Here is a 125,699-nt window from a genome sequence, read left to right as displayed (position 1 = left end):
TGGCAAAGATAACTCTAAATTCAATGAAAGATAGGTTTATAGTTTAAACTAACATGAGAAAATTTGACACGATTTGAAAGTTTAGAGACTCAAAGTGGAATGTCTATAATTTGGGAGCATTCATAAAGCTTCCTTTACAAACTGGGATATTGATATTCCTGAATAATCACAAACAAAAAGGGTTGTTATTCAAAAAGTTTATGTCAATCTTTGTTTGCTTAAGAAAAACATATCTTTGAATATCTTTTTATTTATTGAACAAAAAAACGAATATCTTTTTTATTTAAAGAATGATTGGAACGGAAAGTTACTGGCAATTTTTGCCGGTTTTGCGAAACGTTGAATCGCTCGAAAATAAAGGGAGGATATTATATTTTCCCTCTTAAATTGCAAATTTGCAAAAATTGGTTAAATCGTCCTTGTAATTATTATTCTTTTTTTTTAATAAAAATTATTATTTATTTTCCGTTTTGTTTTATTTGCCATCACTCTAAAATTGTCTTCACAATCAATACAGACATCAACTGTGTTACATTACATAGTCGTTTGGAAGTAATTTTAAAATAACTAAAAACGTTTTTGGTAAAAATATTTTTGAAACTAATTCTTAGTAAAAATGTAAGTGAATCCAAGAAAAACACTTTAATTAGTGCTTCTTAGCACACACTTTTAACCAATACTAGTTTTTTCTAAAAGCGCTTACGGTCGTTTCAATTAAGTGGTGCATTTCAGTTTGATTTGAGCTAAAAATCGAGAGAAGAAACCAAATCACTATTGGGCGGTTTGATTCGAGGGTCTAGGAGTGTCATACTGGCTCTCCTAACGCAGCACCAGTACAAAACAAAAGGAAAACGAAAACGAAAACGAAAAGGAAAACGAAAGAACATGAAATATTGAAATGGCAAAGTTGATCCCAAGTTTCGCTTCGTCCCAATCCACAACAATGTCTTCCATACTCAAGCAAAGGGTTAGACAACGAAAAACGAAACGAGCTATAAAGAAGTAAAACCTGTAGCAACAACATCCGCGAGAGAAACCTTTGCCATCACTTCAAACTTGGAAGCAACTAACCTTTCTGGAGTAAACCAACAAAAATCATGCTCATAAACGTTTTCGCATATAAAAGTATGGAATGAGACGGTGTGCGGGTAGACAATGGAGGATTAAACTAAATACATGACGGATTCCGCCCCTCGGTCCAAAGAAGCCACATCCTTAGTTGAGGTGCTCATGAAAATAACAAGTACCTTCACTATTACAGAAATATAACAACAATAAAATACTCTGTAACCATGTGTAGAAACCATCCGTGAAACACGATCACAAAAAGCGTGTGTGCTTGCACGAAGAGTGAGAGAGAGATAAACAGATAGAGGGAGAGAGAGCACTGTTGTTCATTCCATAATATTCATCCTGCATTTCATAATGGAAAGTAGCATAGGTTCCGGGTTGAAGCACAAACACCGAAAAAAGTACATCATGCTGATAACGTAAAAAATCAACCCGGGAACAGACCAAAGAAGATAAGTGAAAATAAAAAATAAATTGTGGAAGGCTTCAATAACATTACCCACTGAAGAGCACAAAGAAGGTTGTGTAACCTAAACCAAATGCTGATCCTACAGGAGTATTAAAATTGTGGTTTACTTTTGGAGACCTGGTTCCATTGTCTGGACTGGTGGTGCTGTAACTACAGCCAGACTCAGGTCAGGAGGGCCGGAATTAGACTTTTCACGGATCTCCCGGTACTCCTGACAAAGTGCACACAGGTGGCAGAAAAAATGAGTGACGAAGTCTCCACATGGTGCTTCCTACAAAATTCATGGACAAGAAATGATAAGCCCTAGTGAAGTAATAAAACTAAGAATAAGCAGTTGTCCCACAAAAAGTTTCGAGTAGTTCATGACCTCCCGCAAACATATTATTTCAAAGTAATCAACAACAACAACAACAACAACAACAACAAAGCCTTTTCCCACTAAGTGGGGTCGGCTATATGAATCCTAGAACGCCATTGCGCTCGGTTTTGTGTCATGTCCTCCGTTAGATCCAAGTACTCTAAGTCTTTTCTTAGAGTCTCTTCCAAAGTTTTCCTAGGTCTTCCTCTACCCCTTCGGCCCTGAACCTCTGTCCCGTAGTCACATCTTCGAACCGGAGCGTCATTCGGCCTTCTTTGCACATGTCCAAATCACCAGAGCCGATTTTCTCTCATCTTTCCTACAATTTCGGCTACTCCTACTTTACCTCGGATATCCTCATTCCCAATCTTATCCTTTCTCGTGTGCCCACACAACCCACGAAGCATCCTCATCTCCGCTACACCCATTTTGTGTACGTGTTGATGCTTCACCGCCCAACATTCTGTGCCATACAACATCGCTGGCCTTATTGCCGTCCTATAAAATTTTCCCTTGAGCTTCAGTGGCCTACGACGGTCTCACAACACGCTGGATGCATTCTTACACTTCATCCATCCAGCTCGTATTCTATGGTTGAGATCTCCATCTAATTCTCCGTTCTCTTGCAAGATAGATCCTAGGTAGCGAAAACGGTCGCTTTTTGTGATCTTCGCTAGATTGCTCCGGTCATTAGTGTGGATAAGTATATAAATGGATAGAGATAGGAAAGCAAACACAAGATGTACGTGGTTCACCTAGATTGGCTACGTCCACGGAATAGAAGAGTTCTCATTAATTGTGAAGGGTTTACACAAGTACATATGTTCAAGCTCTCCTTTAGTGAGTACAAGTGAATGATTTAGTACAAATGACATTAGGAAATATTGTGAGAGAATGATCTCGTAATCACGAAACTTCTAAGTATCGGAGTGTGGTGTCGTCTTGACTTGCCTTATCTGTCTCATAGGTAGATGTGGCATCTTCTCTGGGAGTACTCTTCCTCCATCCAGGGGTGGTATCTTTAACTGGTGGAGATGCACAAGGTAATGTATCAATTTCACTTGAAGCTTACTTGTAGTTTCAGGCTTGGTCAAGCGCGATACAAACCATGTAGTAGGAGTCCTCCAAGTCGCCGAGCTAGGGGGTCTGCTGAAAGAGGTGACAGACAAGGTAAGCAATCAGAGCTCCGACTGATTGTTCACCTTCTCCCCATCTTGCAGCAGCATGAAGGATAAAGAGAAGAAAAATGAGAAGAGATGATATGAGATACTTTTGCTTTTGAAGAAGTAACTTTCCACAGGCTTATTCTTGAACTGAGCTGGAGGGTTTTCTGGTTTCCTCCAGAGTATAAGGCCGGCTGAAGAATTTGAGGGTCAAAACAAGTCCATCAAATCTAGAGTACGTTCCACCCTGCTGATATGGGATACTTTTGCTTTTGACAGAGTAATGGATGTATCGGCACGTGTGCTGTTACGCTTGTCTCCACATGCTTCCTTGTATCCTTCGCACTTGCCCTATCTGTTCCTCAAGCAGATGCGGAATCTTCCCTGGAAACATAAGATGTTGAAGATGAGTACTCGAGAGCAATGCCAGGTAAGTAATCAGGTAAGGGGTTCCAGGCAGTCGGTTCCTGGCTGGAAGCTTGATTCCAAGTGCTGACTGATTGCTCTCTTTCTCCTTGTCTTGCAGGTAAAAACAAGGTCAAAGGAAAAGACAGGGAAAAAGCATGATATGGGATACTCTTGCTTTTAACCCTGATGATATGAGATATTCTTGCTCTAGTATAGCTTGTTTGCAGAGGTATTATCGGGGGGAAAGAAAGCTGAATATTTCGAAAGGCTTCGTTGGGAGTGCCCTCTCAGATATGATGAAGGGTTGAGCATTTTTGCAGGTCTGCCTGTCCGTTGGGGATGGAGGTCGACATATATAGGAGTCTCCCTAACAAGTAGTGATGCTATTCCTTTACCCTGCTTGGTCATAGCACGGTAGTGGGAGCTGCCAGTTTCACATGTTTTAACTCTGTCAGAGCACTTTGAAAAAGTGGTCTGTGGTATCTGGCTCTCGAGATTCGGAGAACGATGCCTCTTCAATTTTTGAGAAAGCAATCATGCTGGGGGTTTGGCTCTCGAGATTCGGAGAGCAGTGTCTCTTCGATTTTTGAGGAAGTAATCATGTTGGGAGTCTGGCTCTCGAGATTCGGAGGGCGGTGCCTCTTCGATTTTGGAGCAAGCAATCTTGTTGGGAGTGTTGTCTCGAATGTGAGTAAAGGTTAGGCATGTTTGCTAGTCTACCTTGCCACGAAGCACAAAGGTTGACACACAGGGACTTTCCAATTATCCAGCAATGGTACTGTTCCTTTACCCTCTCTTCGATTTTGAGAAAGTAGTCATGTTGGGAGTCTGGCTCTCGAGATTCGGAGGACGGTGCCTCTTCGATTTTGGAGCAAGCAATCTTGTTGGGAGTGTTTTCTCGAATGTGAGTAAAGGTTGGGCATGTTTGCTAGTCTACCTTGCCACGAAGCACAGAGGTTGACAAACAGGGACTTTCCAATTATCCAGCAGTGGTACTGTTCCTTTACCCTTGTGGGTAATAATATGGTAGCTAGACCTTCAAAATTTATGTGTCTAAACTTTGTTAGTGTTGTTTCTTTGCTATTCTTTTACCTTTCTTGGTACCCATGAGCTATTGTTGCGTGTGGGAAGTGGGTGATTGAACAGTAAGATTCATGTGCTTTCTACTTCACCAGAAGTCTTCGACAAAATGCCCATAATTTCTGCAAAGCTGAGTGTGCGTGTGACAGGTGCTGACAAGGCTAGAAAAGTAGGTGCCGCTTCGATTTCTGAGATCGGCCCTCGTGGTCTCTGAGCAGCCCAGCTTTTGAGAAAGCGAGCGCCTCTTCGATTGATTCGGAGAACGATGCCTCATCGATTTTTGAGAAAGCAATCATGCTGGGGGTCTGGCTCTCGAAGATTCGGGGAGCAGTGTCTCTTCGATTTTTGAGAAAGTAATCATGTTGGGAGTCTGGCTCTCGAGATTCGGAGGGCGGTGCCTCTTCGATTTTGGAGCAAGCAATCTTGTTGAGAGTTTTCTCGAATGTGAGTAAAGGTTGGGCATGTTTGCTAGTCTACCTTGCCACGAAGCACAGAGGTTGACACACAGAGACTTTCCAATTATCCAGCAATGGTACTGTTCCTTTACCCTCTCTTCGATTTTTAAGAAAGTAGTCATATTGGGAGTCTGGCTCTCGAGATTAGGAGGACGGTGCCTCTTCGATTTTGGAGCAAGCAATCCTATTGGGAGTGTTTTCTCGAATATGAGTAAAGGTTGGGCATGTTTGCTAGTCTACCTTGCCACAAAGCACAGAGGTTGACACACAGGGACTTTCCAATTATCCAGCAGTGGTACTGTTCCTTTACCCTTGTGGGTAATAATATGGTAGCTAGACCTTCAAAATTTATGGGTCTAAACTTTGTTAGTGCTGTTTCTTTGCTATTCTTTTACCCTTCTTGGTCAGAGCGATGTAGTGGGAGCTGCAAGCTTCACGTGCTCAACTTTGGCAGAGAACTTTGGCAAAGTTTTATGTGGTACCCATGAGCTATTGTTGCGTGTGGGAAGTGGGTGATTGAACAGTAAGATTCATGTGTTTTCTACTTCCCCAGAAGTCTTCGACAGAATGCCCATAATTTCCGCAAAGCTGAGTGTGCGTGTGACAGGTGCTGACAAGGCTGGAAAAGTAGGTGCCTCTTCGATTTCTGAGATCGGCCCTCGTGGTCTCTGAGGAGCCCATCTTTTGAGAAAGCGAGCGCCTCTTCGATTTCTGAGATCAGCCTTCGAGGTCTTTGAGCAGCCCAACTTTTGAGAAAGCAAACGCTTCTTCGATTTCTGAGATCAACCCTCGTGATCTCTAAGCAGCCCAGCTTTTGAGAAAGCAAACGCCTCTTCGATTTCTGAGCAGGCGCCTCTTCGATTTCTGAAGCTCCGTCGAGTGCAGATTTTTATAGGGGCTGGCATTAAGTTCCAAAGCACACTTGAATCTCCACCAGTAGGAGCTTCATTCTTGCACTTCTAAGATCTTGATTTGTCCGACCTCTTCTCTCTTCAACACCTTTGAAAATGTCTGGCCCCTCCGACCGTCGTTTTGACTTGAACCTTGTTGAAGAGGCAGCCCCGCCTTCTCCAGACAACATATGGCGCCCATCCTTCGTCTCCCCTACTGGTCCTCTTACCGTTGGGGATTCCGTGATGAAGAATGATATGACCGCTGCGGTGGTGGCCAGGAACCTTCTCACTCCCAAAGATAACAGACTACTTTCCAAACGGTCTGATGAGTTGGCTGTTAAGGATTCGCTGGCTCTCAGTGTTCAGTGTGCAGGTTCTGTGTCTAATATGGCCCAACGCCTATTTGCTCGAACCCGCCAAGTTGAATCATTGGCGGCTGAAGTGATGAGTCTCAAACAGGAGATTAGAGGGCTCAAGCATGAGAATAAACAGTTGCACCGGCTCGCACATGACTATGCTACAAACATGAAGAGGAAGCTTGACCAGATGAAGGAAACTGATGGTCAGGTTTTACTTGATCATCAGAGATTTGTGGGTTTGTTCCAAAGGCATTTATTGCCTTCGTCTTCTGGGGCTGTACCGCGTAATGAAGCTCCAAATGATCAACCTCTGATGCCTCCTCCTTCTAGGGTTCTGTCCAGTACTGAGGCTCCAAATGATCCCCCTCCGGTGCCTTCTCTTTCTGGGGCTCTACCGACTGCTGAGACTTCTCCTAAGCAACCTGTGTGAAGGCTCCCTCTTGTGTGTTTATTTTGACTCATGTATATGTACATATTTGTAGCTTATCGGGGATATCAATAAATAAGCTTTCCTTCATTTCAACGTATTGTGTTAGATACACCAAAGCCTTCTTCGCTAAGTTCTTTGAATTTTCTTTTGTTGAAGCTTGTATGTTGAAGCTTTCTGAGTGGAGCATGTAGGTTGGGTAGTGTTCCCTTAATTTTCCGAGTAAGGAAAACTTCTCGGTTGGAGACTTGGAAAATCCAAGTCACTGAGTGGGATCGGCTATATGAATCTTAGAACGCCATTGTGCTCGATCCTGTGTCATGTCCTTCGTTAGATCCAAGTACTCTAAGTCTTTTCTTAGAGTCTCTTCCAAAGTTTTCCTAGGTCTTCCTCTACCCCTTCGGCCCTGAACCTCTGTCCCATAGTCGCATCTTCTAATCGGAGCGTCAGTAGGCCTTCTTTGCACATGTCCAAACCACCGTAACCGATTTTCTCTCATCTTTCCTTCAATTTCGGCTACTCCTACTTTACCCCGGATATCCTCATTCCTAATCTTATCCTTTCTCGTGTGCCCACACATCCAACGAAGCATCCTCATCTCCGCTACACCCATTTTATGTACGTGTTGATATTTCACCGCCCAACATTCTGTGCCATACAGCATCGCCGGCCTTATTGCCGTCCTATAAAATTTTCCCTTGAGCTTCAGTGGCATACGGCGGTCACATAACACACCGGATGCACTCTTCCACTTCATCCATCCAGCTTGTATTCTATGGTTGAGATCTCCATCTAATTCTCCGTTCTTTTGCAAGATAGATCCTAGGTAACGAAAACGGTCGCTCTTTGGTATTTCTTGATCTCCGATCTTCACCCCTAACTCGTTTTGGCCTCCATTTGCACTGAATTATTTCAAAGTAATCAAATAAATTATTTTCCACCAATGAGCACAATATAAAGTCACATTCCCTATCACTTGAAGCCTTTCGTTACTATATATGAACCTTTCTTTTTTAAATCTTAGAGTGGTAAGCCTTATATATGGTGTCACGCACGGGCATGAATTGCGGTGGGAAGCTCAAACTTTAACATGGTATCAAAGCATTCATTCGACGTGTCAAACCCAACTTCTACATCAATAATCAGTCACATTTTTGGTAATCATTTCTATTTCTCAAACAGTCAAAACGCAGATTGAAACTCAGATGAAAAGTAAACAAAATTCAAGAAGGAACTGAGAGAATAAAAGCACAAAATCAAAACTTTTCTACTCTTAAAAAGTTAACAGACTTTAAGCCTGTAAATTGAAAAACGATGTTATACCTGAAGATTATACTTTGTTCTTAGGGCACTGCGGTAGCCACAAGCATAACATGCAACAAAGCATCCCGGTATGCCCAAAAACAGGCCCTCAGTCAATAAGCAGCAGGCGGTATTAACAAGTGCCCACAAAATAAAATGAGTCATGCATGATCCTAACAATGTCCCAGAACCCAGAAATTCTGCATTCTTTCCAAACAGAAAGCAAGGACAAAATAGACCTACACAACCTGTAAAAAAAAATTCGGCAATCAGATGGTCGTCATTGGTTTGAAAGCCATAATCTGGAGACATGATGGATGAAGCTCCTGCTACTGTTACGAACATATTTAGCAGTGGTTGTGTACCTAAGAAGCAAATGTTACAACTTATCGTGATAAACAAAAAAATATAAACAAGTCAGATTACCCTCTTCCCATGTACATCCTCCTCTAACGTATTCAAAACATTATCATCTATTTATTCACCACTAACAACACAGAGTATATACCAACAACCAATGCTTTACCTCACATCAGACTGGATATCGCATCCTTAAAATGAGGTTTAAAGTACTTAATATATGGGTCTTATTAATAATCTTTATCCAAATTTTGTCCATGAAAAATTCAAGGTGTTAGTTGATCAACGTACACATCATAAGTTCTGTTATTCTAACCTACTGTTGTCTTCATGTTCTCGTCAAGTTTGATGGGATAGTATATACTGTTTGATCTATAAAAAAAATCCGTGCATGGTTACTCGCCTAAAATCTAGATATTGCAATGGCTTCTAACTAACACAGAATGAATACCAATCACAAATTCAGACATAAAAGAGGTCCTCCACATATTGAAGAATACTTAGAGAACATTACAACAACAACAACATCAACAACAAAGCCTTTTCCCACTAAGTGGGGTCTGCTAACTTAGAGAACATTAATGCATAAAAAATAAGAGGCAAGCATATAGTAACCTATAGGGTTAGTTATATAATTCAAGTCCTCTCCTAGCCTTGCTTAAAGAATCCTCGTAAAATTCATGTATAATGACAACAGGCTAATTTTCGTTTTCCCTACTCAAGAAGGCACCTTCATAATTTTCCTTCTGATAAATCAAGGTCACAAAGCAGAAAGTAGCGTACAGCTCTGCATATCGTCACAGCAAGCGCAGATTCCAGAAGACCATTGTTTGGGCCCGTCAACGCTGTTCTGCTGATTAGGCGGGTCTTCATTTCGCAAAACAATCGCTGATTCAGAATCCGACATTCCCAACGGAATGTAAGCAGGTGGAGCGTAACTGCTTTGGCCTTTCATCTTCTTCCTGGTTACACAAATGATCTGTACCAGTACCCAAAAGCACTAGAAACGGATAAAAAAGAAAAAGAAACAGAGTCAATGAATGTGCAATCCCACAGATCTCAACCAGTCACAAAAACACTTCTATTAAGAATTAACCAACAAACACGAAAGCGAAACAGACACAATGTGAGAGGGAGAGAAATCATCAGTGGGGGCGGCAACGCTTTTGTCAAGATTTCAAAGAGTCAGACCAGCGGCCCACTACTAATCACGCAAACTTATGGGGCTTCATCACAAAAAAAGCCCCGGTATCATTAGGAGCGGAAGCATTCGTTACATACTGTAATTTATTTGGTCAATTTTCGATGTGGGATTCTTGTATTCTTCAACACATACAAATGCTAAGATTGAAACTCTTGAGTAACAAATTCAACGAATTCGAACACAAAACAAAGCATCAAATCAAAAGTTCGGATTTTGGACACAAAATTTGAGATTCAGAGCTAGGATTTAGATAAGAAATCAAGCTATATGCCATGCCCAACATAATTACATATGAATTAGGAAAATAAATAATAAAGAAAATTGAGAGCGAAGAACAATGAAGAAATGGGTAGAAATCGGAAAATAAGATTCTTACCGGGCCGGCTGAGTCGGTGGTGGAGGAAGGAATAGTAGCGCCGACGATCCGCCTGTTCTGTTCGGTGGTTGAGAGAATGGAAATGATGGGAGCTAACCGGGTCCGAGTCGATTGGAAGAGAACCTGGAGTTGATTCCGTTGCTCAAATTACCTTTTTGGGCTTTGACTTAACTAACCTTTTTCTTGATTGAAATTTAGATATACGGCCGTACTATTTAAGGAGTTTTAACGGAATATTTCGGCAATGTTTATTTTTAACGAAAATGATATTTTTACTTTTAAAACGTCATTTTTTGTACTATTTACTTACAATTAAAACTTAAAGTTTTCAAACTATTTTTATTAGTTTTCCTTATTATTTAGTGTCACTTGATATTACCATATAGTTGTGTTTGTTGAAATAATTTTATTATCTAGTTGTATCATTAATTATAACATCTTTCTAATAGAGATAGAATCCACATGTGTTATAAAGATGATACAATTTTTTTTTTTAACAAAAGATGGTATCTAAACTAAGAGTATTGGGGAGTGGGCTAAAACCTCACGATAGACTAGTCATAATAATGTGATTCAAATTCGTTTTTAGTGAGTATTGAACCCAAAGATACAATTAAGTGGTAAATATAACATTACTCTTTTTTCAATTAAAAATAATGCAGGGTTGAAAAGTTTGGAGGGTTAGCTTTGTGGGAGGGTTAAATGTGGGAACCCGGATCCTTTATGTGAGGATCATGAGGATCCGTCAATCATATTCATTTATTATACATCGTGCAGTTAGAAATTATTTTAAGTATTTTATTTAAAATTAAACACAAACAGTACTTGATAAAATTGATCATACAATGTACAATAAACGGACACAATTCACGAATATCTAAGATGCTTAGTAACAAAGATAGCCTTCATGTTCAAGATAGGTTTGGACACATTTTCACATATACCGTCAAGTAAGTCAACCGAAAACAACACACTTTTCACGAAAACGAAACAATAAACACAAAAAAACATGAATATATAAAAAGAAGAAAAAAAAGTATTTAATCATCATTTGTCATGCATTCTTTTATGGGCACTAGAGTAATTAAACCCTTCTTTTTTTTTTCTCTTTTTTTTTTCTTTTTTCTTTTATCAAAATAACCTTCTTTTTTTCCTTCTTTACGTAGATACGAGATTTCTTAGGTCTAATTCTCTTAAAAGTAAACTTGATATCTTTTGTTAAAAAATAAAATAAAATAAAATAAAAAATAAAATAAAGAGAAAATTCGGGAGGGTATAATGGGGAAAGGGGAATTTTCTCCTGAAAATGAACTGCGAACCGCGAAGCATGAAGAGAAAGGAAGCGGCTATGGCGATGCCACGACGTTGAATAACCCAACCCTTCATTCACCAAGACGAAACGAATTTATAAACCCTAGTTCCTCAATCCCCAATTCCCAACTTAAAAAATCGAATCCTAATTACAAAGAAAACGAATTGATCGATCGAGAAAAATTATCAAAAACGAAATCATGGATCACTACAAGGTATTGGGGCTGGCGAGGAATGCGAGCAAAGCCGAAATCAAGGAAGCGTTCAGGAAGCTGGCGGTGAAGCTACACCCAGACAAGCACTCCGCATCCCCCAAGGCGGAGAGAGACAGAGCCACCGTCCGATTCAAGCAGGTCTCCGAGGCCTACCAGGTCCTCATCGACGATCGCAAGCGCGCCGAATACAATTTCCAGAGCTCTCACCGCCCCCACAACAATTACAATACCTACACTCGCACTTACAATTACGGTTACGGATATAGTGGTGGTAATAGTTACAGAAGAGGCGGTGGCTCCGGAGCCGCCAGTGGAGCTTCCTCCGCCTTTGAGAATTTTCTCCGATATGTCACCACGCGCGCTTTCCTTCTCAATGTCTCCGTCGCAGGGTAGGGTAATTTTTTTTCCTATTCACTTGTCTGTAAATTTCCGCGGCTGATTTTTACAGTTTTTCTATTGAATTAAAATGATTGAAAACTTTGTAGATAAAATGTTTTTGAGTTCTAAAAGCATCAATTATGTGCTTCTTACCGAAAGTATTTAAATGTTTTTTCAAAATTTACTTGCATTTTAACTAAAAATTGATTTCAAAAATATTTTTACTAAAAGTATTTTCAGTTATTTTAAAAGTATATATCAAGTTCATTTGAAACAAATATAACGAATGTGAAAAGAGTGATGGTTGTGCACTACCTAACTGTCTCCTTTTTTTGTAATTCGGTTTAAGATCGGTAGCATAAGATTGTACAGGCAGAACTTATTTGTAATATTCTATGCTATAAAAAAAAGAACTTTAACAAAAAGTTCTGGTACGGTTCACTTTAACGAAAAACCATATTTTTACACTAAAATGTCAATCTTGGTACTATTCACTTTATCCTTTATTTTGTTCTTATCATTAAAACTCAAAGTTTTCAAATCATTTTAATTAGTTTTCGTTAATAAAAACCCATACATTTGCCCGATGAGATGAACATGGAATTATATTGAACCGTGCCCAATTCGGCATTTGGTTAATCAGTGTACTATGTTGGGTAAATTTCTCTTTGGAAATGCTTCATTGGAAGATAAATTTTATGCAGGGCTTGCTTAGGTGGTATAGCAGTTGTTAATTTGGGCTGGGATGCCTTATGGAAGATGCATAATCATGAGGTACGTTGCTTCTTCTTGTTCCTCTTTCGCCCTGGTCTTTCGTTTTCTCAATTCAAGCTTTCTCTAATTTTCGTTTATATAATGCTGTCGGTATCCGTCGATTGTATGTCTATAGAAATTGAGCCTAAAATCGTCGAACGAATCATTCCAACATTGTGTCACTGACATGCTTTTCATTTGCATTCAGAAATCATTTGAAGAAGCCATGAAATCCGTTCGAAAAGCCAAAGCACGTACAGAGAAGCCGTAGGAGCCGTTTGCTGAAATCACCACAATTACGTGCAGATAAAATCAGAGTTCTGATTAGTTTTTGAGGCCAGAGTATGTCTCATTCAAAGTATTTGTATGATATATCTATGCTTGATTCGTTATTTTTTTGTTCTTCTCCGCGATAATGTACTTTGTTCGTGTCGATAGAAGATACATTACAATAATCGGAACACTTCAGTTATGTATTCGGGTTATGTATCATATATAGAAAATTTTCCTGAGGTATCATTGTACGCATAAACCAAAGTGCTCTTGTACAAGCACAAATAAAAGCAAAGTTCTTGTTAGTTTCTGAAGATCAAGTATGTCACTTTAAGGTAGTTGCATAATCTATCGATGTTTGATATATTGTTTCCTTCGATTTTCATTTTTACTCTTCGGTGTTGAATTTATTTCCGTTCATCTTTAGTTTATACCAATCTTTTATTTGGCTGTACTGGTGTAATTAGCTTGTTATGTTATTACAATTGTATGAGGATTGGTGGACAAGTGATGCCAATTTTGCCGCCGGCGGCCTTGCACTCTTGGTTTCTTGGGGTACAAGAGTCACTGATGTCACAGGTATCCAGTAGATCTGATTTGATGCATTCTCAAGGTTAGTGTTTTTAAGTTTAGTTCTAATCGTCCTTTTTCTTTCTTATTATCTTCCCAGCCAACCCGAGAAGGATGAATATGTAAGGATCGAGGCAGCAGGAGTCGAATGGACACTGATTCAGGAGACAAGGTTTTTACTTACCATGTACTGTTATCATTTCTTGTGCTTGTACAAAAGATGGGAATGGGATACACAGGAAACTTTAACGAAAAATTCCTGGTACTATTCACTTACAACACATTTTTGTCATTTTCATTAAAACTCAAAGTTTTCAAGTCATTTTCATTAGTTTTCCTTGCATATTTGTGCTCGGCTAGAAGGAAACCCTAGCCCGATCACGTGCAGTATCTTGACAGACTATGCTCTCCTCTCCTCTCCTGTATTCTGCTTGTCCAATCGTCCTTTTTCTTTCTCCTTAGTCCTAGTCGTCCTTTTTCTTTCTTGTTACTTTCCCAGCCAACCCGAGAAGGATGAATATGCAAGGATCAAGGCAGCAGGAGCCGAAGGGACACTGATTCAGGAGACAAGGTCTATATTACCTTACCATATACTGTTATCATTTCTTGTGTTTATACAAAATACGGAAATGAGATACATATTTGCGCTCGGCTAGAAGGAAACCCTAGCCCGAGCGCGTGCAATATCTTGACAGATTATTCTTTCCTCTCCTCTATTCTGCTTGTCCAACTGCTTGCGGTTGAGCGTCATCGGCAGCGACCTCAGTTTTCTCATCGGCATTTGTAGTTGTTTGCTCTGCTACAAGCTGCCCGACCTTGTCATATTTTTCGATGAATTTATCTTCCCAATCCTGTAGTATGCCAAGTTCATCAGGCCCCAGACCTTCGAGATTGCCGTTTATGTCTTGGGGTTTAAAGGACAGAAGAGCCAGCGCTCTGCTTGCTTCCCTTCCAGCAAACATGGCGTACGCTCCTCCTGGTCCGTAAAAGTTCCTGCATTGCATGTTGTAATTTGCTTCAAATTATGATCTTCATTTGCACTGAAATTGCCAATTTGTGTTCGCTTTTCTAAAATCTGAACAAGCTATTAGAGGATAAATAATAACAATATCTCCATAAAATTTGGATACTCGGATTAAAAATCCGTAAAATTTGTTCGAATTCGACAAAGGAAGTGATTTTTGCACTCTCTTTTATCTTCATGCTGAGGAAATTGGCGAAGTGCGAAAATCAATTTCCTTTTGACCAAGTGTGTAGCTTTGGTCGTTGACGTTAATACGAATTTCCGTCAAATTAAGCACAAGCTGTCACATGATTAAAAAAACATGTGCAGTTATAAGATTTACTAAAAACCGGTTTAATAACCATTTAGTTTTCAGTTTTTATTAACTTTATTTATTGACGATAATAAGAATTTCCGTCAAAATTAAGTGTGTGTCATCACATGCCTAAAAACCAAGTGTAAGTTACAAAATTTGACCGCTTGGTAACTATTTCGTTTTCAATTTATATATGTACTGTTAAATGGCAAGTTACTGTCCTTATTTTTGACGAAAATTCTAACGGAATTGGCGTGAAAGACCAAAAGGTCCCGGTTTGTTTTTATAAATTTCAATTAAGTGCAAAATGAAGGAAGGAAAGAGAAGCAGGGAAAGTACCTGGAGGAAGAGACGTCGTATATCTGAGCTCTGATAGCCATAAGCAGCGGCTTATTGGGGTCGGACCCGTCGTACTCTCTCAGCTGCTCCTCCGTCATGTCTCCCATCTGGACCGACGAGCCTCTCGCTGCCCCCGCGGAATTGAAGTATTTATTCACAAAATTGGATTTGGAATCAGAATCGACGGTGTCGATGGTCGCCGCCACCGGAGGCTTGTTGTAATCTTCGGGACCCACAAACATGCCGGTGACTATTCTGTAAACCACGACCATCATCCCGGCGATTGTGAAGAAGGCCGCCGGTGATAGTCCGGTGTACCGCCCTATCTCCTCCATCACTGCTCCGTATAATCCTTCCATTTCTTTCTCCCTCCTCTCTCTCTCCTTCTACTTGGAATTTGTGTTTGTGTTTGTTGCTGCTCCAACTTCTTATTTTTGGCCAATTTACTACTACAACTTCACCTACCAATTTCAGGCTCACCCACCTACTCCTCTACTCCTGTACTTTTTCTTTAGTTCTACTTTATTGTAGATTGGTGGTGTTGAAATCAATTTTCTTTTTGAAACTTAAAATAAAAGAAATCGGATTCTACGATTTAGTACTACCGTAATGATATTCTTCTTTATTTATAAATAAAATGTCATAAATTCGATTCCGTTAAAAAAATGAATTTATATCATATTATTAATATCTTATTGTGAGGTTTGCGCATCTCATATTCCTTAATGTAAATAATATCGTTTATTTCAAAAATAAAAAGCCGAATTCTCTACTAATATTGACCACAAGCTACATTCTATACTAATTTAACGGAAATTGATTTCAACTTAGAGCGTAACGGGTTGAAGAATAAAATTCTAACTAGCAAGGCAATCCACTTGTTGCTAACTTTATTACTCAACGAACCAAATTAATTTAGAAATTCTTACACTTGGTTGATTACTAAAAGAAAACTTTTAAGTAAATGAATCACACGTTGAATAATAATTGTAATCGTTTGATCAAATTTTAATAGTCTAAATCATTTAATCATGAAACTCAGATTTTTAGATCCGGAAAGGATCTGGTTCCATTTTTACCAAACCTATTCCATCCTTCATAAATTCTATGAAGTAAATTACCAAATTTCCGTCAAATTGACTTAAAAAAAAAAAAAAAAAGTTTTCTAAAAGAAAAGTAAGTATACAAGTACATGGGTTTTTCCACCGTCTACTCTAAATTGAATGAAGAGGGAGAGGGACAAGCTCACAGATTGACTTGGCTCGGAAGAAGAACAACTTCCTTGCTGCTGCGTAGGGCTGGGACGAGGGTCTGAAGTGAAAGGCCTCAAATTTACAGAGCATGGTGTGGTGTGAAAAGGGGCCGTGATATGTGAGAACTGAAATTTTACCTACTTACCATTTTTTCTAGGGTTTATGAAAAATGGGTTTGATGGAAGGGAATCTGATTGCTCTGCAATTGGTTGCGCCTCTGATTGTTTGGTTTCTGCTGGGTGCATGCGATTCACAAAGGGTAAGAAAATTATGGTAATTTATTTATTTTTTAAATATTTTTCTCTTTAATCTCAACTGTTAAGATGCTTTACATTGTGGATTCACGTATTGAAAGCTACACTATCATTGTTTAGGTGCATAACGAGCCGATTCGCAGGTATTTGGTTACTTCTGGAACTGAAGAAGGTAAAGGTGTGAGTAACCCTTTTCAGCTCAAGTTCTAAATTTTACTTTAGAAATCCTAATTGTTTATAGAAATTTCACTTTTTCGCTTTGCGGAAATGGGTATTTTGAGTAGATAGTAGACGATAGTTGAACAAAAACCAGCCTTCATTTGTGTATAATGTGGTACCTTTCGAAGGATGGAATATTGTTTATCACCGTTAAAAGTAAAAATGCTTCTCGCGAACCTCTAACAATGCATTTGGTTGACGAAGTTTAAGATTCTAACGAGGCATTCAATATTATGTTACTTGTATAGAACAATTGGAGCTGTGACTGCTGAGGTCTGAGATGCATAAAACATGCTATTCTGATAGATAGGATACTTAGGATATAGAAAATCAGCTGAGTTATGCAAGGCACAAGAAGATGCATGTAATTTGTCTCTAGAAACGAATAATCTTAATGCTCCTAAAACCGACAGCGTACTGTTATACCATGGAAATTAAAGGTGTTGGATATATTGTTACCTTATAAGCTGCGTTAGTGAGCATTCTATTTGACAGCATGCTGGTAGTGAGCATGTTGATCATGTTTCGTTGTGTCAAGGGTGTTATTGTTAAAAGAGATTGCATTATAGTCTATATGCGTTTATAATCAATATATTATGTTCAATTGCTTGTGAACAGAACCATGCCCTGCTGGTTGGATTCTTGGACCTAATAGGAGGAAGTGCTTTGGTTATACGAGAAGCCCCCAACCATGGAATGAGTCAGAAACCCATTGTAAAAGTTATAATGGCAACTTAGCAGCATTCAAAACATCTCAAGAACTTGCGTTTGCCCAAAATCTATGTGCTTCCAGTGGCTGCTGGGTTGGAGGCAGAGGTGTGAACTCTACCATTGGTCTTGGCTGGAATTGGTCTGATAATACTTTGTATTGGAATGGGTCTCTCTTTCATGTGCAACCTCTTCAGTCAATTTGCAGTAACATCTCTTGCCACACCAATAGTTCGGTCGATGTATGCATATTGGTGACTAATAGATCCACGTCTCTCTTGGCTGAAAGATGCAATACGTCTCATGCTTTTATATGCATGGTTGATTTAGGTATATTTTGTAATTTTTTATTACGAACTCCAATCTTGAATTATCTGTCCAGCTAATTTAATTTTGCTCCTGTTGCTTTCAGGGAACAGATGTTACCACATGCATTGCCACAGAGAATATCTTATTATCCTTGGAGTAGTAAGTGGGTTGATTCTCTTCACAACATTAGCTGTAGTGATTTGGCTTCTTGCATACAAGCGTAGCAAGAAGCGCAGACGTTCCCGCAAACTATCTAATCCAGCAGAAACTGCATTAGTCACTCCGTCATGGAAAGTCTTCATGAAAGAGGAACTAAGGTCAATTACAAAGAACTTTAGTGAAGGAAACCGTCTTCTGGGAGATGCCAAGACGGGAGGCACGTACAGTGGAATTCTTCCTGATGGCTCAAGGGTGGCTGTTAAGAGGTTGAAGAGATCTAGTTTTCAAAGGAAAAAAGAGTTCTACTCTGAAATTGGAAGGGTTGCAAGGCTTCACCACCCAAATTTGGTGGCTGTGAAAGGCTGCTGTTATGATCATGGTGATCGCTTCATAGTTTATGAGTTCATAGTTAATGGACCCTTGGATAAATGGCTGCACCACATACCTAGGGGTGGTCGAAGCTTAGATTGGGCCATGAGAATGAAAATTGCCACAACTCTTGCTCAAGGAATTGCGTAAGTTATACATCACTTTTTCCTCTTGGTCTTAGGTCAAACAAAGATCTAAAATCTGAGACTGATTTGTTCACTTAGATCTTTTATCTCTGTTGCATCTATTTCAAGGCATCTTATGTTCGTGATAGTTCTCATTTCTCCGAGAGGTCACTATCATTGTTCACGTAAATTAGAAATCATAATATTGTGTAGATTTAAATCAAATGGGAAATTCTCAAATTACCTCCTGAACTTTTGATCGAGTTGCAATTTTTCACCTGGAAAGGAAAAGATCTGTTAAAAATATATAAAAATTTGACATAGGTTATTGTTTATTAGGGATTTTTCATGGTTAGATTAGAATATATCTCGACTCTCGCATCTATTTTTTTCGGAAACATTTTGTTTCTGATATGGCTTTCCCATGGCTGCTTTCATACATTAGTGTTAGCTTGGACGTTTGCCATACATTTCTGATGTGGATTTCCCTTGCTAGTTTACTTCGGTGGCTTTAGTGTTGGTGGTTATGCCATCATTGTCAATCCTCATTTTTGTTTCTTGTTTCGCTGAAAATTGTCAATCCTTATTTCATTAGTACATTTCTACCTTGGAATGCAATGGGAAGGATTTGAATGATGCAGAATGGATTGTGTTTAATTGGTGGTTCATCCGTTCATATGTCAAACAGGTTCTTGCATGACAAGGTAAAACCGCATGTCGTGCATCGTGATATCCGTGCCAGTAATGTACTGCTTGATGAAGATTTTGGAGCACATCTAATGGGGGTTGGTCTGTCAAAGTTTGTACCATATGAAGTGATGCACGAGAGGACAGTGATGGCTGGTGGCACGTACGGGTACCTTGCTCCAGAATTTGTCTACAGAAATGAGCTTACGACAAAGAGTGATGTTTATAGCTTTGGTGTGCTGCTACTTGAGATTGTGAGCGGACGTAGACCTGCACAGGCCGTTGATTCGGTGGGTTGGCAGAGCATTTTTGAGTGGGCAACACCTCTGGTGCAGGCTCATCGCTACCCGGATCTCCTGGACCCTCATATAACTGTTTCTTCTCCTGAGATTCCGGAGGCTGGTGTCATTCAAAAGGTGGTCGACCTCGTCTATGCCTGTACACAGCATGTCCCATCAATGCGCCCGAGGATGTCTCACATTGTTCATCAACTTCAACAGTTAGCCCAGACTCCTGTTCTAAAGTAGTTTAATTTAGCTTCGGGCTAGTATTTATCCGTAATTCTGTACAATAATGAGAGTTTGTAATTTGTAATTTGTAATTTTTATTCTCCAGTTGGTTAGGAGCCATAACCGGAATATAAGGTTTAGGGTTTAGCACTCTAGAGGCCATAAGTTCTATGTATTCAGTATTTAATCATAATTATCTGTCTCTGGCAAGTTTTGTCGATATTTAACCAATGTCGGAAATGTTGACAAAATTTGTCGATTTTAGTCGAATTTAAGAGTTTCTTTGACGTAGGGCTTAAGCCCCTTTTCATATCTTTCTTTGATTTTTCCAAAATTTCCTTAGAAATGTTGACCATTTCAAAGAAATTTCAAACATTGCTTGCAACAAAACAAGAAATCAGGTTATTCTTGTATTGTAGTGGCAGGAAACCCCTAACGTCAATCCACGAGGAAATTCGACAAATCAAACTAAATATGTAAATGAATGTTTCCACTCCTATAAACACCAAGGCTTTTTGCATAAAACCTCATGCCTGACTATGGAAGCGTTTTTGCATAAAACCTCATGCCTGACTATGGAAGCGATTCGGTTTGGGACAATGTCAGTGTTGGACTAATTAACAGTTGGCCGTTGGATAGCCTATGTGAATGTAATCGTATTCCAAGTCTATGTTGTCACATGTTTAATTACTCACATGACACCACAAAAGAAACCGTCATTTTGATATTTCAGTTGCGTGTAAGTTACTTACGTAATTACGTAATTACGAGGTCACAATCGCTAAATTTTGGATTATCAAAATGTGGCCACTCGTTCCCCTAAAAGAAAAAGAGCCGTTAAAAAAAGAGAAGAAATTGTAATATTGAGTTTGCTTGAGGAAAAATTCAACTAACGGTCCTAAACCTGCTCTCCGTCCACCATCGTAAATCCCAGACGCTCGTCTCCAATTCGTCCACGTACTCACCTTTCTTCTTACCTGACATCTGCTGGTTAATTTATAATAATTCAGGCCAAAATAATTCTTTAGAAATAAAATAAATAAATAATTTGAAAAAGAAAAGATTAGAAGGGATAATGCTAATACGTTTTTGTTCCTTTTTTTCCCTTATTTATCGAATCCAAAATCTGTTATTTTGCCATCATTCTGTTATTTTCCCATCATTCTATAAATAATATTATTATTATTAAATAAGGAAAAAAAAAGTGATAGGAATTTTCAGATGGGGGAAATATTAAATGGATATTGATTTCGATATTTGCCATGAGCTCTGAGTATTTGCCTGGCAAAACACGTACTAGTTCTTTTATTTCTGTTTCAATTTTTATATAAATTTTCTTATCGATCAATTTCTCCTCCTCGTTGTTTTTTTTTTTTTTGTTACAATTTTATATAATTTTTCTTATTTGTTTTGAATTTTGCAGTTGATTTTTGGTGATCGATTTCGTTAAAATTTAGGGTCATTGAAATTTTTTAAAAGATGTCATTCAAAAAAGGAGAAAGCACAACAGATAAAGCATTGTCACATGGAGAGCAGCTGGCCAAGGTATAGATGAGGTTATAAGATTTTGATTCATGGGAAAGTTTTCGCGCAACCCTATGCATGACGTTTTGATTGAAGCGAGAATCGACGGAAAATCAAGGGGCAAAAATAAACAGGAGCGTGCAGAATGAGAAAATGATGTGCAGAAATTATTTTCTTTTTGTTTCATTGTAGCGGTGATTGAGAACGTGGATATAGTAGTAAAGTTCTATGTATTTTTGTTTATTTTTTAACCTTTTTTCATGGGAAATAATTTGGCCCTTCTGTTCTTCAGATTTATGAAGTAAGGAAGATGATGGGTCCTATTGCGGATAGGCTACCAGCCATTTGTTCAGAAGCTTCAATCTCAAGGTACCTAAGAGCGCGGAACTGGAATACAAAGAAGGCGGGCAAGATGCTGAAAGAAACCATAAAATGGAGGTTGGAGTTCAAGCCCGAGAAGATCCGATGGGTAAGCAATGTGCATGCATCTTTCAAAGATCTGAACCGTCAATTTCTGAAAGTTTTGATGCATAAACTGTTCTTGCAAAAAAAAAAAAAAAAAGCCAAATTAATAGACGAATGTAGCGTTTCCATGAATATGAAAATGCCGTGCTGATAATCATATGATTACATGATTTTTAAATTGATGGATTTTTAGCAGAATTATCTTTGAGCGAAACTTTAAAAAAATAGGCAGTTCGGATCTTAAAAAAATCGGTTCCTTCTCGTAAAGTTGCATGTTGTTTGTACTTTGTAGTTCAAAGGTTTGAACCGTCTATTTTTCAAAACTTCATGGAATAATCCCATTTGAAAGTGATTTATTCTAATCTTATATAGGAAAACATTACTCAAGAAGCGAAGACAGGAAAAATTTACAGAGCCAATTACCATGACAAGTGCGGAAGGACAGTTCTTATCCTGAGGCCTGGTTTTCAGGTAGTTAAATCAAACGAAAAGCATCTACGTTAATGTTAGTAGTTGTTAGCATTTTTCTGTTTGACTGTGAAATTCTTTCGTCGTGTCAGAACACAAATGCGGTAAACGAGCAGATGATGTATTTGGTATACTGCCTGGAGAATGCCATACTGAATATGAATCCAGATCAGGAACAGATGGTGTGGCTAATTGATTTTCAACGGTGGAACACGTCGAGCATATCGTTGAAGGCGACTAGGGAAACAGCTAAGATCCTGCAAAATCATTACCCTGAGAGATTGGGAATTGGCATCCTCTATAATCCACCAAAAATATTTGAGTCCTTTTGGACGGTATGTTATTACGCATCTATCTGCAATTGTTATTGCTTTCTTGTCTAAACCTAATAATTCTTCAAGTTTTATGATATTACTCTTTGCATTTGATATTAGGGCTAGTGTAGTGAGGTATGTTGGAAACTTGGAACGTAAGCAAGAGCTTCACGATTAACGTTTTGTTCAATATATATGGTATGAAGACAATAGTAGGTCCGGGTTTCCTTATGGATTTTCTGGGACTTGAGTAGATTCCGGGGTAGTTGGATGACGAAGAACAAGAACAGGAAGGTAGAAAACTACAGAGAAAAACCGGGGCGTGGATAATCTGGCCACGGAACTAGTTTCTGTAACCAGATTTATCTGCCAGCAGACTCTAAAGACGAAAATAAACAACTCAAACTAGGTTTTTAAAGACGAAAATCTCTTGCCAACTGTTTTATGGCATACTTGGTTTATTAGAATTGTCTGTCATTTGTCACCAGTTTTGCGATTTAAGAAGATCACATCAACTTGAAGTACTCATATTCTTTCCCTTGTGTTTTCTGCGTAAAAACTGACCACAATGCTCCTCCTAATTCGGTTTGAAATCTTTATTAAATGATCGTTTGATTAGCTTTATCTATATTGGTTTTTAAGTATTATCGAAACCTCTTTGTAGTAAGTTCGAAAAATCTGGTGAAACTTTCCTTGAATTGCAGTTGGTAAAACCATTTCTTGAGCCAAAAACACACAAGAAGATGAAGTTTGTGTACTCGGACAACTCGCAGAGCCAGAAGATAATGGAAGATCTTTTCAACATGGACAAGTTGGAATCCACATTTGGCGGGAGAAGTTCAGTTGGTTTCGACTATGAAGCTTACGGACAAAGAATGCGAGAAGATGACAAGAAAATGTCTAGTTTTATCGATTCAGGTTGTTCGCCAGCCTATTCGCCAGCCTATTCGCCAGCTTATTCGCCATCAATCATGTCCGAGTTGCAGCAATTGACTTCTGACCATTGTTCTGAGGTCTCCGATGAAGGCGGCTGCTCGTCGTGCGATGAAGCAGCTTCGTCGAACTTGGAGGTCGTCGATGAGAAGGTACAAGGACAACCGCACGACAGCAAAGATGTTGCAAATGACTGCACAAAAGTGGCTGCATGATGAGCACTAGGTTTTAGGGTTTGGTTTTATGATATTTCACCTTATGTAATGAAACATTTAACACAGTTACTTTTACAGCTCCTTTTTTTTTTCCCTCTTTGGTTGAAAAGGTTTTCTCTTGTTTGCTGACACGTTGTTTAAAGATCAATATTTCTACTGAGATTGGAATTTCGAGAATGTGATGCCTTGAATCCCACACATCAGCAATGCACTAAGGAAATCTTGATAAGACATTCATACAAATATTGTCTTCAGCGTCGGAGTACCTTTCACGAATTCTCTTATTTTACTAATCCTTGGGGAAGTTTTGCAACCACATATATTTTGTTATCAAACAATCTCAAGAGATTTGCAACCACTTATGTTTTGTAATTTTTTATTCACACACCAATACATTATCGGATCAGGATGTTATGGTGGAATTGTTGCCATGTAAGTCTTCCTCGACATGGAAAATCAAATCGGGTGTGAACTAGAATACAACATCTTATTCGAGAATTTATATTACGGGGGTGAAGAATTTAGATTAAAAACAATGACCAACTATAATAATTTGAAATCGAATTTCCCACCCACAAAAATCGAATTCAAAACATATATTCTTACTCACGAATTAACAAATAAAGCTAAATATCACTAGATCAGCAATAAGCTGGATATCAAATTGATCATATGGATCAAATTCAAACCCGAGAGGTAGGATCAAATTCAAAAAAAAAAAAGATTGTGCAAATAAATTGGTAAGCTCTTCCTCCAACCACAAATCCTAACTTTGCAAAGCTTCAACCGCCGGTTCCTTGCTTAGGCTTGGGCCGGCGGCAACCCCTCCCACCCCCTTCTAGCATCCCCTTCCTCCTAGTCTCTCCACCCCTTGCTTCTTACCCTCTGTCCTCTTGCTGCGACCCACACATTTTTTTCCTTTCTTTCTGCGCCCCCAACCCTCCCCTCGCTGCTTTCTCTTTTTCTTTGTTCCTTGGTCTGCCCAGCACCTTCTCCCCTCACTCTTCTGTGCGCAACCTGTTTTCATGGCTTTGTTGTGAGCCTCCGACCCACTTCCCTGATTTTATTGCCATACAAGGCTTTTCCCTTGTTTGGAGCTTAGATATGCGGTTTTGGGTTGTTTTTGTGGTATTTGACTTACTTTTTCTGGTTTTTTGCTCTTCTTGCCTAGTTGGTGGCTGTCATGCCTACTGGAGGCTTCGTTTATTTGGATTTGTGCAGCTTATGCTTCCTGGGTGGGGTTGCACATGGAGTGTTCTCGGCAGTGGCTTCCTGGGCACCCACAGTGATGGTGTGCATATTTGCTAGCAGAATTTTCTCTAGGTTGTTTGGACTTTTCCGAGGGCTTTGCCCTTGGAACTATTGTTTTGTCCTCTTTGGGTTTGTGGTGGTGATGGGGATGGCAGTGCAGTGATGTGGGTGGTCTTGGCTTGGCAACCCCTCTACCATCCATGTCATTGCCGCTATTTCTTGCCATAACTGTGACCAACACCGATCAGAAGAATTTCTGGCAACTCTTGGTGCTATCATGTTTTATGCAGGTTTTTAGATTGTGGTGGCATTCCGACGACTTTGGTGGCTCTGGCTAGATCCTCTTCCGCCCACCCCTTTGAGTTTGTCCCGACTACAGTTGGCCTCGCACACCTCTTGACATTTTTGCATGTGCCTCTGCCTCTGCTACCCATGCCTACTACCAAATTGCAACCGCATCTCCATTATGGACACTTCACCTTGTTCTTTTGTTCTTTTAATTTAGTTTTTATGACTGGTCTGTGTTGCTTCGGCAAGTGGTTTGTGTCATTTCTGAGATTTTGTAGCCTCGTTGTCTCGCAATGGTTTTGGTGAGGGTTTCGATGCTTTGTATGACACTTTTTGTCCATGGGACATATCAATATCGGGATTCCTTGTTCTAGTGGTGCGATTTGAGTGATGGCCGCATAGGGGTTTAAAATCATTTGTAATTTGTGCTTATTACCTCCAGATTAAGAAATTGATCACTAAAGCATATGTACCATTTGACATCCTTGTAAGTGGTTAGTTATGGTAATGAAAATTATATCTTTTTGTTATATTAAAAAAAAAAACCCGGGGAGGTGCGAACTGCGAAGTGAGTGCCAATTGCGACCCGGGTTGTGCCTTTGAATCTCTCGACCCACCCCGATCAGACCTCCCTACTCCTGCCTCCTCTCTCTCTCGCTCTCCTCCGCCAATCTTCGCTGCCTCCGCCCCGATCTGCCCTTGGTTTCAAAGGTTTTAATTACCTTCTTTGAATCAAGAGCCTCTTCCTCTTCATTTTTTCGTTTTCCGAATTAGTCCTCGGAAATGGCAGCAATTTACAGCCTCTACATCATTAACAAATCAGGCGGCTTGATCTTCTACAAGGTAACAAAAACCCCAAATCTTTCAACTCACTTTCTGTTTGTTTCTCAAAAAAATTCAAGGATTTCTTTCAAAAGCTTCGATTTTGCGTCCATTTTCCTCCGTTTTCTCGGCAACCAAACAGGAAATTAACCGATTTTGATGTGCCTCTTTGTTTGCTTGGACAATCTTAGGACTATGGGTCGGCGGGACGAATGGACACGAATGATAGCTTGAGGGTTGCAAGCTTGTGGCACTCAATGCACGCCATTTCTCAGCAGCTGTCGCCAGTATCAGGCTGTTTCGGCATCGAGCTCCTCCAAGCTGACACTTTCGATCTTCATTGCTTTCAATCACTCACCGGTACGATTCGAACTTTGATCTTATCGGTTTTCAAAGAATTTGCACTTTTGTTTAATCGGTATCAATCGAAAATTCGACAATGCACTGGTGTATAGGATGCAATACTTCAGTGGATGACTGGATTTGCGTGCTTTAATCTAGATATTCCAATCTAACTGTTGATAAAACTGGTGCATCACATACACCGGTGTATTGTAGGACTCGGGTTTCAGTAACATTCGTAGAATTTGGAAAAAGCGGGTGTTGAACAAGCTGCAGAGATGATGTAGGTGATTTTGTAACTCAAATAGTTGTTGTGTGTTAAATATTGTTAGATATCCATATGAACTATTGCAGCCAGCATTTTAATTGTAAACTGTAAATTTGGTGAAGTTCTGAGGAGGTTTGTCAGATTAACACAACTCTGTAGCTTTTCAATCTGGTGAGATTAATTTGTGTTCCGAAGAGATAAATTGGGGATCGATCTGTTGCTAACCTAGTAAGCCTCATCTACTTGGTTTGAACTTTTGAAGCGAGTCTTGTGAATTGCATTAGTTTAGGCTGTAATGTAGTGAATGACAGATAGTTATTACGGAGGGATAAAATGTTATCTGAGGTGAGTGCTAAAGATTGTCATTGAGCGAGAACTGCCTCACTCTCACCTCACGGTTCTAGATGCTACATCTACCTATGAGACAGATAAGGCAAGTCAAGACGATACCACACTCCGGTACTTAGAAGTTTCGTGTTTACGAGATCATTCTCTCACAATATTTCCTAATGTCATTTGTACTAAATCATTCACTTGTACTCACTAAAGGAGAGCTTGAACCTATGTACTTGTGTAAACCCTTCACAATTAATGAGAACTCCTCTATTCCGTGGACGTAGCCAATATGGGTGAACCACGTACATCTTTTGTTTGCTTTCCTATCTCTATCCATTTATATACTTATCCACACTAATGACCGGAGCAATCTAGCGAAGATCACAAAAAGCGACCGTTTTCGCTACCTAGGATCTATCTTGCAAGAGTACGGAGAATTAGATGGAGATCTCAACCATAGAATACAAGCTGGATGGATGAAGTGTAAGAGTGCATTCGGCGTGTTGTGTGACCATCGTAGGCCACTGAAGCTCAAAGGAAAATTTTATAGGACGGCAATAAGGCCAACGATGTTGTATGGTACAGAATGTTGGGCGGTGAAGCATCAACACGTACACAAAATGGGTGTAGCGGAGATAAGGATGCTTCGTGGGATGTGTGGGCACACGAGAAAGGATAAGATTGGGAATGAAGATATCCGAGATAAAGTAGGAGTAGCCGAAGTTGAAGGAAAGATGAGAGAAAATCGGTTACGGTGGTTTGGACATGTGCAAAGAAGGCCTACTGACGCTCCGGTTCGAAGATGTGACTACGGGACAGAGGTTCGGGGCCGAAGGGGTAGAGGAAGACCTAGGAAAACTTTGGAAGAGACCCTAAGAAAAGACTTAAAGTACTTGGATCTAACGGAGGACATGACACAAAACCGAGCGCAATGGCGTTCTAGGATTCATATAGCCGACCCCACCTAGTGGGAAAAGGCTTTGTTGTTGTTGTTGTTGTTGTTGTTGTTGTAATGTTTGAGACAGGGTGGTGTCTGTAAAGTTTTAGGCAACTTCTGTCTCGGGGTTACGTATTTTTGAAGATGGATTACACAATGAGAATTTCGGTCCACTTGATTTGGTGTCATGTTAATGATTTCCATACAATTAGGATCTTGTTTGTTCTGGTTAAACAAAGTATGAACGGTTTGTTTCCTCAATCTGGTCATCATATGTAGCAATCCCCTTGTTCCCCGCATCACATTCTTGCAGTAAATGTAGGAATTTTTAAGTTCTTTACTTTCTTCCAGCGAAGAAAATATGCTAGATTTTAGCAAATGGCTCAAATAGTACAAGGAATACGATATGCCAGATTCAACACTGTACATAGTAGTAGGCATTTTGACAAGTGTTATTACTTGAGTTGCATCACTCGGATGAGTTGTTTTTATAACCTGGATGGCAAGTCAGATCCATTTGCCGGTCTGAGATTTCCCCAGCACGAAGTTAATGCTTGTTTCAGCGTTAATATCTTTTGCTTTTCATTTTCACAGAGTAATTGTGTCTGCTTTTTCTGGTTTGGCCTTTTTTTCCTTCCGAATTGAACCAGTATTTTAGAGTTCGACATTGGTTGCACTTTTTCCCCCCTCCCATGACAGTTCAAGAAGCGAACCCTGTACTTGAAATTTTGCAATAATGCAAGGGATTGCAAAAATGGTGCTTTTTGATAAGATAGTTTCGGTTTTGCAGGGACAAAGTTCTTTGTTGTGTGTGAGCCTGGGACGCAGCACATGGAAGGTCTCTTGAAACATATCTATGAGTTGTACACCGATTACGTCTTGAAGAACCCCTTTTATGAGATGGAGATGCCAATACGATGCGAGCTCTTCGAAATCAACCTAACGCAGGCAATACAGAAGGATCGTGTTGCCTTGTTGGCCAGATGATCAATTTACCTTCATTCATACATACGAGATACATACGAGATACTCTCTGTGTACGAAGTCCATGAAAAAGATAGTGCGGGGAAGAGTCTCGTTCTATTAGTCACCCAGTAATCAAAATACAGTCACCTACCATGGGATTTTCTATGACGTGTTATAATTTGAGAAGACTTGCAATTATAGATCGAATGTCGTGTGGTTTTACACTTTTATTGTCGCCAGAATTAACCTTACGAGTAGCCAAATGTAGATCGAAATTACAGAGATTACTCCGATTCCAAATTTAAAAAAAACGAACGTTGTTTCTAATCTAGTCTGAAAATCACCCATATCCTTGACCGTACCAAACATAGGACTATAGTCCTAGCCAAAGCTAGTCCCTCTTAAAAAATGTAACAAACGGGGTCCTGTATCCAAACAAGAACTCTATATACTCCTCTCATCACTAGTCTATTCCACTTCCTACTCCCATCATTACGAATAGACCTGTAAATGAGTCGGGTTTAATCTGACCCGTTAAGTTAACGGGTCACCCGAATCCGACCCGTTAAGCTAACATGTCATCCATTAATAATAATAATAATAATTATTATTATTATTATTATTATTTTTTTTTTTTCATAGTGTTTATTTTTTGTTATTAAGACTTTACTGAAACTATTAAAACATCATCAACTAACGGGTGCTAACGGGTTGATCCAAAATGACCCGTTATTTAACGGATTCACCTGTTAACGATCTGACCCGTTAAAGCATCCACCTAAATACTAATATTAACGGGTTGGGTCAGATCAAATTGGGGTAATGGGTCGGATCCAAAATACCAAGTTGAACCCTCCTAGAGCCACCAAATTCCCCATCCAGTCGAGAAGGTCTCGTGCGAGATCACCGTTTGATGGTGAGTCGTAAGTGTTATGTGAAAAGGGGTAAGACGCAAATGAGACGGATGAATCTTGCAAAATAAAAAAGACAAGTTAGGGGAAATTTTTGTGTGCCTTGTTTTGTAGGAACATCTGATTTGGTATTCGGACCGCCGTTCATGACTTTTTACCATCAACATTCTCTTTTTTAATAATTTGTTTTTTTATTCGAATTTTTAATAAAATAATTTGTTAAACAGAGACTATGGGCTCCCACGACATGTGAATATGATAAAGAGATGAACGGTAGGGATAGGGGTATCACAAATGTCAATGAGCGGTTAAGATGTAATGAATTTTGGGATGTGATATCCATACACATTTTTTACTTTTCATACATTCTTATAATTTTTTACCGTCGAATCAGATGGATAAAAATTAACAAGAAGTGTGTAAGAAGTAAAAACGGATGTATGGATAACACACACCTAAAATTTTAATATAAAATTTCCAACATGCTTATGCCGCTATAAAACAGAAACTCCAAGAAATGAGAATATCATAATACGAATTACTTACTACTATAATTTGGTAATATATTTCTTTGTTTGTAAATGAGGGATTTTTTATGTTTGAATTCATAAATAATAAGTTTGACAACATATTAAGTCTTCTAATTTAATTTGAACTATAGGGGGAACTAAATTATGGTGCACAAGAGAATTTTGAGTATGGTAGTTTGACCAACTTCAAAGAACGACTTCTTTGGTTCTTCCAAACCTACTTTTTGGTTGTCATCGCTCGATTACTTTTTATTGTCACAGGTGATTGTTATAATGGACGATCGAGATAAATAGAGAAAATTTTAAATATGACAACCTAACTCTTAACAATAAATTGAATATATGCATTAAAAGTTATACTTATGTAAAGTCAAACGTTACTTTACTTACAGCGAAATTCATTTCTTTGCGAGAATAACAAATGATATTTAAAAAATTCACGTATATTACTTTGTGGGAGTACAGTGAGTATTTAACTATCTAACTAGTCAAACTACCTTACATAAATTTCTCTAAAGCCTACGAAGAATTTATTAAATAGCACGGATATACCTACACGAAAGAGTTGATTTACGTACTTTTATTTTATTGGTACAAAACGTCACGTACCTAAGTCGTTCACCCCATGTGGAGGAGTGAGACCGTTATCTGCTATGTATTTTATTTCAGACAAAGAAGTTGGTGTCGTGATTGCGATTGACTTTATTGACTGGGCAGGCTTCTTTTCTTCTCCTCTTTCTGTGCCGCCCCATTTTCCTCTCTGTCAACACTAAAAAGTCATATCAAATATACCCAAAAACACAGACATACATTCATGGAGATATAGAATTATAGATACATACATACATACATACATACATACATACATACAGCTTTCCTTAGCTGCTTTCCTTCAAAAGAAAAAGCTCAAGAGATTCCCATTGCCCTTTACTTTCTATGGTTTTTCATCTGCCCTCTCAGTCTCCATTTCTCTTTCCCTTACAAAAAAAATCTCAACTTTTTTCCATTTTTTTCTCCAATTTTTCTGCTTTCAGGTTCTGGATTGATCTTCATCTGATCGCTTTGAAATCCCATTTGGTTCTTCTTTGAGGTGGGTTTTTCTTTTCTCTGATTATTTCCTACTTAATTTACTAGTTTTATGCTTTTGCTTTTAGTATGTTGATTGATTGGTTTAATTTTCTGTTCATACAGATTGGAACTGCGATTAGTATTTATACCCATAATCCACTGAGAAAGTTAAAAAATGGGGTTGGTGTTGGAAATTGTTGTTAATTTCCGGAAAATTGTGATGATTTCACTCAGAGCATGTTACAGATCAATTTGCAATCATCCTTTTCTTGCTGGGTTGCTTCTTTTCCTGCTATTTCTGTACAGATCGTTTCCTTTTGTGTTTACCCTTTTGGTTTCGACGTCCCCGGTTTTAGTCTGCACTGCGGTTCTTCTAGGAACCCTTTTGAGTTTTGGCCAAACCAACATACCCGAAATCGAAAGGGAAGAGAAGGTTACCTGTGATGATGTTGCTTCTCTTAGGACTAGGAGTTTAGGGGATGACACTGTTGTGCTTGAGAGAGATGGGAGCTTTTCCGCAGAAAGGTTCATGGGAGAGGCTAGGGATGTTGTTGATGCATCCGTAGAGAAAAGTAGCAATGTTGAGGATCGTGATGGTTTGGGTGTTTATATGCCACTTATTAGTGAGGGTTTGCAAAACACTGATAGTGAGAAGAGAGTGAATGAGGATCGCGATGGTTCAGTTGTTTATATGCCACTGATTGATGAGGATTTGCTAAACACTGGTGGTGAGAAGAGAGAGATTGAGGATGCGGAGAGAGAATTAGAAAGTTCGGACTTAGGAGAGCGGAGAAAGATTGATAATGATCACTTGGGGATAGAAGGCATTGACTGGGATGTGGGAACTGTTAATCAGCAGTACACTTTTTTTCAAAAGATTCGAGATGAGATTCGTCGAGTGGAAGGTGATCATATATCTCCTCGAGGGCCAGGCTATGCTCATGAGGGTGATCGCTTGTATTCTTCACTGCTTGGCAGTGGTGGTGTTGACGGTGAGGCTGTTGAGCAGCAATATACTTCTTTTCAAAAGGTGCGAGGTGAGATTCATCGAGTCAAAGATGAAAATATATGTCCCCGAGAGGCAAGCTATGCTCACGAGGGTGATCACTTGTATTCTTCGCTTCTTGGAAATGGTGGTGATGATGAGGCTGGTGAGGATGTGGATGACGATGCTTCAGATTCTGAGTCAGATCGAGCAGAGAGTTCCTCACCAGATGCTTCAATGGCTGACATCCTTCCGATGCTTGATGAGCTGCACCCACTTTTATACTTTGAAGCTCCACAGCCAGCTCGTGTGTCCCATGATCATGAGCCTGATGCTGCTTCAGACCAGTCTAAAAGGAACAATGCTGGCAGTGTTGAGTCTGACGTGGAAAGTGAAAACCAAGGCGGAGAAGTAGCAGAGGATGGGAATGATTATAATGACGGTGATGAGGAAGAAGCACCGGGTGGGAAGGATGATGAAAGCAAATCTGCGATCAAATGGACAGAGGATGACCAAAAGAATCTCATGGATTTGGGGAATCTGGAGCTCGAAAGGAACCGACGGTTGGAGAACCTTATTGCAAGGAGAAGAGCAAGAAAAAGCTTCAAAATAACTGCAGAGAAGAATCTTATAGATTTTGATAGAGTTGATCTTCCGTTTAATGTTACACCAATCTCTACTGCAAGACACAACCCATTTGATCTGTATGATCCCTTTGACAACTTGGGTTTACCCATTCCTGGGTCTGCTCCATCAGTAATGTTGCCAAGGCGAAACCCCTTTGATCTTCCGTATGAGTCAAATGAAGAAAAACCTGATCTAAAGGGAGACCCTTTCGAGCAAGAGTTTGTGCCATTTCACGCCAAGGATGCAATCTTCCGAAGGCATGAAAGCTTCAGTTTGGGACCGTCAACCTTAGGGCAGGCCAGGCAAGAGAGGCAAGATTTTAAATGGAGACCTGTTTTTGTATCAGAACGGTTGGCTTCTGAAGGACCAAGCAGTTCCTTATTTCAAAGACAATTAAGCGAAGTTAGTGAATCAAAGTTGAGTTCTGTTCCCGATACCGAGTCAGTGAGTTCTGCAGCAGATCTGGATGAAAGGAAGTTCAATGAGCAGGACTTTACTAAAGAAACAGAAGCGATATCCAACATTTACCATGCTACTGATGATCTTGTTGTTGAGCACGGAAGTCAATCATCTGAAGACGTAGATTCTCTGGAAATGGAACAGGCCGGAAAAAGAGATGGTCAACATGATGAACTTGAAGTAAAATTGCTTGAATCGCAAGACCTGGAACCGAGCTTGTCTGGTGCAACGGGTTTAGCTACTCATGGGGAACATATTACTAATGAAGTTCATGTCAAACAAGATCCGATTGAAGAGGACAACAGCAGTACGTCAAGCTTGTCATCATTGACAGAAGAGGATGAAAAGATTGCAGATGCAGTGGAAGGAGGATCAACCAGTTTGGAGGCTAGACGTGATATCGCCAAGGAGTTTGTAATTTCGCCGCAACCTTCACTGAAGGAGTCAGAAGTTCAGTTTATGAGCAGGAGGGTGAATGAAGATGAACATGATGAGCCAGTCTATGACTCAACCCCCCTACCAACTGAAAAGATCCTTTCCTTCAATTCTATTTCTTCTGATATACAAGCAGATATATCTGAAATGGTTACACCTCCAGGATTAGCTGAAGCGCAAGTTCCGTCTGTAGACCGGGATTCTGAAGTGTATGGTGAAAGCACAGACAAAGATACTCCAGGTTTTGTAGAGATAAGTGGTGCCACCTCAAAAGTACATGCATCAGATGAAACTGATAGAAGCTTGGGGACAAGCAACCAAGTTGGCTTAGTGGGTTCTCATTCAGAGGATGATATCTATCTCCCTAAGATTTTTGACACGAAGACAGCAGATTGTAGTCATCAATCCGTTCTTTCTGAAGAACTGCCGCCGTCAGAGCACGGAAAAGTCCTTTCCTGGTCAGATAAATCCATGGTTGAACCATATGTTGATCATGTCGAAGCACTTATTATTAAAGAAGAAGTAGGTGAAGTAAAGGAGATTGATGCGGGGCTGCTGTCGGAGTTAGATGCAGTTGGGGACTTCAGTGTGAATGATGTTATCAGCGAGCCATTCCATACAGATGAGCTGATACCAGAGGAAGCAAATGTTTCAAGCACTGAATTTGGTGATTTAAACCTGTCAGAATTGAACCAGGAGCTACCAGTTCTTGATATTGACACGTATTTTAAGCAAATTCATAAGGGACTAGCTGGTGAGGAAGTTGTTCTTCCCAGTGTGGTTGACGATCAGCTAGAGGTGGAAGCGCCTGAAAATACTGTCCAGACCCGTTCAGAGTTGCCAATTGTTGAAACAAGATGCTTGGAAGATTCCGAGTTGCCAACTGTTGAAGAGAGATGCTTGGAAGCATCCGAAAATACTGCCCAGACCAGTTCAGAGTTGCCAATTGTTGAAGCAAGCTACTTGGAAGATAATGTCACTGGTTTAAAGCAAGATTCAAATGGGAATGTTAATGAGCTGCCTCAAGTGTTGGAACCTGAGGATGGATCAACAGAATTACCGTTGGAATTTAATCATACTCTCTTGAAGCAAGTCTCGGATCATAATAATGTTGGTGAGCTTTCCAATGGGTCGGAAGAAGTAGGAACTACTGCCGTGGATTCTACAGAGGAGATTGCATCAAGCAATACAGTATCAAGTGTTAAAGAAGATATCAATGCAGATACTGCTTTGGAGCAAGTCTTAGGAAGTCATGTTGATGAGTTGCCAAAAGCGACATCAATTTTAAATGATGGGTCGGAAGAAGTACAATCAAATGCCATGGGTTCTGCGGAGGAGATGGCATCAAGCAATATACTATCGAGCTTTCAACAAGAAAATATCATTACTCCGAAGCAAGTCTTAGACAATCATGTTAATGATGGGTCGGAAGAAGTAGGAACTGGTGCGGTAAGTTCTACGGAGGAGATTGCATCAAGCAATACAGTACCAAGTATTCAAGAAGATATCAATGCAGATACTGCGTTGGAGCAAGTCTCAGAAAGTCATGTTGATGAGTTGCCAAAAGCAGCGTCAGTTTCAGATGATGGATTGGAAGAAGTAGGAATTGGTGCAATAAGTTCTACGGAGGAGATTGCATCAAGCAATACAGTATCAAGTGATCAAGAAGATACCCATACAGATACTGCTTTGGAGCAAGTCTCAGAAAGTCATGTTGATGAGTTGCCAAAGGCGATGTCAATTTCAAATGATGGGTTGGAAGGAGGAACTGATGCCATGGGTACTGCGGAGGAGATTGCATCAAGCAATATGCTATCGAGTGTTCATGAAGATATCACTCCTCTGAAGCAAGTATCAGAAATTCTTGTTCATGATGGGTCGGAAGAAGTAGAAACTGGTGCAAAAGGTTTGGTGGAGGAGATTGCATCAAGCAATATACCATCAAATGTTCAAGGAAATATCACTACTCCAACGAAAATCTCAGAAAGTCATGTTAATGATGGAGCTGAAGAAATAGGAACTAATCCAATGAGTTCAACGGAGTATGCATCAAGTGATATACTATCAAGTGTTCAAGAGAATAGTACTTTGGAGCAAGTCTCGGAAAGTCATGTCGACGAGCTTTTAAAACCAACATCACATTTGAAGGAGGGATTGGCAGAAGTAGGAATTACTGCAATGGCGTCGACTGTGGAGAAGATTGCATCAAGTACTACAGAACATGGTGTTCAAGAAACTATAACTAGTCCTATTGCTTTAGAGCAAGTCTCAGGAAGTAATGTTGATGGTGAGCCGCCAAAACCATCAGTTACACAGGACAGATTGGCAGAGGTTGAGAATATAAAACACGAAAACTGAAGAATGTGTTTGGTGGATTGCGACTTCAAGCTCTTTGTTTTCTCCGGTCTGGTGTGGATATAATCATATTTTGGTAAGTGGCAGTTTCGTTCGCTGATTTTTTATGGATTGGTTTCTTCAAGAATGAGTTTTTGGTTTGATTTCTTGAAGTGTGAATTTTTCGTGTTTTATCCTACATTTTGTGAGAGTTGGGTGAAAGATTGGCTTTGATCATCAGTATTGTACATTATGTTTTGGATGTAAAAGTTGAGGTTCTCGTATTGTTTTAGCTATGAATCCGGGTAGTTTCTTCTGTCCCGTTTTCTTTTACATTTCTTATCAGATCTCGCCATCGATTCAAAAAATTTCAACTACTAGGCTGCCTTATGCATTCTGCAAGTATCCAAAAGGGAGCCATTTTTCGTTTGACACTCCAAAAAACTCATCATGTGCTTCTTTCTCGCGAAAGAAAACAAGGGGGAAGAAGTGCGTGATGATTATTTGTAGCGTTAATAACAAATCCCGTTTGAAGTTGTAAATCAACTTTGTTAAAACCGACCAACCTGTCACTAGCAAAGCATCCGAAAAAATGCACAAGAGTGGAAGAGTTTATTGGTCTCTTTTCAAGTCGTCTGCCGACTTTGCTACTTTTTGGATCAGCTGACGTTGGTCGGTTCCTTAAAGAATAAGAATAATGAATACATACAAATGTATGAACGATTGTCAATTGTAGATGTGTGTGAAACTTACACGCATCAACTGAATGCATTTAATGGTTTGATTTCACTCGAACTTCTAAATAACGGAAAATGCTAGCTACCTTCGCGTTTGTGAATGGAGACGGCAAATGCGTCCATCTTACTAATGTTTCTAAAGGACCAAAAAATAAATAAAACAAAATAAAATCTTATACACGAATCCAAAACTCTCACTTAGTAGCTGACATATAAAAGTGTATCACAAAAGAAAGTACAGTAAGAGTTTTGTATTCACTGGTCACGGTGAAGAACAAAATCTATTTCGCTTAGTATCCAAACATATCGGGATGTTAGACGTGTTAGCTATACATTTAGCGATATCAAACCAAATGATCCGATTGCTTTTGCTTCTTCTGTGATGGCCCCGAAGTTCCTCCGACCTGAAATACATTTTCCACAACAGAAGCTCAGATATATCGTTCTGCAATAAGGTAAAGAAGCGCGACACCTAAAATTCTCACATCAATGTTGATGTACAACTATTTGCTGAACTATCTGTTAAAATATTTCGTTTGATTAGCAGAAAAATACCTTCTCAAAGAAAAAATATACATCTAAGAAAATAGATGCGTTTTCTCGGCATTTCTAATGTTTCCAGTATAAAGAAACTTTCGTATTTTCCACAAATTTTGGAAACTAAAGTTTGCCGGCAACCAGCAGAGGGTGGTCAGTTCTTGGCAGCACCAACCAAAAGGTGACCACTTATAGGAGTATTTGGGAGTTTTATATGAAGCCCAAATATGGCTCTCTTATAAGGCAAATCAGGTCCTCGATGTTTTTTGACGCTTGTTGCTTATGTCCTTTACCTTCTCGTCTCTTTTCTCTTCCGCATTCTTCTCCATCTATCTAATTCCACAAAAATCAAACGAATCCTAAAACTTCTGTTCTATATACACATCCTGTTTGCTAAAAATTCTACCATCTAAAGCTGCCTGTGATCCAAAGGGAACAAGGACCTTGTGAAATCTTTCATCATCCCTATATCTCTAAAGTTCAGATGAAAATTTTGGGTAGAACGAAGGCCAAATGCTCAAATAAGTTAGAAGAAAGCATGCCTACCATGCTTGAGAGTTGTTCCTTAATGTATGTCAGTGATCTCAGCATAGCTTCCAGAGTGTCCCTAGTCAGTTGAAACTTCACCTCCGTTTCATCTAACGGAGATTTGGTATAATCTTGCAACTGCAAAAGTAATAGTAAAAATAATTAAATAGAATAAAATCATGTGGCCGAACAAAGCCGACTGAACAAATTAATGAGACTGCGAAAGGGATGAGAAATAGATATGCACGCACTGAATCGCACGCGCACACACACACAGATATAAACATACATCTTGCAGTTGATTAGATTTCACAAGTCTTATCAAACATGAGATTTTGAAGGCTTAAATTTTTATGTGTACCTTACGTCTGGCATATATTTATACGTATACACACAACACAATTGAAACCTTCATAATGTATTTCAACTGACTTGTTCGAAACTCTTTCGGGAAGAATCCTTCTCAGAATTTGCCTACCTTTAGAGTGATGACGGCCACTTTATTAGCCGGCCCTGAGTTACAGTTCTCCATGGTCCAAGTCATTGACTTTAGGCGAGGTAGAATTCCCTATATATCGAGGAAATCCATTAGTTATATCATTTACCCCTAAAGGGAAGGGGAGGAAGAAAATGAAAATAATGTTCCGCGGTTTGCAAGTTCAGTGATATATTTGAAAGATAAAACAGGTGCATACTTTCCACAACAAAAAACAGCTTTGGTTTGGAATCTGTTGAGAAACCAAGATCATATAGAAAACAAAAAACTTCCCAAATCCTACGAAATATCATTAGAACAAAAGGTTCCAAGCATAGGTAATTAATTATAACCAATGAACGCCAAAGTATACCCACCACCAGGTTTGCAGGAGGCATGGAAGTGAGTTGAGATGCATCAGTAGCAGAAACAATCGGCGTTGTTGAAGCTCCAAAATCATTTAATGAGCCAGAGGTACCCAAAGAGGTGAAGGTCGGCGGCACATTCGCCTTGACCTGATATGCAACACTAGCCCTTGGCAATGAACGCTGGAAAACATCAGATATATGAATCAAAACACCAAAGAGAACCCGGAAAAAATATGCAGTAAGCGATCAAATTGCAATAGTTTTGAGATTGACAAAAATTTCAGGGTCAAAGTAAGGGCTCGGGATATGCTTATGAAAGAAGCTCTTCTGCTCGTAAGTGCTTCTACTAGAAGTTCTTTTACTATAAACATGTAGAAAGCAGTTCTACTCGTAAGGGATTCCAAAAGAAAGTCCATTGTCAAAGTAAGGGCTCGGAATGCTTATGGATGAAGCACTTTGCTCGTAAGCACTTCAACTAAAAGTGCTTTTACGACCCATGAGCGCTTTTGGTTGTTAGAAAGCACGTTTAGCCCTTCTAAGCAAATCCAAACAGTCCCTGAGTGTGTTACCTGTTCTGTAGCTACTTCGTCCTTCCACTGAACCTGATACTTCTGGAGCAACAACACCAAACTGCTCTGCAAATCGAGTGGCAAATCGGGCGGAAACAGCTTCAAAACGTCGTTGGCGGTGAAGTTCTCGTGTACCCATTTTCTGATAAGCGATCGAAGGCATGCCAAAACCTGTAATTTTTCAATTTATCACTAAAAACAACAAATTGGTATGCAAATTTGATAGCTTTTGTTGCAGAAATTTAGAGAGAGAAAGAGAGAGAAAGAGAGAGAGACGAACAGGGTCGAGGTGGGAGAGAGAAGGGAGATGGAGGAGAGATTGGAAGTGGGATTTTTGGTGGGGAGAGTGGAGGCCGGTTTTCCTGGTTTGCCATAGAGTGGAGAGCAACTGGTCGAGTGCCGCTTCCTCTGTGGCGGAGAGCTTGTGCAGCTGCAGGTACAACGTATCTTCCACCGTCGTCTCCATTTGCATTTGCTCTGAGATGGTTCACATGCTGATGCTAATAGCACAAGAGCATTCCGGCGGCAATGAATCTTTAGTGGCTTGGGCCTAATTAGTATTGGATCTTGAGGTGTCAAACACGGCCCAAGCACGTCACGGGCACGACTAATTATGCCTGTTGGTTTCATTTGATTTACGATAATTTATTTCTACCGATTTTTTTTAATTCATTCGAATCTGACAACCAGAAATTGAGATAAGAGTGAGAAAAATAAAAATGAGTATGTAAGTAGCACCATTCAACTCGATTGATTTAATCATACTTGTTGGGTGAAAACAAGATAACCTTCCATTAAATGATACTTTTTACTCAATTTAGTTCTTAAGACATGCTCTAATGAGTAATGAGACCCGAACAAAACATATCTAAAAGTGGCCACAAAACAAGAGAATTATAAACACATGTTTTTTTTTTAACTTTCACAAATCTCTGTTTAATCATGTTCGTTGGTTCTATTTAATTTATTCAATCTAGTGACAAAGGGTTATAACAAGTTTCGATGAATTTTAGTCAGCAGGTCTGGAGGCTGATCATGGGGTCCTATATTCATCGCTGATGGTAAAAGTTAAGTGGCCAAGTCCAAGACAAAAGGGATTTGGATCCTCTCCTGAGTTAATGGAGAGGATCCTCCTCACCCATCATCTTGGGCCGTTGGATTTTTATCCAACGGCTATAATTATTATAACTTTAAAGGGACCCCCTGTTTGTAGTCGTTGGATAAAAATCTAACGGCCCAAGATGATGAGTCAGGAGGATCCTCTCCATTAGCTCAGGAGAGGATCCAAATCCAGACAAAAGACCCTAAATGCCGAGTGTTTAGATTAAAGTATTAAATGTTTTGTGAGGTAAATTGGTTGATAGATAGAAATGAGGGTTGATTTGGTATTGCTGTGCTTTGAAAAAAAAAACTGCTTTGAGAATAAGCTCATTTTTGTTACTTCACGTTTTCAACTTTTTTTTTTGCCAAAAACTGTGAAAATAAGCTGTTTTTAAGTGTTTACCAAACATCTTTTTGAGCTTAGTTTTTTTTATACCCACTTTTTATAAAAACATCTCAGTACCAAACTAGTACTGAGAGTAAGAAAAATAAACTTAGAATGGTGATGAGAGAGTTCTAGACTTGCCATTTAGTACTAAGGTCTAATAGTATTCATCTTTACTTGTAAGTAAGTGGTCTTAGATTTGATTCTCGCCAAAGGTGAATTTGAATCACATTATTGCTAATCATTGTGAGTTAAGCCCACCCCTCTCCTTTAGTGTAAATAATAGAAACAAAACTTAACCTTTTTAACCAAAGGTACTTAAAAGCGTATATGCGATTGAAAAATACATTTTTGGTGTCAATTCGAGTTTTATGTGTTCATTCGTAACATATTAAAAGGTAGTGGTTAAATTTAAAAAAATGGGCAAAGTTTGGGGCTAACCCATATTTTTACTCTCTCTTTTCTTGAGGACTCTAGTTGAAGGTTTTGGGAAAGGGAAGAGTATAGCAAATATCGTATATAGCCCGGCGTCGTTTCAGCCCACAGAGGGAGGAGAGCCAGAGAGGGACCAAGCGCACTCGGGCCATAGCAAAAGTTGCCGGAAGAAGAGAGAGAGAGACTGACGTCCATCCGCTGCTGCTCCGGTAAGTCTCCGAACCATGCCATCCCTCCTCCTTCTTCATTTCCGTCCTTCTCTCCGATTCGATTCCCTAACTGCGTTTCGGTTCGAAGCTGTGCGTGGACGTTTTTTGTCTAAACCCTAGAATTTGGTAAATTTCAAAATTTTATCTAGGAAATGGGTTATCTTTTTTATTTATTTTTAGCTCTGATTGCATTGAAATATGTAGCAGGATCAGTGTAAAGATTGCTTATTCTGTTGATTGAATCCCATACTTGAATGGGTCGAAGAAAGTTAAAAGCTTTACAAATTGTACATACATTTTTAGTTTTTTTGCGTTTATTTAATTTCAAAATTTTAGTTTAGGAAATGGGGGATTTTTTATTTATTTATAATTTATGTGTTTATCTCACTGTGATAGCATGTAAATATGTAGCAAGACGGGACGATATTGAGTACCAGGATTTGTGTAAATAATTGTTTATTCTGTTAATGCAATCTTGTACTTAAATGGGTGAAAAAAAAGTTAAAAACTTTACAAGTTCGAAATGCATTTTCCGCATTTTTTAAAATTTTTTTTAGCATAACAATACAGTTATTGTGGCAGGGGATGTAAAAAACTGAGCAACAGCATAATGAGTAACGTTGAAGCATTTGACGGACAGATATTGGCTGACAAGCTTTCGAAACTCAACAGTTCACAACAATGCATTGAATGTATCCTCTTAAGAAATCCCCTCTGTATAGTACTACATGGTTTAGCTAATTTATTTTTTGATACAGTGATAGTCATGTTTACAATGAGGGTATCATATTTGTTTCTGTGTGGCTGTATTACGCACCTACTCATTAACATACTTTTTTATAAGAATTTTTTTGTTAGAATAACATACTAACATATGTACATTTTATATTACTTGGATCTTGCTAAATCTAATTCAATACAAATTTAAACTTTTCCCTAATTTTAGATTTGTGAAAAAACTTGTAATGTTAAAGTTTTTACCTTTTCTGTATGCTCTTGTTTTTGGCTGTATCAACATTGCATTAATTGGTGACATTTCAACTGTATCTATGTTCTTGTTGTGCTATAGTTTACTAGCAACTGTCACACATATATTGCATGTCAGAATGACTGTTATTGTAGGAGGGAAAAAAGAGATAAAGAGAGAGTGCTGAAAAGATTGTGTAGAGATTTTTGTATTTTTATTTTATTGAATGAATTTTAGTTTCTAGTTATCGATATTATATATTTTATTTTCTTTTATTAAGGGTAAAATTTGTAAAAAAAAGCATGTGGGAGGTCCGTTTTATATTATAGTGCCTATGTATTTTATTGTAAAGTTGGTCCTTTTTATATCTTCCCTTAGTAATAGTATAGATTATGTAAATAACTTCTGTAATTCACTTTTCAATAGATACTATTTTGGTGTCATAGAATGCGATTCTTATTAAGTTTGACTGTACTGTGATGTATGTTCTAGGGTGATATCTTGTCCACTTTGTTTGCACTTTGTTGAGTAGCAGTAACATTTCTTTCTTATAAAAGGAAACATAACTTTTAAATTATGTGGAGGACTATTTTTGTGCATATCTATGCTTCCACCTTTTCCTCCCCTTAATGATGTATTGTTTCTTATATAATGTACTACCTGATCACTTAGCTTCAACTTTGATGTTTATATTATGTGCTTCTTTAATCATTTAAACAGCTCTGTCTCGTTGGTGTATTTCTCACCGAAAGAAAGCAAGGCAAATTGTTGAAACATGGGATAAATGTTTTAATTCTGCCCAGAAAGATCAGCGTGTGGCTTGTCTATATTTGGCTAATGACATATTGCAAAACAGTAGGCGAAAGGGCAGTGAATTTGTGAATGAATTCTGGAAGGTCCTTCCTGCAGCTCTCAAGTATGTTTATGAAAATGGTGATCAACATGGAAAGAAAGCTGCCACAAGACTGGTGAGCCATTTATGAATGTTCTCTTTTGTTTTACAATTAACAGTAGTAAATAGCTGTATGATTGATTACCATAGATAGATATTTGGATGTGTGCATGCATGCATTTGCATGAACTTAGACTTCAATGTTAAGTGACTTAAGTCTATAGCATGGGCCTGAGAAATTTTAAAGATTCTGCAGTGTTTGTAATTTCATCGAAGTGGAATCTGAACTTAAGTACTTTTTAGACTTCAGAGGATTTCACTACCTAACTGAGTTAGCACCTTCTATTACTCCAAAAAAATCTTAGTTTGCTCCCACTCTCCAGAAGACAATCTCCTTTCTTTCCATGTAATGGACTAAAGGGAACCATTTCAGTGTCCACTCTTATTTATGCTTCCTTTTGATAATGTGTGCCTAGCAATCTAGTCTCATTATTTCATCTGTAAGCTATCTCGTTTGTTCAGGTTGACATATGGGAAGAAAGGAAGGTTTTTGGGTCTCGAGGGCAGAGTCTTAAAGATGATATGATGGGAAACAATCATCCCGCTCCACCTGTAAGCAATGGAAAGGGTTCAAATCCTATCAAGATAGTGAAGAGGGATGCACACTCAGTTAGACTTGTAAGCACTTTGGGCAGTCTTTAATGTTGATTTATATTCAATGCCTAAAATTGTATTCTTATTTAGAGTGAGCTTGTACATGCCTTATTATTCTTCTAAACCTCAGAAATTGGCTGTTGGAGGTCTGCCAGAAAAAATACTTACCGCATTTCAACCTGTTCTTGATGAACATCTTACCGAAGAAGCTGCTTTAAACAAGTGTAGTGCTGCTGTACTTTATGTGGGTAAAATTGATGAAGATGTTGAAAACACCTTGATTCATGGTAAGAGTTAGGACATGTGGTTAAGTTCACAAATTTTGTTTATATGTGACTTTGTTTGATGAGTCATAGGATTAGATGACAAAACAGAAGACTCTTCCGGTGTGAAAACTAGGTTCTGTTTATTTTGACTTTAATTATTGTTTGTTTACAATTCTAATTCTACAAATCAGTTGATCACCAAAAGTATATTTTATTGCATTCTAATGTTGTGGAGTGGAAGTTATCTTCAATGCCATAGGAAATACGTTTCTCAGGGCTATTTCTAGTCTCCTAGTTCAAAATTTGTGGTTCGTAATTGGACTAGAATCCAATTCTGGAGGATACTAGGGTAGGTAATTCATCCCTTCAATTTTCTTTCCTTGATGATTATAGATATTGTGTGATCATAATCCAGTTTTGTCCACCTTAGATCCATATTTTCCTTCTTTGCCTTGTCTTGGAACTTAAATCATCCCAAGAAACCCAAATGACAGGGTGTTCGTGGATGTTTGAAATTTGTTGTCTCGTACGGTCGTACCAATAATATATCTTTGAGTTAAGCTTAGCTTGATAGAAGGCATTGTTCTATCCATGTGTCTGGGTACTTGTGCTACGCTTTAAAAAGATCCTATGTTTCCTTATCTCATTGCTGTGGCCGTTTAAATTAGCTGGTGAATAAACAGGGCACATCTTTTTACATTGCTCCTGTAGTTCACAAATATGTTGTAACTTGTTAGTTGTTGCATGATTTTTCTAAGAAATAGCTATGCATTGTTGACGGGGGTCTTTCTGTGGGTGGGGGCCAGTAAGAGATCCTTTAAACTCTGGCCACTAGGAAAGAATTTAAACTCTGCCCACTAAGAGAGCTTTTAAACTCTGGCCAATAGGAGAACCTATCTACATGGTTGTAACGGAAGGGAAAATTTTTTGAGGATAGGGAGGAGTTTACTTTTATGTCGGACGAATTAGATTTTCTGCTTCCTCTTCTTAGCATTTTCGGATGCTATATTTAGTGTACTGTGTAACCCATCTGGATTGGTTGCATTTATAGTTGATGTGATCTAGGTGGAATGTATTGAGTGTGGTTTTGCGTGATTCTTATCTGAAAGAAAAAAAAAATTGTATATTTTTACTAAGATGGTCATTATATTTTGATCAGTTTGAATGAACTCTCATGTGGCTTTATTAAGATGGTCATTTTATTTTGATAGTATGAGAGTGAACGATATTTTTGGTCCTATTTTCTTTTGATAGTTTAGGAAAAAGATGTTTTGACCCTATTCCTCATTGTATAGTTGGATTATGTGGTGTTTGTGAGGGAGAGGAATGCTAGAAGTTTTGAACCTATGAGGATACTTTGCACCAGTTTTTGGCCATTTTTGTTTCGTCTGTTCTTCAAATGGATGTTAGTGCATACTTTAGAGTTGTACATTATACGAAGCAAGCAGGAGCAAAGCTTTTAAATATAGCTAGACAATACAAAGCATCAAAGAAGGAATAGCATCATTTCCCGTTCTTTGTATAGAATTTAGATCTTAGTTTGCCCCCTTCCTCACCTTCTCCCTTCTTCCATCTTGATGCTCATCTCTTCCCTTCTTCCTTCTTGGTGCTTACCTCCTCCCTTCTTCCTTCTTGGTGCTCACCTCCTCCTTAGACCTCTCCTTCTTTGACCTGTTTGTCCGTTCAGCTAGTTTCTAGTTAAATTAAAATTAGCAACTTATCTTATTTCCAAGTCTTAGAGAGGTTTAATTAATCTTTGCCAAGTGATTGAAAAGTCTCACATCAGTATGACAGGCTATCTGTCTCTTTTTTTAATCACATTATTTCGTTCTTAATAACTTGAGAACTATGAATAGGCTTTGTATTGTACCATTGGTTCATGGTCAAGAATGTTGTCCAAGTTATTTTGTGTGAATTTTCATTTTTTTTTCACGAGTTGTATCTCAAAAGGCTCTGTGACTTGTCTATTTTTTGGCTCAGATGCAAATACGTATCATTAATAGACTAAAAAAGGTCGTACCCAGTGCACAAGGCTCCCGCTTTACGCAGGGTCTGGGAGAGGTGATTGTCGGCTAGCCTTACCCCCATTTATGGAGGGGCTGCTCCCAAGTCTCGAACCCGAGACCTACCGCTCATGGGCGAAGGCACTTGCCATCACACCAAGTGCGACCTTTACGTATCATTAATAGACTGCTAGGGGAAAATTGAATTGGTTTATATAATTGCTCAAATGGTCTCATCTTTGTCTTTTACAATGTCGGTTTCGATTGTAGTTCTAGGAGTAACAATTGCAAGTTTCAGACTGCGTGTAGTTCTAGGAGTAACAATGTCGGTCTCGGGTATTACTATTTAGGAATGACCATATAAATAGAATACGAAGTTGCTAACCATTGAATCTACACCTCTCTTTGTGTATGTTTTGTTTCCCTTCTGTGATTTAAGTTAATTGAGGAACCTTAAAACCGTTAGTTGCTATGACTTTATGATTGTGATAACTAAAAGGTATTAGTTAATAACATCAGTGTATTATTTAAACAGTAAGTCACAAGCCATACCCAGGGATATGAACAACCTGGATACTGAAAATTATTATACAAGCCATACTTAAGGGGAGAGAGTGCAAGTTTACCTTCACTCTTTTGTCATTATCACAAGCCATACCCAAGGATAGCAGCAACCTAGATATCACCAGTTCAAGTTTCTATTACTAGTGGTGAAACACGACTTGCAATGTAAGTTACAGGTTGCAAGTTGCGTTTCATCAGTTACAGTAACTGACAAGCAATACCCACAGATAATGAGCTACAGTCATGGGCCATGGTTCACTGTTCTTGGGTTGTGTGGGTCATGAGCAATAATTTTTAAATTAATTGAATTGCTTATTTGAAATCCTATGTCAAGTTAACCAAATGGATCTGAAAATCTAAATCCATCCAGACCCTTGAGATCAACGAAAAATCTTCATTTGATAGGTATGCTGATATATACAATGTTTTGATTTTCATGTGTGTAATTTAGTGAAGATGGTTGAACTCTTTGATGCTTTCAGTAAAAGATAATACTGTGTCTCCTGAGGTATATTGTCTTAGTGCCATGTAGAATGGTTTTGTTGATTTTTCGCTGTTATAAACTGTAATCAGGAACTCAGCCGGAATCCACATTGTTGGATGATTTGAAAGAGCAGGAAGATGTACTTAATCAATCTGTTGGGCAGCTTGAAAGTTCGGAGGCAACAAGATCTGCCTTGGTTTTGCAGCTTAAAGAAGCACTCCAGGATCAAGTACAAATCTTTTTTCTATTCCACTTATGTTATCACTTCTGCTTCTGTGGTTTTGTTTAAGATTTCAGATACTGATGTATGCTTGCTAATATAACTGTTACAGGAATCAAAGCTGGAAGTTGTTCGCACTCAAGTGCAGGTAAGAGTACCTTACTAATCTCTATTTAGCCCTCTTAAAATTAAGAAGTCTAAATTTATTGGAAATGGTGTGCATTTACAAAGCCTTTATAATTTCATTTACGAAAGTTTTTATCTCTGAATGTTATCGAGATCAGCTAGTCATCAACACCAGTTCCTCATAATCTTTTCTAGCTAACAGAAATTGTGGTATTATAAACCCAGCACCTTGATTCTGTTGATAATGAAATCTTGAGTTTGATTCCTGCATCCCTCAAATGTCGATATCTATTGATTGAAAGGGCTAGATGATGTTTGTATAAGAATTAATTTGGTTGTGTTTTGTAGGAAAAAGTTAGCTTGAAGGTAAACTAAACTGTGGGAAAACTGAATCTTGATGTGACTCCCTTCTGTGCGTGTGTATATATTGTAGCTGAGAATGGAATATGATACATTTGTATCAACTTTAGGTCTTAATTACCATATGCATTTAGATGTGCATATATCCAAGACAATTAATTATGATGAGCTGTCAAGAGTGTTTAGTTCGTTAGTGATGCTAGTTTGTATTTTGACGCATATGCTCTCTCTTTTTCTTTACTTTTGTTTGCTTCAAATCTTTCCTATGTCAATTCTAATTTCTAATTTTAACCCAATTCAGTTTGGTTCAAATCTGTCCTGTATCAGTTCTAGGTCTCTCTTCGATGCAACTGATCTATTGAGCGGTTCTGTTTTTAGTATGTGTATTGTCTTTTGTCCTTTTGCAGATGGGTTTTTGCGTGAGCAAGTTTTAGAAATCATAATCTTGAGATGAGTTGAGAAAACAAACTTATTTAGAAGCATATTAAGTCCCAGAATAGAAGTAATATTGAATTGAAAGACAATTTTAAATTTTGATTAAAAAGTTCTACGATTTTAAATTTGCCCGGAAAATTTTAATTGAATTTGGGTCTGTAATAATGTCATCAACATGCATCAATTTTGGCTTACTCTCAGACTGACTCTGTAAAAGAAAATAAATAAGTAAAATGTTTAAGGCATATAAATTTCTAAGATATTTGATTAATAAACTTTTCCCATCTGACCGTATGTTCATTTTTTACGACTTTAAATAGAAATATTATTTCGTTGAGTTTTTAGGTTGATATAAAATGATCTCTAAACTTGTTTTTTAACTGTACATTAAAATACGGGCAATACCTTTCCTCATAATTTACAATTTTTTTCTTTTTTCGTATGGCCTCTCAGGCATTGGCAGTGATAAAGATGTAAGAGTCTTCGACTCTAAGTTGAAAGAGATTTTTGAGTGTACCTGGAATACGAGACGGTACACCACGTGTCATAATATATGTGGAGGGACATGAGAAATATGCCCTAAAAGTGGGACATATCAACCATGTCGTCCATTTATATTATGACATGGGGTGCACCACTTTGTGTTCTGGATACAAATAAAAATGTCTCCTAAGTTGGGACTTAGCTGGGGTTGGGCGGTAATTATTTTGCTGGAGCTTTTAATATGTATGTGTTGGGGGTAAAGCTTCCCTTGACTACTCCTGCATATCTCTGAGAAGCAAATGCAATCTTTTATTTTTGTTCTTTGGAAACAACCCATGGATGTAGACAGTCTGCGAAGTACAACAATAATGTGAAGAAATAGTTAGTGTAGGTCTTGTAAACACCCTACTGTTTACTATTTACGGATGATTGAGTTAATTTACTGGTTTTTAGAAAAAAAAATCTGGCATCACACTGGCCTACGGTCTCACACCGAAGGTGCCTTGGAATCACTCCAAGGTGGTTGTGCCTCACAACACAAGCAGGAAACCCAAAGTTTACTTATTTTCAAAAGCTTACAAAGTAGCCCTTTTTATAGGCTAGTTGGTACATGGACATGGAAAGATCCACATTAATATACACAAGTATTTTAAAGACTAAATTTATGACACCTAATAATTAATATTGTAACATAGAGAGACGCAAACTCAAAGAACTTGCAGACTAACTGCATTTATTACAAAAGAAAGTAGAAAGACTTTGAATTTATAACTTGGCTCCTCTATCGTATTGGTTCTTGTCCTATACTTTAACCTCACCTTGCTTAGATGCTGTCTTGGTTCTTGGCTTGATTCACTTGAGGATCTATGGTAATAAAACTGACAGAAAGAACTCCCTCTTCTTCGGCTTTGTGACTAACACAAAATTGAATAACCGTAAGTGCCTTTAGTACTGTAGGCTCAAGTTGCTCAAGTTTTTCTGAAATCTCGTAGCATGTTCTTGATTTCATTTGCAGCAAGCTGGGAGTGAGAGCCTTCTGTTTTAGGGATGATTGAGCTAATTTGGTTTAGCTAATTTAAGGGTGCTGATTGAGCTAATTTATTTGCTTTGATTGAGCTCATTTGGATGATCTCTGTGTTGGGTTTTTTGCTCAAAATTAGGATGATGCAATAAATTAGGTTTGTGTTACCTATTTGGTTTTGATGTCCTATTTGGATTTGGTTTTGACTTCTTAGTTAGTTTCCTTGGTGGAGAGATTTTGTTAATTACCTATTTGATTAGGATTTAGATTTATTTCCTATTAGGATTCTTATTATAACCTAAGTCCTATGCACTATAAATAGGACCTTAGGGTTAGTGTATTTTGTGTGGCTCATTCGTGTGACAATTTGGTGAGAATCAATTGGTGAGTTAGAGAGCACTTTGGGAGAATCTTCTCTGTTTGTTTGGGTTCTCTACTCATTTGGTTTAGGGTTTGTAATTTGTGGGATTTGGGTTGTGAGAGTTTAAACACTCTTTTGTAATCTCCGTTTGTTTAGTGAAATTCCTCGCCGTGCTTCGCCCGTGGAGTAGGCTTTACGCCGAACCACGTAAATCTCTTGTGTCAGTTTGAGATTGTTTGTTTTAGTTTTCACCTACGATGTTGATATTTGGTACTTTGTTATAATTCGCTTCCGTTTGCGCATAAAAGTATAACACTCTGAATTTTCATTATTTTTCATTTTATTTATGGAACCAGTAGGCTGTATATTATTACTCAGTTGAATCAATGAAAAATATGATCCTTCCCCCCACCCCCTTCTTTATTATCCATCAAAGATAAAAGAAGTCCTCAGGAGTGATGTTAGAATCACAGAAATTTAGTGTTCCTGCCCTGTCAATATTCTAATAGTCCTTTTTCTTGAGAAGCATTATGGAAGCTATATAGTGAAGCTCTCGGAGCTCCAAGTAGTTCCAGTGCCTTGGCTTCTAGAACTGGCCATGCAAGGATGTCAAATGGAGACACTGATTTAGGTAGCCCTCATTTAACTCCAAATAGCAAGCGAAGTCCCAAGGTTCCCAGGAGACGGATGAGGCAATAAGAATAAGCTGATTACTCTTGGACAATAACACTTGCAACATCAGTTAAAGTGATATGTCCTCCCCTAATTAAATCTTCTAGTTCCAACATTACGAATTTGAGCTAATCTTACATGGAGAAATCTTCACTTTGCTTTTTACAGTGAGGTTGATCATTTATTGTTTCCAAGTTATAAATCTACTCATCGGGTTTGAATATCTGCTGAAAGGTGTAACAATATCAACAATATCTTTTCTTTTTCCTTTGTGGTGATGCACTTATTAGGAGACTCAAATGGTTTGTCTGTTTATAAAGTTGGTCCGGAGCAAAGCGTATCAAACCATGTCTTATAATGCAATTCCTTTATGTGCTAGCTACTCCCTGTGATTAATAGGAACTATTTGTTTCCATGCAGGTTGCTCGACATCAGATTGAGAGGGTAGGTAATATTAAAAGGAGACTGAACCCCGAAAGCAATATCGTTAACATGACACCTGAGTCTACCAGGGGTTTAGAACCAAATATACCATTACTTCAACAAACTGGCATCCCACCTCAGCCTCCAACGCAGTCCGTGCTTTCTTTTGCCCCTGTCAAAATTACTGATGAAGAGAACAAGAAAGCAGCGGCAGCTGCTGTTGCTGCTAAGCTTGCTGCGTCTACATCTTCTGCACAAATGTTAACGTCTGTTCTTTCATCTCTTGTTGCTGAAGAAGCTGCCTCGATGACCGGTAGCCTAACATCAGCTGGATTTACATCAGGATTATCCATGTTTCCTCCAGAAAAACGGCCCAAGCTTGAGAAACAAATGTCTGATGTTAACAATCCTGATGGTGGCAATGCAGCCTATTTTACGTCTCTCCAGCAGGCAATGACCAGTGTTCCAATTGCGTCCTCAGCAACGATGCAGCCCATGTCCCAAAGTAACCAGATGCAAAATCCTTTTGGTCCGCCACCACCACCTCCAGCGCCATCACCGTCTACTGCAACTCCACCAGCGAATCAATACGTCCAATCCTCTGGTCTTATGGTGGGTGGAGTTCCTTATGGATATGGATCAAATACTTTACCACCTCCACCCCCCATACCTCCACATATTTCAATGAGCATGTCGAGGCCCAGTCAGCAGCAACAGCAGTCGCAGCCTCAGCAGCAGCAACAACAGCAGCAGTTGCAGCCGGCCACTGGGGGTTATTATCGGCCACTGGGTATGGGGTTCTATGGGCAAAGTAATCAGTCAAATACGCAGCCAGTACCTCGACAGTAAGTTGTTTATTTCACCTAGTAAGAATTTCCCATCCTGGATCTCGGGCAAAACCAGCGTAGGTACCCAAAACTTTTGGTGACAACATCGTCATGGAAATCTATGGAGCCGGTGGAATTTCTCAGAGGCATTGTGTTATTATGTAAATTAGTAGAGAGTAGCGTCTGGTCTTTTTAAACACCTAGGTCCACCTGCCCCTTGCCAATTTATGCACAGAGTCCTTTGATGTGTCGTAGAACACGTAAATTTTCGCGGTAGCTATATTTCATATTGACATGAAGTGCCTAACTTGAAGGTACCTGTGCAAACTTCATTGGCGTTGTAAACATCGTTTGGGGCATATTACTAAATGCGTACTTTAAATCTTGGATATGCCTTTACCTTGATAGTGTTTCTTCAGCTGCTTCCGGGAGGTTGCGTCCCGATCGACATTCAGAAGATGAGTAGTATTGGGAGATGCATTTCGTCGACTCCCCTCTCGAGTGGGCTGATGCTGCTTTCTTGGCTACAATTGTGCTTTATACACTAGTTATAAATTTGTAGCATTCACACTTTTTTTTATTCTTTTATACACCGTGTTAATTTTAGGCGGGGTGTGGATAGCATCTCCCATAAAAATTGGGCTGAGCCGGCCTTGAATTTTTTTGGGCTCTTGTCGGGCCTCGGTGTCAATCAAGAGGACCTGAATTTTATTAGAAAGAGGAAATTGTAGCAATGGTCATTCAACTTTAATTTAATTGGTACAATGGCCAATCAACTAAAATCTATGACTATTAGTCCCTTAACTTATCAAAATGTGCAGCTATGGTTCTTTTTGTCAACTCCGTATAACTTTTGTCAAAATAAGTCACATGCCACATAGGCTGAAAAAATGGGCAAATATGGAAAACCAAATGAAAAAAAAAATTGTAGCAATGGTCCATCAACGTTGACTCAATTGAAGAAATGACCCCTTAACTCTAACCTAATTGAAGCAATGATCTCTCAATTTTAACCTAATTATAACAATGGTCCTTCCAACATGAGTCATTTTGACGAGTTGACAAAAATTATTATATATGCACGTTTTGATGAGTTTAGGGACCAAGGGTCATGGATTTGTAATTAAGGAATCATTGTTTCAAGGGAACTTTAACGAAAAGCACCTGGTACTGTTCACTTTAACGAAAAACCACATTTTTACACTAAAAAGTCAATCCTGTTACTATTCACTTTACCCTTTATTTTGTCCTTATCATTAAAACTCAAAGTTTTCAAGCCCTTTTCATTAGTTTTCCTTTGTTTGAATTGGATTAAAATTGAGAGACTGATGCTATAATTTTTTCATTTAGAAAATATGAAGAAATTAAGGACTTGTGATATCCAATCTGAAAACATATCACATTTGTAAGATAAATTAGGTAAATTAGGTAGCAAGATCACTATAAGATGTGTACATGCCAACTAGGTTGGCTATTGGCACCCACACACTTCATTTTGCTGGGAAATCGTCTTGCTATTGATTTTCTTTGAACAAAACATAATGGAGTAATATGGGAGACTAGATGACGGCACACCAAATAAAATTAGACTTTCGTCCTATATAAATATTTTTTTTTTACGTGTATTGAAAACACTTACCACATGGTGTATTGGGGCTCGTTTACAAATGTTTTTAAAATAACTGAAAATGTTTTTGGTGAAAATATTTTTGAAACTAATCCTCAGTAAACAAGTGGATCTTAAAAAAGCACTTTTAAGTGCTTCCTGCAAGAAATATATATTTGATACTTCTTCCAAAAAACACTTAAAGTGTTTTTCGAACACAAAGTCAATTTCACCAAAAACTCTTTCAGGTATTTTAAAAAACACTTCCAAACGAACTCTTATTCCATATGTTATGTATATGTAGGCGACAATGTTATACACTCCATTTTTAAATACTCATACGTTATAATGTGAGTGGAATAATAACACTCAGGATGATGTTATCCGCACTAAAACTATTTACTTTTTGTGTATAGCGAAAGATTGTCCAAATGCATGGGCATGTAAACAAGAAAAGAATTTAAATTGGTCTACCGAAGATGAGCAAACGAAAGGCTTTCTTAAAAATTCTCCTAGAATCAAGAATGAGTTTTTGTTCTAGACATGCTAGATCATGAATTAGTAATTGCATCTAATTTCTAAAAAAATCAATTTTTTCGAACCTTCAACTTTCCAAAACTGAATACAATCATCATTCAGACAATTATAAGCTAAATCCCTAACCTTCACTTAATTTATCGAGAAATAAATAGTTGAGATTAAAATTAAAGAATCTAATATAAGATAAACACGATTACTTCTGAACATTAAAATAAAAATTCTGAAAATCAAATCTAAGATAAATACAATTACTTCTTATAACATGATTACTTCTATACATTAAAATAAGAGTTCTAAATCAAATCTAAGATAAACACTATTCCTTCTGATAACACGATTACTTCTGAACAAGTAAGAACAAAAAAAAAAACAAAAACAAAAAAACAAAAAAAAAAAGCTGCAAGCTTTAAAACGTTATAGGCACGTCACCTCGGCTGTGCTCGCATTGAATTGGCGTCAAACTCTGGATTCAGAAAGTCGTCTTCACCAATACAATACTCTGAATAAACACACACACACAGAATCGATAGATATACAATTTTTTGATTTTTCAGAATTTTGGGTTGAAGAATAAAGTCACATATAGAAGAGCAAGCTATTCGATTCGATTGTCAGCACAAAAATCACTGAAGAACGAAAGGCTATTCAGTTTTGGGGTCGTCTGCGGAAGCCATAGGTAACGTAAGGTGAGGCGTCAGCAATCCTCTGTCTTCTCCTTCTTCTTCAACTTTTGATTTGTTGGTATTTCTTCGTTTTTGCTAATGTAAACTTGATTTATGGGCCTGAATTGGAAGATGACACAAACCCATTTGATATTCCGAACTGAATCCGAGTTTTTTCAGTGTTAGGGTTTATGGAATTGAAATTTGTGGGTGTATCTCAGTAGCTCTGGGACTGTATGCAGTAGTGGATTAGTCTGAAATTGCACTTATTTAGTGGTTGGGATTTAAGTAATGTGCTTAAGGGTTTGTGATTTGGTTTTCGATTGGGTGGAAAGTTGTTAGCTTTAATGGAAGTTTGGAGAGAATGTAGTATTGGGTTGTTTGCCAGTGTGTGAAAGATGCTGCATTTGGCTTGTAACAACGCGACTGATGAGATGATTTGTTTGAAAATGCAGTCTGATTATATACGAAGCGCCATGGCGTCGGCAACTTTGAGGAAAAGGTTTCATCATGGGGATGTGGATGGGAAAAAGATGGAGCATTTGGAGACGTCGGAGTCAGATGAACTTAATGTGCCTCTACTGGGAAATTATTCAGATAGGCGTGCAGAGGTGAGGCTTTTATTTGTTCATTTAAATGGAGGATAGGATTTTTATTTTTTTTCAGTAATAGTTATTTTTGGCCTTTTGTGATTGATATCTTTTTGGGATGCACCACAGGAAACGACGCTTGAAGAGATCTGGGATGATGAGCGGAGAAAGGAACACCTCCATTGGACCCTTCTGTTTTCTCAGTTGATTGCGCAGTGGGCACGGTGGTTAGGTATTCAAGATTTTTGTTGTCAATAAGACTTTACCGTTTTACTGGAAAGCTTTTCTCAACTTTGCCCATAAGTGATGGGGCATTATACAGCTAGATTTTTAGAACATGATCTAACCAAATAAACAGCAACTATGGAATCATTCTTAGAAAGGTACCCACTTGATAAGCAACCATTTAATTAAGTGATATGATTCCTGGTCAGTCGTTCTATGATTTCATCAAATTTCAAGTGTTAGGTTACTGAAATGTCCTAAAGGTTGGCAATATTTTCATTGGACGAGTTAAAGTACCCTGAGGATCATTCAAAATTCTGTTGAGGAGTTTGATATAGTTAAATTTGATAAGAGTCAAGACACAGCTCATTCCACATATTTCGGATCGTGATCATTATACTGTTCATACTATGTGAATTTTGTTCTGTATTTTATATAGTGGAAATATACTTATAGTTTTGGAACTTAATTTTTCTGGTTTTCTCTTTTGTAGCAAATATTGTTCTTGGATCTGGATCACTTATTGGTCGGCTTTTGACCTTCTCTTCAACTACACAAAATGGAGAAAGTGCTAAGTTGTTTGCTCCTCCTCTTAGTCCTCTGCAAGTATGTCCAATGAAATGATATGATCTTTATAACCTTTGAGAAATGAAATGTCTTTACCTTTATGATATTTTTTTTCTTTCTCTTGGGTTATATTCAAGGGGTGTGGTCTCATTTAAAAGCTCTCTATCATACATTTTCAAGGAGTGTGGGCTGGTTTAAAATTTAAGTTTATGAATTTGGAACTGTGAAAGTTAACTTTGGCTTACTAACTCTGGGGAGTCAGAGTAAGGACTGTAGAATACTTCATCATTAATGGGTGTGCTTGTGATGAAAATTACAATCTGTTATTAGAAGCTGGTTTCCAATTGCTTTGCAAGCTGGTAGTTTCTTATTTGGCTTTTCATTTTTCTTTTGATTCTGGGCTTGGAGGATGGTGTAATTCCTTCTAGTAGATCTCTTCTTTGATCTTGACCCTCCAATTTGATTTTTAGTTGTTAGGGGAACATATCCGTAATATTGATGTTTGGAACAACGGAATGACAACGATTTATACTGTTTTTTCATCATGGATGTGTATATATGGTATAATATATATTTTTTTAATATGAGGTTCACTTGTGTGGGTGTTTGTGCCCTCTAGGAAGCAAGACTCAGATATCTACGACAAAGGCTTCAAGTACCCTTTGATGGTTCTCGTGTGGAGCATCAAGTAGGTCTTTTTTTTCCATTTCACAGCATTTTGATCATTTTTCTGTTTGTGTTACTAGTACTACTGTATCACACTTACTGTGGGCTATTAGTATCATTATTTTCTTTTATTTTGGTTGACTTCATGCCCAAAATGTCTAAACTTGTGCTCTTCGTTCAGACAAATGTAAGTATTTACAGTTAGTTGGTTTGTTTAACTTTAGTTCCATCCCAAGATGTGCATGCATCCCTGGTATTATTTTCATACTAATTCTGGATGCAATCGCCATGAAGAAATTGGGAAAATATTGAACAATGTTTTTGGAATGATACTATTCTATATCTTCTTTATATTGTACCTTAGGATAGCCTCCTCCTGTGAGTTTAATGAAAATTTTGGATGCAGCCATGCTGGTTTTAAAACTTTACAAACTTCTCATAGTTGATTTTTCTAGACTGAAAATTGATTATGATGATAAACAATGTCCAAGTGATTTTAAAAAAAATAGAAGAGTTGTTTGTACTATTACTGGACATTGAATTAATCAATTTAGTTTTGTTGTTTCAATTTTAAACACAAATTGAGTTTGTTAATTGCAGGATGCGCTCTTACAGTTATGGAGGTTGGCTTATCCGGATAAGGAGCTCCCACCTCTTAAATCAGACCTTTGGAAACAGATGGGTTGGCAAGGTTCAGACCCTTCAACAGATTTTAGGTGTGTAGTTTAAACGAGATGAAATTATAGTGATGTGAGTCACATATATTTTTGTTTCATATTTCCTTTGTGAAAGAAAATGATAACGAGAAATTTCAAACTTTATTTGCAGAGGTGGGGGATTTATATCATTGGAGAATCTTATCTTTTTTGCCCAGCAGTATCCGGTTTGTCTCTTTCTAACTTAATTTATTTTTTTCAATTATAATAGGCTGGTAGGTTCTATTTCATTTTAGCAAATAAATCTCTCAATAGTAGATAAAAAAATTGTATGCCTTTGATATATTTTTCTGTTACTTTGAGATTTATCCCGTGTTTTCTTTAAACCTTTAATTTATTAAACTTGAGCCATCCAAATTCTTTGCCCCTTTCACTGTTCTGATGAATGTGATTTTTATGATTTACAATGAACACTGATTACTACATAAGTAAACTTTCATTGCAAGGCTGAGTGGAGAATCCTTGCTGCATTTGAAGTTTTGGGTTTCACAAATATTAATGGTTCTGAAGTTGGAAATTTTCCTCGGTGCTTTGACTTTTAGAGAAAGCCTCTGTGATAAGGATGAAAATATCGGCCTTGTCTGAGATATCAGTAGATTCAGTGCTCAAAGTTATAAAATATCGACAAATATTATAGCGGGGGTAGAGTTTCAGTGTCCCACATTTGTAGCGGTGTTATCAATGCAGATATTGGTGCTATTTTGGATGCCAGCCCTTTGATAAACTGGAAGTCTTGCCCTTTTTTATATTTTGGTGAATTAGTACCCTTCATCATCTTCGCTTCAAAGAAAAGAAGGGTTTGAGTTCATTCTATTACTTACATGAGAGGAATGCTTTTGGTTTTTGATGCTGGGATTGTTGGGTTAAGTGCTCAAAGGAGATGCATTTTTCTTATTGTTATAACTTATAACCAGAATAATACCACTCCCTTCAGATTTACTTTCTTAGTCTGTCTGTCTATCTTTGTTTCCCAGCATCATGCTTGCAAGACATTCTGTCTTACATTTCTCTCGTATGTTCAAAACTTGTAGGTTATTGCATACATGATGCATGTGCATAGAAATATTGTCCTTTCAATGCTTTAATGTGTATGGGTGTCAAAATATTGCTTTCTTTTGAATGTAGCGTGCAAGACTTTCTATTTTAATTAAGTTTTCATTTTGTTCCATGTTTCTGCAGAAGTCATGAAAGGGTTGATGAGTTTCTGATTTGATCATCTTACAGGAATCATTCCAGAGATTGTTGCACAAACAAGATGGAACTAGAGCTGACTGGGAATATCCCTTTGCTGTAGCTGGCATCAATATTTCTTTTGTCTTGGCACAAATGTTGGATCTTCAATCAGGTACCGTTAAATTTTTAAGCGAGAGGATGGACGATCTTAACCATTTGACAAGAATGCATCAGCTTAGCATGTTTATCTGAAGAGTTCTTTGTTTCCTCCCTCAAATTCTGAACGCTGATGCTGTGTTTATAAATAAATAATCGGATATATTTTCTTGCAGCAAAGCCAACTACTTTGGCTGGAATCCGTTTTCTCGAACTGCTTGAAGAAGATGAGATGGCATTTGACAAACTTTATTGTGTAGCCTTCCAGATGATGGATGCTCAATGGCTCGCAAAGCGTGCTTCTTATATGGACTTCAACGTAAATCATTGTCACTCCGCTCACGAATTTAAGATGCAAAGCACTGTATTCTTCTTATTCTGATTCTGTTTTTAATTTTTTCCAGGATGTTATGAAGTCTACAACAAGTCAGTTGGAACGCGAGCTTGCACTCGAGGATGTCTCCAGTGTAAAGGATTTACCAGCATACAATCTGTTGAGAAGATGATCCCTCTCTTTTGTAAACTTCTAACTTTAGTGCTCTCACCATCTGTAATTCTATCTGAGAAGTTACATGTGCAATTTTCTTTCGTCCAAGTGCCATATCATCATCAAGGTTATGACATATTAATATTTCCCTTCTCATTGATGAAGGGGTCGGTAAATTTCAGGTTCCCCGCCCTGTTCGGTTAAAGTCTTGTCTCGTGATGGTTTACCCTGTCCTCCGGCACAACGGGGTCGGAGGATGGGCCATTTTTTTTCTCCCCCTTTCTTTTGGAAGCCATTTTTAGCTATGATGGAGCTGCGAGCCATCTGGGAGGATTATACCTCTGTGTTTTGGTCCAAGTTTCATGTGTTTCTTTCTACGCCTCACCTATGTGGGATTTTATTGTTCCGCTGTGCTGCTTCCCGCTTTTTAAATAAATTTAGTGTAATTATCCTATTGCTTGTCGACACAAAAATGCCAACGGCCATTTTGTTTACCACCCAAAAAAGGGCCAGTGACTATTTGGCTTAGCGGTACCTAGAGTCCATGACTCTACTTTGTTGAGAATGCTCTCATAAATGAAACTTGTTTGAATCAAAGAAAAATTTTGTGTAATTATCCTATTGTTTGTCGACAAAAAAACGCCAATGGCCACTTTATTTACCGCCGAAAAATGCAAATGACTATTTGGTTTAGCGGTATCTGGAGTCCTTGACTCCACTCTGTTGAGAATGCTCTAATGTCCCTCAATTTCATAACGAAAGTCATTTGAATCAAATAAAAATGAAGGGCAAAATGGAAAACACAATTAACCCTCAAAAGATCCTCTGCTCGCACGAAGTGTTACTTCTGTGCGTCTTTCTCGTGGTGGGACTAGAACAATTGAAGGACGATAAAAATCAGACATTTCTTCATGTGTCGGGATTCGATTCTTCGTTATTTGTTCGACCCCACCTGCTAACGCGGTTACGAGCTATATCTACCTGTAGATGTTGATACATGTTTTAGTTTCTTGGTTCTGAAGAAAGGTTCTTTCAGTATGTCATGTTAATTTTAGTGAAGGATGCATAGAAAACAATCAAATATTAATTCTACCTGTTTATCCCAATCAGTCTTGTAGGTGAGTATCATTAGCACAATAGTTTGGACTAATGTTCCAAACAACATTCCAATCCAAACACCCTGCAGAAGAGGATTGATAAAATGAGTTATTGCAAAGAGCAAATCGAAGAGAAAACACGACTATTGAAGTGATTTGGTAGGGGGCTCGTTCGATAACCATTTCAACGTCACAAAACATGCATCGGACTCCAGTCTCAAAACCCAGTATCGGGGACCCCAAACGAACCCTAACAAAAATTAGACTGAGTGAGAAGAAGATAGAGAGAGTAGCTTACTTTGACTTGCATTTTTAGAGGCCAACCAAGCACAACTCCAACAGGGATCCCTATAACGTAATAGCAGCCTAGGTTCACATATGCTACATATTTCTGCCATCCAGCTCCCAGAGCAACTCCTGTCGATGAAAGATTCGTTACGTTATGAACTCTTCAAGATTTATAATACGTTCCTTCGGAAACAAGAAATGTTCATGATAATTGCAATGTACTAAGTTAACTAATCAACTGGTACTTGAAGACACAGAAGGAAATTGTTTTCTTCATGGTATCGACCTACCTAATCTAGGCGAAATAATACGATTACGTATTTTAGAGAAATGGAAACAGTACCAGAGAGCACGGGTTGAACGCTGTTCAACAGTATGGAGAAGGCCAACAAAGGAGACAATTCAGCAACCATGTCAGCTACAGCCTCATCGTTGGTGAAAATGTACGCAAGTTTTTTCCTCAAGAATAAGAAAAGCACGAAAAGCACCAATCCAATGGAGAGTGATACCGACACAATAACCACAATCGAGAACTTTGCCGCCTTTGAGCTACCTCTTCCAAGCTCGTTCGACACTCGTACACTAGTGAAAGATATCAAGCACACTTCAGTACAACAGTACATTACATAAAAACATATGAAGTTCTAAGAATATGTCAAAGAGCGTATATTCAAAAGTGAGGCATTGCTCCGATGAAGATCTTATATAATTTTCATCGTGTTCGCAGAGAACAATTTTCTGAAGAACGAGAATAAGTACCTTGCTGTAGCCAGGAAACCGAGAGATATCATCATTTCCCACCCCACGATGTTGAGGCTGCAATTATGTCGGAAAATTTAGCATTGAAAACAGTTGGATGATCAGAGATTAGGATCACAAGGAAGAGGAAGGCTCTAAAACTTACCAAATAGATAGGGCATCGATAGAAACTTCAGCGCTTTCCATGTTTCCCGTTAAAAGGACCAAGATTGTGTTGTACCAAAGCTCAAGACTGTAAATGAATAACAGTTATGTGATTTGTGTCTATGTGAAAGCACCTAGTTCATAAGGCCTCCATGCAGATACTATCAATGACCGAAATCAGTAAATTTATAACAACTTATACGTGCGCACTTAAAGAAACCTATGGAATAAGGGACAAAATAAAAGCCGAAACAAATAGAAATTCTTACCAAAGCATAACGCCGGATGACAGAGAAAGCTTGACGACATCCCAGAGATCAGTAAAAGCTAACATTGAGAAGCCTGTCCATGTTTCGGGGCATCCACCACACAGAATAAACAAAAGCTGACCCACGTTGGGTAACCAATATGATATAATCGTCGACACCAACACACCGGGAACCCCAAACTTAAATTTCACACTCAAAAGCCAGCAAAGAAAGATGTGGATTCCAATTGAAACCGCTGACACATATGCAACGATCATATTTTTGCTTTGCGCTTGTAAGTACATTTGGCAGGTAAATGATACAACAAAGGCAAAAAGCACAGGGATTACCCATAGAGAAATATATCCTGCAACTTCTGAAATATTGTCTGCTTGGCCCAAAGCCTCAAAAATGGGGGTTGTAAAGACGAAAAGAGGAATAAGGAATAATGTGCCTACACACAGTACTATCCATGACCTCTGAAGATGTATCCCGAGCATGTTGTACTGTTTTGCACCATACGATTGACCACAGAGAGTTTCCAGCGCACTTGCCATGCCAAGCTGTAGAGTAACAGATTCAGAAACATCGATCAGTCAGATCACACGGAAAAGCCTAGCTGTTATGGTTAAGTTTTCGTAGAGCAGATAACTTCGTGAACTAATTGGTACAGTAGCCATTAGAAAATAACGCTTATTTCACATTTGCCTCTACAATTTGGAAAACAGATGACAAACCAGAATGTAGTTGGGGTAATACATTTTTCAGCTACAAGTTGGGGTACATAGATCATATGCAAATGCAAGTTATAAAGTAAAGAAAACTTGACGAATACTCAATCGCTGATCTTCGAAGCCATTATTATGAATTCGTTCATTTGAAGTACATTAACAACACAACTAAAAACAGTAAGTGAACACGATCTTGAACTAGTCTTTGAGACAACCACGAACTTAAAAAATTTATCTGCTATAAATTTAAGATTTTAGCACTAAACAAAACTATATCTGCTTTAAATGCAACTTCTTTCAAATTAATTCACTGTGGAGTTCAAAAACTGCGAAAAGAAATTGAGAGTGGTATGCCGATTGCAATTGGTCCCCAAGAACATCTGAAAAACAAGATCAAATAAAAGAAATAGTAAAGGGAGCCATAATAAACATACCAAGATGCCGTTTCCGAACCTGACAAGTACTGTGAACACGAGTGAAAAAGCCGCTAACTCCAGAGAGCCAATGTGACCGATAAACGCTTGACTGACGACATTTGTTCCGAAAGACGCAACTCTGGTGAATATAGCAGGGCCAGCCACCAGCCACATCTTCTTGATTTCAATCCATACCCTTCTTTTCAGTGACAATTCCTCTTCGCCATCAATAACTCTAGTCTCTTCTTCCCCGGCACTTGTCTCTTTTACCAAGAGACTCCTTTTAATGTCTTCTCCCATGTGATGTGATCAAGTGAGTCTAGTTACTTGATCTGCAAGGCAAGTGCCAAATATAAATACAACTGCCTTCAGAAAAAAGATTGGATATTATTCTCATGGAAATTGTTTTAATTCATTCTTGCACTACAAGGAGAAAATTTTGGAGACTGGGTTTCTAGTCTGTAAAATTCAGGTCTCCAAATTTGAAGGCTCACAGCCGGTTAACAACGGTGAGAGTGTCAATTCCACATCGGGGAATTACAAACATTTAAAGGTCTTATAAGGAGTTGGACTACTCATTTACTGCGTATTAGTTTTAGAGTGAAATCTCAACTACCGTTTTAGTATCAAAGGAGGTTAACTGACATGTTGAGCTTAACGGCCCACATGATTTCATATTTTTTTTCCGTACAAAATGATAAATACAACAACAACAACAACAAAGCATTATCTCATTAATGAGATCGGCTGTATGAATCCTAGAACGTCAGTTCCCTCGATTTTGCATCAAGTCTTCAGTTAGCTGCAAATACTTCATGCATGTTTTGTGACGTAGAGGGTGAAGTACACTACTTTAATTAACTTGACTAAACTAAGGTTTGCGTTCCCACATTTTATGAAATAGGAGAATTATATTAATATATTTACTCATTAGTATGTGAAATGTCTAATACTTTATTGAAAGACATTGGGTATACTTCTTTTCGCGCCATTGCGGATACGAAACTTGAATTCACTTGGCAACTGTTCCTATCAGAATCGGAAAATAGGATTGATGACCAACAATAAAAAAACAAATGCAAAGCTAAATGATGATGAGCTGTATCAGCTAGAGAGATGGAGAGAGATATAGAGAGATAGGGGTACAATGATCAATTAAATGCAAATTATCGTGAAGCTAGATATGCCACGTAACAACTAGTCAACAGAAACGACAGCCGCACATTGCCTATCAAGTTTGAACCCACCTAACTCCTACCCACCTAAGTCCTTCATTCACAGCAATGTTCCTCAAGTTAGTGAACGTATTCTTGTAATTAATCGACTAGTTACAAATAGTAAAAAGTAACTTAATCACCATACTGAGCAGTTGCTAAAATAACTAGACATCCGCCCAGAACTCGGGTTTTACGTCGAGCTCTGTTCAACTCTTACAAAATGCAGATCGACAGAAAACCAACTATATATCTATACAGACATACGTATAGAAAAACTAAAGCGCTAACTTATCAGTAGCTTAATACGACAACAACCACTCATCAGTCGATAGTTATGAATCATTTCATATTCCTGGTATCCAATCTATATTATCCAACCAACCAATTATGTTTAGAAAATCATACCCAAAAACTTTGCAGCATGGTAAAACAGAGAGAGAGAGCGAGAGAGACTAACATACTGGAGTTGCTTGCAAATTAACCCAATGACACTCCCCAAGCGATGGATGAGTTGGAAGACTAACAGTCGGAGAGAGTTGGAGAGAGAGAGAGAGAGAGACTCATATACTGGAGTTACCTGCAAATTAACCCAATGACAGTCCCCAAGCGATGGATGAATTGGAAGACTAACAGTCAGAGAGAGATGGAGAGTGTGGAGGAGATGTTTACAGAGAGTATGGAGCTGATGAATGAATAAAATAATTGGCCATCACCTCTATTTTGTTGGAATTATGGGCTCTCATTAATATGGTCTATTTTTTTCTGGGAAGTCCAAAATGAGAAAGAAAAAAGAAGAAGATTTGAGTGACGTCGATGGGGTTGAGGGGTAGAACAGCAAGAGATGTTTTGAACGGTCTGAAACCTACCACGTCCGATTAAACCAGTCGCGTCAAAACTGGCCAGAGTAAATGAACCTCATGGGCTATCTACCTTATATAAAAGAAATTATATTTTTCAACTAACTTGATTTTTTTGGACAGTTTGGACTTTGGAGTTTGAATATGGGACGGGTTCACCAATTTGGAAGAATGGTTGTTGGAAACTTTGATGTTAAATTAGGAAGTTGACGCAATTCGGACTCACACAATAGTGCAAAGAGTCAGACTTGATATTCGTGTTGTGTTTTTTATGTTATATCTGATATCTTAACGGATCGTGTCGTGTAACATCCGTTAAATTAAACGGGTAAAATGATTTGACCCGATAATATTAACAGGTAATATGACCTGACCAGTTACCAGTTAAGGAAAATATATTTTAAACCAATAAATAATCAAATGAAAAACATAATACTAAATAAGTATATAGAAAAAATATATAAATGTTCGTAATGACAAGCTTTATAACTTTCATGAAGAGCTTAACTTCGAAATTCGCCAATATAATCATATAAATCATAAATCAAAATTTAACCGTTGATTGTTGTTTACATTTACGCTTCATTGTTCTCATCAAATTTTGTTTTTTCAGATTTTGTTTTTTGAAAACATAATCTATTAGAGTATGCAGAAAGATGAACGGTTTGGATCGTTGATATTATATTCAAAGTTTTACGGTTAGTAAAAATATTGCTTATTGTTATAAAGTTTCTACAAACTATATGACATCGACTCATATTTTAGTTAACCGTAAATATCGAAACGTGATATATATGAACCGTTCATCTTCTTACATCTGCCAGATGATCATGTTTTAAAAATAAATTAAAAAAATGAAATTCAATAAGAAGAATACAATCGACGGTTAAATATAAATTTAAGGTTTATGGATTATAGAGTTGGATTTCAAAGCTGACCCTTTCATGAAAGTTGTAAAGCTTGTCACTATGAGTAATTGTGTGTGTGTATATATATATATATATATATATATATTACATTTTTTACACTTCTACAATAATTATTATTAATTTTATTAATTTTGCCCTCAAATAAGAAACATTATTCATGAGAGTTTGGAGGATTTTAAAAATCTAAAGAGTAAACTGTCGATTTGCCCCCTAAACTTTCACCGAACTTTCGATTTCCCCCCTGAACTTTTCGATTGGAAAATTTCCCCCCTGAACTAATTTTTTTAGCCAATTTGCCCCCTACCGTTAGTTTTTCAAACATTCCATCCAAATTTCTATTAAGTGAGACCATGTGCACAACATATGAGGGTAGTTAAGTCATTTCATTCTTAAAAATGATTAAAAAACTGAAAATTTCCCTCTAATTCATATCCTCAATTTTATTTTTCACTCATTCCTATGTATAAAAAATGACATACGGTGTTATTGTCTTCATGGCATGAACATTCTACTAATTTTACATTATTAAAAAAAATGATTAAACAAAAACAGATCGAAGAAAAGAAAAAAGAAAAAAATACAAAAACCCCAGCCACCACCACTTCCTTTCCGCACCCCCATCACCCACCCCTACGACATCCTCCCCCTACCCTCATCTCCCTCAACTGTAACCCCACTCCCTGATTTGGCCCCACCCTCTGCTACCCCAATGACCCAACCCTCTTCCTGCATCACAAATCTCTCTCTCTCTCTTCCCACTTTCTTCGTTCCTTGCATTGTTCGTAGAATAACAAATAGAGAGGGGAAGGAGGAGTCTGTGTGTGTGGGAAGGGGGAGGACCGGATATGGTGGTTGATGGGTCTCAGGGGTGGGAGGAGGTGGTAATGGTGGGTACAAGGAGATCGGCGGTAGAGGTAAAAAATAGAGGGAATTTTTTTTTTAAAATTTATTTTCAATTTTTTAATCATTTTTAAGAGTGAAATGACTTATCTACCCTCATATGTTGTGCACATGGTCTCACTTAACAGAAATTTGAATGGAATGTTTGAAAAACTAACGGTAGGGGGCAAATTGGCTAAAAAAATTAGTTCAGGGGGGAAATTTTCCAATCGAAAAGTTCAGGGGGGAAATCGAAAGTTCGGTGAAAGTTTAGGGGGCAAATCGACAGTTTACTCAAAATCTAAATGATAATGTAAGTGTAACCATTATCTACTCGTGGAGGAATACTGATGAATCAAGAGTGTTTATATATTCTTTCATATTTTTCATACTTGTATGTATGTTTTCTTAGTTCTTGCCTATACAAATATTATACTAGTTTATTTTAATTTGGACAACAAATTAAGTAAAATTTATCCTAGTAATGATAATAAGGAACTCTCATAATAAAAATAAATAATAAATAAAACCTTTTTTTTTAACTTATATAGAATAATAATACAAAACTATATATTTAATATAGAATATATTGTATATATTAATATGGCTATTGTATTTTTTAATAAATCTTTTAGTACTTAAAACTTTAAAATTATCAAAATAATTTTTTTCTTAACGGGTCGAAACAAGTTACCCACGTATTACCCGCGTGTATACCCGTTAAGAACCCATTATTAACGGGTTCTTAACGGGTCACCTGATAATGAGCCGATTGGTTATCGTGTTGATCCGAAACCCCTTATTTTCGTGTTGTTTTTGTGTCATGTCAAAAGCTACAGGGTCTAGCAAAGACAATACTCTTCTTCACTATTGTGATAGAAGATCACTTGTTAAAAGATTTCAACTTTACTCGTTTAATCTAGGGGAACTTTAACGAAAAACTCCTAGTACTGTTCACTTTAACGAAAAATCACATTTTTACACTAAAAAGTCAATCATGGTACTATTCACTTTACTCTTTATTTTATCTTTATCATTAAAACTCAAACCCTTTTCATTAGTTTTCCTTTTAATCTAATACTTCTGTCAAATTTTTTTTTTTTAATAAAAGGTCTCGATGTAGCAATTAGTTTATAATTCAATATGAGCTATCATTAATTAGTAAGGCTTTTCACACTTTTTTAGACTACCCGTGAAATTATTATTATTATTAAAGAAAGAGAAGAGTGTTGGAAATTATTACATAAATTTAGGATTTAGATAGCTTCAAACCCACGTTTAGATTGAACCCAAAATCTAGAGTGGTTTGATCACAGTGAGCACACATGTTCTAACCATCGATATTATTATAGAAGACTATCAGTGAGCACACACTTTGTGTGTGTGAATAATTTCTCTTAATAAGTACATAATTTTTTTAATATTACATAATTACTGTTTTGTCCTCCTTATATAAATATTGTGTATCAAAAGTGAGGGTAAAATTAGAAAAATAAGTATAAAAAAGGGTAAAATAGGGATATGGTTGTCATTTTGTCAAAAGGTACAAAATAACTATTTTGCCCTCATTTTGTCACTAGTGTGTATCAAAAGTAAGGGCAAAATAGGAAAAAACGTGGCAAAAAGTTGACAAAGAGGGTTCTCTTAATAAATAAATTAGCATATGGGCACATACAAAGTATGTGAGAACTTTTTTTATTTTTTATTTTTGAAATAGAAGGAGAGAGGAAGAGAGTGATAGAAAATGTGGAAGTGAGAAGTTTTTTTTTTTATATATATTTTTTAAATTAAAGATATGTTAGGATTACATGTAGATGAGGCTTTGAAAAAAAAACAGCAAAATTTGATTGTGTGAAATTACATTTCTGTCTCATATTTCTTATTCATGTTCTGTTTTAATTAAAGAGTTAAACTAGTAATTTCATAAAATTTTAGTTAACAATGAGTATTTTTATTAATTAGTAAAGATAAATAATAGTATAGATATCCTATGTTTGAAAATCTAGTAATAAAAAACATGCGTGGTTTTGTTTCGTCCAAGTTAATTGTCATGTTTTTGTTTTTATTTATTTTTTCCAACTCATTTGTCCTTTCTATCTTCAGTGATACGACTATTCCTCCCCGTCCTTTTTATGGAATGAGATGTCCATACACGACACGCATCTGGTACAAGACCCCATCTGAAATACTGTATTTGTTGGTTACTTTATGACCAAAAATACAAAAGAATAACAAAAATAAAAGGAATTCACTGGAATGTTCACTTAAAATGTCTAAATGTCTTTTTAATGAAGTTATACAAATCCAAAAAATATTGGTAGGGCAGAATGTAAATGGGTTGCCAATTTTGAAAGAATGGTAGGTGGCATAAGCTTATTTGTTTGGCAAAAAGAGTCCTCCAATATTATGTTAAAATTTTATACACGTTTAGCCGTCTAGTACTTGTCAACATTTTTACAAAAAAAAAAAAAAAAAAAAAAAATTCAGACTACGATATTCATGTGCCAAATTTGTTAAAAGGATTATTTTAAAAGTGAGATTTTTTATAGATTCTCTGTCAACTTAGAATTTAACATCTATTTTTATTCCAACATTATAAAATTTATACCAAAAATATAAAGTGATAAAAAACTCGCAAAGAGTTCTACTTTAAAAAAAGTAACTTTAACATTTCTCTTTGTTAATCATTTTGTGTGAAACGGGCTCCATCGAGCTCTTTAGAGAGTGCCCCAAATAACTACAACTCTATTATTGTACTGCAATTGGTGCTCTTTGCCACCTTAACGCTCTTGGGGTGAGAAATTTCTTTCCTTCTTTTCTTCCTAAGTCGAGGTGAAAAAAATACTATTCTACTAATGTTAATCAATATTGATGTTGTCTCCAATTTAATCATTAGTGCAATTCCGTAAGTGTGGGTTTTGTTTACAAAATGTTTGATACAATAAGTAGTGAAACCAATTAACATAAATTGTAGTTAATTAAACATGATGTGAAACTTTACACTCTTCAACATATTTGTCCTTAAATTAATGACGAATTTATTATCACTGAAGAAATTCTTTCTAATCTAGTTAAAAACTGTTGATCCACTGGTCATCTAGGTCTCATCTGGTTGAAAGATTTCAATCAGTTAACTCAATCATAAATAAATAAACCGGCGAGTGAAATAGAAAACTAATTCTCCACCGATAGACTTTACCTTAAAATAACTTATCGAGATCTACTAACAAATATTAAGCAGCTACTAAATCTCTGTTCATGTGTAATTATGCACGTTGCTCTTTTCTTTTCCTTTTCAACTTATTTGTCCTTCCTCTGCAATGGGATTCCTATATCCTTGCTAACTAGCTTCTAGCATTGTAATATTTTTCATTCTCACCACGGAAATGTGAACGTAGAAATTTTCATTATCGTTGATATATATATATATATATATATATATATATATATATATAAAATAAAAAAATAAAAAATAAAAAAGGCACATTATGTGTCATAATACAAGTGGAGAGATACTAAAAAAATGCATTATCTTCTCACTTTGCTATAAAATATCATGACTAAGTTTGAATCCGATGAATAAAAGCTAGTGAACTTTAGGTATAGATAGGACATCATGAAAAAATTATTTGGTTAGAGTAGTACTACCAACTTACATGCATCGGATCTGATTAAAACTCCGAAATTAAGCGAGTTTGGATGACAATAGTACTAAAATGTGTGACATCCTAGAAAGTTCTCGTGTTGCATCTCCAATCTCCTTTTGGTTACCCAAAAAACAAAAAAAAAAAATATTAGAAATTAAGAATGGTGAAAGTCAGACGTTTCATGTGTCGGGAATCGATTCTCCAATATCTGTTGCGAACAGACCACTTGTTAATACAGTCACAAGATAGCTACCGCTACCTGTAGATATACAGAGATACAAATTTTATTAATTTTTTGGTGTGGACAAGGTAGCTAGGTACTTGAGAATTTTTCATTTGATTTAATTATAGTGAAGGAGGCAAAGAAACTAAACAATCAAAATTAATTCTACGTGTTTAGTGTTTGATCTCAATCAGATTCGGAGGTGAGTATGATTTTATTTTATTCTTTTCTGAAAAAGGATTAGCTCGTAGTTTCATTACGACAATACACTCTTTCAGGAGTAAGAAAAACTCACAGAAGCATTTTAACTTCCTCATGATCATCATCGTGCGATTCAGCAATGCCAGAAATCAAACACAGGACATACCGTGTGAAATATGAGTTTGAAATTCGTTCCCAACTACTATACTACTCAGTGGTGGTTCACCTCGTGAGTATGATTAGAACTATGGTTTGGACTAAAATTCCAAACATACATTTCGATCCAAACCCAGCATAAGGGTTGATAAAATGAGTTGTTCAAAGAAAAACAAGAGAGGGAGAGAAAGACGATTATGTAAAATGGTTTTGTATGAAACTGCATACAGATAGTAATTTTAGACACAACACGTTATTGCAACTCTAAACTTGTACGAATGCACGATGTGATGCGTGTGGATGCAAATTTCCATCTCCTTCTTGGACAAAATTGCACCTGCAAAACAATTAACACCTTAGGGTCAAAACCAAGAGCCTCACGCACCCACGATGAATGGGGGAGGGGGGTTTTGACCGAAGAACCTCCGATGCCAAAATTAGAATTTAGAGAGAAAAATATTTAGAGAGTTTTTGGAGTTTTGCAAGAGTGTGGACTTAGGTTTTTAAAGAAAATGGGGTTCAATATATAGAGCATGGCCAGTCCCCCTTTAGAGAAAAGGAGGCCCGCCCTTTGGGGTATTTTTGTGTGAAATGAGTGATTTAATTGGTAATTAATGGATTAATTAGGAATAAATCCATTAATTAGCCAATTAACTCAATTTATTTGGAATGTTTTGAAGGTTATGAAATAATTACCTTGTGGAAAATATAGGATGAGGATGGATGAAATAACTTTGAATTTGTTACATATTTTGGACATTTTTGACTTGATTGACAGATGATTGTCCACTGCTCGCGCGTAGGAAATCTGATGTGCATCGAGGGTAATTTTGTCTTTTCCTTACTCAAAAATGCACGTGTCGCCTCTTGATTATTTTTGGCTTCACAATGCGTACACAATTAAAACGACAAACACATCATCCACTGTTCACATAATATTATACTCACAAAATGATAACTTTTTTATGTTTAATATGAGTCGATATATTATTATATTATGAAAGGTTTCTAAGATTGATATAACTCTTCATTATAGTTTGTTACAATGAAGTTGATAGTTGGTACGTATTGTTAGACTATAAAGATTGTAGGTTGCTTGTAATATGACAAGTGCCAAATTGTAAAGTGTACCGCTTGTCAATGTATTAGTGGATATGTTTTGAGGTAGTTATGGTAAATGTAGTTATAAATAGGGGAAAGTCTTGTAATTGTTACACAAATAAGTTTGTTATACAATTCTATTCTCTTGAGTACTTTCTCTCTCTACTTTCTTGATTGTTCTTCATAGCTTTGTTGACAAGTATAAGTTTATTCACTATAAATTATTTTGATCATTCTGTGAAAAATCGTTAAATTATCACGTGAACAACTATGTGATCACCTTTTAAATGGTATTTTTGTCGAGCCATACTCTCCCCTTAACATTGATATTGATAGATTTTTTTATAAAATGACCAAAATGATTTACAGTGAACAAATTCAGAGACCACTTATATTGAATTTCATTATTATGGTTCAAAATGAGAATTTATATCAATCTCATGAACTATTTTGGCCAAAAAAATCCTTATATATTATCAATTTTACAATTTATTAACACGAAACATGACACCAATATAAATAAATAAATAATCCAAGCACGACTCCATTTCCAACACTAAAATTAGGCTATGATGGGATTATGAGTTATGAGTTTCTTTCTTTCCCTCTTCTTTCTTTTTCTTTCTGGTGAAGACTACCTACCAGTTTTCTCCGGAGTAAATGTGAAAGCAATGAAAATTTGTTGAAAATAGCATTGCAGGGGAAAGAGATCCTTTAAGATTGTGCTGTTTTGAAAATTGGGATTCCCTCTTCTTGAACGCATGAAGCTTTTTTCATATAAAATTTTACAACGACTGTGATAATTTTGAAATGAGTCCCTCTCCCTTATTCATACGCGAAAAGGAAAAAAACTAAAAACTAAAGAGGAGTAAAGGGGACTGAACGATTGGGAGAGATGGAGAAAGGAAGGGGATGATGCCGACTTGAGAGACAGTAGGTGAAGAAGATATTTTTAATTTAGACTCATTTGGAAGTACTTTTAATATGATTGAAAGCGTTTTTAAAGAACATGTTTATGAAACCAAAAAAATCCTTGTGAAGCCAAAGGCGCGAACTTGACAAACTGGAGGGACGGCAAGTGTGAGAACCAGAGGGAGCTTCGAGTGAGATAAGGCGTGCTGCTGCTGCTGGTTTGACTTAGCCGAAAAGGTATTTTATAACTCATTCTTTCCTGTGAATATTACATAAAAAGGTTTCATAACTCTTTCATTCTTCTTCTTCTTCTTCTTCTTTCCGGTGAATACTACAAGAAAAAGTTATTAGAAGATTGACATATTTTTTTCTGAAAATTTAAAATAATTTTCACGACCAGATCATTTTTATCGAATTTTATTATCAGGACTAAAGTGAGCGTTATCCTAATCTCAAATACTATTTTAGCTCCCATTAACTTATAACGATGAAATGTTTTTCATATACTTATCTTTACTTCTATATATTAGTCTTAGATGAGACTAGATTATTAGATTGTGATGACTAGATGACATCAAAATGATATTAGCCATTCATATTTTCCCCCATCAACATTAGTCATTTGGGTTGTGATATACACACACCCCTTTTTACTTCTCACACCTCTTATTAATTTTTGTTATTTGATATTCTTCAATTCATTCGATCCGACGACCGAAAATTAAGAGGATATATGAGAAGTAAAAAATGGTGTGTGGATAGCACACCCCTAGTCATTTACTTAAGAAAACAAAATATAAGATACATAAATGGATAAGCAAAAAAAGCCACGCAACAACAAGAGTTCTTGAACTCCACCCACCGCAAGGGTGGATGTAAATTGGAACCAAAGTGGTCCTAGGACCACTCGGAGGGTGGAAAACTATCACATTCCGGCCCAGGCCCCCACCACATCCAGGGCTCGACTCTACCGTAACACGATATTGTCCGCTTTGGGCATCGACCACGCCCTCACGGTTTTGTTTATGGGAACTCACACGATAACTTCCTAGTGGGTCACCCATCCTGGGATTGCTCTTGCGTGAACTCGCTTAACTTCAAAGTTATGATGGAACCTGAAGTCAATGAGTTCCCAAAAGGCCTCGTGCTAGGTAGAGATGAGAATATACATATAAGGCTTACAGGATCCACTCCCCTGGTTTTGTTTCTGGGAACTCACACGATAACTTCCTAGTGGGTCACCCATCCTGGGATTGCTCTTGCGTGAACTCGCTTAACTTCGAAGTTCTGATGGAACCTGAAGTCAATGAGTTCCCAAAAGGTCTCGTGCTAGGTAGAGATGAGAATATACATATAAGATACATAAATGGATAAGCAAAAAAAGCCAGGCAACAACAAGAGTTCTTGAACTCCACCCACCGCAAGGGTGGATGTAAATTGGAACCAAAGTGGTCCTAGGACCACTCGGAGGGTGGAAAACTGTCACATTCCGGCCCGGGCCCCCACCACATCCAGGGCTCGACTCTACCGTAACACGATATTGTCCGCTTTGGGCATCGACCACGCCCTCACGGTTTTGTTTCTGGGAACTCACACGATAACTTCCTAGTGGGTCACCCATCCTGGGATTGCTCTTGCGTGAACTCGCTTAACTTCGAAGTTCTGATGGAACCTGAAGTCAATGAGTTCCCAAAAGGCCTCGTGCTAGGTAGAGATGAGAATATACATATAAGGCTTACATGATCCACTCCCCTGGACGATGTGGGATGTTACAAAAACACGCATATGAAGGTCATCTGAAGATCCTTTGATTGTTTGGTACGTACGCATATCTCAACAGGCTGCATCAACATCACTCGACATATATTCTCAATAGCATTCACCAGATTGCTTCAACATATATTGTAACTTGTTGACATATAGGCAACAACATGATTTGGTTTCGTCAATAAGCCCATTAAGTGTTCGACGAAATGCCTCAATTGGATAAAATGAATTTTTTTAACGCGCTCCGCGCTTTTTTTCTTTAAAAAACGTGAACTTTTAATGTTGGGACACCCAAGTTTCGAATCTTGGATCCCCCATTGCCTGCATGCCTCCCTCACGACGAAGCAGAATTGACAACATAAACCCATCTTCTCCCTTTACCCTTTATTCATCGCGCCTCTTTTATCCAGCAGGTTTCAGGCCATCGTTATATAACTAGGGTTTTCAGGTGGCAGTGAATCCGTTTTATATGAGTCATACTTAAAATAGAATTTATCAACCCAATCATCCATTATATTATCACACGTGTTGTAACCCTTGTTTTAAAAATTACTTGAAAGCATCCTTAGTCAGTCTATCTTACTTTTTTCCATAGAAAAGCATTATCAGCACTCTTTTCATTTTCTTTTGTTAGGGATCTGCTATATTTTCTTAGGTATACGCAATAAAACAAATCCATTTTATTGAAAGAAAAATAAAGTCGATAGTAAAAGCAATACATTACTCATTGTTCACACAAAACAAGAAAATTGTGGAATCAAAAGCAACAAAAGAAATCACCAAAGGTTACAACATGGCATCCAAACAAATTCTAAATGCTCAAGAACACTAGCAACTTGCTATTAGTATAGTTGCATTTTATTTTCCGACATTTGAAAGATACTTATAGTATGAATCTCCAATGACATAGGGAAGCAAACCTTTTATTTATTGAGTAATTATAGAGAAGGATTAGATGAGATTTACCCTTCAGTAATGGTCTAATGCAGAGAAGCATATGCAAGCAGGTCCTGGTTGGTTTCAATCATGACCATATCTTCTTTTTTCAGTGTTATGTATGCATCGATGCCAATGCCATCACTTGCATCCAACAATAACATTCTGTTTTTGAAATCTTCATTCCAAGGGATGCGAATGCATGATGCCTTTCCCCATCCAAAATTGGCCGAGCCGAAAGGAAACCTACACAAACTGGTGCACATATAGTTGTCCATATCATCCTTTTGAACGAGCTCACTATACTCCTTCAGGAATTGAACTACTTCCTCCCCTCTAATTTCATTGGCATATTTTACCTTAAATTCCTCAACGCATTTCCTCATTTTTGCAACCAAGGTTTGAAGATCATATACTTCATTTTCTTCGATCTTCGTCAAGGTAAAAAACACAAAATTTCCTTGTAAGTTTTCTGCGAAGGGCTGAGCCAATATTTTCCTCAGGTTCGTAGAGGACCGCCATGTGGATGGCCTTGCAAAACCCAAGTTCGATCTTGATGCTTCCAATGCGGATTTCCAAATGAGCGCGGAAACTGCTTCAACTCGCGTCGGATTTGGCACTGTGGCACTGGCAGCTTTGGCCTTGAGAGCAGCAATCTTTGAGGCATCAAACACAAGCCTCCTTCCGATAACATTGTCAATAAAAGGTAGCGTGAGGGGGGTCTTCTTAACAAATTCTTGTGGTGGGAACAAAGTAGCTGCAACACCAAATTCTGTAGGAAGTACTACGTGATGGTCAGTAGTGCTGGCAGTGGAGCGGGCAATTTCAGCCCAGCTTTCGATGAATTTGCTGTTCGCTAAGGCATCGGCGACCTTATGTGAAATGCTGACGCCAATTGCCAATCCACCACATTTGAATACGTTGGCCTGGACTAGTACAAGATGCCCTACTTGTGCTTGTTTGGAACGCATAGGAGTTGGAATCAGTTGTCTCAGGATCTCAGAATCGGGTTTGTCCAGGATCTTGGACATGGGACAGTTGACTTGGGCTTCAAGAAATAGAGCTCCGCGGTCATCGCAGTTGATGGAAACGTTATTTTTGAATTCCCCTGCAAAAGGGTAGAAGATAGTGAGGGCCTCAGATAATGATTTCTTTAGAAGCTCGGACTTTTCAGCGACCAAAGAATGTTCATCACTGCTGCTAGGATAGAAGAGAACTTGTGGCATATACAGTTCAAGTATAAACTGGTCAAAAAGGGAGAGGCACAAATGTCTAAGGTGGTGAGGAGTTGGAGAGGATGGTTTAATAATTTCTTTGTGAATTACGTCAACCTTGATCATCTTTTTATTTTCTCCAAACTCCTTAGTTACAACTTTGAGTTTGATCAGAACGGATGCTGGAGTTGCTTGGCAACTGAAAAGCCCAAGGTCAGTCCCCAAGCGATGGATGAGTTGTATAGAACTAACAGAGTGAGGAGTGGAGAAGATGATAGAGAGAGAGAGAGAGAGAGAGGGGGGGAGGTAGCTGGAGTGTGTGGAGAAGTTTACAGAGAGGTTCCTGAGCTGATGACTGAATGAATAAATTATTGGCTATCATTAGTCGTTGCCAAAACTGAGAAGAGTGGGGAGTGGAGAAGATGAGAGAGAGAGAGAGAGAGAGAGAGAGAGAGAGAGAGAGAGAGAGAGAGAGAGAGAGAGGTACTGGAGTGTGTGGAGAAGTTTACAGAGAGGTTCCTGAGCTGATGACCGAATGAATAAATTATGTGTGTGTACGGAGGTCCCCATAGCAGCTCTGCCGACGTGAAATTGATTTATAGGGTTTTTGAACATTAGTCCTTGCAAAAGATTAAAATTTAAAAAAAAAATTAGTGTTAGATTACATATTCAATTTAATCCCTTGAAGTGTACTCTTATCAAAATTTATATTCAATTTTTTTTATTTAATGTGCATTTTTATTTAATCTCTCCACATTAAATTTTAATTTTATTAATATGCATATATTTAGTTCTTTAATTATAAATGAACATAAATAAGAAAATATTAAAAGAAATTTGTGATACAAAATATATAAATACATGATTGTACTGTGCCGAAATATATATAATTGACTTTTTTGTACCTACATGATTGTACCGAAATATATTATAATGAACCTAAATATATGTACCGAAATGTATTATATGAATGTACCTAAATATAATACCGAAATGTATGTACCAAAATGTACGTACCGAAATACAGTATCGAAATGTACGTACCGAAATATATGTACCAAAATATACGTACCGAAATGTATGTACCGAAATGTATTAACCGAAATGTATTATATTGAATTAATGTACCTAAATATTAATACCGAAATGTATGTACCAAAATGTACGTACTGAAATGTATGTACCAAAATATAGTATATTGAATTAATGTACCTAAAAATCAATACTCAAATGAGAGGTATTAGGTTCGAATCTCGTGGATGATGAATTCGATACCAAATTAAGTTGTCCATGTGGCTTAGCCGTCTTAGTGTAAAATATATCGTTGTTGTGACAGCCCGTCCCGTATTATCATTTTCGTGAGTGTGAAGTTAATAAAATGCCTTGAGCGTTTTAAATATTTAGAGTATTAGGGTTTATCTAGTTACCCTAATTTTTAAAAGTTGGTTGATTTTGGCATTTTGTTTGTTTGTGTTTGAATGATTGTGGCTTGTGGACCACATACACTCACGGGATACACAGAAATCACCCCTTTTTCTTCTTCTTTTCCGTGATTCCCTCAAACTCACTCTCTCTATTCCCTTCGAGCTCTCTCTCTCTCTCTACACACGGACCATCACCAAGGACCTTCAAAACTTCACAGATCGAGGAAACAAAGACCACCATCGTCTTCATCTCGTCGATACAAGTCCATCCATACTAGTTTCAGGTAAGAAGTCCACCGTTTTCACGTCAAACCACTTACCTCCGTTATGGTCACTGTTCATGCAATAATTATTGAGTGATTTTTAGGGGTTTTTAAGCTCATAGGAAGCTTTTGAATTATTCGTACTTTCCTTATAAATATCGCTTCCGCACTGTGCACATGGCTACGTCATGCTCACGTGACGGCCAGCATGTCTTGACTTCGGTCGAGGTGTGTCAGTTGCACTATAAAAAATAAAAAAATAAAAAAATAAAAAAATAAAAAAATAAAAAAATAAAGAAATAAAAACTCAAATGTGTGTACCAAAATGTATGTATATGTTTGTATCGATGAATTAATGTACATATATGTTTGTATCGATGGATATACCGAAATATTCAAATATATTAACGTACCTAAATGAAGAACATACAAAATTGTTATCGGACTATATATTATAAAAAAAAAATTAGTTGCCTAAATGTAGACATTAAAATATGAATAAAAAGATAAATAAAACATCAAAATATAACTAATAAATGAGATGATTAAATGTACTAGGGACTAAATTGGATTTTAATCTTACACAAGGTTATAGTCTAAAACTCATCTTTTTTAAGGATTAAAATGAAGTTTTCTATTGATTTATACACACATATGTACACTCCTGAAAATTAAATTGCCCAGGAGGGTTTTTTTTCATATGAATCTTCGTATTAAATCTAGATAAGCAAACTTAAATAATTTTTTTTTACACGTAAATAAAATATTAATTGATAGAAGAAAGAGGCGTTGTGTCGAATTCTTCTATATGGAAAATTCTAGTCTCCTCATCAAATATTTAAACTCAAAAAATTCAATTGCATAAATTTTAATAACTTCAAAGGGGTTTGAGTAATTTCTCACTGCACCTCCTTGTCACCTGAAGATTCTTCTTCTTCATGGAGCTAAATGAATCCATGCCGATCTACCCGACCCGATTCTTCCCCATAGCCTCTTCGGGCTCGAAAATGATGGATAACTGTCACTTACTTGTCATTTTTATTTATTTATTTATTATTAAACCAATTAATTACTTAGCACTAAAAAAATTTAAGATTATGTAGTTTCAAAAATTGGGATCTCATTCTTTTGGAACACGTCAAGCACAAAATCAAAAGAAATTAAATTGTGGACCATCGTGCTCTTTGGACAGTGAGTGCTTGGACAGTGCCCTCAAATAACTACAACTCTATTATTGTACGGCAGTTTGTACAACTCTATTATTGTACGCGTGTACAAGATGTTTTTCGAATCATAGCGTGATACGTGCGATTTACATATTTTAAATGTATTTATATGCGTAAATTGACAAAAGAAAAGTTAAATATTTGAAATAAAAGAATAATCTTAAATCATGCTAGAAGAAACATATTATAAACCAATCAAAACAGCTACATTCGGTTTCTATTGAATTTACATTAAAAATAGAGAAAATAATATTTAATAAACAACTGATTGAATCATATTATTGCTAGCCCATTATGAGGCTAAGCCCACCACTCCTTCCCTTAGTGTAGATAATATCGTTTGTTAAAAAAAAAAACTAATTATTTGACAACTAATTTAATCACATTATTATGCACGTGTCAAAGACCTTGATTAGAACTGACATTACACGCCTCTTAAAATATTTTAAACGTGTTTAAAAATAGAGAAAATAATATTTAATGTACAACTGATTGAATCACATAGTACTTCCTACAGAATTCGGTGTCGCAGCTACTTTGTTCCCACCACATGAATTTTTTCGAATTTTTGAATTTTTGAATTTTTGAATTTTTGAATTTCCGAAAAAATATATATATATATATATATATATATATTTTAAAGCTTTGTAGGTGAAACTTTGGTGTTGAAGCTTTGTAGGTGAAGCTTTGAGGTTGAAGCTTTGTTGGGCACCATGAATTGATTTTGCTTCACACTATCTTGATCAAGATAGTGTGAAGCTTTTGTAGGTGAAGCTTTTGTGTTGAAGCTTTGTAGGTGAAGCTTTTGTGGGTGAAGCTTTTATGGATGAAGCTTTTGTGGGTCAAGCTTTTGTGGGTCAAGCTTTTGTAGGTGAAGCTTTTGTGGGTCAAGCTTTTGTGTTGAAGCTTTTGTGGGTGAAACTTTTGTGTTGAAGTTTTTGTAGGTGAAGCTTTGGAGTTGGAGTTTTGTAGGTGAAGCTTTGGAGTTGAAGCTTTTGTTGGATACCATGAATTGATTTTGCTTCACACTATCTTGATCAAGATAGTGTGAAGCTTTTGAGAATTTGTAATTGTCCTCCATTGATGAAGCTTTTGTTGGTGAAGCTTTGGAGTTGAAGTTTTGTAGGTGAAGATTTGGAGTTGAAGCTTTGTAGGTGAAGCTTTGGAGTTGAAGCTTTGTAGGTGAAACTTTGGAGTTGAAGCTTTTGTTGGGTATCATGAATTGATTTTGCTTCACACTATCTTGATCAAGATAGTGTGAAGTTTTTGAGAATTTGTAGTTGTCCTCCATTGATGAAGCTTTGTTGAATTTCCCTTTTTTTTTTTTTTGGGAAACTAGAAATTTGAAAATGTGGGAAAGACAACATATACAAATTTTGCTTCCACACTGTTGAGCAAGAGATTGTGATGCAAGCCACACCTTGTAGTAGCCGAAGGTTTGGATGAACCATATAAATTGAATTTGCTCCGAAGGTCTGAGAATTGTAGTTGCCCTATATTGATGAAGCTTTTGTTGACACCATAAATTGGTTTTGCTTCACACTGTCTTGATCAAGAGTGTGTGAAGCTTTTGAGAATTGTGGTTGAACTCATTTGATGAAGCTTTTGTTGGCACTATAAAATAGTTTTGCTTCACACTGTCTTGATCAAGAATGTATGAAGCTTTTGAGAATTGTGGTTGCCCTCCATTGATGAAGCTCTTGTTGGCACTATAAATTGGTTTTGCTTCACACTTTCTTGATCAAGAGTGTGTGAAACTTTTGAGAATTGTGGTTAAACTCCTTTGATGAAGCTTTTGTTGGCACCATAAATTGGTTTTGCTTCACACTGTCTTGATCAAGAGTGTGTGAAGTTTTTTAGAATTGTGGTTGCCCTCCATTGATGAAGCTCTTGTTGTTGGCACCATAAATTGGTTCTGTTTTACACTGTCTTGATCAAGAGTGTGTGAAGCTTTTGAGAATTGTGGTTACCCTCTATTGATGAAGCTCTTGTTGGCACCATAAATTGGTTTTACTTCACACTGTCTTGATCAAGAGTGTGTGAAGCTTTTAAGAATTGTGGTTGAACTCCTTTGATGAAGCTCTTGTTGGCACCATAAATTGGTTTTGCTTCACACTGTCTTGATCAAGAGTGTGTGAAGCTTTTGAGAATTATGGTTGCCCTCCATTGATGAAGCTCTTGTTGGCACCATAAATTGGTTTTGCTTCACACTGTCTTGATAAAGAGTGTGTGAAGCTTTCTACGAGTTGTAGTGTTTGCATTATTACAGAGGGGAAATGTTTGAAGTAGATGCAAGAGGGCTGAATAGCTTGATCTTCGTATACCATGCATTGAAGTTGTTGTTGGCTTGCAATAAGACTTTGTTGGTGACTATAACTCTTGTTGGGCATAAGTGCTCCTTTAGTTGAGTTGTCAAGCTTGAGGGTTTTTGATTATTTGTGAATGCTAGGAGTTTACATGTACAAGTTGTACCACTCGTCTTTTGGTAGGTGGAATGAATGGTGAGTTGCTTTCATCACTTGGTTGGTGGTACGAAGGTGAATTCTTTTTTCCCCTGGTTGGTGGCATGAATGGCAAGTTGCCAAATGATATTAGAGTACGGGTTGTACATTACATCACTTGGTTGGTGGCATGAAGATGAGTTCATTCTTCACCTGGTTAGTGGCATGAGTGGCAAGTTGCCGAATGATATTAGAGTACGGGTTGTACATTTCATCACCTGGTTGGTGGCATGAATGGCAAGTTGCCAAATGATATTAGAGTACGGATTGTACATTTCATCACCTGGTTGGTGGCATGAAGGAGAGTACGGGTTGTACATTTCATCACCTGGTTGGTGGCATGAAGATGAGTTCATTCTTCACCTGGTTGGTGGCATGAGTGGCAAGTTGCCAAATGATATTAGAGTACGGGTTGTACATTTCATCATCTGGTTGGTGGCATGAAGGAGAGTACGGGTTGTACATTTCATCACCTAGTTTGTGGCATGAAGATGAGTTCCTTCTTCACCTGGTTGTTGGCATGAGTGGCAAGTTGCTAAATGATATTAGAGTATGGGTTGTACATGTCATCACCTGGTTGGTGGCATAAAGGAGAGTACGGGTTGTACATTTCATCACCTAGTTGGTGGCATGAAGATGAGTTCCTTCTTCACATTTCATCACTTGGTTGGTAAGAATAAGGGCAAGATGTCTAGGCACATTGTAGCAAGTGTCGAATGACACAAAATATGTTGAACCCTTTCAAAGCACAGTTGGCTTATGTATGAATGTGTTAGAATGTATGATTGAACGAATATACTGTGAAGTTGTTCGTTTATTTGTATAGTCTTGTTGACATATACTTAGACTTTGTTTCATGTTGGAAGTATTCATGTTGAAGCTTTGAACCCGAGTGTTTCATTGCTAGGAATGTAAGAGGATTAGGATCGAGTTGTCTAAATCACCTTTTTATTGAATTCATGCCAAATAGTCTTCGTTACATAGGATGACGAACGGCTGAAGCTTAACACTTGTACAATGTGAGTTTACTTGTCATAGTACTTTAAGTGATCAACGTTCAATGGATGGCTAAGGGTCTTGCCATCGAAGCTTCTAAGCTTGTAAGAGCCAGGGTGATTGATGCCAACAACTTCAAACGGTCCATCCCAGTTTGAACTAAGTATTCCTTCACTTGGGACTCTATCGCAGAGTAATCTTTTCTTCAATACCCAGTCCCCCACTTTGAAAGAACGAGGTTTGACCCTTGAGTCATAGTAGTCGGAGATGTGCTGCTTGTAGGCGACATTCCTCAAGTGAGCCTGGTTTCTGTGTTCCTCGACTAGATCTAAGTTGAAGGTAAGTTGTTTGTCATTTTCACTTTGGACGTAGTTCTGGACTCAGAACATTGCTTGATCAAGCTCAACTGGGACCACTGCCTCTGTACCAAAGGCAAGTGAGAATGGGGTTTCTCCTGTTGATGTCCGATACGAAGTGCGGTATACCAAAGAACTTGGGGTACAAATTCTGGCCAACAACCTTTAGCCTTGTCCAAGCTGGTTTTCAAAGTTCGCTTGATTATTTTGTTGATGGCTTCAACTTGTCCATTAGACTGGGGATGAATTGGGGAGGCAAAACATAAGTTGATGTTGAACTTAGAGCAGAACATCCTGAACTTATTGTTGTCGAACTGTTGCCCGTTGTCAGTGACTATCGCATTGGGAATGCGAAATCTGCAAAGGATGTTCTTCCATACGAAGTCTTTTATTTTTACCTCTGTAATGGTTGCCAAGGGTTCTACTTCGGCCCACTTTGTGAAGTAGTCAACTGCAACGATTGCATAGCGAACCTTGCCCTTCCCTACATGCATTGGGCTGATCAAATCAAGTCCCCATTGGGCGAAGGGCCAAGGGCTGATCATAGGAGTGAGTGGCTTGGAAGGGGAGTGAGGAATAGTTGCGTAGCGTTGACACTTATCACATGAGCGGAATATTCTGATGGCATCTTGGTGGAGTGTTGGCTAGTAATATCTTTGGCGAAAAGCCTTGTGTGCTAGGGATCAAGATCTAGCATGATCTCCGCAGACTCCTTTATGTATTTCCCAAAGGACAGTTTCGGCCCCTGCGGGCGTAAGGCATCTTAGGTATGGTAGGTTAAATCCCCGCTTGTAGAGTTGGTCATTAATGATCAAGTAACGGGTAACCTTGTATCGAATCTGCTTATGTTGGACTTTGTCATTTGGAAGGGTGCCATGAGCAAGGAATATATAAATCGAGGTAATCCAACTATCTCCTTGTTGTAAGTTGTACACTTCCGCAGCCATGGTGCTTGGTGCTGCTAACAATTTGACCTGAATTTTTCTCCTAATCTTGTCTTCCACCACTGAGGCGAGGCGAGCCAAAGCATCTGCATGACTGTTTGCCGCTCAAGGAATTTGGGTGATCTGGTAGTGGAAGTGCTTGAGCAACAATTGTGTTTATGCCAGATATGCTGCCATTGAGCTATCTTTAGCGTCAAAGTTGTTGGTGACCTAGTTAACCACCAATTGGAAGTCACTGAAGATATCAATTCGTTTAACCCCAAGGTGTTTGGCCAAACGTAAGCCTGCTAGAAGGGCTTCATATTCGGCCTCATTGTTCGACGCCTTGAATTTGAAACAAAGAGCATACTCTATCGCCACTTTGTCAGGGGTCGTAAGGACTAGTCCTGCTCCACAACCCTGTTGGTTGGACAAGCCATCAACATATAGACTCCATGCTGGGGCTGTTGGTTCTATTTTCTGAGCTTCCGAGGGTAATGAAACCACTTCTTTAGGTGTAGAAACAATGTCAACAGGATATATGAAGTCTGCCACTGATTGGCCCTTCTCAGCTGGGTTTGGTTGGTAGGAGATGTCAAACTCACCCAATGCTATTGCCTATTTGATCATTCGCCCGGAAGTGTCAAGACTTTAGAGTATTTATCGAAGATGATGATTGGTAAGCACGATGATGGAGTGTGCTTGGAAGTAAGGGCGAAGTTTTCGAGCAGACATGACCAATGCTAGAGCCAATTTCTCAATGTTGGAGTATCGTGTCTCCGCATCTTGTAAGGCTTTGCTAGTGTAGTAGACAGGCCGTTCGACATTACCATCATTTCGAATGAGAACGAAACTTACTGCTGAAGCCAATACCAACAGATAGATAATGAGAGTGTCACCAACCTCAGGTTTGGAGAGCAAATGGGCTTTACTTATGTAGTCTTTGAGGTTCTTGAATGCCTCAGCACATTCATCAGTCCATGTAATGTACTTCTTACTTCCTTTAAGTGCTTTGAAGAAAGGAGCGCATCTGTTTGTGGCCTTAGAGATGAACCTAGTTAAGGCTGCCACCTTGCTAGTAAGGTTCTGGATGTCTTTTGAAGTTACCGGTTCCTTCATGTCGAGGATTGCTTTGATCTTCTCGGGTTAGCCTCAATGCCTCGTTGGCTTATCATGAAGCCTAAGAATTTGCCAGAGCATACGCCTAAGGCACATTTGTTGGGGTTCAACCTCATTCGATACCTTTTCAGGATGGTGAAAGTTTCAGATAGGTTGGTGATATGTTGGTCAGCATGTTTGATTTTGACTAGCATATTATCAACGTAAACTTCCATGCTCTTCCCAATCTGTTCGGTGAACATTGAATTGACCAGTCTCTGATAAGTCGCTCCTGCATTCTTTAGGCTGAAAGGCATGACTTTATAGCAATATAGTCCCCTATCAGTAGTGAAGGCTTTGTGTTCTTGGTCCGGAGGGTTCATGAGGATTTGGTTGTATCCTGAGTAAGCATCCATGAAGCTCAAGAGTTCACACCCTGCCGTAGAGTCTATAAGTCTGTTTATGAGAGGAAGAGGAAAGATGTCATTCGGGCAACCTTTTGGAGTATGAGATTTTCCTTGGTCGGATTCTTCTTAACAAAGACAACATTTGCTACCCACGTTGGATAATTGACTTCACGGACGAAGCCTATGCCTTTGAGTTTTTCAACTTCTGGCTTCATTACCTCGTATCGTTCAGCGTCATAAGATCTTCGCTTCTGTCTCATTGGCTTAGTCTTGGGGTCAATACTTAAACGATAATAGATTATATCATGAGAGATGCCTAGCATGTCCTCGTATGACCAGGCGAAGACCTCAGTGTTCTCTTGCAAAAAATAGATCAATGCCAACTGAATGGGTGGTGACAAGGTGGTACCAATCTTCACCATGCGATCCGGATAATCTTTTAAGATAGAGACCTTCTCCAACTCTTCAGCGGGTTGTGCTTGCTGGGTGAAAGAGTCATCTCGAGGATCGTCGGGTTGACTATTGCCACCGTGAAGATCTAAGTTTGCTTTGTCTGGGCTGGTCTTTATGACTTGGTCATGTATAGAAATGGTTTCCTTGGGCACATGCAGGTGTTGTTGCTTGACCGAAGTGTTGTAACATGATCGTGCACTAAGTTGATCTCCTTTGATGTAACCATTGCCATAAGGGGTTGGAAATTTCATCAACAACATATATGTGAATACCATGGCCTTGAAATCATTGATGCCTGTGCGTCCGGAGATGACATTGTATGTTGTTAGGCAATCAACCACCAGGAAGTTAGTGGTAATGGTAGCTGTATAAGGGCCTGTACCAATGGTGAAAAGTAAGTGTATGCTCCCCAAAGGTTGCACGATATCACCGGAGAAGCTTATCAGAGGGGAAATCGAACGGTCGAGTAAGTGTTCAGCTACATTAAGTGCCCTGAAAGCTTCAGCAAACATGATATTGACCGAAGCTCCTGTGTCTACCAGGATTCGTCGTACTTCAAAGTTGGCTATGTGAGCTTCTACGATCAGTGGGTCGTTGTGAGGGTAGATGATACCTCTTTCTTCCTTAGGGTAGAAACATATTGGATCCTAGTTAGGCTTTTGATACTTACCTCCCTTGATGTCTTCATCGTGAAACACTTGATGGCCAGACCTTAAACTTCATTCACTATTTTTCATGGCCCTGTTGGAAGATTTAGATATAGGTGTGCCACCACTTATGGAATATATCACATTTACCTAGCGTTGGTTACGGTTACCCCTTGGAGGGTGAAGGAGGAATTGATCAATTTTTTCTTCACGTGCCAAAGCTTCAATATGATCACGAAGAGTGATACACTTCTCGCCGTCATGGCCGTTATGCTCGTGGTAACAGCAAAACATGCTCGTGTTCATCGTGGGCTTGTAATCCGGGTACCTCGGCTTTGGCTTCGATATCAAATGTGTTATACTGGGGTAAATGGCCATGAACGTGGTGTTTAAAGGTGTGTATGCCTCATACCTCGGGGTAGGGGTTGTCCTGACACGTGCTTGACCCACTGTGTTGACTGCCTGGGGTCGGGGATTATCATGGCGATACCCTTGGTTATCACAGTAGTGTCCCTTACTCCTTTTACTAAAATGAGACTGGTGATGATGAAAATCTTTCATTTTGCCCTGAGATTGATATGTCTGTTGACTTGGCAAAGTATTAAGTTAGGTAGGGGGAGGCACCGTTGCCGTTTGGAAGGTCGAGGTCTTCTCATTTGGTTTGATCTGGCTTCCACTCCCTACTTGCTGATAATGGGTGGTTGTGGGGGGTTTCCCTTGATATGTCATTGCCTCGGCGGAGGCATGGTTGTAAGCATGTGCCATCACCTTAGAGTAAGTCTTCTAAGTGTTGGCATTGATCATGTACTTGAAGAAACAATCACGTAGGCCTACCGTGAAAGCCTTGAGGACGGTCTTGTCATCTGCCTCAGCACAGCGAGAATACTCATGGCTGAAATGACCGGCATACTCTCGTAGTGACTCGTCCGGCTTCTAGCGAATAGTGTACAAGTCATCTGCAGAATGCAAGCGATCGGTCTGGAAGATGTGTTGAGAGACAAACAGTTTCCTCAGTTCCTCAAATGAGTCTCAGGTGGAAGACGGCAATACCAGTTTAGAGCTCCGCCAGAGAGGGTGGAGGGGAAGAGAAGACATCGTTCTTCATCGGTGTGCATCCGATATGCCATGGTGGACTCAAAGAGGTTAAGGTGTTCAATTGGGTCTTCCCTTCCAGTATAGAGTTGTAAACCAAGCTTTTGTTTTGTCTTTGCTTGAAGGGGGTGTCGAGGATCCTCCTTGTGAGAGGGCCAGGCCTAGGTTGGTTCCAATCAGGTATCTCAACCTGACGTTCGGCCTTCAACTTGTTTACTTCCTCAAGGAGCTGTAGGACAAGGGGGTCCTGAGTAGAGTCATGTACCACTGGGATTTTCTTTCGTAAGTCTCCATCGCCTCTTGGAAGTAGGAAAGTTTGAGCAAATGCGTGTGATTTTTCCTTGGACTCGCCGTACTGACTTCTAAGGCTAGTCTGTCGGAATATTTCAGAGTCCCCTATACCTTCATGTCCCTCTAGGACCTGTCGTTCCTTCCCTAGATTGGCAGATGGCCTGGGTCGTGAGAGGAGACCGAGTCTTTCAGAAACCCTTAGGTCATTGATCTTCAAGCATATGTGGAGGGGATTCTTTCGACGTTGCTTTAGGAAGTCTAAGCAGTCACGATAAACGGCTTTCGATCATTCCAACCCTTCTGCAAGGAGGTGTCTTCCTCCACTTCTCCTGCTTCGGGTCGAAGCAGCTGGGTTGAGAGATGTCTCATGTTGATCAATGTTTTGATGATTAGCTCACTCTTCATCAGGGATACCCATGTCGAAGGAAGGTAATCTTCCGTGTTGGAGGGCACCTAGATGATGGTTGATGTCCACAAGGGCAACGAGCTCGCGTGTTTGAGTATGCCTAGTTTCGTGGAGTGTCTCAAATAGCTTCTCATACTGCTCCTGGAGGACCTCATTCTTCATTGCTATCTTGTTGTTCTGAGCTTCTAGCTCATAGACTTTAGCTTAAAGAGCAACCCTATTTCCTTCCTTCTTTCGTTGCTTCGCACTAGGTGCAAGAGGGGTGTCATTCTGTGTGTTATGGCTTCATTCGCTCCCCATGTTGGAGAGGGATGCCTGGTCAAAAGAGAGTGTACGAATGGTGGAAACCAGCTTGACAAAGCTGAAGATAGTGGGAATAAGTGTCGTTCCCACAAACGGCGCCAAATGTTGATGCACAAAATCAATTAGGACTTTGGTACAACAGAAAGTGTTAAGTTTGTAACCTTCGCTAGATTGCTCCGGTCACTAGTGTGGATAAGTATGTAAATGGATAGAGACAGGGAAGCAAACACAAGATGTACGTGGTTCACCCAGATTGGCTACGTCCACGGAGTAGAAGAGTTCTCATTAATTGTGAAGGGTTTACACAAGTACATAAGTTCAAGCTCTCCTTTAGTGAGTACTAATGAATGATTTAGTACAAATGACATTCAGAAATATTGTGAGAGAATGATCTCTATTTATAGAAGAGAGTTTCTAGTTTCATTCTGACATTGACACGTGTTGTGTTGTGATTGGCTTCTGATGTTAACACATGTCGCGCTATGATTGGCTTCTGATGTCGACACGTGTCGCGCTGTGATTGGCCTCCTGGTTGGAGGGAAACTCTTCTAGGTCCTTGACGGTATAACGTTGACCGATGCTCAGTAGTTTCGGTATTGGTAAAGTATGGTACAAATACAAGACATCAATTAGAAACTACTAGTGTCACAGCCCGTCCTATGATTCTTTATATCGGGGACATGAAATGGCGGAATCACCCTTGACGGGTATTAAGGTATGTGTGTGTGTGTGACATATTATTTAGACTAAATTTTCATAAGCTTTGGGAAATAACTTAAGTGAGATTAAAATGTTGGTTTGTAATTTATGTGGTTAGGGAGTTAGGAAAAAGAAATGGATGGTGAGGGGTTGTGATAGACCACACACACACACTTCCTTCCCTCTCTCCCTCCCCCGTGTTTCTCTCTCTCCTCCCTCACGGCTTTCTCTCTCTCTCCCTCTCGAATTGTACGGACAAGCTAAGAACCTCCCATTTCTTCACGGATCGAAGGTTCTAAGGTAAGATTTGAACTCCTAGTAAGCTTGTGAGTTCGTATATGTGATTTGTGGAAGTTAAAACCCTCAGAATTGTCGTGAAACCCTAACCCCGAAAATGTGCATTGTTCATGCACAGGTAAAATCTTGCATTTCAGGGAATTTCAAGCTCACAGTGAGCTTAAGGAGATCCTCACGAGCTTCGGGGTACTTCGTTGGTAGAATTTGGACGTTGAAGGACTGAGAACGGAGTTTTTCAAATTTGGCCGGATTATCGAGCTTTCTCAGGTAAAATCTAGTGGATTTTAGACCTTGAAACTAGTCTATCATGATTCTACATGTTGAGGGCTTCAAATTGATATAAAATACGAAGAAAACGGTTAAGAAATGAGGGAGAACAAGGGGATTGAAAAATCCCCAGTTTTCCAGCCACCGGAAAACACAGTCCGGCGAACCAAGGAAGAAGACGCGCGTGGGGGGCGCATGTACCCGTGCTGCCCTGGCGCGTGGGGGCGCGTGCCACGTCAAAAAAAATTTCTAAAACTTTCTCAACGTTCGTGACGTCGAGTAGGTCGATGTGGTATATTCATATACCCAAATTGAGCACCGTATGAGAAGTTATTTCAAATTATCGGTTATGTGCATTAATTAACTTTTTTATAGTTGTTTCGCATATAGGTGACACCTATCCCGAGGACGAGCGCATCCAGGGACATCACGGGGGTTACGACCCATCGACTTACCAGTGAGTGGGCAGTTTTGTTTTTCGTATTACCTATATACTATTAATGTTCCCAGAAATTGAATTTATATGAAAGTATGTTTTCAATTGCCAAGCATGCATATTATAAATTATATGGATTGATAATTGATGCATATTTATGTGAATTGGTGCTGTGGACGCATAGGTGAGTATCAGGTGAGTTTTATGTTATTCATGTGAATCATTGATGATGTGAATTGTGTTGAGAGCTCATAACCTACACCCCTGGTGTTAGTGCTCATATTATTCACCGCACCGCACGCTCACCTTGGATCCAAGTTGGTGCATGTCGTATAGACCATGTGAGGGTTCCGACATGCTAGTCGTACAGACCACTAGAGGTGGTTCCGACTAGTAGGTGACCTTAGATTATATGCACAGATGATTAATGAGAGAAGCACTAGAGCGTATTAATTCACCATCATAGTCGTACAGACTACTATAGGTAGTTCCGACTTAAGTGCAGTGTAGTGCAGTACAGGTCACAGTTGGTGACTTCGGCAGGGCCGTACAGATCACAGTTGGTGACTCCGGCTGGATGGGATATTGAGCTATAGAATCAGCCGTACAGGACCATTGTAGGGTCTCCGGTTGATTTATTATTTCACCTGATTTGTATTGATACATTCTTATTATATTTTGGCATGGCATGGCATATTCTTTCTGAAAAGCGATGAAGGATTGTGAGTTGAGCTTTTGATGATATATATATGTTTATATACTATTTTTCTGGGGAAGTATACAGGTTTTACAGCGAGGGGTTAGAAACGTTTTAAATGAAATGTTTTTGAAAACTTTGGTTTTACTGACCCGCTCAATTTTGTTTTTGCGCCCTTCCAGGTTCTAGTTAGCAATTGGTGGCTCACGAGGTTTTCTTTGACGTTCTGACAGACTTCCTGCATGTAGGACTCACCTGCGGGTGTTGTAATTTAAATATAGTCCTACTTGACTACACCTAGTTTTTATGCTCTGAAATCGTGTATTGCACACTTTAACTCACTCTAATACTGCTAGTAGTTGGTTTTTATTCCTTCGTATTTCTTATTCCCTTTGCTTCCGTATCGCACTTATGGTTACGTCACGCTCACGTGGCGGCTAGCATGCCCTGATTTCAGGATCGGGGTGTGTCAACTAGCATCAATTATAAAAGAATAATATATAATATATATATATATATATGTATATATATATATTAATTAATAATATATATTTTTGGTTTGGTATGGGATTCCCGAAATATAGAGAAGCCAATCCCGAATGAAATTTCGGTTTGGGAAATTGTTGGTTTGGGATTGCGATTTTTTCGGTTTGGTTTGGGATTTTTAGGAATTTTTTCCACCCTTAAGCTAAGGCGTGCTGCTGCTGGTTTGACTTAGCCGAAAAGGTATTTTAGAGTTGGGCGAGGCGGCGGAGGGCAGCGGTGCAATCGGCTATGATGGGATTATGAGTTATGACATTCTTTCTTTCTTTCTTCTTCTTCTTCTTCTTCTTCTTCTTCTTCTTTCCGGTGAATACTACATAAAAAGGTTTCATAACTCTTTCTTTCCTCTTCTTCTTCTTTTCGGTGAATACTACATAAAAAAGTTATTAGAAGATTGACAGATTTTTTTCCAGAAAAAATAAAATAATTTTCATGACCGGATCATTTTTATCGATTTTTATTATCAGGACTAAAGTGAGAGTTATCCCAATCTCAAATACCACTTTAGCTCCCTTTAACTTATAACGATGAGATGTTTTTCACATACTTATCTTTACTTCTATATATTAGTCTTAGATGAGACTAGATTATTAGATTGTGATGACTATATGACATCAAAATGTTATTAGCCAATCATATTTTTCCCCATCAACATTAGTCATTTGGGGTGTGATATCCACACACCCCTTTAATTTTTGTCATTTGATATTCTTCAATCCATTTGATCCAACGACCGAAAATTAAGAGGATATGTGAGAAGTAAAAAATAGTGTGTGGATAGCACACCCCTAGTCATTTACTTAAGAAAACAAAATATAAGATACACAAATGGATAAGCAAAAAAAGCTACACAACAACAAGAATTCTTGAACTCCACCCACCGCAAGGGTGGATGTAAATTGGAACCAAAGTGGTCTTAGGACCACTCGGAGGGTGGAAAACACGCATATGAAGATCCTCTGAAGATCCTTTGATTGTTTGGTATGTACGCATATCTCGACAGACTACATCAACATCACTCGACATATATTATTGATAGCATTATTCAGATTGCTTTAGCATATATCGTAACTTGTTGACATATAGGCAACAACTTGGTCTGGTTTCGTCAATAAACCCACTAAGTGTTCGACAAAATGCCTCAGTTGGATCAAATGAATTTTTTTAACACGCTCCGCACTTTGTTTCTTTAAAAAACGTGAACGTTTAATGTTGGGACACCCAAGTTTCGAATCTTAGATCCTCCATTGCCTGCATGCCTCCCTCACGGCGGGGTGGAATAGACGACATCAACTCATCTTCTCCCATTACCCTTTATTCATCGTGCCTCTTTTATCCAGCAGGTTTTGGGCCATTGTTATATAATTGGGGTTTTCGGGTGGCGGTGAACCAGTTTTATAAGAGTCCTACTTAAAATAGAATTTATCAACCCAATCGTCCATTATATTATCACACGTGTTGTAACCTTGTTTTAAAAATTACTTGAAAGCATTCTTAGTCAATTTGTCTTTTTTTTTTTTGTTGATAGAAAAGCATTCTCAGCACTCTTTTCATTTTCTTTTGTTAGGGATCTATATTTTCTTAGGCATACGCAATAAAACAAATCCATTTTATTGAAAGAAAAATAAAGTCGATAGTAAAAGCAATACATTACTCACTGTTCACGCAAAACAAGGAAATTGTGGAATCAAAAGCAACAAAAGAAATCACGAAAGGTTACAACATAGTATCCAAACAAACTCTAAATGCTCAAGAACACTGGCAACTAGCTCTTAGTCTAATTGTATTTTATTTCCCGACATTTGAAAGATATTTATAGTTTGAATCTCCAATGACTTGGGGAAGCAAACCTTTTATTTATTAAGTAATTATAGAGAAGGATTAGACGAGATTTACCTTTCAGTAATGGTCTAATGCAGAGAAGCATATGCAAGCAGGTCCTGGTTGGTTTCAATCATGACCATATCTTCTTTTTTCAGTGTTATGTATGCATCGATGCCAATGCCATCACTTGCATCCAACAATAACATTCTGTTTTTGAAATCTTCATTCCAAGGGATACGTATGCATGATGCCTTTCCCCATCCAAAATTGGCCGAGCCGAAAGGAAACCCACACAAACTGGTGCAAAAATAGTTGTCCATATCATCCTTTTGAACGAGCTCACTATACTCCTTCAGGAATTGAACTACTTCCTCCCCTCTAATTTCTTTGGCATATTTTACCTTAAGTTCCTCAACGCTTTTCCTCATTTTTGCAACCAAGGTTTGAAGATCATATACTTCATGTTCTTCAATCTTCGGCATGGTAAAATACACAAAATTTCCCTGTAAGTTTTCTGCGAAGGGCTGAGCCAATATTTTCCTCAGGTTCACAGCGGACCGCCATGTGGATGGCCTTGCAAAACCCAAGTTGGATCTTGATGCTTCCGTTGCGGATTTCCAAATGAGCGCGGAAACTGCTTCAACTCGAGTCGGATTTGGCACTGTGGCACTGGCAGCTTTGGCCTTGAGAGCAGCAATCTTTGAGGCATCAAACACAAGCCTCCTTCCGATAACATTGTCAATAAAAGGTAGCGTGAGTGGGGTCTTCGGTGAGTTAAAAAATTCTTGTGGTGGGAACAAAGTAGCTGCGACACCAAATTCTGTAGGAAGTACTACGTGATGGTCAGTAGTGCTGGCAGTGCAGCGGGCAATTTCAGCCCAGCTTTCGATGAATTTGCTGTACACTACGGCATCGGCGACCTTATGAGAAATGCTGACGCCAATTGCCAATCCACCACATTCGAATACGTTGGCCTGGATTAGTACAAGATGCCCTACTTGTGCTTGTTTGGAACGCATAGGAGCTGCAATCAGCTGTCTCAGGATCTCAGAATCGGGTTTGTCCAGGATCTTGGACATGGGACAGTTGACTCGGGCTTCAAGAAATAGAGCTCCGCGGTCATCGCAGTTGATGGAAACGTTATATTTGAATTCCCCTGCAAAAGGGTAGAAGACAGTGAGGGCCTCAGATAATGATTTCTTTAGAAGCTCGGATTTTTCAGCAACCAAAGAATGTTCATCACTGCTGCTAGGATAGAAGAGAACTTGTGGCATGTACAGTTCAAGTATAAACTGGTCAAAAAGGGAGAGACACAAATGTCTAAGGTGGTGAGGGGTTGGGGAGGATGGTTTAATAATTTCTTTGTGAATTACTTCAACCTTGATCATCTTTTTTATTTTCACCGAACTCCTTAATTACAACTTTGATTTTATTCAGAACAGATGCTGGAGTTGCTTGGCAGCTGAAAAGCCCAAGGTCAGTCCCCAGGCGATGGATGAATTGTATAGGACTAACAGAGTGAGGAGTGGAGAAGATGATCAAGATGTTAAACTGTCCCGCATCGGTGGGGTGAAGAAGTTTAAATAGTATTACCCACTCTAATTAATACCGAGATTTTTTATGGTAAAATCTCACATATGATGATTATACATATGATTAAATTTAGGACAATATCGGCATCGTTAGAGTGGACGGATCCGAGCTGATGACTGAATGAATAAATTATTGGCTACCATTGGTCGTTGCCAAAACTGACCGCTGAGTTCCAATTGAATACAAGTGGGCCAACGTTGGAGTGTGTGGAGGAGAAGTTTACAGAGAGGTTCTTGAGCTGATGACTGAATGAATAAATTATTGTTGTGTACAGAGGTCCCCATAGCCAGCTCTGCCGACGTGAAATTGATTTATACACGCCTATACAGTTCAGGAGGCAAATCAACAGTTTATTCTTTTTTATATAAATCATTGTATTAAATCTAGATAAGCAAACTTAAATAATTTTTTTTACATATAAACAAAATATTAATTGATATAAGAAAGAGTTGTTGTGTCGAATTCTTCAATATGCAAAATCCTAGTCTCCTCATCAAATATTTAAACTCAAAAAATTCAATTGCATAAATCTTAATAACTTCAAAAGGGTTTGAGTAATTTCTCTCTGCACCTCCTTGTCAGCTGAAGGTTCTTCTTCTTCATGGAGCTAAATGAATCCATGCAGATCTACCCGACCCGATTCTTCCTTATAGCCTCTTCGGGCTCGCAAATGATGAATAACCGTAGTTTACCACCAGTTATCATCTTCTTCTTTTTTCCTTTTTTTTAACCAATTAATTACATAGCAACGACCCGATTCTTCCCCAGAGCCTATCCGAGCTCAAAAAAGATGGATAACCGTGGTTTACTTGTCATCTTTATTTATTTTTTTTAAACCAATTAATTACTTAGCACTAAAAAAATTTAAGATTATGTAGTTTCAAAAATTGGGATCTCATTCTTTTTGAACATGTGAACCACAAAATCAAAAGAAATTAAATTGTGGACCATCATGCTCTCTGGACAGTGCCCTCAAATAACTACAACTCTATTATTGTACGGCAGTTTGTACAACTCTATTATTGTACGCGTGTAGAAGATGTTTTTCATCACGGCTAGCTAGATACGACTTATATGTGTCAATTGATAAAAAAAAATCAATATTTGAAGTAAATGAATAATCTTAGATCATGCTAGAAGAAACCTCTCATAAACAAAAAACAAAAGTCAATATTTGAAGTAAATGAATAATCTTAGATCATGTTAGAAGAAACCTCTCATAAACCAACCAAAACAGTTGAATTCACGTAATAAAATTGGTTTCTATTGAATTTACATTAAGAATATAAAAAATAATATTTAATAAACAACTGATTGAATCACATTATTGCTAGTCCATTGTGAAACTAAGCCCACCACTTCTTCCCTTAGTGTAGATAATATCGTTTGTTCAAAAAGAAAAATTAATCATTTTACAACTAATTTAATCACATTATTATGGACATGCGAAAGACATTTTTTAGAATTGACATTATACGCCTCTTAAGATGTTTTAAACATATTTAAAAATAGAGAAAATAATATTTAATGGGCAACTGATTGAATCACATTATTGCTAGCCTATTGTGAGGTACTAATTATAAAATATAAAAAAAATTAAAAATTGTACAAAAAATTTTAATTATTAAAAAAACACTATTAAAATGACGAAAATACTCCTGACACATTTGATGTATTATTTTGGACTGTTTTTTAAGTTTTTTGTTTAAGGGGCATTTATATCCACTTATTTTTTGTGAAGCGTGTGACTCTAAAAGGAGTTGTTGGCTTTATATATAAAGATTCTAATCAACATCAACATCGATGTTTGTCCTTCATCCTCCCCTCCTTCTGTTACGCTTTGTGACTTTTCTCGCATGTGTGATTGTGGAGGCTATAATTGTTAGTGGATTGCTTTTGCGCAATACTCTCAATCTAACTTTTGGTTTGGGTGTTTTTTATTCCAATTTGGGGTGATATGTTTCTTCGCGGAGGTAGCGGCGGTGGTGACTGGTGTTTTGCTGCTAGAGATTAGGGCTTTCTTATTGTTTTTCTTTTGTTGCTTGTGAGCCTAAATTTGTGTAGACATCCCTTTGTGTCTTGGATTGTAGCTCTACTTTTTGGGCATGTCTTCTATTTTATGTATTGCTATGTTTGTGTAGGGTTCTGTGTTTTGTTTAGGCTTAGGCCTATTTAGCAAATTGTACTTCTTCTTTCATTAATGAAGTTTTGTTTTCGACCAAAAAAAAAAAAAAAAAAACTTCGATGTTTGTTTCCAACTTAATCATTAGTGCAATTTAGTATGCGTTCAGTTTACAAAAGGTTCAATACACTTAGCAGCAAAACCAATTAACGTAAATTGTATTTAATTAAAAATGATGTGAAACTTTACATTCTTCAACATATTATGTTCTTAAATTAGTGATGAAGTCATTGTCATAGAAGAAATTCTATCTTCAAAATCTAGTAAAAAACCATGACCCACCAGTCACCTAGGTCCTACCTGGCCACAATGAAGGGTCAGGTTTTAGTCATTTAGCTCAATCATAGGTACTTGAGAATTTCACATTTAATTTATGTTTTTTTTAGCTTAATGATTATTGAGATTGGCATATCTCCTCACTTTATCCTTGAGAATTAAAATCGATAGAACTGGCCCCTAGTTTGTCCACTATCAATCATTTTGATCTTTCCATGAAATATCTCCGTTAAATAAGATTCATTTTTTTACCAAACAAAGGAAATGCTCTTAATGCACTTAACAAATCATGATGAGATGCGATTTTCACACTTATGTTTACTTATGAACTTCTAATTAAATAAATTAGAATGACAAAATAAAACATGGGATACAAAAGAAAAAGTTAGGATTGGAAGAAGAGCGTCGATAGAAAATGTTTCTGCTACAAGAAACATGTTAGAAATGTTTAATTAAAAGTCCAAGTGTTTCATGAAAAAGTACTTGGATGTGCTTTATGGAAAAGCACCTAGCAAATGTTTCCTCAGAACTCGGTTAGCGTTTTTAGCTATTCTAGGAGCAATTCCAAGCAGAATATTACCCAACATTTATTGCAAAACAACCATAACAAAAGAAGATAACTAAACCCTAAACCCTACCGTAGACCACTAGGAAAACCCAAAACAAACATAAATTCTTACCGGAAAGCTTGTAACCCAAGATGAACTCCATTGCCGAGAAACTTTGCCGTGGCAAAGTTCGTCCGAATTTTAGCTCACTTTGACATCGATAAGCTGTTAAAACATGTTGAAGTCCATGAGGTTAATACATTTCAAGACTGCATAAACTTGAAGTAGTACAAAATGTAACTGATCACCAAAAAGAAACAGATACTCCAACTGATGATTTGATAATGTGGTAGGCACTAAACATTCAAGGACATCCAAATCACTGCACAAAAGTTATCGTGCGCTTGCTTTATCTGATTGTTCGCTCAAAAGCAGTATCGTTCTCTCAGTAGAAAAGAAAATTGGCAGTAATATGCCACCAGAAACAGCCACACCCACCAAAAATTACTACCCTACTGATTGAAGTATAATTGAAGTTACCATTTCTGTTGCAAAACTGAACTAGACTCAATATGTGGTCTTTAAGCTGACTCGATTCCCTTCTCGGTGGTTTCACTTGCATCCTGTTCCTCAGATGGAGGTACTTCCTGCTCTACCTTGGCAGGCCCTGGACCAGCCGATACCTTTACCATTGACGGCCGCAAAAGCCTGTCACCGAGCTTAAACCCCTTGCGAAATTCATCAATTATAATACCTTCTTCGTATTCTGAAGAGTCCTCACGCATGATTGCTTCATGCAACTGTTCAAGAAAATTGCAAGTTTCAAGGTTAGAAATTGCATAAATTCTTTTTGTCTTAATACATTTAAAGACTGCATACTGAGTGTGACGTCAAACAATCACAAGATGTAACAATTCAATGACTTTGATGTTACGTGTTCATCCTACTAATGCAAAATAGGTCACATGTAGTTTTCACTCTCATGGACTCACCAAATTGGCTCGATTCAATCATGATTTGGTCTGACTTAAAACCATATCCAGGTCTTCATCAAACCTGAACAAAATCGACTAACTACTTGATAATAATCATCAAATAACTGATTGAATTTCGAGCCAACTTGGTTTCTTGCCTGCATAAAGCCAACCATAAGACACACACAAGTCATTTTGTCAACTAACAAAACAGCACAATTCCACACATGAACTTATTGATCACCAAGACATAGTGTTCGTCAGGAAATCATATGCCTCACTGTAATTGGTGCGTCCAGTAAAAGGATTAAACGTGAATTTATGGTTATGAGAATGCAATTCTATTGTCTTTCTCTTCAACAACTACTTATAACTAAAGTGGATTCTTTATTATAGCATGAGAAAATAAAGGAAAATGTCCAACACTGAATGTTTTCCTATGCTAATAAGTCTTTCACCTATGTATAACCATGAAGTTTGAATGACTTACCAATGGATCAAAGGGTTTTCCAACCGTCTCAACAGGGACAACACCAAGGGAGTTTAAAATCTCTCCAAACTGTTTATAAATGCTCTGGTAGCTATTGTTGATCTTCTCCTCTCCCTCTGCCTCCACCTTAATCTGGCTTTTTGCCCTCTCAAAATTATCCACTACAGGCAACAAACTCTCCACAACTTCCCCTTGAGCATTTGTTACGAGAGAAATGCGTTCCCTTTCTGTCCTTTTCCGGAAATTGTCAAAATCTGCACTTATTCTCAGAATCCGAACCTTTTCTGCTGACAGTTCTTCAGACAAAGAAGCCACTTTCATTTCAAGTCCTATTTTTTCATCTTCAAAAGATTTTAGGAAAGATTCTATTTCAGCAACTTTTGATTCATCATTACTGGCTAAAGCTTCTTTGTATAGTTGGAGTGAAGCTGTGATGGCTGAAACAGATTTTTCCTCAGTATCTCCTTCACCATCATCAGTTGTACCACTTTCTTCACCGTCACTTGTACTATCTTCCACAGGAATTACACCATCTGAAGAGTCCTGTTCCATAAAACTATTAGAAAAAGAAAGAACAGTAGGGAACTGCAAGCAAATATAGAAAACCAAATGCCTTGAGAAGCGTGGAAAATAGAGACTTCATAATTATACAAGAATCGTAGTACTGGTACGTGATGCACATATAATCTTTCGTCTTTTACACTCTGCCAAAAGTAAGTAATCTGCCAGAAACCTCAGGATGAAAGCTTCGTTTTTAAGAGATATACAAATATACAAATACTTATACATATACATATATAGAATATTCTTGGTAACACGACTCACTATGCATTGAGAATCACAGCCCTCATCATCATCCTAGTATCATGTGGATGTCATGCTATACGCCCAAGAATAAAGGTCGTACCCAGTGCCCAAGAATACATGAAAAAATTAATAGTGAGAAAAAAAAAAAAAAATAAGCTCACGAGTATAAGGCCATGTTTGTACACATGATTGGATTGGAATAGATAAGGCACTATTTTGAAGGTATGTTGAAAGAAGAAATGAAAACATTGTGACCAACTTGGAGGTAGGAGAAGGATTACTCGTGAAGAAAAGTTATCCATTCCAATCCTCCCCAAAAAGGGAGGATGAGATGGGAGAAGTTTTCTTCATATCTAATCCTCTCTAATTTCCTCACAATCAAAATCATTCTAATCTACCTTCAATATGCCTTGAATTTAGAGAAATTATCCCTTCCAATCCAATCCTTTCAACCAAACGAGCCCTAAGAGTCCAAGATGATTGTGCAATCTTACAAACTGATTTAAAACATGAAAACCATCACTTAAAAGAGAATCCATGTGAACTGCGGATTGAAGTAAGAAAGCATCAGTCAATGCTCAATCTTTTTCTAATAAACAAGCACAAACAGCTGAAGGATACACAGTGAATCATCAAACTGAACTCAATGAGTTTTAAAGAAAGTAGAATCTAGGAGATGGAAACCGAACTTAGAGTGACAGGCCCTAAAAATTTGAGTATTAACGGTTCTAGGATTGACTTTGTGCTTGAATGATAACTAATACTTTTTCCATTGGACAAAAAAAGTGATACTTTTCCATCTATACACTGTTATAAAAATCCCCACCTAGGGCTGCTTAGGCACCAGGCGGCTGGTCACTGCTCCGATTAATCTCTAAACATTTGAAAATTAAGAAAGGGTGCCTAGACATGCTTAGGCACCCATCTAGGCACCTAGACCCACATAGGAACCTATTTAGGTCGTGACTCTCACTTGGACAAAAAATAGATAACTTTTATTTTGTATTTTATTTTTTTCAATAAATGGTAAGAGACTTGTTGAATACTTATGAACACTCGGTATATTTTGATTCCCCATGTTTTCAATATGTCCTAATACTTTCTAGTCTATATGTCATTTTATTTTTCAATTTACGTATATCAATACAATTATGTATTTTCAAGTATAAACACACTTTTTTTTTGTCAAATGAACATACATATTCATATGATATATAATATGTTTACTTAAATCAGCCTAGTCTACCTAGGCCTTGCCTAGCCGCCTAGGCACTAGGCCCTAGTTCGCCATCAAACTAGCGCCTAGCATCTTTTAGAACTTTGGTTCTATATATTTCTATATGTTTCTTGTCAGACAAAATCCGGGTCCAAAATAGCCTTGTTACACATGGAATGCCTTGAGCTATGTCTTTGTTGTCACACAATCCTTTTTTTACAACAATAACAACAAAACCTTATCCCACTAAGTGGGGACGCCTATATGAATCCTAGAAAGCCACTGAGCTCGATTTTGCGTCAAGTCTTCTGTTAGCTCCAAGTACTCTTAGGTGCCGCAGCAACCAATACCAAAAAGCACCATACTTTCCAGCTAAAAGGATGACAAGAAGACATGATAACACTCTCCCCGAAATTTTACACAAATACACCAATGTGGACACAAAAGGGATCCCAGCCTCCGCTTTTGGAGTAAATCAAGTGGAGAGGTAAGGGAAATGGGTTAGGATTAGTAAGGTCAAGGGTTCGATTCCCTTCCGTTACAAATATCAGAAATCCTAGTATAATTTGTTCAAGTACATTAAGAAATAAGCTAAGCCTTCTACTTTCTTCACTTGTTCACAAAACATGAGAAATGATTTTAACACATCGTCTTTCTTCCTCGCTTCACTCTCTTTTGATTTATTCAATCCAAAGGTCAGAAACGAACATCATATGCAATGAAGTAAAACGGTGCACAGGGAAGGGGCTCGGGGAAGAAGATGGGTGGTTTTTTTATTTTTTTAAATAGGTAATAAATTTTTATTTTTTTCACGTAGCATAAATTTGGCAGGCAAATGTTACAACCATATCAGCTTTTAACGGATCAATAAATAAAACATTTAACGAATGTATGATATTAAAATAAAATAATCCTTAAGATATGAAAGTGAAATATTTTTAAGATATTGTAAGGAATTGAAATCGATAATAAGTAAACAATACCTCGACTTCTTCGCCCTCCTGAACCTCCTTCTCCACCGTCTCAGCTGTCTCGGTCTCACCTTGTGAAGCCAAAGGCGCGAACTTGACGAACCGGAGAGACGGCAAGTGAGAGAACCGGAGGGAGCTTACAGTGAGATAAGGCGTGCTGTTGCCGCTTGTTTGATTTAGCCGAAATGAAACGGGCGAACGTTTTCTAGAGTTGGGCGAGGCGGCGGAGGGCGGCGGTGCAATTGGCGCCGAGAATGGTGAAGTTCGGAAGACGTTGGCCATTGGAGAGGTTGCGAGAGGGGCGAGGGATAAGGGGTGGCGATATTGAGTGTGGGTGAAGGGTAATGAAAAAGTTCGAGATCGATTTCTAACCGTCCGATGTGGTTTTTGGACGGCTGATCCTACACTTTGTTTTTTGGGTTGATGAAGTTTCTTTTTCTTTTTTTTTTCTTTGAGAAACATTTCTCTATTTTTTCTCCTTTTATTTTATTATTTTGCATAGTTTTGTTTTTATAAATTTTAATTGATAATTCATAAAGAGAATTATTATTGGCATTCTAAATTTCTTATTTTACACTCCAAACTTTATATATTTAGATAAAAAAACATACAGGAATGTAAAATGAGATTTTTAAAATGTCAATAACAATTCACTGTAAATTCACATCTTAATATAGGTAAGTACATATTTTAAAAATACTTAATTTTTTTTAAACTTATACATGTAGATACATATTTTTCATGTTTAACACTATTGAGTAAAAATTGTACACAATATGTAAATAAATAATTCACCCTATTTTTGTTGTTCAACAAACGCGTTTTTTAGACTAATTCTTTTTCTATAATACACATAAAGTTATGCCTTTTATGCTTACAATTAATAAAAAAATAAAAGAAAGTTGTAAAAATATCTTTTTGACAAAGTTGCTGAATAATACATGACATACCCTGACCTAAATCGAGGCATGATGGCCGTTACGTGAGGATGACATAGCCATGGGTGCAGTGCGGAAGTGATAGCAACATGAAAATGTGGGTAAATAAAAAAAAAAACAAACTAACTACTTTACACTAGGTAAGTATATAAGTACGAGTGCAGGTGTTTAAAGTATAAATTCACATACTCAGAACACAAGTAACCTAAATGCAGTCCAACAGACTAAATATTAATTATACAGAATATGAAAGAAATAAAGTTCCTACATTATTTGAAGTCTGTCAGAACCGCCGTAGAATTATCGCAAGCCACCAACACAAACTTCTACCTAGAACTTGGAGGGGCGCAAAACAGAAAACATGAGTGAACAAAAACAAAGCTTTTCAAAACCATTTCTCTTTCCAAAAGTAATAACCCTTCACCGTAAAACCTGTATAATTTCTCAGAAAATAGTAATACATATGTATTTATAGAAATCAAGTTCAAGAGTAATGAAAACCAAGTATATACCATGTCAAGTATCTCAGCAATGAAATAAGTAAATCAGGTGGAATAAATCAATGTAAAATGATATGTCAGCCGGAGTCACCTAACGTGACATGTACGGCTGAACCTATAGCTCATCTACCAAATCCTGCACATGAGTCATAACCACCTATTGTGGTATGTACGACATGCTGGGTGGGTGTACATAGGTATGTTCAAATGCTACGATCACGTGAAGGTTGTGCGAAGTATCGCAAGTCACCTACGAGTCGAAACCACCTAATGTGGTATGTACGACAAGCTCACACCTGCCTTGGATCCAAGGTGAGCATGCAATGCGGGAGGTGAACGATCACGTGAAGGCTAGACCCTGGCCTCGGGTGGAGCACTAACACCGGGGTGCAGGATAATGAGCACTAAATGTATCTCAACATAACCATACACACTACAATCATTATTATCAATATGTACTCACCTGAAGCTTACATGTGTGTCCGCAGCATCATGCAATAATATGCATATCTATACTAATGCATATACTAAAGTGTAATGCAATTGACATGACATTTAAAAAAGTAAATCTATTTAAAACAATTTTTGGGAATAATGTAAAGCATATATATAGAAAACCCACTGGTATGTGGCAGAGTCGTAACCCAAGAGTATCGCCTAGTTGCGCACATCCTCCGGAAACGTCTCACCTATATGTGAAACAACTATTTTAACATTAATTTTAAGCACATAACCAAAACTGTGTAATAACTTCTCATACGTTGTTCAATTGGGATGTTTGAATATACCATTGTGGCCTACTCAACACCACAAGCATCCCCATATTTTTAGAATAATTTTCTAACGTCCCACACACCCTTATGCGCCGGCCACATGTAGGCACGTGCCTGATACACTAACGGAATCCCTAACAGCGTTAGGGAATATTCTATTAAATAGTAGCATATACCGTTAACTTTACTTGACGCCGTCAGTATATTCCATCAAAGTTGATGAAATATGCTCATTTCTTCTCCGGTGCTTCGCGGATATTCGTCGCCGCCCGCCGTCTATATCGCCGATTTCTAGAAAAACTTCAAACTTCAGTATCTCACTCATTTTTCAACCAAAAGTCACGAATTCTATATGGATTTGAAGGTCTCAGAGAGTAGAACACAAGCTTACCTATTTGAAGTCCAAAATCTAATAGAAACTAGCCGGAAAAATCCTTGGAAAAACCAACTAAACTTGGAAACCCACAGTCGAGCTTATTCTGACGTCCAACCTTAACCAAAACTAGTCTTAACCACTAGGGGAGTCACGTGAATACCTTTTTAAGTCTCAAAACCAAGTGAAACTTTGACGATCACGTTGGGGAAACAGGGCACCCCGCCAGAAAACCTAAGTTCTTGAGTTCCCGTGAACTGTTCTTCGTTCCAAAGGTATCACTAGGATTGTGAGACCACGAGGAACACGATGATGTGAAGTTCGTGTTCGATCTGTGAAGTTTGAGGGTGGTTGGGTGTGGTGAGCTACGGGTTGTACAGACGGAAAGAGTGTTCGAGAAAGAAGGAAAGTGTGAGAGAGGTTTGACACGTGTATGTGTGTGTAATTGGTCACAGGTTGGCCAATTTAAAATTGCCTCAAGCCCTAATTGGGTTGCATTGTTTAGGGCTCAAACAATTGAGTCCAACTAAGAAAACCAACTCAAATTCCCTTATTCCTTCATAACATTTCCACTACGAACCTGATTCGATCTTAACTTGAGTCGACGGTCTCGTGACGTCAGTACAATTTAATCATGTCATCGGGAAAAATAATTTAAACTATATACGTACATCCACGTCACTAAGCCAACGAGGGCGTAATCGTCATTTTATATACATTCGGGGAGAAAATATATTTTTATTCGAAACAGGTCGCCACAATACACATATATAATATTTTTTTGATAATTAGAAAAAAAAAAGGCCGAGTTTTAAAAAATATCTTTTTAATAAAGTTGCTGAATAATACACCTACGCATTTTTCAAGCACAATACACGTTGCATATTCTTGTATTTACCAAATGGTGATGTGAATACTTACCATGGATGCGGAGATAAATGTTTTTACTTATTTGGCTATATAACTTACTTATATAGAAATGTATTGAACAACAAAAGTAAGAATTTGGCCTAACAAAAAAAAAAAGGTAGAAGTAAAATTAAATCATGAATTGACATTCGACCGTTAGGGTAACTTTTCAAAAGTTAGCTAGGCAACCATCAAATTTGAAACAAAATAGGTCACATGTGACCAAAAAAAAAAAAAAAAAAAGCAATGCAAGTTGTAGAAGATATTTACTATGATGCGTTTTATTTCTCAAGTATAACTGGAGATTAAGGCCGTTCATATTAAAAAAAGTTTTTAACTCTGTCCCTGAAAAATCATCTTATTCACCATTCGATCTTCAATGATGAAATCGTATTAACATGCAACATGTTTATATTTGGTTGGCTACTAAAACTACTCTAGTGTTGCTATATGAAAATACAACCGTGATGGAAAACTTCTCACTATTACTAGGCGGATCAATTATTTTTCTTAAAATTATTATTACTAATGTGCATACAACGAGTAGAAAGAGAAAACAAGTGTGCGAAAATAAAAACGACATTGCTTGAAGTTTTTTTAATTGAATACACCTTTATGAGCTGCGTGCGTTTTGTTTGAACCTTGATCGTTTATTTACTTAGATATTAATTAATTAATTAATTATTAATCTTTTACAAATGCCAATAAAAATAAAAATAAATTAAAATTTATAAAGAAAAGGCGGCGAGCGCTTGCTGTCCGGTCCTCGAAAGGAGCGGATTCAGATTCCAGAGTTCCGTTCCCCTCTCTCCCAAATTCAAAAAACCCCAACCGAACCAACCCTAAAGCCTTTTCCTTCCTTCCTTCCTTGTTCCTTCTAGAGAGAGAAAGAGAGGGAGGAGAGAGGGAGGAGAGAGAGAAGAGGGAGGAGTGCATTTCCGAATCCACCCTCCGATTCCGTTCTTTGTTTTCTTCTGCTTCTTCTGGTTCTAGGGTTTGATTTTGTTTCAGAAATGGGAAGCAGAAAAGAGGAAGAGCGAAACGAGAAGATCATTCGGGGACTCATGAAGCTCCCTCCTAATCGGCGATGCATCAACTGTAATGGCGTGGTACTCCTCCCCTCTCTCTAGTTTTCTCGATTTATTTTTCGGGTTGTTATTTTGTTTTTCGCAGCTGGAGGATTTTATTTAATGTATTTTGGTTTGTACATGCAGGGTCCTCAATACGTCTGCACAAATTTTTGTACTTTCGTTTGCATGACTTGCAGTGGCATACAGTGAGTTTTTTCAAAATCGTTTGATCCAATTTCTTGTTTTTAGGGCATAATCTTTGCCTCGTACTGAATGTATTCGTTCTGCTAATTTTGCGTATTGAGATTGCACGCCGGAGTTAGTTTTTTTTTTTTTTGTAAAAATGGAAAACCGAAAACCTTCCTAATCTGCTATTTTTGACTGAGGGTTTTCTGTTTGGTCAATTGTATCTAAAGTTTGCAACATCTTTACTATGCTATAATTATTAGTTAGAAATTTGAGGATGTCGAAGAACTCTGCTTGCTGCCATCGTGCAACAATGCCACTAAAATGGATATCGAAGATTGAGGTAAAATATGGAATGTTTATATGATTCTAAATGTGTACAAGTTTAGTTGACTACAAAAGTTTCAATTTTTAGACCCATACACTGATATTGTAAGGGAAATTATTGCAAGATAGGATTTTCGATTTTTATAAATCACGAATGATCTGGTCAACTGTTCAATGTTTTTAACATGTTTTGGTTACCACCATGCTTGTTGTTTGACGCTGATTTATAAACTTTGTTATCTGCCTCTGCAATTATAGAGCAAGTTTCACAATGTTGCATATGGGAGAGGTTTTGAGGAAAAAACAAGAAAGTTTTAGGCTACTTAACTATGACTCTTGGAAGTTTAGCTTATTCTAAAAGGTCGTACCCAGTGCACAAGGCTCCCGCTTTACGCAGGGTCTGGGAGAGGTGAATGTCGGCTAGCCTTACCCCCATTTATGGAGAGGCTGCTCCCAAGTCTCGAACCCAAGACCTACCGCTTATGGGCGAAGGCACTTGCCATCGCACCAAGTGCGACCTCTTGAAGTTTAGCTTATTCTACAAGTATAAAAAAATTCAACTGTGGGGACATGATTTAAAGTGTTAAATAAGACAGACATCCCTTATACCAACTTAATACTTGTCCATATATACTGTTATTAACAAGATCACTTTAGAAACTTTTTGGCATCAAGTTGCATTCCTTATATAACGTCCACAAAATAAACCCGATCGATGTGATTTAAACAACTATCTCTCTCCCCTCTTTTATTGCTGAACATACACGAGATTGTTCTCTTAGGAATGTATTGAAATTAACAGAATGACTGATGGTTTATGCTCACAACAAAAATACAATTGATTGTTTCTGAAGTGGGCCAATTTCTTTTTTTAGGGTTACCTTAACTATAGGAGATGCATGATACTCATGCAAGTGCAGAAGCTGTCCGTCTGCCTCCATAATAAATACTTTGGGCTTGGGAATGTGCTGGATTGTTGAGTTCCCTCTTGGGCCATTCACCAAGTGCTGTTGTGCTGTCTAAATGCTCTCTAATAAGGTTGATGGACCAACTAAACAAGTGCCAAGGATTTTGTACTTAGGTGCAAGTCAGGCTTTGAATGGATTGGTGTGAAACGTACCACTACCCACATCAAATTTAGTTAATTTTTTTTTAAGCTCTTACCTAGCCAAAACGTCGCAAACTTCAAATAGCCTTTTTAGTATTTAAGAGTAAACTAGGTTTCTTAGGTTGAATTCTTTTGGTTAGTTGTGTAGAATGTGTTATAGGTTCTAAACCATCCGATATCATAACTGAGTAGGGCTTTTTCAATTTATCAGTGTATTTCAGGCTTCAGCTTTGGATGAAGTGAAGATTTCCTCTTCATTTCACTCTTTCGGTTGTAAGCTTCTTTTGAAGATGAATGTATTGAAAGTCCTTTGAAAGATAGATCAACTATAAATTACCTAAGGTGGTACTCTTTTATTTTTAAATGATTAGGGGGTAAGCACAAGATGACAGTAGATGAGGGTTGATTCTTACATTAGGATGGTATCGCACATGCTTTTTGTTCTCTTAGTTAATTTTCCTTTTCTTATGTATCAATACTTTAGATCGAGCTTTTGAAATGGAAATATATTTCTGTATGCTCGGATAATTAATTCTTGGAGTTTGGCACTTATCTTTACCTTCCAACTTTCAGTACCATTCATGGTAAAATGAATCTCCAAACGTTGAGCACATTAACATCTAACGTTCTGTTCGGATGCAGGATTTAGGCTAAATTAGTTGGAAATACACTACAAAGCATTTAGATAAAGGGATTGAAAATGCAATACATGAGCATTAAAAAGCCACTAAACAAAGGATTTTCAAATTACTCCTTCAAAGTAGTCATTTATAAATCCCTCTCAGTGCATTGCATCTAGTCATTTGAAATCCATCTATATGTTTTGTAGCACATCTCTTATTTATGTAGCCTAAGCTCATCATCCAAACACAACATAAATGTAGTTTCCTTCAAGTAAACACCGTGTCTCTTCACATATTTTAACGTGCGGTCTTTTCCTGTTTGGTATGTTGTACATATGCTCTATCCACCTTTCCTTTCTTTCCCCTAATAGAATTATACATATTATTTTGTGATATAGTCGGGAATTTACTCATCGTGTGAAGTCAGTATCCATGTCCAAGTTTACTTCACAAGAAGTTGAAGCACTTCAAAATGGTGGTAACCAGGTACATGCTGAATTCTCATTTTCTTTGGAAGAAAATGTTTGCTTGTTTTTATTCTAAAGGGTCGTTCACTCTTACCAGCGTGCAAGGGAAATTTATTTGAAGGATTGGGACCTTCAAAGGCAACGATTGCCAGATAGCAGGTAATAGAATTGCTACAATGTTCAGCATGCACATTTTTGGGGTGTACACTTATGTCATGTTTTTCTTCTTGCAGTAAGGCTGATAAAATCCGTGAGTTCATAAGAAGTGTATATGTAGATAAGAAATATGCTGGAGGAAGGACCTCTGAAAAGCCTCCAAGAGATATGCAGGTAATAGTATGGATTAAAATATTGATATGGGCAGATATATTGGTAGTTTGGATTTGCAAAAATATCAGTGGTAACATTGATATTTCTGAAAAAAGTAATAGATTTTTGTTAACATAAAATTGTGTATCCGTGCTAAATTGAGGTACATAAGTGAGAGAGTGAAAAGGCAAAAGGAGTGCCAATGATAGTATTTACTATATACTACTATGCAAGGCTTTACATTATTAATGTGGGTTCTCTCACAATTGATATATATTATATTGTTATGATAAGATTTCACTTAAGGAAATATTTATTTGTAATAATGCGGTAAAATTGACTCTAATTGAAAAGAGTTTTCATAACTGTCCAGTTCATTTGTTTCGTGGGGCATATACAGCGACTTGCTCCAGCTCGTATTTGGTTCTATTGAAGAAATTACAAAACAACTAATTGGTTTTTCTCTTTAAGATTCAGAGACATCATGCACACCATCAAAAGAATGGAATGAATAGGCTGTAACTGTATACACCAATAATCTCCTTATGTTACACCATGACTTATTTTTTTCTGCAAAGGTTATGGGCCTAATCCGTGCTATTCCTTGCAGACCTATAGAATCCATGAAGATGAGACAAGACGTGCTAGTTCTTATCATTCCTATTCTCAAAGCCCACCTTATGACTATCAGTATGAAGATCGACGGTATGGAAAACAAGCTGCTGCACTTACTAGGAAGCCTGGTTCTGACCGAGGTCGATATGAAGGAAAGATGTCAAGTTTTGTCTACAGTGCTGGCCGTTTAAGTGAGCAAATGTACGAAGACAGGTTTGCGAATGAGGGCTCTCGTTCAAGAGGTTCAGATTTCTCTGTGTCAAGTGGAGGTGATTTGTCTAGATCTGGAGTACAGTCTCCTAATTTTCCGAAGGACACTGGATCCAGCAGCCCCACTTTCGTGCCTTCATGGGATAATCTAAATGAAGTAAGACACCAATCAAAGGATACATTTCCAGAGGCAAATGTCAAGAGAGATGCAGCAGGGATATCCTGTCCGCAGGTCTTTTTCTTGTAGACTTGCTTTTAGCATTCAAAATGATTAGCTGTATCCAAGGTTCCTTTTAAAATTACAGCTGTGTACCTTTTAATATTCTTGTAGGGCGGATATATATATATATTTCTGTAGCATTGATCTATATCCAGCTAAAATAAATTTAACTGTCTTTGGGGCTTAAAGGGGAAAATTTAAGATCAGATACATGTAGTCAATGATTTGGGTCATGTTTTCTTCAGATAGGCATTTTTTTATCGCTCAATTAGTTAAGTGTTGGTGTTGGTAAGTTGAGCTTGTACTGAATGGAGTTATTTCCTCATTTTATTAGTGCTATGTTAATTGGTGTGTGTACCTTAATTCTCTGCTTTTCTCTGTATATATATGTGCACTATCCTATCTGGTTAGCATCATTTCTATTTGATAATCATATTATTCTGCCCTTAGTTTTTCCATCACCTGACATTTGTTGCTTGTTCAGAGAACTGCATCCTCAGGAAATTTTGTCTCGTTGGATAGCTATTCCATGTCGCTCAAGTCATTTAATTCAGGCGGTTTGACAAATGCTGTTGAACCTGAACAAGCTACTGTAATCTTCCCGGATAAATCAACTTCTTTTACAGGATCATCTCAGTTTGGAACTAGTGACAATTTGGACCTTTTCAAGGCCTCAGTTAAACCAGAAGTCTCGTCTGCAGCTAGTTCCATTGATTTGTTCCAGTTACCAGCAGCATCTTCTTTGTCTCCATCCATAGATTTGTTTCAACCGTCTATATCATCTTCCAATTCATGTATAAATATAGACCAGCCTCAAGTTTTCCAACCTTCCTTGGAGTTATTTGCTGATTTTCCTCAGCAGCAGTCAACTCCAACCTTGGATAAACAAGTAGCCGAGGCTGCCCCTAAAAGTGAAGGATGGGCAACATTTGATGCACCTCAACCCTCAGCTTCTATTCCATCCACCAAAAATATTACCCTTGCCAATGTAGCTTCCAATGGTGGAGGTTCTGTTGGAAATTTTGATGCATTCTCGTCATCAAACACAGGCATGCAATGGCCATCCTTTCAGTACTCTAGTAGTCATGGACCTTTTTCAGATGTTTCTAGTCCATGGAGCGATAGTTTGCACAATGTCACAGATCCCAATACTAGAGGCACTCAGGTAAGCATCATTATGATAAACTACACCTGCACCAATTACTTATTTGGATCTTCTGGATAATGGTTTTTAAAAGATCATGATGGCTTTCTATGTACTTCGCACCCCCTTGAGTTTTTTTATTTTTATTTTTAATTTCTTTATTATAATGAATATAAAGTTTACTTAAGATAGTGGCATGCCTTAATATGAAATATGTTGTTTTTGAGTAGTCATGGAATGCTTTCGAAGATTCTATTGGCCATCATCCATTGGAGGTCACTAAGAAGGGCAGTGAACCAGGAGTAACAGACAAGCTTTCGTCAGCTGGTGACCATGATTTTGGATTCAAAATTTCTGAGGTTTCTGCATCAACCTTGTATTTCTCTCAAATTATTTATTTTCTTCCTCTGATTGTATGGAATTTGCTTGCAGGGATCTGGTAAAGATGGGATTCGGGGAGCTGTTTCCCAATGTGAACCCCGTGATCCTGGTCTGCTCGTACATGCTGTGATGGGGCAATCATATACTCCACAAGTGCTTCCTCAAATGGTTTTTACTCTTCAATTTCCTTCAGCATCTTTCCTGTGGTTTTCAATGTGCTTAGTTGTATACTAATCTCTTATGTTCCACCCGAAATTACAGGGAGAAATTAAGTCCTATGCCACCAACCAGAAATCAAATAACCCATTTGATCTTCCTTATGATACAGATCTGGATCAGAACAGTATGGTATGTTTTTGTTAGTTGTATCAGGGATTGCCTCTTTTTCCTTTGTTCTTTTGGTGAAATTGTGTTTCTATTATAGTGCATTGTTCACTATTTCTATCAGCTTTATGTGAGTGTTTGTGTGTTTGCGTGAGAATTTTGAATGTGGAAGCTGATTAAGGGCATGGGTGGAGTTATGATATTATTTGTTTACCATGACTGTCAACTGTCAAGGATAACCATAGCATGATGCTTGGTTGATAGCGGAAATGAATTGTACTTCCTGTAAAAGTTGTGAATTGATAACTAAAGTCAAATAGTTGATATCAGAACTGTACTTTCTGTGAAAGATGAGTTCTATTAGTGTAATAAACGCTGCAATCTACGTATGCCTCTAAGATCCATGCTGAAAATTAAGCTGAATAAGACACTTGTTGCATTTTTCATTCTCCCCGTAATGTAATTTAAATCTCATGGGAAAGTGACAATGGAAGTGGTGTGATTGATAAACTGTAATGAGTTGGTACTAATCAGTGTCTACCATATCATTCTTAGACTGTATCATGTTTCAATTAAATTAAAGAAGGTTTGGAATGGCGTTTTCCAGCAACTACCATATATGTATACAATTCTTAGATTTCTCGGTTCTAATTTTGTCTGTGTTGTTTTTCAGTTTTTGGACATGAACTCCTTACAAGCCTCTCTCCCAAATGCTCATTTGCAATCCTCTTTCTTTGATGCACCTCAGTCATGGTTTCCGCAAAATCCAGTGTCTGGGATGCCGTATATTCCAGCTGCAGCAGAAGGTAAGCTTTTCAGTGCCAGCAAAATGCTACATTCATTTCTTTTTTTTGTTTTGTTCCTGCAACTATTGCCAACCAGGGTTGCATATTTTTTAATCCAATGGCTGTTGGACGCATCAATTGGTTGCCAGAGAAAATTGCAGGACCATTGAATTATTTGGTCATAACAATCTTATATTTTTCATTCAATTCGATTTTGATTTGATGTAGGTGGTTTGACATATATTCCAGGGCATGCACTTAGTTCTCAGATTCCGTAAGTTTATGTTCTACTTCTTATTTTTTAGCCTCTTCATTATCTTTTAAGACAAAGGTCTAAAATTGCAGACCCATTATATTTCTCATAGATTTGTGTGGTTACCAACTTCATATGGTAGAGGATCACCAATCCATCACCAAAACCGGATAATAACCAGGTTGACATCTTAAAGGAAAATGGGTAATAACTAGGCGAGGAAGGATGGATGATGTTGATGAAAGTGGGCCTCTAACATGAGAGAAACTTAGTGTGGGGTCATTGTGGAGTCGAGTGGGACCAAACTACAAGGGGTCCCGTGCTTTTGTGAGGGGTGCCTTATGGGCTATGGATGACGTCGTTGGGGTGTCCCTACCAAAGTTTTTCCCCTCTTACAGAGGTATCTAATTGAGTCGAGAAGGAATGCCCAAACGAAAATCATTTCTGATTCATGAATTTACATATGACCAATTCTGACAGCTTAAGGAACATGTTCGAACAGGGTAAGTTTTACTTACAGCACCACCTGATGTAATTGAGTCAGATTGTGTACGATGTATATGATGGACACAATATTCTGTCTCTAGTCACTGCTTAGAGTTGGAGATTGCCTTTCCACTTTACCTGATAAGTTGAATATCCAGAACTACAATACGACGATGCTTGATAGAGTTTAGAAACTCAACTTGGCTGGCGTTGGAAGAGAGATTGATGCTCGACGTTGTTGCTGTCATGGATTAATGTGAAGTTGCTTATTTTTGCAGGAATGTCCCAACACAGGAACCTGTCGCGTCCATCGGAGGAAATCCTTTTGCATAGGAATACGGGGAGGCCAGAATAGTCTGTGGAATCATTCAGTTGGTAGTGTAACTTCTATATTGAATTTGTACGCCGTCGTTTTAATCAATAGGACAGATTGTTCTCGTGGTATTTATTTGAGGAAATAAACGTTTGCCATGAATATTTTTCAGCCTGTTTGATATGCTTCTTCAAATTCCACTGTGTGTGTATTGACGGGTACAATTTGTATATATTTTTCTTTCTGTATTTCTTCTACACGTTCATGTGTGCGTTTATTTCTTTCACAAGTCCAATATTAGGGTCCCATTTTCTCCTTCACATGTTTCGTTTAATTATGTTCGTTGTTTTTGTTTAATTTATTCTCTGATCACCAAAAGTAAAGGGCTGGAGGACAAGTCCAAGGCAACACGGAATGCAGCATCTTTTTTTTACTTTTTTTTGGGAAAAATTCGTAAAATTGAAAAGCATGAACCCACACGTCATTTAGTATAAAATTGAAAAGCATAAACCCATAAGTTATTTAATATTATAGTCTAGTGAAATTTTTATTCATTTATAAGTAAGAAGTCTGAGATTTAATTTTAGTGAAATTTTTATTCATTTATAAGTAACAAGTCTCAGATTCAATTTTAGCTAAAAACAAATTTGATCGAGCTTTGAACAAAAGAAAAACTGTAATCACTGTCTTGAAATTTGTCACGGCACGTATATATAAAGGGTACTTTAACGAAAAGCTCCCGGTACTGTTTACTTTAACGAAAAATCATATTTTTACACTAAAAAGTCAATTCTTGTACTATTCATTTTATCCTTTATTTTGTTCTTATCATTAAAACTCAAAGTTTTCAAGTCATTTTCATTAGTTTTCCTATATATAAATCCTTTGAACTAACGCACCACCAGTTGAAGAGAGTTCATTTTTAGCCACACGATCTATTATGGACGGCCAGATCGGGTGACTGGATGGATCCGGAGAGGACCCGAATCCTTGATCGACTTCCCCTTCTGACTTTGGTTCCTACTGATAGGCTGTATTAAAGTTGTTAAATAACAAAGGGCAGATTACTCAGCACGGTAGATGATCAATTCATACACATATAGACATACATGCATGCATGCATACATTCATGCATATAAATATATATACATGCATGCATACATATACATATATTATATATATATATGCTCATAACATAAGAGTACTATTTGAAATGTTTGGGTTTGTATTTTAGGTCCTTGGGAGAGGGCAGAGATATAGAGAGAGAGAGAGAGAGAGAGAGAGATGGTAAGGCCTCCTTGCTGTGAGAAGGTTGGAATCAAGAAGGGTCCATGGACTCCAGAGGAGGACATCATCCTTGTTTCTTACATCCAAGAGCATGGTCCTGGAAATTGGAGATCAGTTCCCACCAACACTGGTAATTTTATCATAAAATTCAGCATGTCTTTTCACTCGAGGTCTTGAGTTCGATTTCTCTCTTCCCTATTTTAGCTTGTGTCAGAAAAAAGTTTTAAGCTATTACCATGCGAATTAGTTACTATTATATTATGTGTTATGATTTTATCTTATTTAATTTCTTTGTGAATTGATGTTTTGTACATTTATTCAAATTTTTCTTGAATTTTTGGGTGCAAAAAGGGTTGATGAGGTGCAGCAAAAGTTGCAGACTCAGATGGACTAACTACCTCAGACCAGGAATCAAGCGCGGTAACTTCACACCTCACGAAGAAGGGATGATCATTCACTTGCAAGCTTTATTGGGTAACAAGTAATTCATCTTCAAACTTCTTTGTTCATTACTTTTTTTTTTCTATCGACGATTGTCAACAATACAACACTAATTGTTATTAGCGAGAATCAAATGTTGTCGGAAAATGCATTCTGCTATCGAAAAAGGTTATGTGTGTGTGTTTTTATTCTTATAGGTGTGTATTAATTGGTGAGTTTAATTATATGAATAATTAATACTGGTTTGATCGAGCAGATGGGCAGCAATAGCTTCCTACCTGCCACAGAGAACCGATAACGACATAAAGAACTACTGGAACACTCACTTGAAGAAGAAGCTGAAGAACTTTCAATCAGCTCTTGATCCTCACACGACGTCAGATGATCTGTTTAACGTAAATGTATCAAGGAGGAGTTTGAGTGAAGGGAGCTTAGATAATATGCCAAGCCATGCCTCCTCAATTATTCTGAGGAACAACCAATCCTCCTCCACATACGCCTCAAGCACCGAGAACATTTCGCGGCTCCTAGAAGGTTGGATGAGATCCTCCCCAACTCCAAAGACCTCCAGCCTCAAACACCATGCTGCATGTGACAATGATCAAGGAAAACCTAGCGGTATTAGCACAGGAAATCTAGCATCTAACGAGGAGTTTGAATCGATTCTGTCGTATGAGAACTTGAACAATGTTGCTTCGTGGGACAGGTCTACTTGTGATTCATCTACTTATTCTAACAACAAGGTGTCACAACTTAGTATTAAAGTTCCAAACAATGGGGAAATCATTCATGATCGCCATCTTCTGCGCGACGAGGATCAGAAGAGTAAGCAAATTCTTCGATGTGAAAGCAGTAGTACTAACTGTAACAATCCTCCATTGACGTTTCTTGAGAAGTGGCTGTTGGACGAAAGTGCTGGACATGTAGAAGATGATCAGATGATGGAATTGTCTCCAATGTCCTTGGTTTGAGTTTCATTAGCTAGCTAGCTATGCCTGAAGAGGTTAAGCTAGCTGCTGAAACATAACCCTAGTAGGAAAAAACTACAACAAATGAAGGGTCTTAATTTGTTAATTGTAACTTTTATTTCTTTTCTTTGTGAATGGATGAAATATTTCAAGAAAGTTGATCATCATTTATCTTTGGTGTGTGAAAGTTTTATTGTTCAAATGACAAGGGTCTTAATGCTGAGTTGGTTCGATTGCCAGTGACCTGGTTGAATGCAGTCTAACAATAACAAAATTGAGTTCCAAACCCTACATTTAAAATGGAAAATAAATTGACTTAAAACATTTCATTTATTGGGTGGCCCTTGATGCTAGCAGGACGCAAGAGCTAATTGGCCCAAGTAAAGTTTATGTGCAATTAATGTTGAGTAAATATATTGAAATGTAGGTAGGTACATTGACTGTTATTCAAGTTTATAGGTAATTGCTCCATGGTAATTAACTACTCGTATACTTCAAATAATAAGTAGAGAGATAATTGCTTGTTTGAAAGTGTTTTTAAAATAATTGAAAGGGCTTTTAGAGAAAATTGTTTTTGGGTTTCGATAGCACTTCAAGTTCTTTTATAGGATTCACTTGCATTTTGATTAAGGATTGGTTTCAAAAATATTTTCACCAAATTCGCTTTTAGCTATTTTAAAAGCACTTTCAAACGAGAAGTTTTTAATTATTCTTTTTTAGAAAAACTAACGAAAAATCTAAAAAAAAACTTTAGTTTTAATGAAAATGACAAATAAAGGTGTAGTAAATAGTATCAGGAAAAGGTAAAAATGTGTTTTTCGTTAAAAATGAACAGTATCATGAATGTTTCGTTAAAACTTTCTTCTTTTTTCTTACGTGTATTTAGTTATGTTAATTAATCATATGCTCTTTTTTTTTTGGGAACAGAATTAATCATATACTTGAACAAAAATGGAAACAATTATCCAAAAATCGGGGACAGTGGGATTTGCGTGACGAAAGTCTCGTGCATGCTAAAGAGGTAATTGGTTGCCTCAAAAGTCCCTCCTTTTTGGGGAAAATGATGTGAGCAAATTACACGTGAGCTTATTTACCTTTCGGTGTGAGAAGCAAGCAAAAGCTGTGATATCTCATCTCTCATTGCAGCCTTCAAACCCTACCTACGAATCAAAGAGGATAGGTCAAGGAGATGTTCGAGACGAAACCTGAGTGCATCGTTCTTACGCTCGTTGGTAAAGTTAGGAACCAGTGAATTTGCGGGTAAGATGCTGCCACTTTGACAACTGCCTCCTTTCTTGCTAGGTATATTTTGGCAGCACTCGACAAGTTGCGTTGTGAGCACAGTTGAATATCAGAGTGCGCAATGAACGAGACTAACAAAAACCCTAGAGACTACATTGTGAATGAATTATTTCTAATGAATAACAAAGCAACCTATTTATAATAAACTTGTTTGTACCATACTTGACCAATCCCGAAACTACCGAGCACCGGCCAACGCTATACTGTCAAGGACCCAGAAGAGTTCCCCTCCGACCAGGAGGCCAATCACTACTCGACACGTGTCAAGATTAGAAGCCAATCAGAGCGCAACACGTGTCGACATCAAGAACCAATCATAACATGACACATGTCAATGTGACAAAGCTACAAGTTTTTCTATAAATAGGGGTCATTCCCCCACAATATGGCCTAATGCCATTTTGTGTTAAATCATTCACAAGAACTCACTAAATTGAGAGCTTGATCCTTTGTACTTGTGTAAGCCCTTCACTACTAATAAGAACTCCTCTACTCCGTGGACGTAGCCAATCTGGGTGAACCACGTACATCCTGTGTTTGCTTCTCTGTCTCTATTTATTTACGTACTTATCCTCACTAGTGACCGAAGCAACCAAGCGAAGGTCACAAAACCTGACACTTTCTGTTGTACCAAAGTCTTCGCTGATTTTGTGCATCAACATTTGGCGCCGTCTGTGGGAACGACACTTATTCCTACTCTCTTCAGCTGTGTCAAGCTGGTTTCTATCATTCGTACACTTTCTTTTGACCAGGCATCCCTCTCCAACATGGGAAGCGAAGGAAGCCACAACACACAGAATGACACCCCCCTTGCACATAGTGCGAAGCAACGAAAGAAGGAAGGAAAACGAGTTCTTCTTCAAGCTAAAGTCGATGAGTTGGAAGCTCAGAACAACAAGATAGCAATGAGGAATGAGGTCCTCCAGGAGCAATATGAGAAGCTCTTCGAGACACTCCACGAAGCTAGGCAAGCTCAGACACGCTAGCTTGTTGCCCCCGTGGAAGTCAACCATCAACTGGGTGCCCTCCAACATGGAGGGTCACATGCATTCGACATAGATATCCCTGATAGGGAACAAATTACCCCTCGACTTGATAATCAACATGAGGCTTCTCTTAACCCAGTTGCTTCGACCCGAACCATGAGAAGTGGAGGGAGACACCTCTTTGCTGAAGGGGCAGAAGGATCGAAAGCCGTCTTTCGCGATTGTCGGGATTTCCTGAAGCAACGTCGAGAGAATTCCATCCATATAAGCTCAAAGATTAATGACCCAAGGATTTCTGAGAGACTCGGTCCCCTGCCACGGCCCAAGCCGGCCACCAATTTGGGGAAGGGGCAACAAGTCCTAGAGAGACATGAGGGTACAGGGGACTCAGAGGTGTTCCGACAGACATACCCTGGAAGCCAGTACAGTGAGTCCAGGGAAAAATCACATGCCCTTGATCAAACCTTCCTAATTCCAAGAGGAGATGGAGATTTACGAAAGAAAGCTCCAGTGACACATAACTCCGCTCAGGACCCCCTTGTCCTACAACTTCTTGAGGAAGTAAACAAGTTGAAGGCTGAACGCCAGGCTGAAATACCTGACTGGAACCAACCCAGGCCTGGCCCTCTTACAAGGAAGATCCTCAACACCCCCCTTCAAGCAAAGACAAAGCAAAAGCTTGGCTTGCAACTTTATACTGGAAAAGAGGACCCGATTGAGCACCTTAACCTCTTTGAGTCCACCATGGCATACCAGATGCACACCGACGAAGAGCGATGTCTTCTCTTCCCCTCCACCCTCTCTGGTGGAACTCTAAATTGGTATTGTCGTCTTACACCTGAGACGGTAGACTCATTTGAGGAATTGAGGAAACTATTTGTTTCCCAACACATTTTCCAAACCGATCGCTTGCACTCTGCAGATGACTTGTACACTATCCGCCAGAAGCCAGACGAGTCATTACGTATGTATGCTGGCCGCTTCAGCCATGAATACTCCCGGTGTGCCGAGGCAGACGACAAGACTGCCCTCAAAGCCTTCACGGCAGGCCTACGTGATTGTTTCTTTAAATACATGATCAATGCCAATACTTGGAAGACTTACTCTGAGGTGATGGCGCAGGCTTATAACCATGCCTCCGCCGAGGCAAAGACATATCAGGAGAAACCCCCTACAACCATCCTTTATCAACAAGTGGGAGGTGGAAGCCAGACTCACCTAAATGAGAAGACCTCGACTTTCCAAACAGCAGTGGCACCTCCCCATGCCTTGCATAATGCTTCACCGAATCAACAGACATATAAATTTCAAGGCAAGAGGAAGGATTTCCATCCTCACCACTCTCCTTTCAGTAAAAAGAGTAAGGGACACTATCCCGATAACCAAGGGTATCGCCACAATAACGCTCGCCCCCAGGCAGTCAATGCAGTGGGTCAAACCCGCGTCAAGATACCCCCTACCCCAAGGTATGAGACATACACGCCCTTGAATGCCACATGCGCGGCCATTTACCCCAGCATAGCTCACCTGATACCAAAGCCAAAGCCGAGGCACCCAGATTACACGCCCCCGAATAACGCGGGCATGTTTTGTTGCTACCATGAGCATAACGGTCATGATAGCGAGAAATGTATCATCCTCCGTGATCGTATTGAAGCTTTGGCACGAGAAGGAAAAATTGATCAATTCCTTCTTCACCCTCAAAGGGATAACCGTAACCAACGCCAGGTGAATGTCATATATTCCATAAGCGGCGGCACACCCATATCTGAATCTTCCAATAGGGCCATGAAAAACAGTGAACGAAGTCTAAGGCCTGGTCACCAAGTGTTTCACGTGGAAGACATCAGGGGAGGGAAGTATCAAAAACCTAACTGGGATCCGATATGTTTCTACCCTGAGGAAGAAAGAGGCATCATCTACCCTCATAACGACCCATTGATCGTGGAGGCTCACATAGCCAACTTTGATGTTCGACGAATCCTCGTAGACACAGGGGCTTCGGTCAATATCATGTTTGCCGAAGCTTTCAGGGCACTCAGTGTAGCTGAACACTTGCTCGATCGCTCGATTTCTCCTCTGATAAGCTTCTCCGGTGATATCGTGCAACCCTTAGGGAGCATACATTTACCCTTTACTATTGGTACAGACCCTTACACGGCTACCATTACCACTAACTTCCTAGTGGTTGACTGCCCAACCGCATACAATGTCATCTTTGGGCGCACAGGCATCAATGATCTCAAGGCTATGGTATCCACGCATATGCTGTTGATGAAATTTCCAACCCCCCATGGCAACGGCTACATCAGAGGAGATCAGCTTAGTGCACGATCATGTTACAACACTTCAGTTAAGCAACAACACTTGCCCGGACCCAAGGAAACCCTGTCTGTACATGACCAAGTCACAAAGACCAGCCTAGATGAAGCGACCTTGGATCTTCCTGATAGCAACAATCAACCCGATGATCCTCGAGATGACTCTTTCACCCAGCAAGCCCAACCTGCTGAAGAGTTGGAGAAGGTACCTATCTCAAGAGATCATCCAGACTGCATGGTGAATATTGGCACCACATTGTCACCACCCCTTCGGTTAGCATTGATATCTTTTTTGAAAGAGAACACTGAAGTCTTCGCCTGGTCATACGAGGACATGCCAGGCATCTCTCCCGATGTCATCTGTCATCGTTTGAGTATTGACCCCAAGATCAAGCCGGTGAGACAGAAGCGAAGATCTTATGACGCTGAACGATACGAGGCAATGAAAGCAGAAGTTGAAAAACTCAAAGGCATAGGCTTTGTCCGCGAGGTCAATTACCCGACATGGGTAGCAAATGTGGTCCTTGTTAGGAAAAATCCGACCAAAGAAAGTCTTTCGCTTCAAAAGGTCTTGTGGAGGATGTGTGTTGACTACACCGACCTAAACAAAGGGTGTCCGAAAGATAGTTTCCCTCTTCCTCTTATTGACAGGCTTATAGACTATACGGCAGGGTGTGAGCTCTTGAGCTTTATGGACGCTTATTCAGGATACAACCAAATCCTCATGAACCCCTCAGACCAAGAACACACGGCCTTCACTACTGACAGGGGACTATATTGCTATAAAGTCATGCCTTTCGGCCTAAAGAATGCAGGAGCAACTTATCAGAGACTGGTCAATTCAATGTTCGCCGAACAAATTGGGAAGAACATGGAAGTTTACGTTGATGATATGCTAGTCAAAAGCAAACATGCTGACCAACACATCACCGACCTATCTGAAACTTTCACCATTCTAAAGAGGTATCGAATGAGGTTGAACCCCAACAAATGTGCCTTCGGCGTGGGCTCTGGCAAATTCTTAAGCTTCATGATTAGCCAACGAGGCATTGAAGCTAACCCTGAAAAGATCAAAGCAATCCTCGACATGAAAGAGCCAATAACTTCAAAAGACATCCAAAGCCTTACTGGCAAGGTGGCAGCCTTAACCAGATTCATCTCTAAGGCCACAGACAGATGTGCTCCTTTCTTCAAAGCACTCAAGGGAAATAAGAAGTACATTACATGGACGGAGGAATGTGCCAAGGCATTCAGGAACCTCAAAGAGTACATGAGTAAAGCCCCTCTGCTCTCCAAACCAGAAGTTGGTGACACTCTCATCATCTATCTATCGGTTTCGGCTTCAGCAGTCAGTTCTGTTCTTATTCGAATGGACAGTGGTGTCGAACGGCCCGTCTACTACGCTAGCAAGGCCCTACAAGATGCGGAGACACGATACTCCAACATTGAGAAATTAGCTCTAGCATTGGTCATGTCTGCTCGGAAACTTCGCCCTTATTTCCAAGCACACGCCATCATCGTGCTTACCAATCACCCTCTTCGACAGATACTCCAGAGTCCTGACACGTCTGGGCGAATGATCAAATGGGCGATAGCATTGGGTGAGTTTGACATCTCCTACCAACCAAAACCAGCCGAAAAAGGTCAAGCAGTAGAAGATTTCATCGCCGACTTCACATATCCTGTTGACATTGCTTCTACACCTGAAGCAGTAGCTTCATTACCATCGGAAGCTCAGAAAGTAGAATCAACGACCTCAGCATGGAGTCTGTATGTTGATGGCTCATCCAACCAACAGGGTTGTGGAGCGGGACTAGTCTTGACTACGCCCGACAAAGTAGCAATGGAGTATGCTCTTCGTTTCAAATTCAAGGCATCAAACAATGAGGCCGAGTATGAAGCCCTTCTAGCAGGATTACGTTTGGCCAAACACCTCGGGGTTAAACAAATTGATATTTTCAGTGACTCCCAATTAGTGGTCAACCAGGTTACCAACAACTTTGATGCTAAGGACAGCTCCATGGCAGCATATCTTGCGCAAACACAACTTTTGCTCAAGCACTTCCACTACCAGATCACCCAAGTTCCTCGAGCGGCAAACAGTCATGCAGACGCCCTGGCTCGCCTCGCCTCAGCTGTGGAAGACAAGATTGGAAGAAAAATTCATGTCGAACTGTTGGCAACACCAAGCACCATGGCCGCAGAAGTATGCAACTTACAACAGGGGGATAGTTGGATCACCCCGATCTATAATTTCCTTACTCATGGCACCCTCCCAAATGATAAAGTCCAGGCTAAGCAAATTCGATACAAGTCTACCCGCTACCTGATCATCAATGATCAACTCTATAAGCGAGGTTTTAGCCTGCCATACTTAAGGTGTCTTACGCCTGCCGAGGCGGAAATCGTCCTTCGGGAAATACATGAGGGAGTCTGTGGAGATCATGCTGGATCTCGGTCCCTAGCACACAAGACTTTTCGCCAAGGATATTACTGGCCAACACTCCAC

General features: G+C 38.3%; 16 protein-coding genes and 2 long non-coding RNA genes across 33 annotated transcripts; 11 read left to right on the top strand and 7 right to left on the bottom strand.

Moving 5' to 3' along the window:
* Positions 1-1,390: 1,390 nt before the first annotated feature.
* Positions 1,391-10,083, bottom strand: LOC126600143 (protein PLANT CADMIUM RESISTANCE 10-like). The gene is made up of 4 exons (XM_050266692.1): positions 9,926-10,083; positions 9,129-9,345; positions 8,007-8,233; positions 1,391-1,811 (listed from the first exon to the last, which is right to left on the bottom strand). Exons 2-4 carry the CDS (start codon positions 9,298-9,300, stop codon positions 1,644-1,646), a joined length of 567 nt encoding a protein of 188 aa, XP_050122649.1. The 5' UTR covers positions 9,301-9,345; positions 9,926-10,083; the 3' UTR covers positions 1,391-1,643.
* A 1,143-nt stretch (positions 10,084-11,226) lies between these two features.
* Positions 11,227-13,169, top strand: LOC126600144 (chaperone protein dnaJ 72-like). The gene is made up of 3 exons (XM_050266693.1): positions 11,227-11,840; positions 12,534-12,603; positions 12,791-13,169. The coding sequence occupies exons 1-3, from the start codon at positions 11,437-11,439 to the stop codon at positions 12,851-12,853; spliced, it is 537 nt and encodes a 178-aa protein (XP_050122650.1). The 5' UTR covers positions 11,227-11,436; the 3' UTR covers positions 12,854-13,169.
* Positions 13,170-13,693: 524 nt separating this feature from the next.
* Positions 13,694-15,615, bottom strand: LOC126600142 (membrane steroid-binding protein 1-like). Its single transcript, XM_050266691.1, has 2 exons — positions 15,084-15,615; positions 13,694-14,418 (listed from the first exon to the last, which is right to left on the bottom strand). Exons 1-2 carry the CDS (start codon positions 15,440-15,442, stop codon positions 14,139-14,141), a joined length of 639 nt encoding a protein of 212 aa, XP_050122648.1. The 5' UTR covers positions 15,443-15,615; the 3' UTR covers positions 13,694-14,138.
* Positions 15,616-16,273: 658 nt separating this feature from the next.
* Positions 16,274-19,945, top strand: LOC126600140 (C-type lectin receptor-like tyrosine-protein kinase At1g52310). 2 transcript variants are annotated; one of them, XM_050266688.1, is made up of 5 exons: positions 16,274-16,595; positions 16,711-16,768; positions 17,428-17,847; positions 17,930-18,500; positions 19,168-19,945. In XM_050266688.1, exons 1-5 carry the CDS (start codon positions 16,506-16,508, stop codon positions 19,691-19,693), a joined length of 1,665 nt encoding a protein of 554 aa, XP_050122645.1. In that variant the 5' UTR covers positions 16,274-16,505; the 3' UTR covers positions 19,694-19,945. The 2 variants fall into 2 exon arrangements, with proteins under 2 accessions (XP_050122645.1, XP_050122646.1); XM_050266689.1 differs by having other exon boundaries at positions 16,276-16,595; positions 16,711-16,762.
* A 781-nt stretch (positions 19,946-20,726) lies between these two features.
* LOC126600139 (uncharacterized) lies at positions 20,727-23,771 on the top strand. 2 transcript variants are annotated; one of them, XM_050266685.1, is made up of 6 exons: positions 20,727-20,968; positions 21,099-21,220; positions 21,492-21,668; positions 22,037-22,135; positions 22,225-22,467; positions 23,151-23,771. In XM_050266685.1, the coding sequence occupies exons 2-6, from the start codon at positions 21,155-21,157 to the stop codon at positions 23,592-23,594; spliced, it is 1,029 nt and encodes a 342-aa protein (XP_050122642.1). In that variant the 5' UTR covers positions 20,727-20,968; positions 21,099-21,154; the 3' UTR covers positions 23,595-23,771. The 2 variants fall into 2 exon arrangements, with proteins under 2 accessions (XP_050122642.1, XP_050122643.1); XM_050266686.1 differs by lacking the exons at positions 20,727-20,968; positions 21,099-21,220 and adding an exon at positions 21,234-21,393.
* Positions 23,772-24,378: 607 nt separating this feature from the next.
* On the top strand, positions 24,379-29,028 carry LOC126600138 (uncharacterized). The gene is made up of 3 exons (XM_050266684.1): positions 24,379-25,976; positions 26,147-26,315; positions 28,629-29,028. The coding sequence occupies exons 1-3, from the start codon at positions 25,917-25,919 to the stop codon at positions 28,823-28,825; spliced, it is 426 nt and encodes a 141-aa protein (XP_050122641.1). The 5' UTR covers positions 24,379-25,916; the 3' UTR covers positions 28,826-29,028.
* Positions 29,029-30,954: 1,926 nt separating this feature from the next.
* On the top strand, positions 30,955-36,486 carry LOC126600132 (uncharacterized). Its single transcript, XM_050266671.1, has 2 exons — positions 30,955-31,335; positions 31,437-36,486. The coding sequence occupies exon 2, from the start codon at positions 31,489-31,491 to the stop codon at positions 36,175-36,177; it is 4,689 nt and encodes a 1,562-aa protein (XP_050122628.1). The 5' UTR covers positions 30,955-31,335; positions 31,437-31,488; the 3' UTR covers positions 36,178-36,486.
* A 537-nt stretch (positions 36,487-37,023) lies between these two features.
* On the bottom strand, positions 37,024-39,897 carry LOC126600136 (uncharacterized). Of its 2 annotated transcripts, XR_007615366.1 has the most exons (7): positions 39,648-39,897; positions 39,368-39,538; positions 38,808-38,978; positions 38,434-38,523; positions 37,974-38,093; positions 37,150-37,294; positions 37,024-37,081 (listed from the first exon to the last, which is right to left on the bottom strand). XR_007615366.1 is itself a non-coding variant. In XM_050266682.1 (6 exons), the coding sequence occupies exons 1-6, from the start codon at positions 39,837-39,839 to the stop codon at positions 37,235-37,237; spliced, it is 804 nt and encodes a 267-aa protein (XP_050122639.1). In that variant the 5' UTR covers positions 39,840-39,897; the 3' UTR covers positions 37,047-37,234. The 2 variants fall into 2 exon arrangements, 1 of the variants encoding a protein (XP_050122639.1); XM_050266682.1 differs by having other exon boundaries at positions 37,047-37,294.
* Positions 39,898-41,329: 1,432 nt separating this feature from the next.
* LOC126600133 (uncharacterized) lies at positions 41,330-52,646 on the top strand. Its single transcript, XM_050266672.1, has 8 exons — positions 41,330-41,497; positions 42,080-42,189; positions 43,185-43,432; positions 43,879-44,034; positions 44,141-44,297; positions 47,417-47,556; positions 47,660-47,695; positions 51,426-52,646. Exons 2-8 carry the CDS (start codon positions 42,108-42,110, stop codon positions 52,275-52,277), a joined length of 1,671 nt encoding a protein of 556 aa, XP_050122629.1. The 5' UTR covers positions 41,330-41,497; positions 42,080-42,107; the 3' UTR covers positions 52,278-52,646.
* A 2,141-nt stretch (positions 52,647-54,787) lies between these two features.
* LOC126600135 (uncharacterized) lies at positions 54,788-60,097 on the top strand. Of its 3 annotated transcripts, none has more exons than XM_050266680.1 (11): positions 54,790-55,087; positions 55,519-55,674; positions 55,783-55,885; positions 56,372-56,484; positions 57,065-57,133; positions 57,712-57,827; positions 57,940-57,994; positions 59,052-59,172; positions 59,333-59,475; positions 59,561-59,674; positions 59,826-60,097. In XM_050266680.1, exons 2-10 carry the CDS (start codon positions 55,540-55,542, stop codon positions 59,660-59,662), a joined length of 957 nt encoding a protein of 318 aa, XP_050122637.1. In that variant the 5' UTR covers positions 54,790-55,087; positions 55,519-55,539; the 3' UTR covers positions 59,663-59,674; positions 59,826-60,097. The 3 variants fall into 3 exon arrangements, with proteins under 3 accessions (XP_050122638.1, XP_050122637.1, XP_050122636.1); XM_050266679.1 differs by having other exon boundaries at positions 59,809-59,848; XM_050266681.1 differs by having other exon boundaries at positions 54,788-55,077; positions 59,561-59,848.
* Positions 60,098-60,366: 269 nt separating this feature from the next.
* On the bottom strand, positions 60,367-65,443 carry LOC126600134 (protein DETOXIFICATION 21-like). 5 transcript variants are annotated; one of them, XM_050266677.1, is made up of 9 exons: positions 64,949-65,443; positions 63,345-63,658; positions 62,201-62,742; positions 61,933-62,019; positions 61,788-61,844; positions 61,372-61,610; positions 61,039-61,157; positions 60,737-60,823; positions 60,367-60,624 (listed from the first exon to the last, which is right to left on the bottom strand). In XM_050266677.1, the coding sequence occupies exons 2-9, from the start codon at positions 63,624-63,626 to the stop codon at positions 60,553-60,555; spliced, it is 1,485 nt and encodes a 494-aa protein (XP_050122634.1). In that variant the 5' UTR covers positions 63,627-63,658; positions 64,949-65,443; the 3' UTR covers positions 60,367-60,552. The 5 variants fall into 5 exon arrangements, with proteins under 5 accessions (XP_050122634.1, XP_050122631.1, XP_050122632.1 ...); XM_050266674.1 differs by having other exon boundaries at positions 65,001-65,443; XM_050266675.1 differs by having other exon boundaries at positions 65,005-65,443.
* Positions 65,444-73,584: 8,141 nt separating this feature from the next.
* On the top strand, positions 73,585-93,126 carry LOC126600131 (uncharacterized). Its single transcript, XR_007615365.1, has 2 exons — positions 73,585-73,685; positions 92,874-93,126. It is a non-coding gene; the product is annotated as an uncharacterized LOC126600131 (long non-coding RNA).
* Positions 75,881-77,935, bottom strand: LOC126600127 (acyltransferase Pun1-like). The gene has a single exon (XM_050266668.1). It carries the CDS (start codon positions 77,489-77,491, stop codon positions 76,196-76,198), a length of 1,296 nt encoding a protein of 431 aa, XP_050122625.1. The 5' UTR covers positions 77,492-77,935; the 3' UTR covers positions 75,881-76,195.
* LOC126600129 (uncharacterized) lies at positions 78,805-92,519 on the top strand. Of its 4 annotated transcripts, none has more exons than XR_007615362.1 (5): positions 78,805-79,073; positions 90,711-90,750; positions 90,866-91,014; positions 91,405-91,471; positions 92,330-92,519. It is a non-coding gene; the product is annotated as an uncharacterized LOC126600129 (long non-coding RNA). The 4 variants fall into 4 exon arrangements; XR_007615361.1 differs by having other exon boundaries at positions 78,809-79,073; positions 90,885-91,014; XR_007615364.1 differs by lacking the exon at positions 90,711-90,750 and having other exon boundaries at positions 78,808-79,073.
* A 1,159-nt stretch (positions 93,127-94,285) lies between the features above and the next one.
* Positions 94,286-95,929, bottom strand: LOC126600359 (acyltransferase Pun1-like; the record flags this gene model as incomplete). The annotated part of the gene is made up of 1 exon (XM_050266946.1): positions 94,286-95,929. A coding segment is annotated over one exon (1,329 nt), but the record flags the coding sequence as incomplete, so codon positions are not given.
* A 3,041-nt stretch (positions 95,930-98,970) lies between these two features.
* Positions 98,971-103,914, bottom strand: LOC126600128 (uncharacterized). 2 transcript variants are annotated; one of them, XM_050266670.1, is made up of 4 exons: positions 103,584-103,914; positions 100,578-101,120; positions 99,654-99,913; positions 98,971-99,338 (listed from the first exon to the last, which is right to left on the bottom strand). In XM_050266670.1, exons 1-3 carry the CDS (start codon positions 103,851-103,853, stop codon positions 99,695-99,697), a joined length of 1,032 nt encoding a protein of 343 aa, XP_050122627.1. In that variant the 5' UTR covers positions 103,854-103,914; the 3' UTR covers positions 98,971-99,338; positions 99,654-99,694. The 2 variants fall into 2 exon arrangements, with proteins under 2 accessions (XP_050122627.1, XP_050122626.1); XM_050266669.1 differs by lacking the exon at positions 98,971-99,338 and having other exon boundaries at positions 99,436-99,913.
* Positions 103,915-107,812: 3,898 nt separating this feature from the next.
* LOC126600125 (probable ADP-ribosylation factor GTPase-activating protein AGD14) lies at positions 107,813-116,133 on the top strand. 3 transcript variants are annotated; one of them, XM_050266664.1, is made up of 13 exons: positions 107,813-108,173; positions 108,279-108,340; positions 110,777-110,864; positions 110,943-111,004; positions 111,079-111,175; positions 111,765-112,211; positions 112,684-113,364; positions 113,574-113,702; positions 113,776-113,892; positions 113,986-114,072; positions 114,722-114,854; positions 115,062-115,107; positions 115,851-116,133. In XM_050266664.1, exons 1-13 carry the CDS (start codon positions 108,078-108,080, stop codon positions 115,903-115,905), a joined length of 2,100 nt encoding a protein of 699 aa, XP_050122621.1. In that variant the 5' UTR covers positions 107,813-108,077; the 3' UTR covers positions 115,906-116,133. The 3 variants fall into 3 exon arrangements, with proteins under 3 accessions (XP_050122621.1, XP_050122622.1, XP_050122623.1); XM_050266666.1 differs by lacking the exon at positions 107,813-108,173 and adding an exon at positions 109,523-109,685; XM_050266665.1 differs by lacking the exon at positions 115,062-115,107.
* Positions 116,134-117,081: 948 nt separating this feature from the next.
* LOC126600126 (transcription factor MYB60-like) lies at positions 117,082-118,752 on the top strand. The gene is made up of 3 exons (XM_050266667.1): positions 117,082-117,302; positions 117,524-117,653; positions 117,870-118,752. Exons 1-3 carry the CDS (start codon positions 117,170-117,172, stop codon positions 118,582-118,584), a joined length of 978 nt encoding a protein of 325 aa, XP_050122624.1. The 5' UTR covers positions 117,082-117,169; the 3' UTR covers positions 118,585-118,752.
* The last annotated feature ends 6,947 nt before the right edge of the window (positions 118,753-125,699 follow it).

The sequence above is a fragment of the Malus sylvestris genome, chromosome 14 (assembly GCF_916048215.2).
Source record: "Malus sylvestris chromosome 14, drMalSylv7.2, whole genome shotgun sequence".
Taxonomy (NCBI): Eukaryota; Viridiplantae; Streptophyta; class Magnoliopsida; order Rosales; family Rosaceae; genus Malus; species Malus sylvestris.
This window is presented reverse-complemented; position numbering and strand designations above follow the sequence as displayed.

Coding starts and splice junctions, on each gene's coding strand:
- LOC126600133 (XM_050266672.1), top strand. CDS start 42,108: ATGAGTAACGTTGAAGCATTTGACGGACAGATATTGGCTGACAAGCTT. Junction 44,298..47,416: donor TGAAAACACCTTGATTCATG/GTAAGAGTTAGG, acceptor AACTGTAATCAG/GAACTCAGCCGGAATCCACA. Junction 47,557..47,659: donor AAGAAGCACTCCAGGATCAA/GTACAAATCTTT, acceptor TAACTGTTACAG/GAATCAAAGCTGGAAGTTGT.
- LOC126600142 (XM_050266691.1), bottom strand. CDS start 15,442: ATGGAAGGATTATACGGAGCAGTGATGGAGGAGATAGGGCGGTACACC. Junction 14,419..15,083: donor TACGACGTCTCTTCCTCCAG/GTACTTTCCCTG, acceptor CATGCAATGCAG/GAACTTTTACGGACCAGGAG.
- LOC126600143 (XM_050266692.1), bottom strand. CDS start 9,300: ATGAAAGGCCAAAGCAGTTACGCTCCACCTGCTTACATTCCGTTGGGA. Junction 8,234..9,128: donor CTGTGACGATATGCAGAGCT/GTACGCTACTTT, acceptor TTTTTTTTACAG/GTTGTGTAGGTCTATTTTGT. Junction 1,812..8,006: donor GAACAAAGTATAATCTTCAG/GTATAACATCGT, acceptor TGAATTTTGTAG/GAAGCACCATGTGGAGACTT.
- LOC126600127 (XM_050266668.1), bottom strand. CDS start 77,491: ATGATCAAGGTTGACGTAATTCACAAAGAAATTATTAAACCATCCTCT.
- LOC126600136 (XM_050266682.1), bottom strand. CDS start 39,839: ATGCAAATGGAGACGACGGTGGAAGATACGTTGTACCTGCAGCTGCAC. Junction 39,539..39,647: donor CTCTCTCCCACCTCGACCCT/GTTCGTCTCTCT, acceptor GAAAAATTACAG/GTTTTGGCATGCCTTCGATC. Junction 37,295..37,973: donor AGGAACAACTCTCAAGCATG/GTAGGCATGCTT, acceptor AATGTATTTCAG/GTCGGAGGAACTTCGGGGCC.
- LOC126600134 (XM_050266677.1), bottom strand. CDS start 63,626: ATGGGAGAAGACATTAAAAGGAGTCTCTTGGTAAAAGAGACAAGTGCC. Junction 62,743..63,344: donor GGTTCGGAAACGGCATCTTG/GTATGTTTATTA, acceptor GTTACTCTACAG/CTTGGCATGGCAAGTGCGCT. Junction 60,625..60,736: donor AGACTGATTGGGATAAACAG/GTAGAATTAATA, acceptor CAACATCTACAG/GTAGATATAGCTCGTAACCG.
- LOC126600126 (XM_050266667.1), top strand. CDS start 117,170: ATGGTAAGGCCTCCTTGCTGTGAGAAGGTTGGAATCAAGAAGGGTCCA. Junction 117,303..117,523: donor ATCAGTTCCCACCAACACTG/GTAATTTTATCA, acceptor GGGTGCAAAAAG/GGTTGATGAGGTGCAGCAAA. Junction 117,654..117,869: donor CAAGCTTTATTGGGTAACAA/GTAATTCATCTT, acceptor TTGATCGAGCAG/ATGGGCAGCAATAGCTTCCT.
- LOC126600125 (XM_050266664.1), top strand. CDS start 108,078: ATGGGAAGCAGAAAAGAGGAAGAGCGAAACGAGAAGATCATTCGGGGA. Junction 113,365..113,573: donor CCAATACTAGAGGCACTCAG/GTAAGCATCATT, acceptor GTTTTTGAGTAG/TCATGGAATGCTTTCGAAGA. Junction 115,108..115,850: donor GCACTTAGTTCTCAGATTCC/GTAAGTTTATGT, acceptor TTATTTTTGCAG/GAATGTCCCAACACAGGAAC.
- LOC126600139 (XM_050266685.1), top strand. CDS start 21,155: ATGTCATTCAAAAAAGGAGAAAGCACAACAGATAAAGCATTGTCACAT. Junction 21,221..21,491: donor ATGGAGAGCAGCTGGCCAAG/GTATAGATGAGG, acceptor TCTGTTCTTCAG/ATTTATGAAGTAAGGAAGAT. Junction 21,669..22,036: donor AGCCCGAGAAGATCCGATGG/GTAAGCAATGTG, acceptor AATCTTATATAG/GAAAACATTACTCAAGAAGC.
- LOC126600140 (XM_050266688.1), top strand. CDS start 16,506: ATGGGTTTGATGGAAGGGAATCTGATTGCTCTGCAATTGGTTGCGCCT. Junction 16,769..17,427: donor TGGAACTGAAGAAGGTAAAG/GTGTGAGTAACC, acceptor GCTTGTGAACAG/AACCATGCCCTGCTGGTTGG. Junction 18,501..19,167: donor ACTCTTGCTCAAGGAATTGC/GTAAGTTATACA, acceptor TATGTCAAACAG/GTTCTTGCATGACAAGGTAA.
- LOC126600128 (XM_050266670.1), bottom strand. CDS start 103,853: ATGGCCAACGTCTTCCGAACTTCACCATTCTCGGCGCCAATTGCACCG. Junction 101,121..103,583: donor AGGAGGGCGAAGAAGTCGAG/GTATTGTTTACT, acceptor TTTATGGAACAG/GACTCTTCAGATGGTGTAAT. Junction 99,914..100,577: donor GAAAACCCTTTGATCCATTG/GTAAGTCATTCA, acceptor TTTCTTGAACAG/TTGCATGAAGCAATCATGCG.
- LOC126600138 (XM_050266684.1), top strand. CDS start 25,917: ATGGCAGCAATTTACAGCCTCTACATCATTAACAAATCAGGCGGCTTG. Junction 25,977..26,146: donor GCGGCTTGATCTTCTACAAG/GTAACAAAAACC, acceptor GGACAATCTTAG/GACTATGGGTCGGCGGGACG. Junction 26,316..28,628: donor TTGCTTTCAATCACTCACCG/GTACGATTCGAA, acceptor TCGGTTTTGCAG/GGACAAAGTTCTTTGTTGTG.
- LOC126600135 (XM_050266680.1), top strand. CDS start 55,540: ATGGCGTCGGCAACTTTGAGGAAAAGGTTTCATCATGGGGATGTGGAT. Junction 56,485..57,064: donor CTCCTCTTAGTCCTCTGCAA/GTATGTCCAATG, acceptor TGTGCCCTCTAG/GAAGCAAGACTCAGATATCT. Junction 57,995..59,051: donor TTTTTGCCCAGCAGTATCCG/GTTTGTCTCTTT, acceptor ATCATCTTACAG/GAATCATTCCAGAGATTGTT.
- LOC126600132 (XM_050266671.1), top strand. CDS start 31,489: ATGGGGTTGGTGTTGGAAATTGTTGTTAATTTCCGGAAAATTGTGATG.
- LOC126600144 (XM_050266693.1), top strand. CDS start 11,437: ATGGATCACTACAAGGTATTGGGGCTGGCGAGGAATGCGAGCAAAGCC. Junction 11,841..12,533: donor CTCAATGTCTCCGTCGCAGG/GTAGGGTAATTT, acceptor AATTTTATGCAG/GGCTTGCTTAGGTGGTATAG. Junction 12,604..12,790: donor GGAAGATGCATAATCATGAG/GTACGTTGCTTC, acceptor ATTTGCATTCAG/AAATCATTTGAAGAAGCCAT.